At 40.1% G+C, this 143,730-nt stretch overlaps 4 protein-coding genes across 13 annotated transcripts; 1 reads left to right on the top strand and 3 right to left on the bottom strand.

Annotated features, from left to right (window-relative positions):
• Positions 1 to 3,674: 3,674 nt before the first annotated feature.
• Positions 3,675 to 21,225, top strand: cyb561 (cytochrome b561). The gene is made up of 6 exons (XM_028022944.1): positions 3,675 to 3,788; positions 5,211 to 5,418; positions 14,246 to 14,344; positions 14,440 to 14,543; positions 17,128 to 17,285; positions 18,207 to 21,225. The coding sequence occupies exons 2-6, from the start codon at positions 5,214 to 5,216 to the stop codon at positions 18,397 to 18,399; spliced, it is 759 nt and encodes a 252-aa protein (XP_027878745.1). The 5' UTR covers positions 3,675 to 3,788; positions 5,211 to 5,213; the 3' UTR covers positions 18,400 to 21,225.
• Positions 21,226 to 25,941: 4,716 nt separating this feature from the next.
• On the bottom strand, positions 25,942 to 101,939 carry LOC114148029 (protein TANC2-like). 7 transcript variants are annotated; one of them, XM_028022934.1, is made up of 30 exons: positions 101,535 to 101,939; positions 92,725 to 92,816; positions 91,865 to 91,972; positions 89,561 to 89,605; positions 82,651 to 82,790; positions 67,311 to 67,479; positions 66,193 to 66,513; positions 62,163 to 62,288; positions 61,819 to 62,085; positions 60,999 to 61,138; positions 58,734 to 58,965; positions 56,172 to 56,344; positions 54,808 to 54,888; positions 46,025 to 46,225; positions 45,774 to 45,908; positions 45,480 to 45,676; positions 44,590 to 44,698; positions 42,560 to 42,682; positions 42,343 to 42,480; positions 42,152 to 42,250; positions 39,867 to 40,058; positions 39,674 to 39,767; positions 38,149 to 38,282; positions 37,944 to 38,067; positions 36,944 to 37,119; positions 36,710 to 36,842; positions 35,303 to 35,394; positions 35,087 to 35,221; positions 31,215 to 31,315; positions 25,942 to 28,577 (listed from the first exon to the last, which is right to left on the bottom strand). In XM_028022934.1, the coding sequence occupies exons 2-30, from the start codon at positions 92,780 to 92,782 to the stop codon at positions 26,741 to 26,743; spliced, it is 5,880 nt and encodes a 1,959-aa protein (XP_027878735.1). In that variant the 5' UTR covers positions 92,783 to 92,816; positions 101,535 to 101,939; the 3' UTR covers positions 25,942 to 26,740. The 7 variants fall into 7 exon arrangements, with proteins under 7 accessions (XP_027878735.1, XP_027878739.1, XP_027878737.1 ...); XM_028022938.1 differs by having other exon boundaries at positions 42,560 to 42,640; XM_028022936.1 differs by having other exon boundaries at positions 67,311 to 67,476.
• Positions 101,940 to 103,164: 1,225 nt separating this feature from the next.
• LOC114148030 (actin-related protein 2/3 complex subunit 1A-A) lies at positions 103,165 to 119,262 on the bottom strand. 3 transcript variants are annotated; one of them, XM_028022941.1, is made up of 10 exons: positions 119,128 to 119,262; positions 118,405 to 118,523; positions 117,187 to 117,291; positions 116,737 to 116,959; positions 114,690 to 114,797; positions 114,272 to 114,478; positions 114,104 to 114,179; positions 113,681 to 113,871; positions 109,788 to 109,878; positions 103,165 to 103,347 (listed from the first exon to the last, which is right to left on the bottom strand). In XM_028022941.1, the coding sequence occupies exons 2-10, from the start codon at positions 118,466 to 118,468 to the stop codon at positions 103,342 to 103,344; spliced, it is 1,071 nt and encodes a 356-aa protein (XP_027878742.1). In that variant the 5' UTR covers positions 118,469 to 118,523; positions 119,128 to 119,262; the 3' UTR covers positions 103,165 to 103,341. The 3 variants fall into 3 exon arrangements, with proteins under 3 accessions (XP_027878742.1, XP_027878743.1, XP_027878744.1); XM_028022942.1 differs by having other exon boundaries at positions 118,405 to 118,520; positions 119,128 to 119,259; XM_028022943.1 differs by lacking the exon at positions 109,788 to 109,878.
• Positions 119,263 to 124,577: 5,315 nt separating this feature from the next.
• LOC114147606 (uncharacterized) lies at positions 124,578 to 128,560 on the bottom strand. Of its 2 annotated transcripts, XM_028022098.1 has the most exons (4): positions 128,350 to 128,560; positions 127,566 to 127,646; positions 126,635 to 126,723; positions 124,578 to 126,489 (listed from the first exon to the last, which is right to left on the bottom strand). In XM_028022098.1, exons 3-4 carry the CDS (start codon positions 126,707 to 126,709, stop codon positions 124,603 to 124,605), a joined length of 1,962 nt encoding a protein of 653 aa, XP_027877899.1. In that variant the 5' UTR covers positions 126,710 to 126,723; positions 127,566 to 127,646; positions 128,350 to 128,560; the 3' UTR covers positions 124,578 to 124,602. The 2 variants fall into 2 exon arrangements, with proteins under 2 accessions (XP_027877899.1, XP_027877898.1); XM_028022097.1 differs by lacking the exon at positions 128,350 to 128,560 and having other exon boundaries at positions 127,566 to 127,707.
• Positions 128,561 to 143,730: the final 15,170 nt, after the last annotated feature.

Genomic DNA, 143,730 nt, shown 5'->3' with positions numbered 1-143,730 from the left:
ACCCCATGTCTTGCCTTAAGACCAAATTACACAAATAGGGGTTAATGATGCAATTGAATTCATTTCTATTGAAAATCAAGTCATTTGCAATATTTTTAATATTACAAAAATATGTTTTTTCTTCAATAGCTTTCAAGTCATGTGACCCAAAGACTCAAAATCAGTGTGAAATTGTTCTACTAGACTGCATAGTTGTAGTACAGTCATTTTTATCCCATTTTAGGTTTTTAAAAATATTTTTCAGCAATTTTACACAAATGTTTATGTATTTATATTAAAGTAAAAGATTGTTTACTCTGAACCCATCACCCCAAAAATAAGCCAATGTATTTTGACTTACCCAAAGTATTTGAATTATCAGAATCGGGTGTTTCAATGACTTCCATGGCCACAGATGTATAAAATTAAGCACCTCGGGATGCAGACTGTGTTTATAAACATTTGTGAAACAATGGGTCCCTCTGAGGAGCTCAGTGAATTCCAGCGTGGAACTGTGATAGGATGCAACCTGTGGAATAAATACAGTCGTGAAATTTCCTTGTGTGTGGTTGCTTTTCAGGAGCTTGGCCCCTTGGTGCCAGTGAAAGGAACTCTGAATGTTTCATCATACCAAGACATCTTGGACAATTCCATGTTTCCTACTGTGTGGGAACAGTTTGGAGCTTCCTCTTCCAACATGACTGTGCACCAGAGCACAAAACAAGGTCCATAAAGACATGGATGGCAGAGGTGTGGATGAACTTTACTGGCCTGCACAGAATCCTGACCTCAACCCACTAGAACGCCTTTGGGATAAATTGCAGCGGAGACTCAGAGCCAGGCCTTCTCTTGTCAACAATCATTTATGTGACCTCACAAATAAGCTTCAAGAAAAATGGTCAAAAATCCACATCAACACACTCCTAAACCTTGTGGACAGCCTTCCCAGAAGTGTTAAAACTGTTCTAGCTGTAAAGGGTCGAACAATGTCATATTGAACCCTAAGGATTAGGAATGGGATGTCAATTATGTAAGTGAAGACAGCTGAAAACTTTTGGCAATATAGTGTAATATATTGTAACGATTCTGTGTTTTAGTTCTGCTGGGGTCGATATGGTTATTTGTATTTGTTATAAGTTGCATTATGATCCTTTCTGTTAGAGTGTTATGGGCTTTCCCTGTCTGACTCTGCTGGCTCCCACTCTCATGTGATAGGCCTGTCATGTGGGCGGGGGATCAGTGGAGCGGGAGTACCAGGACCGGAAGTGGGGGAGACTTCAGAGGGGAGTTAGCAATGAAGCTAACGGTTGAGTGTGCCCGTTTGTTGGAGGCGTGAGCTGCAGCCTCAGGAATAGCAGCTTGTACCTATTTCTAATAAACCCTGTTTGGCGGGACTACATCTCCGGTGTTGGCGTCATTACAATATGTAAAAAATGTTAGTTCAACTACAATATTGGTATTATTCACTTTAATATTTAATAATGAAAATCTTAATTAGCACTAATAAAAAATCAGTAAACATGCAAGAAAAGGTTGTGATTTAGCTAATGTGGTTTTTTTTTTCAAGGTACAAAAGCCTGTTTTTATAATTCATTGTTATGTTATCTTTTGAGAGATGCCTGTTTCCTTTTCTTTCAGAGAAATAAGCTTCTTCATTGAATGTGAATAATTTATTATTCAAAAAAAAATAAAGGGAACACTTAAACAACACAATATAACTCCAAGTAAATCAAACTTCTGTGAAATCAAACTGTCCACTTAGGAAGCAACACTGATTGACAATCAATTTCACCTGCTGTTGTGCAAATGGAATAGACAACAGGTGGAAATTTTTGGCAATTAGCAAGACACACTCAATAAAGGAGTGGTTCTGCAGTTGGGACCACAGACCACTTCTCAGTACCTATGCTGTCTGGCTGATGTTTTGGTCAGTTTTGAATGTTGGTGGTGCTTTCACACTCGTGGTAGCATGAGACGGACTCCACAACCCACACAAGTGGCTCAGGTAGTGCAGCTCATCCAGGATGGCACATCAATGCGAGCTGTGGCAAGAAGGTTTGCTGTGTCTGTCAGCGTAGTGTCCAGAGGCTGGAGGCGCTACCAGGAGACAGGCCAGTACACCAGGAGACGTGGAGGAGGCCGTAGGAGGGCAACAACCCAGCAGCAGGACCGCTACCTCCGCCTTTGTGCAAGAAGGAACAGGAGGAGCACTGTCAGAGCCCTGCAAAATGACCTCCAGCAGGCCACAAATGTGCATGTGTCTGCACAAACGGTTAGAAACCGACTCCATGAGGATGGTATGAGGGCCCGACGTTCACAGATGGGGGTTGTGCTCACAGCCCAACACCGTGCAGGACGCTTGGCATTTGCCAGAGAACACCAGGATTGGTAAATTCGCCACTGGCACCTTGTGCTCTTCACAGATGAAAGCAGGTTCACACTGAGCACATGTGACAGACGTGACAGAGTCTGGAGACGCCGTGGAGAGCGGTCTGCTGCCTGCAACATCCTTCAGCATGACCGGTTTGGCAGTGGGTCAGTAATGGTGTGGGGTGGCATTTCTTTGGAGGGCCGCACAGCCCTCCATGTGCTCACCAGAGGTAGCCTGACTGCCATTAGGTACCGAGATGAGATCCGCAGACCCCTTGTGAGACCATATGCTGGTGTGGTTGGCCCTGGGTTCCTCCTAATGCAGGACAATGCTAGACCTCATGTGGCTGGAGTGTGTCAGCAGTTCCTGCAAGATGAATGCATTGAAGCTATGGACTGGCCAGCCCGTTCCCCAGACCTGAATCCGATTGAGCACATCTGGGACATCATGTCTCGCTCCATCCACCAACGTCACGTTGCACCACAGACTGTCCAGGAGTTGGCAGATGCTTTAGTCCAGGTCTGGGAGGAGATCCCTCAGGAGACCATCCGCCACCTCATCAGGAGCATGCCCAGGCGTTGTAGGGAGGTCATACAGGCACGTGGAGGCCACACACAATACTGAGCCTCATTTTGACTTGTTTTAAGGACATTACATTAAAGTTGGATCAGCGTGTAGTGTTATTTCACTTTAATTTTGTGTGTGGCTCCAAATCCAGGCCTCCATTGGTTAATAAATTTGATTTCCATTGATGATTTTTGTGTGATTTTGTTGTCAGCACATTCAACTTTGTACAGAACAAAGTATTCAATGAGAATATTTCTTTCATTCAGATCTAGGATTGGTTATTTGATTTATTTTTTTGAGCAGTGTAGATCTGCCTTAGGTTTGAATAACTTAGGGTTTAACAGTTGGGCTGTGGGGGACCCAGATGGATGGGTTCACCTAAGACTACATTCGTTAAAAATGGCTACTGCTGGGACTACTACAAGTGCTTAAGTATTTTATGATTAAGCACAGTTTGTTCTTCTCCACTCTCACTAACATCCCCAGTACTCTTTATTGTCAGGGCAACAAACCTCTCAGCACCCAGGATGTGAGGCATAATAACCCCCCTCCTCCTCTCTTTTCCTCCACTTGTCCTGACGTTTCAGTCACCCTCTTGACGTAGTGATGACGTTTCACTTATTTTGTCTGTGAATTTGTGAATGTTATTATTTTGTTAATTGACACGTATTTTGCAACTGAGAGGTATAGAAACAGAATGTCACTATCATTTCCCTTAGCATTAAATTGATATTATGGTCACGTGGTTTGAGTCCGTGTCACGCCTCTAGATCACACAGACTCTCCCACCTCTGCGCTCACTGAGAGAAAGAGAGGAGGAGGAAGAAGGACCTGAAGTCAGGATTTGACTTCCTTAACGTATCAAAGCGGAGTAAGTCTCGTCGTTCTTAAGTCAAACTATATAGTGCTTCTTTATTTGGCATTTGGGTTTCGGTGGAAGTGATTAATGTAATACTAAATAGAAATATAAGACACTCTGCTGATCACAGGTAACAAGTGAAAGCGCAATTCATTGGCGCAACAGTATCCTGTATGTTGATGCCATTTCCCTCAGCAACGCTTATTTTGGTGCTGCTTCTGGGCTACTAGAAGCAGCACCAGTAGCTCTAGAATACTAGGCTGTTTGCCGTGTCGTTGCTAATGGATTTTTAATCGCCATAACACGAGTCATAATTGTTTCAATCCTGCTTATTTCACGGCTTCATGCAACTCTGTCAGCTGACACTTCCTGTTGTGTATTTTCGATGTCTTCAGTTGGTAGAAAATATGTTGATTCTCTGGGTATTGACTTTTACAAATAACCCGAAATAATGTTTTTAAATTATTTTTTAATAAAATATCAAATATACCCCCTGACAATTTAAAAAGCAAATAAACAATCCAATGGCGTTGATAACGAAAACACAATTTAATTGAAGAATAACTTTCTAGTGATTATGAAATTAAATGAAATGACACTTTCACTTTGAGTGTCCAGCACTTTTCTGGACACTCAAAGATATGGAAGAGGATTAGAACCAAGAGGAAAAAAATAATTCTGACGTTTTTCTCAGAATTCTGACTTTTTGTATGTGGGTATTCTCTCAATAATTTGCACTTATTTTATATCTACACTGGTGAGTACTCTTATGTTATTTTTAATACAATGGTTTAGTGTTATCTTTTATATTGAGTAACTAATGTGTAACATAGGACTGTATTTGTTCTAAAAGTATGTTTTGAAAGTTGGGTCACTCTAATGGCCATGTTATTTGCAATAACGAGGAATTAGAATTTATTGTTTGTCATTGTGCATATGTTCAATGAGATTTAAAGCCAGCTCCAAAACAGTGCAATGTAGGAAAAACTATACAAGATAAACATAAATATGATGATATTTACAATATCAAAACTGTTAAATTTATATATATACACATATAGCCATCATATAATTTGTGCATGTGGGCGTTCAGGGTGTTAATTGCTTTTTTGAGTCTTTTTGTTTTGGTTTTGATGCATCTGTAGCATTTTTTAAAAAAGCATTAAAAATGCATTAAAAAAACAACATTATGTATTTCTCTTTTACTTCACATTCTTCTTTTTGTTGATTTATTACATATCAATTCCCAAAATTATTTCCCAGTTTGTTGTTGAGATGTAATGAGAATTTAAAGGGATGTGAATACTTTTATATTGCACTGTAGTGTCTCTGATGTCAGGTTTCATTAAATTGCTTTGTTCAAGTTGTGTTTATCAATGTCTGCGTCAACTTCTTGATGTAAATAAATTCTGTGTATCTGTTTCTGGCTCTCAGACTATGGATGATTTAAGCCCCCGCCATGGTGGCTCTGTGTTTGCGGGGCTGGTGGGAGCGTCGCAGGTGCTCGGCCTTGTGTCGGTGGTTCTGACTGGGGTGTGGATGGGTCACTACCGAGGAGGTTTTGCCTGGGATGGTTCGGCTCATGAGTTCAACCTGCACCCTCTTTGCATGGTGCTGGGTCTGATTTTCCTGCATGGCGATGGTGAGAAAACCCAGACATGTTTTACTTTAGTCCACACAGAATACATCTCTTTCAACATGCCCTCATTTGATTGCATTAGAAGAATACTAAGAGCATCTTAAGTGATTAAGACCAGTGATTTTTCTCTCTAGAGCTTATTTATTCAGCATGTTTTAACAATCGAACTATAGGTTATACTTGCAAGAAAAACTACTTTCTTTACATCGGTCAGTGGTCATGGTTACACCTCACTTTGGATAGTAACTGAGTATATGAGGGAGAAGCTCCTCAGAGTATGATTTGGTGTGTTGCTGTGTGTCTGTGGTTACAGTCGCTAATATCTGTTTAGCCTCAGGCTGCTGACCTGTTGAATTAGGAAAACAAAAACCAGATGCCTGTCAATCCCAAACTGATCGAGTGAGTCAGAATTGTATTGAAAAAAAAAATATTGGCTTGTTCTGTGATGCTCTGACTGGTGGTAGAATATGTCAAATGGACAACTATTAGCTGTTCACTCTATAAATCGGATCTCTATGAAATTGTGGCAGGAAGAAAGTCAAAATAAGTTATTTTTGTAGTCCACCACACACCATGTACATGGCACAGCAAATAGGTAGAAGAATTTGCTCTGGTCAGATAAGAACATCAATACATTCTTTGGACTGTGTGTAAAATTATACTGGACCCTAATGGATGGTGAGGAACCACATAAGATAAGATTTCCCACATAGATTTCTGACCTCACTAGTTGTTCCATTGACTAAATGATCTTATTTGGAACCCAGAAAATTAGTCAAAGTCAAAGTTTATTGATGTAGCACATTTACAACAGCCTCAGTGCTTCACAACACACAACATCACAGGTAGATTAATGATCAAATAAAAATAAAATTAAGTTTAGTAAAAATAATAAGACAAATATAAAATTGGCAGAGATACCAAAAGCTAATAGCATGAATGAAAACCAAACAATTTTAAAATTTAGCTGCAACAATTTTCTTCCCTCCTTTTCCTTTTTTTTCTTTAACTGGTGTTGAAAGCCAGGGAGAATAGATGAGTTTTCAGTCTGGACTTTAACTGACCGACTGACTGAGAAAGCTTAACAGAGAAGGAAACTGCTCCACAGAGAAGGCTCTGTCCCCTCTAGTTTTTAGCCTAGCTTTAGGGACTGCCAATAAAATCTGGTTTGTTGACCTTATAGCTCTGGGTGGGCTGTAGGGCTGCAAGAGCTCACATATGTAAGAAGGCCCCATGGAGTTTAAACACTTAAAAGCAATTAATAAAACCTTAAATTTTATCCTAAAAGCAACAAGGAGCCAATGAAGGTCCGCAAAACCTGGGTGATGGATTCACGCCTCCTTGTTTTGGTCAGGAGAGGAGCTGCAGCATTTTGTACGCTGCTGTCACTGCAGGAAGCTCTGCTGACGCTACAGGGAGCTCTGCTCCAACCCTAAGTACAAAGAATTACAACAATCCAAATGTGATGTAATAAATGCGTGGATAGCCCTTTCAAAATCAGGCAGAGGAAGATAACTTTTTCTCTTATCAAGGGTCCTCAGCTGATAGAAACTGGCTTTGATAACAGCACTAATATGCTTAATATATTTAAACATAGGATCAACAATCACACCCAGATTTTTCACAAATGGACAACAAAAGGAAGACAGGGGACCAACCACGCTGTCATGTCCAGGGATTGCATTGACCAAAAACTAAAATCCCAGTTTTTTTCCTTATTTAGGTTAAGAAGATCTGCTCTTAACAATGCGTGTACATCCTGAAAACAATCCTTTATCAAATCTACAGCAGACTGGCTAAATTAGTTTTTTTTTTTTTTTTTACACTGTAGCAGTTATTAAATTTATTTCAATTAAAAAATTATTTATTAGCCCCAAGGTAAATTAATCCCCCAAATGTTGTTGTAACTGATATTATTTTAAAAAGTTTTCTTGTAGCTGCTGATGACTGTGGGCCAGAATGATCTCCTGTACCAGTCTGTGTAGCAGAGATTTGGAAGACATTGTTGTCAGTCTGAAGAAGGTGCTCAGGGTTGTCTGTGATGTTATTGAGTTCTTGGTACAATCTCCAGAGGTTCCAGAGCAGTCCCCAGGACCAAACCAACATCTGACTATTAGTAAACAGTTTTCAAACTTAATAGAAACAAGATAACTTTTCACATTAATCATAGCAATATGTTCAAGAAAATGTCCTCAGAAGATCACACAGAATGAGCTGTATCAGGCTCCCTGCCCATCCTCAATGAATACCAGTGAATTCAATATGCTACTTTCTCTTGACGTAGTTGGTGGTAACACCATTTCAAAGATTTTATTTACTGTTTATCAGCAACTATATTGTATAATGACAATTTCAACTGGCAATTGTCATTAATTTCATCCTTCAGTAAAATGCAATATCTGTTTGATAGGAAGGCTGGCCTCATACAATATTTGAACCAGTTAGGGTAAAATCTCTTTTCTTCTTTTCTGAATTTATGAACTAGCCAACTACTCCTTTTAATGCTTGTTTTTCCAAACTTTTTCATAAGTTGAGTTCTCTCCAAACTCCACAAATGATTTGACACTTCTAAGAGAATAACAGATTTTGTCGACACTGCAGGGCTCACACTGCAGCAGATCCCGATAATGCCTTTTTACTCAGACTACAAAACAATATGAATTATCCTGCTCAATCGTTTGGTGTCTGTAGCCCTTGGTAGTTTCACAAATGAGAATAACCACATTAGACCAACTGGTGCAGTCCTGAATTGCATTATGTCAATAAAGGAAAAGGTCAGTTAGACGTTAGATGGTGACTGTAATGGGGAGGCTGATGTGTGTAGTAAAGCCCCAATGGCTTCCTCACCCAGGCATAAACAGAAATTGGAGCTATTGTAGTTACATTGGAAAGTACGTATACTATTCTACTCACAATCTTTCCTTCCTTTTTGTCAGAAGTCAACATCTGAAATGAGCTAAGTGGACATACTGTAAGGAAAGGAAAATGTTAAGGTTTCTGTAGGTGGATCTCTTGTTACATACAATTTTTACAAAAAATATTGCCACTAAATAAACTCAGACAAACCTACTCGTACAGATGCATCGTTAATTTCTTTGATAACCTAGTTCTTGTTTGCTCTGAAATGCAACACATTCTGTGGCTATAACACCAATGTATTTTGCAAACATATTTTTGTGATGACTCCTCAAATTTCCAGGTTAATGTGCAGAGTCACATTAACATCACCATTAACCACACAACATCAGAACAAGTTGAACTGCAAGAGCGCAGCAGAAATTACATTTTCAGTCCATTTAATTGAAAGAAAAGAGAGCATTATTAATTATTAAAGTGTCATTGACACAATAGAACTCCTTACATGATTTAAAAAGATGAACTACTGTGCTTTCAATCTGTGAAAACAAAAGCATTTTCTCTTTGAAAAGTGGATGAAGTTTCATCCACTTCATGGCGTGTTGGAGCAACTTCAGCCAGAGACTCTTTTTACTAAAATGTGCCACAGGAAATCATCTCTGCCTGTAGCAATCAGATAATACAATGCCCAACTCCGACACTCTTCCCTGGACTAATTTATTTATAGATTTATTTATAGATCAATATATTTCCATGTGTATTCTTATTATTTTATTTATTTATGTATTTATTTTATATGTTTATTGTATATTAAGTTATATTTAAATTACAACTTATGTATATATTTTTATCAATTTTATAGTGCATATAGTTAATTAAGGTCTACCAATATTTAACACTTTGAATTTAGTTCTCATATCTGGGGTTGTTTGACTTTATTATGGGTTTGCTTATTTCTGTTATTCTTCTTAAATTAGTCTTGTTCCTGTTTTCCTTTAGTTCAGTTGTTCTTAGTGTTTCTAATTTTGTTTATTTCTTAGTTCGTCTTTGTTACTTTACATTTATTAGGTTTCTTTAGTCTAGTTATTATTTTGTGTTAGAATTATTTCCTGATCCCCTGTGTGCTCTCTCTCATCCCCTGTGCCACTTTCTCTCTCCCTTTCCTCAGTCTGCCTCCTGCTCCCTTCACTCACACCTGCAACCTGTTAGATCATCAGTCTTTTGTTTAGCGTTCAACCTCCTCAGTATCTAGGCTTCTCATTTTCAGTCACTACTCGCCGGATCCTCTTTTCTACTCTCATCTGTTCCTCGGTTCTCCTCCATGCCATGTAATAATATATTCTCCATGACATTGCAGTTTATTACGATTCAGTGAATTGGAGGCAACAGAGCCTTCACTGTCAGACATTCCGCCCCAGAAACATTGACGTCATTATTGCTTCCTGAACTAGAGTATATGACTCAATAAATATGGTTGCAGTCCTTCAGTAGAACCAGATCTTCGTCACTCCAAAACTGCAGATAATTTGATCAAATCTTTACAGAAATCGCTTACAACTTCCTTTGTTTTTTTTATACTCAGCCTTAGTTTTTTATGGTTTGACTTACCCTCATTATGTCACAAAATGGCGCCAGCGTTTGACCCAGTTACTACAGACGAAAACTACAACACTCTGCAATATTTTGGAATTTATAGTCGTCTGTGAGAAATATTTATTATTAAAAACTTTTGTGTACAAAGAATAAAATCACTGCAGTTCATCTTTTTAAAGTGGTTTTATTATGTCAGTGACATATTAAAGTACTGTTTATTCACTAATGAACACATTAAGTATTATTTGATGTTACTGTGTCGATGACAACTGAATCATATATTCACATATCATTAAAAGAATTAGAGACTGCTTTTGAACCCCTAATGCTGTAGTGAACAGATGAGTGACTTAGGGAAAACTGGGGCAAGTTCAGCCAAAGGGTACATTGAGCTACCCATTGTGTCTAGGAAATGGTAAAAAAAATATTGCTCATGTAGCCAGATAATTAGCTACAAGGCATCATTTATAGACGTCTCTGAAGTTAAGAACCTCGTGGGTAAAGAGATTAGACCTTTATTTCTTATAGTTAAAAATCATTTTTCACTTTTGAAAGTGAATTTAGTCTATCATAAGTTTCATCATCAGAATTGTGCTTACACCATAATAAGTTGGGGTTTTTTTATTTGTTTTATATACCAATTGTTATGTGTATGAGTTAAAACATGAGGTCATAAACTTAAGATAAAATTGCATCATTTGAGGTAAGATGAGTGATTTAATCTCGCTTGTCAAATTGGTTGCATATACCTACTACTGGTATTTTGGCTGTAGCATATATATCTAAAATATTAAATCAACATTCTAAATGTAATGTACAAAAGGACTCATTGTCAAAAAGACATTTTTGAAAGAGAAATGCTATGACTGAGCAGCAGAGGCTAAAAGGATTTTTTTTTTCAAATGCCACTTTCCAAACATTAAGAAAGAAACTATGATTCTGAATGCTATAATATTGAAACAGTGATGTTTACACATATTCTGATTGTTTGAAAAGATGCACAACTTCAATCTGGAGAGACTCAGATGGAAAAAACGGCGATTAAAAAGGTTTATTGACATGCATGATTTTAAAGTTCTTTGGGGCTCGGGCCCCGGCTGAGGACATTGAGCTGTGAATTGCAATAAGCTCGGATGAGCATTCCCGATGTAGGTTAGGAATGTCATCCCCCAGGACCCGACACTGGTGGTGGAGGTCGGTGAAGGATGCGAGCCTGAAGAGCCGGGAGAGTGGAGGTGGAGAAGAGGTGGAGGAGGGTTGAGTGCAGCTGGAAAGCGGAAGATGCCATGAATGGAGGTCCTTATCAACTGGGCATTGGTCGGTGATTTTACGTGACGTGGCTTGGTCCAGCGTTGATAGGTCGGTGACGATGAGCGGGACGCGCTGATTGGATGATGCAGGTGGGACTAAAGAGTCTTCCAGTTTGAATTTGCGCCTAGGCATCATATCCTGAAATATATGTAAGTTAGCGACTAAACTAAGTTTGCCTTGATTCTAAATATGAAAAATAGTTCATTTGACCCAACAGAAAACATTATGACTTTGGTATTCTGAGAGGTGTTTGATTTTTGTACTTGGCAGCAGGACTGTCATCAGGTGGCAAAGGTTGCCAGTGTTTTACCTGATGGGGTTCAGTGTTGCTCTTTGTGTGGTTGCTGATTGATTTGAGACTGTAATTATTACAAAGAGAGATGGTTGCTGATTAAAATAAGTGTTGTGATATCATCTAATTGCTGCCTTGTATCGGTGAATAATCCCTAATCTAACTTGCTAACCTCCACAGCAACTCAGCTGCAGACTGCTTTAAAGATCAAAGTAGCTCAAAGTAGGAAACTATGCTTTCCTATGGCAGTGCTAGCATCTCTGAAAGATTTAAATTGGCAAGGTGGAAATAAAAATAAGTTGATATCTTCCACATACAGCCATGAGGTCAAAAAATTATTGAAATGCAAAATAGGTTAAATAAAAAAATAAATCATTTTATCAGGATTAATATATATGTATGCACCTCAAGTTTGAGTAAAACGTTCACATTTATATCTACGAACATTGGGACATCTTGATTTCTTGAATTGGGGGATGTTTGGCTTTCCATACATGCTGAGGCTCAAACTTTTGGTTCAGAATTTTTAGCAATTCTTTACATGACATTTTTAGATTGGAGCTCTGAATGCTATGAGCATTCCTTCGAAGTTGAGGTCATTTGTGCTGCAATGAGCAATGAACAACCCATATGTGAGGTTGTATCTCATCCAAGGGAGTAGTTTTCCAAGATCACTCCAATGAGTAACTTCAATCTAGAAACTTTTTCCAATAATCCAGGTATAATGTGATGTATACAAGGCAGTACAAGGGGCTTTACATCATAAAAAACACAAAAATACAAAGACATCAACAATTGAAGAATTAAATTTTGTCAAGCGTCATCATTACACATCAGAGTATTGGTTAATGTTTCATTTATAATGTTTCAAATGCAACTCTAAACAGGTGGGTTCTTAGTCTAGATTTAGAGGAACTCAGTGTTTCAGCTGTTTAGGCAGACCTGTGACGACATTGCAGTAAGCGATGAAACTAAAGATAAACGCATGGATGGTTTCCTCTAGTTCTTACTGGGATATAGTCTTTTAACCCTAGAAATGTTTTTCAGTTGATAGAAGGCCACCTTTGTAACTGTCTTTATGCGGCTCTGAAGGATCAGCTCAGATTTGAGTCTGCACTCTAGTTTTCAGCTGTAGTAACTGAATTGACTCTAGATCTATGACTCTAGATCATTCCTCTTTAACTCCAAAGATATTAACTTGAGTTTTGTTTCTGTTCAGCTGGAGAAAGTTATTTCACATCCACACATTTATCTATTCTAAGTAACTGTTCAGTGCCTGGAAGATTCAGAGTCACATGGTGACATCATAATGTGATGCTGATTACATGCTGAGTACTGTATAACTCAGCATGTAATGTAATAAGTACTTAGCAATAAGTAACTAATCTTATTTCCTGTAGTAACTTGAGATAGTGGGAGCATATAGATTGAATAAGAGGGGTCCTAGGATTGAGCCTTGGGGTTCCCCTCATGTAACGTCTGCCTGCTTTGATGAGTTGTTTCCTATTGAAATAAAGAAATTCATTTTCTTTAAGTAAGATTCAAACCAGTTGAGTTCTGGACTGGAGAGTCCGACCCAAGTCTCCAGTCACTTCAGCAATATGTCATGGTCAATACTGAGGTTTAACAGAACTAGAACTGTGGTTCTTCTACAGTCTGTGTTTATATGGATGTCATTGAACACTTGACTAGGCCAGTCTCAGTACTGTGGTAACCATGGAAACCAGGCTGAAACACGTCAAAGTGGGAAGCTATTTAACTGTTGAAACAGCATTTTCAATAATTTTGCTGATGAATGGGAGGTTGGAGATTGGCCTGTAATTTTGCAGTAGTAATTTGTTCAGATTGTTGTTTTGTCTATCAGTGGTTTGATAATTGCTGTTTTAAAGCCTGAGGGAAAACACCTGATGAGAGGAATGAGTTTACTATTTGGATCAGATCATTTACAATGACAGGCAGAACTTAAGAAAAGTTGTAGATAGGATATCAAGACAGCAAGAACTTGAGCTTAATTGATTTATAATTTCTTCTAAGCTTTTACAGCTGAGTAGTTGAAATAAAGTCATTTTTTTTCTGCATTTGTTATGTCTGGGCATAGCATTGGTACTGGATTTAGTGTTGATTATTAATCCTCTGCTTTTCTTATTTTTTCTGCTAAGTACAGTTGGCAAATTCATTGCAGGCCTTGTTTGATTGCAGGTCAGTCACTGGAGGGTTTGTGAACCTGTCAACTATTGCAAATCAAGCTCGAGCATCGTTAGTTTTTGTTTATGATTTCTGCAAAGAACGTTTCCCTTGCATGTTTTAGTGCTGAGTGATAGCTACACAGTTTCTTTATAGATTTCATAAGAAATGTGAAGATGAGTTTTACGCCATTTACCTTGGGCCCTACAGCAAAGTTATCTTGTAGATCTGTTTGTGCATTTCTTCATGGAGACTTATTTCTACCAGACACAACCTTCACGTTAATTGGGGTGATGGAATGGGTCAGTATCATTCAAGGTTTGGTTCAGGTCATGATTTTAAACTTCTTTGGGAAAATTACAGAAACTCAAAGATTAATGAAAATCATGCAGCAATTATAAACATTAATTCTTAACATGTTTCTGTGGTACACAGAAACATAAAAACATAGAATAAAATGTTGAACCTGCAAAACACAGTGTCACTTCCAAAACCAGTGAAGAAATACAAGCATTTGTATTCATTAGCAGATATAATAAATTTTAACCATTAATGTTATTCACTCCTGATGAAGACCTGTTTCTCTCTTTTTAGCCATTTTAGTTTACAGAGTTTTTTGTAATGAAGCAAAAAAACATGTGAAGCTGCTTCATGGCATTATTCACCTGCTCGCCCTCATCATCAGCATCATAGGTAAGAGAAAGTTGATTCAATAAACTTTAATATTGTAGGGCAAAATCATTACTTCCTGTCATGAAACTGTCCTGTAAAATACTGTGTGTGTGCAGGGGTTGTAGCTGTGTTTGACTTTCACAGAGCAGCCAAGATCCCAGACATGTACTCTCTTCACAGCTGGTGTGGCATGGCCACCCTAATCTTCTTCTGCTTACAGGTATAAATGCACACACACACATATGCAGTTTTGCAGTGCCTTGCAAATTAGATGTACTAATAAAGTGAAAAGTTTGGCATGTAATTCTATCAAACCCCCTGTAGTTTTACACCACCAATAAAATAGTGTACAACTGATTTCTTTTCGTAGTTGCCCAATGGCACTGATCGCAAATGACATCAAACATTTAGAACACTGATTGTAAAGAGGAACTTGGCAATTAGTGCCTTCTTTCCACACACTTGGAGTCCTCTGCATTTCAACCATTGCTTAAATTGCTCCACACTTCTGTATGAAAGCAGGGTTTCCCCCAGTGTATTACAAGCCTGGTGGCTTGCCATGCTTTACTAGCCCCATTAATAATTTTACTTGCATTAATCTGGAGGCAAGCATCTCTGTTGCTCTGAGCTTTTCACTGTCAGAGCAAATTTATTCCTAAAAGATAAATTTATAGTTTATGCATTTAAAGCTGGGAGAACAAACCAATCGCACAACTGACGCCGCTGCACATTGCCTCCCGTGCTGCCGCTGCTTGATCTCTGAAGTTACCTCAGCGCGGATCGCGTGCGCCTCCATTCACTCAACCTGGACACAGGCTGACCTGTCTGGATATTTACATCAACCCCCTGTGTGGAATTATTTTTCTTTGGCGAACTTCACATCAAGGTAAAAGTTTAAAACCTACCACATTAGCTCTGGTTGTGCAGCTCTAGTGAACCGCAGGAATAACTTGTAGAAGTGAGCGGTGAGAATGATTTATCTTTGTGAGCAAAGAATTATGTGGGGCGTTTACATCTCAACAATCTGCCCAGTGTGTGGCTCTGTCTTCCCTGTAAAGTTTATGTATGTGGTCCCGGTTGGCCGGTGCGTTAGTGGTTAACGAACAAGCCCTTTCACTCTTTCCTAGTTGTCACGCTTCACACTGGTTTTATATTACATATATTTTTATTATTATTTTTCCAGTTATGTGATGCACCAAACCATACCAAAATTCTTTGTCCACTTAGTTAGCCAGAGTTAATGCGCACGGCCCATGAAGATCAGAAAAACTTGTCCCATAAACTCGGGCAACCAGAACAGTTTCTGTGGCGCCTATAAAAAACTCAACAGACACAAAATGGAAGAGCTACTAAAGCCACATTAGCAGTATTGAATTAAATCTCGAGCACTCTGCGCAGTGCAGCGGGTTTAACTCATCATGCAGGGTGGGTCCAAGGCTTTATGAGGCTTGGAGCAGAATCTGACTTGAGGGCCCCTCTTGTTGCTAAAAACATCAGCATCTCTAACAGCTTCTGTATTAGATTTAGTGAAACCTGGGAGAGGGGAAGTAGTTTAAATGGCCAACCTAAAAATAGTAAGTTATAATTGCAGCTTACTAATTTGTATTTGTGAACAAACAGACATCAGTGTCAAAGATTACACCCACAGCATCAGATTGTAGCTGTGATAACAAAACAATTTAACTATGAATATTGTTCTTTGAACTTTTACAAAGTAAACTTGCCCGCTCCTTAATATCTGACGTTTAAATGTTAACCAATTTAAAATGTTTTAATTTATGCTGAAACCATTAAATCAAATTAGTAACATTGATAATCTCAATAAATAGATGTTACATTTATATATCTCTGGTCTGGCCCCCGAAGACCTGAGGTGCCTGATGGAGCAGCTGACCTAACGTGGATTAAACAGAAGTGCAAATAATTGATATTCATTTTAAGTGTATTTTTGATTTGTTGTTTTTAGGTGGGTTAGATAGCATTTCACTGGTGATGTTTTCCTGTAACATATAATTACCCAGTAGTATTTTTACTTTTCCTGTCTACTTAACATCTACTTAACAAAAACACAGTGGACCGCCTCGGTGCCCCGATCACCGGGCTTAGCAAGTTTTCTGGAAAGAATATTGAAACAAAACTCCCGGGTCATCTTCCAACGTCGCTATTCTGTTTGCACTTTGTTTGTCCGAACATCCAGCAATAGTGACATCATTTGTGATCAGTGCCATTAAAATCTTGAAAACAAAGGAACACAGCAGACAGGGTTCTGTTTTCAATTTGTTGCAAGCCGTCTAGGAACCATGTCTGGAACATGGTGTATGTTGTCACAAAAAGTAAACTTTCTGATCTAATGGCAAAACGCAATTTTCCAAAACCTAATTCTCCATCTCACCCTGAATACACCATCACCATTAGGTGGAAAGTGGGAATACACCATGAATATTATAATTACATATATAATTATATAACTATTTATTTATATGTAATATATAATTGATGTTTCTATATTATTTATTTAGAGACGAATGGGCAAAAGATGTCAGTATTTATGTTCATAAGTAGAATAAAAACACTACTGCATAATTACTTACTGTTATTGCCCTAAATTATTAAAGTGCTTGAATCCAACACATTTTTCAGATTTTTTTTCCTTCCACTTCACAATAAAAAAAATCTTTGTTTCTTTGTTGTTTGTTCATCACAAAATGTGAAAATATTCAGGAATGTTTTACCAAGCACTGGCCTACATACAATACAGCTTAAAAGAAAAGCATACTTATTATTTATGTGTCTATTTATCCCAGTGGGTGTTAGGTTTGCTGTTTTTTCTTTTTCCTGTTGCATCGTCATGGTTACGAGCCACATACCTGCCTATCCATGTCTTCTGTGGGCTCACTCTGTTGGTAATGGCCATCGGGACGTGCCTTCTTGGCATCACAGAGAAACTCCTGTTCAGCATTACGTAAGTCTCTGTTGTGCCAATTATAGCAAGCACTGTCTTTGATTATAGAAGATTTTTTTCCTTTTTTTTTCTTCAAATAAACAAGATGCACTGGACAGAATTTGTATACGCAGCCAAGGTGTTGAGGGAATCCGTATTAGGATCGCATCTCTGCTTTTTATGGATGATGTGGTCCTACAGGTTTCATCAAGTCATGATCTCCAACTTTCACTGGAGTGGTTCACAGCCGAGTGTGAAGATGCCGGGATGAGAATTAGTGCCTCCATAGTCTCAAGATGGAAAAGAGTAGAGTGCCTTCTCCGGGTCGGATAGGAAGTCCTCCCCCAAGTGGAATAGTTTAAGTATCTCAGGTTCTTGTTTACGAATGAGGGAAAAACAGAGCGGAAGATCAGCAGGTGGATTGGAGCAGGGTGAAGAGAGAGCTGAGTCAAAAAGCAAAGCTCTCGATTTACCGGTTGATCTACGTTCCCACCCTCATTTATGCTCATGAGATTTGGGTCATAGTTGAAAGAACGAGGTCACGGATACAAGCGGTCAAAATGAGTTTCGTAGCCGGAGTGTCTGGGCTCTCCCTTAGATGTAAGGTGAGAAGCTTGGCCATACGGGAGGGACTAAGAGTAGAGCCGCTGCTCCTTCACATCGAGAGGAACCAGTTGAGGTGGCTCGGCCATCTGGTCAGGATGCCTCCTGGATGTCCGGGCCCCTCTCACTGGGAGGAGTATATTTCACCCTGAAACAATGTGTCACTGACCTTCCATGTCACACTAACATATGATTGTGTGTTGGTCCGTGACATAAAATAAAACTTTAATGTGATATGTGAAAAAGTTAAAAGGGCATGAATACTTATGCAAAAATATAATGTTGCTGACTTGCTGCATGCCATCTTCACTATATTATAGTTTTTGTTTCTGTTCACAGGGATACATACTCTCTGTTTGCCCCAGAAGGGGTGCTGGCCAACATGTTGGGGATCCTGCTGCTGCTTTATGGGGTGCTGTTAGTTTACCTGATCACCAGGGAGGAGTACAGACGTCCCCCAAACCCTGAGGAAGAGTCTCTGTCTGTCCACTTCAAGAACCTGACTGAGGGTGGGGTGCCAACAACACCCTGAAGCTCCAACTGACACTGACACATCTGGACCTTTCTCATAAAAAACAATGTTTGTGTAAGCTGTTATTTTTATAAAGTATAAAATAATGAACAGAGAGCAGTTATGATTTTCTCTACCCTGAAAACAAAACTAATTTATTTTCACTTTCCTCCCAGCTACCTAGCTTTACTTAAAATTGTGTATTTGTCCTACAGAATATGAATGTTAATCTATTGATGCATTACACAGAATAACTGAAATATGCACGTATCATAAACTACATTTGTGAAAATAGCAACAGTTGGTAAAAAAAAGGAGTATTAAAGATGAATTTCAAAAAAGCTATTTATTTCCCTTTATTCATAGAAATCAGCTACTCCAAAGTTTTAGGAGAGATCCCCAAATCAGTATTTTATTCAAGAGAGTTTACTTTAAAATAGTTTGCTTATTATATTCAACTTGGGAAATATGACAGAATTCTGTCTTTATCAAAGCAGTTATAAACAGTTATAAATAAATCGCTCAGTAATGACAACAGCAGCAGAAAACACAAAAATAAGAATATTAAGAATAAGAAAATCAATCAATCAAATAAAATTTGTTCTCCACATGTCCTGTCAATGGGGAGCGGTCATCTCATAAATCTCATAAGCATTCTAAGAGGATATGTGGTGGTACACCACTGGGGTTTTGGAGTGTATAAAACATAAAATGAATTCCACACAGCTATGAAGCATAAATGAGAGTATTTTCATATATTGGGATGCAGAAATAGCCAAGGCACCATTCTCAGAACTTCCTAACTGCATGCTTTCAGTGTTGTGCCCAGACTGGGCAGACACTCATTTGCTACAAAATTAGCCTCTAATGAAAACCTAAAACATATATTTTCCTAAGCACAAATCCATGATCTCCAGTTTGAAGTGATGGATAAGTAAGAAACATTCCTCCAAGTATCTTACTTACTGTAAGTACGATACTTACTCCAAAACTAAGTATCTTACTTTTACTTAGTATCTTACAAACATCAGTTGTATTTCAGTTTAAAAAAATCTGACTAGTTTGACTCTCACTGGCCTCTGTTCCAACAATTTCAGCTGATCTCAGAGTCTGAGAGTCAACACAATTTATTGAAACCGACCTTATGATGGATCTAAGATGTAAAAAATAAATGTTTGAACAGAAGGAAAAAGCTCTGTGTTTCATGCTCTAATAGATGCACAATATGCAACATGGTCTTATAAAATCTAACCTCAAGATCTGTGTATTTTAAAGATGGCTACATGAGATCCATTCAACATGGAGCTCCAACTTATGACTACTTTTTAGGAATGGTATTATGGAAACACTTTCAAGTTTAAAACCTTATCTTTTTAAAACTTTGTAATATCAGTAGCCACTATATGTGTATGTTAACACCTTTAAACTTAGGGTTGCCTTTTCAGTACTACGTGCCATTGAATGTGATATATGTCACAGAAATTCAATCACATAGTATATGGAAATTAGTGAGTGCCAAGCAACAACCATTAACAGCATTGAAGGAAACCTGAAACTTCTTGCTTCATGTGACTTTTAGAGTCAGATTTAACTGAAACAGTTATTCCTCTCTTAAAGCTCTAAACTTGAATGTTGTACGAAAAGTTCTCTGTAATTATGTTTTGGCTCTGTGGTTGTAAATGTTATATGTGTATTCTGATGAAACACAATTAGTAGGTAAAGCTCATTTGTGTTTAGAATAACCAGTAACGCTCTCTGCCTAACAGACTTGCCAAATTTCCACTGCTGAATGTTGTTAATCTTGATGTTCCACTTAACATTGTAATTGTTCAAAAAGAAGTCCTAATCTCACTATATAAAATAAAATGTGTGTGAAATGACTTGACTTCTTAGATGCAATTTAGGATATGGTATATTCGAATGCAATTTTTAAATTTGTTTTGTTTTGAAGAATGTCCACATGGCGTTTGAACCAACATGTTTGTTCACACATATAATGCATTACTGACTTATCTGGGACATACCATTAAAGGAACTTCACAATACAATGAGATAGCATTCGCTCATTGTAAATTATGAAAATTAAAAGATGAAAATGAGCATTTACCGAATTTTGTGGCTTCCTGCTGTCTTAATGAATCTGAGACTGTTCCAATAGTTAAACTCTACCTTTTACGTTTGAGCTCTCTAAAAATCTGTTCTACTCTCATATCTTCACTAGGTTTCAAAGAATCGAGACCATAACCTGCATGATATCTTTGACCCTCATATTTAGTGTGCATTCTGAGACGGGGAGAAAGAAACCCTAGCAGACTATCAGTTTGAAAGGCCTTCTGCTCCAACTGACTGGGGGTTTCAATAGACGGAGCAGACACACACACAACAAGAACACAGAAGCCCTGGATTAGAGGTAGTTATTAGTTATATTAAAGATAATAAAAGGCCATCATTACTAATCAGATTGCAGATCACATTTTATTACAGCATGGACATGTGGCAGTATGTTAACACACACATATACTGTAAATACATATATACATATCACTGTTCAAGTGAGTTGTTGCATTTAGTCCTCTCACTAGTAATGAGTGGAAGTGTTCCAACTGGACAGTTTTCAGTTTAGCTGTAAAAATGTGTTGAAGCATAACTTTCCCAACTGGGAGCTCCTGAGCAGTATGAATTATTACTGGCAGTGGTCAAAGATCCTGTACACACACACACACACATATATATATACATATATATATATGAGAGAAACATCAGCAACGATTAGTCTGCAACGTCACAAAGTCACCCGAAACAAAGACAGGTCTGTGCAGTTTGTGTCCACATAGTAATGTTCTGTGTGAAAAATTCAGTCCCATCTTTTCCCAGAATTGACAACATGATAAACACTTCCTCTTATAACAATATTGCTGATAGATAAACATATTTTATCTTTTTCTAGAAGAGTTCAAACTGAGGTAGAAGTTTGACACATATGAAGCACCTCTGTGGCCATAAAGGAAGAAACACACTTTGTACAACATTGAGAGTGCAAAATACTTTATCGTTTTCTATTATTTGTTAGTTTATTTACAGATAATGATTATGTTCCCCAAAATCCAAAATGAATTTGAGGCAAAATGTAAGAGACAATCAAAAATAAATAAGACAAAAAGTGAAGATATTGTATCCAGTGTGTCAAGTCTTTAATATCTTTCTCTATGGCTGCCAAGCTGCTAACTTGAGACAGAAAGTACACTGGCCCAACCCAGTTCCAGAAGGTAGAGGGTCAGATGTGCATACAAATGGTATAAGAGGAGGATTGTAGCTGGATTTTAAATGGTCAGATATTTGTGGTTTCTTAGCATTTAAATGTCCAACTAAACCAGCAACAAAAAGTTAGAGATGCACCGTTTGCTGCTGATTCTTATCAGATTCCAATTCCAACCCATAATAGATATGAACGTAATTAAAAATATATCTTTATTGAAAGAGACAATAATTATGGAGCGTAGCATCTTGAATAAGATGTAATAAGTCATTAGTGTAGTGAGCGAAGTAAGCATTCCTAAAATAGCTGTTTCAAGCAAATGATTAAAAAAATGAAAATAATAAAACAGACGAACTTTGCTGTTTTATAATATTCAACCATTGTATTGTTTACCAAAAGCTTTGCCATTTCTCACAGCCTGAATTAAATAGCTTTTATACAGCTTCCTACATTTGTCATCCCTTTGATTTCATTTTTAAACACCTCATTGAGTATAAACAAATTGCCAAGTGTTTGTTGACAAAGTAACTTTCACACTGAAGAGTGATGTTGTCAGTACAATGCAATTATGGTGTGTTTAGTGATCAGGAAAAAAAAGTTTTTTTGCGTTTCCAGTTTGGGCATATCAAACGGAAAAACATTTCAACAAATTCCTTAGTGTATCTTTAAAAATTCTACAAAAGAATCTACGTAGAAACATAAATTCACATCTTAGGTGTAACAATGTTATTGTCAGCATTAAACTTGGTTCAACACTTAATTTATTCAGTTTTTAATGAATTTATTCTCCAGTTTAAAACACATGGTAGAAAAAACTCCAGAAACCAATATTTTAGTTGAAGTAGGGGGCATGGTATTAATTTATATAGATTTCTTCCAATCTATATAAAAATAAGGTATTATTCTAAGTCAGGAGGGTCTGCAGAATTTAGAACCAATAGAAAAACAGAATATTAAAATTCTCTTCAGCAAAAAATAAAAAAACAAGTAGGAACAAGATAACTTAAATATATCCTCCTGAGACCCAGCAATACATTTTTGTCCTCTGTGGAGCACATAGGTTTTTTGTTCATAACTCTGAAACCATACATGCCACTGTGTTAAATCCTGTTGGTCCTTAGAGAGGACATACTGGGCTCTCCAATGATATGACATGTGTGGGGGTGGGGCTTTTCTAGAATTTTCTTCCTGATTCTTCAAAATGGCTGCCATCCCGGTGAGCACATTTTATCGAAAGAAGAAAGGTAAGTATATTATTTTCTAATTATGAGCTTTGTGAGTTTAATATTCAGATTGCTTCTAGTAAATGAACATCTAAGGAATAGTTAGGTGAATTTTCAGAGCAGTTTAATTATTTGTTGGCATAAAACATAACCTGTTTATGTGTGTCCTCCATAGAGGACATCAGGATTTGCTTTTTATTTTTTAACCTGTTTTCATAGAAGTCAGCTCACTGACTGAGGCAGAGAAAATCCTAAACAGGATTATTGATGGAGACTCAGACATAGATTTGTCAGATGAGGAGGACCAACAGGGACAGATTGACGGTGATTTTGAGGTCGGGAGTTCAGAGGATGAGGCATCAAGTGAGGAAGAGGAGAGTGAAGTTGAGGATGCAAGGGCCCGTCGCCCACTTTGGACCAAAACTAACACGTAGGCTTCTGAGACAAGAGTAGATAAGCTTAGACAGATAAGAGTATTTTTTGGATGAACTATCACTTTTAGAGGACATAATTATTTAACGTATTTGTCTGTCTCTTAAGATTCCTGCCTGTGCTAGAAGACTCCGGAGAGGTTGTCTGTACTGCCCCAAACCGTGTAGACTGGCCACCATCAAAATACTTTGAGCAGTACATTGACAACAAAGTTTTTGAGGACATGTCCTTTTGCACAAACCAGAGACAGATTCAGGTGTCAGGCTCAAGTCTGAATACAACACCTGAGGAGATTAAGACCTTCTTTGGAGTCTCGGTGTACATGGCATGCCTTGGTTACCCAAAAATCAAAATGTATTGGGCCAAAAAAACAAGAGTGCCAATAGTTGCTGAGTCCATGACAAGGGATCGCTTTTTCAAGATCAGATGTTCTCTGAAAATCACTAATGATCTTGATGTAACTGAAGAGGAGAGGAAGCTAAATATGCTTTGGAGAGTCAGTCCACTTCTGAAGAAGGTGCAACAAGGCTGCCTAAACCTACCCAGGCCAGGAAATGTTTCTATTGATGAACAAATGATTCCCTTTACTGGTCGATGTCCAGTCCGTCAATTCGTTCCTGGCAAGCCAAATCCAACCGGATTGAAGGTGTTTGTTCTTGCTACTCCAACTGGAATTGTATTGGATTTTGAAGTCTACCAAGGAAAAAACACCTTCGTCGGCAGAGACACAGGACTTGGAATAGGAGCAAATGCAGTTCTTCGGTTGACTGAGTCCATTCCCAGGGGAACTCACCTGTACTTTGACAGGTATGATGAAAATGTCAACTGTGGTGCTGTTGATGATGATTCTCTGTAAACAAATGACACTTATTTAACTTTTTTTTGTGTTTGTGTCTGTCTGTCTGTCTAGGTACTTCACCTCAATAAAACTACTGGATAAATTGCTAGAAATGGGTCTGCCTGCAAGTGGAACACTGATGAAAAATAGACTCCCAAAGGATTGTAACATTACATCTGATAAAGAGTTGTTGAAACAAGGAAGAGGCTCCTCCGTAATGGTGACAAGGAAGCATCCTGAGCTGGCTGTGACAAAATGGGTTGACAATAAACCTGTACTCATGGCATCTACAGTGCATGGAATAGAGCCCCAGGATACCCGGACCAGATGGTCACTGAAAGACAAAAGGCATGTTCAAGTGTCCAGACCTGCAGTGGTGGCAGAGTACAACACCAACATGGGTGGGGTTGACATGTGTGATAGAATGCTTAGCTTTTATAGAATGGCTAACCGCACAAGGAAATGGACTGTACGCACAATCCTACACTTCTTCGATCTGGCCATCACCAACTCCTGGTTACAGTATAAGGAAGACAGCCACGCTTTGGCACGACCTATGAAGAAAACTCTCCAATACCATGACTTCAAACTGCTCTTAGGTGAGGAACTGATTGCCCAGGGGCAGTCAGGCCAACCCAATCCAATTGAATCTGATGCGTCGAATGATGAGGAGTACGTTCCATCACAGAAGAGAAGGAGGCCCCAGCCAGATAAGGAAGTGAGAAAGTATGGAGCTGTCCATTTGCCACAGATGATGGACAATCCTAATACTTCCAGGTGCAGAGCAGAAGGGTGCACTGGAAAAACCTACATAAAGTGCATCAAATGCAACATGTACCTCTGCATCTCAAAGAAGAAGAACTGCTTTATGGACTACCACAAACCAAAACAGAACTAACACACCTGATTAAACTACACTAATCAGCTTGCTTTTGATAAGTTGAATGAGGTGCCTGGAAATCTGAACCACTGGCTTAAATGATGTAGCCATTTGAAATTTACAGCACTAAAGATTGTCAGAGTTCAGAGGTAAATGTATGCCTCGAAATGTGTTCATATTTGCCACAAGAGAGTCCCGATGTCCTCTCCAATACTCTAAAAAATAAATAAAAACATGTTTTGAAATTTTTTCAATTGTAGTGATGTTTTTTCACTCCAAAGAGTCATGTAGTGTAAAAAAAAAAAGAAATTCAAAAACTTTTTTTTCTCTGGGTCTCAGGAGGATATAAATTAAATTACAGCTGCAAGCAACCTTGAGCGGCCCTCCCAGCTCAGCACCGCTCTGGCCTCATGTAAAATATTGTAGGGGGTGCTGTAAAGAAATTAGGCCACACCTACCAAATATTGTTGTGTATTGCTGTTGGGGGGTGGACAAGGATCGATCCCAGTGAGTTTGGTGCATCTCTACTTGAAACTGTGCAAGGTATGGCAATGGCGTCACAGGTCACTTCGCCAAGCCGCCACGCCCACTTGCTTCACCGAAACCGGTCAGTGTTGGAAACCAACTTACATCAACATGTCTTCTGTCTCTGGACACAGTTTCATGTTGATTGGGTCAAAGGGGTCAGATAGAGATCATTCAAAGTACACTTTGAGGCCTGGCCACGAGCCTTCAGCATGCACGAGAAGTCATCATTTTGATAACTTTGATTCGGCCATTCCTCATGAACAAACCGACCAAGTTTGAAAAGACAAATTAGCTTTTTTATCCAAGTAAGATGCCACAAATTCATCACACATAGCACAAGCAAAATGAAATTTCAGTTTCAAAATAAAATATTTGTATAATTAAATACAGACACAACTGAAAAATATCTGATAAATAGAAACCATTTTAGTCACAGCAAAAGTAGTGTTTAATAACTTTAATGCATTGTCCGACTTTCTTAAGCTCTGGCTTTGGGTCTAAGATGCTGATGAACAACAATTTTTACAGCCCACTTCTCTCTATTTATGTCATTTTAGATGGCATTGCAACAGGAAAAGGTAACAGTGGTGCTTTATTTACTTTAGTGAATCGCTATTCACACGATCTTCTGAATCGCTGAGCTATTTTCTGTGAAAAGGCATGAAAGATAAGGGAGATGAACAAGAAAGAGAAAAATTTGGATGTTTTTTCAACTGTTTCCATTTCACAGAATACTCCTCCACCATTTTGTGGCTTTGATGATTGAAAATATGTTGTTCTTTTCCCCAATAATCATTACTTGCTCTGTCTGAAGATACCAAACCAGGTAAAATGTTGTTTGTTGTTAAACTTCAATGCAAGAGTAAATGCTTACAGTGTGTGCTGTCATTTAAAAACTGATACTGAATGTAGAACTTCAGTGCAGCAATTGGCAAAGTGTTCTTAAGAGTTATAACTTTCTTCAAAATTTTAGAATATACTTTAGACTCTTTTAGAATTCTGCTGGATACTGATGACAATGTCCAATTAAGTGCCGTCTTGTCCAGCCAAAACCTGGAAGTGAGTGCCATTTGCAATTTGAGTTGTGCATTTGACTTTTTAACTTCTCAGACTAGTTTATTTTAAGCAGTTATTAATTCCAAACCCCAACTTGAAATACACTTCCCAATGAGTTCCTTTAAACCTTTTTTATTTTTTGTTCTTCTTTACACATTTGACTCAACAAACGGTTTTTTTGGTTTGACAGGAGAGGTAGGTACAATCCTTTCTACTGACCTGTCAGAGCAGTTTTGGCAAACCGGCAGTGTTTGGGCAACCTTCACATCAAGATAAGAAGGGTTCTGACTTGAAACATGCCCCGAATCTTCATTCCATCGGCTGTTACCAGGGGCCACCTCACACAGATCCAAATGGACCTGTGTGAGGTGGAGGTGGCTGTTGTGAGCGTTGTTGTTGCTACAATTATAGTAGGCATTAGATATTAGTGCTTCTGGAGCCAAGCCTCTTTGGTTAGCACTGCTTTTGCTAGGTGACGTGACGATCGTGTCGACTGAAGAAACAGCCCAGGAGCGAGAGAGGCTGAGGCAGGATGCTGAACTAGAAGGAACCTGCTGCTGGTAGTGCTGGTGCACCCGTACCGACTTGTCTGTTATGCCCATAAAAGGTGTGTTCCTGGAAGAGCGTCCTGCCTCTCCAGGATATGTCCCTCCTCCAGTCATGCAGATCTCTGACTGCAGAGAGGAATTAAGAAAAGGATCATCATGACAACCATAAGCATCTCCCATAGATTCTGAAGGTAGATCCATGTGCTGGACAGAGGCTGAGGTCCTGAAACCTTGACCTTCATTAGTTAGCAGCCCACTTGCAATGTTAGAAGAAAAGCGCACATTCACAGGTATAATAGACCTGGGAGGAGGAGTGAAGGTGGAGGTTGGGTGGGCATTAAGAGGAAGATGAACTCCACCCTGGTGTTTATAGTGAAAGTCTTGCAGTGACTTATTGCCCATAGCTGCCTCTGTAACTTCCATTGGGTAGTAAGCTGCTTTAGACTGGTTGCGGCTGAACTGTCGAGATTGACTAAAATCATTTACTACCATTCGGTCCGCTGCTGTTCCTCTGCCATGCACAGGTGTTGCTTGCGTCTGGCAAACAGGTGAAACACCCACATTGTCCAAAACATGAGTCACTCTGGAACAAACACCACCACGGACAAGTGGGCCATGTCTGACATCAAACGGTCTAGGGTAAAAGTCTTCCCATAACTCTGCTAACTCTTCAGGAAGATTGGTAAACTGGGAGTAGGCAGAACTCCCTAAAACCAAATCAGAGTGGTCTGAGAAGCTTGGCTGACTGCTTAGGACGACCTCAGCCTTGGTATTCTGGAGCCCCAAGCTTTTGGAAGGGCTGCGTTTAAGCAGGGATTTCTGATCGGAACCAAGGTTGTTCTGCTGCCTGCCCTGATTATGATCTGCTGGGCTAAGCACTGAGACCGTTTGAAGGTGGTGTTGTCCTCTACTTTCAAACATTGAGCCAGCTCTTTGTGGATGCTGCAGGGGTGATGAAGGAGTCTCACTGACATGAGGTTGGCTGGGGGAAGTGGGAGGTAGCAAAGAATGACTGGGGGAAGAGAGGTCTGCTAAATGAGTGGGATTAGAGAGGCACTGATGCATGTGAGTCGGAGAGAGAGAAGATGGTGATTTCAGTCCAGGGTAGCAATGGGTGTCAAGACTGTAGACTGTGTGAGGAGGATGAGAGGACAAAAAGTCTTCATCTTCCCTGACATCCCCATCTTTTTCTTTCTCCACTTCCTTATCTTCCCTGTTAAAGCTTTCCATGTTCTGCACATGAAGACAGTTGAAATCCCTACACCTGGCTTCATTGGTGGACACTGCCATCTGGTGTTGATAAGCAGAGGGAGGGTCTTGTTGCTGTGAAACTTGCCGACACTCTTCTTTCACCCGAGACAAAAGGCGCTGAATCTCCCTGTTGGATGGACATAGACGGCTGGCGTCCATCAGGTCCTCCAACGCAGCATGGAACTGTCTGAAGGGACACAAACAACAAAACGGAGCATTTTAAAGAAGATTCAAAAAAAGAGAAAATGGAACTTCTAACTTTGTTGAACTCGTTCATACAATTTCTTCTACAAATAAGTAACTTCACCCTGTGAAGTAACTTCACCCTGTGTTTCCTAATCTTTTTTAGCTGTTATCCTCTTTTCTCTTGCCTCTCCATGGATGGGCCATAATTGACCTGATTATAAATCTCCAAAGAAAGTTGTTTCAGATGTGCTAGAGACTAGGGATGCTCCAATAAGGCTTTTTGCTGCTGATTCCGATATCGATCACCAGTCGATGCCAATCACCACTACTGATCAGATGGATTGGCTGTTTTGTTTTTTCATATAGGTATAAATGCTACTGGCTAAGTGATCTAGCAAAATGGAACCACAAAATCAAGTAATTTAGACAACATGCAAGCAGCAAAAATTCAGTCAAAAGGACAACTTAACAACCTGCAATCAGGTCAATACAATAGTTAACATTTAGGCAGTAACATCCCAAATTATACATAAGGTCAAATAAATCTCACAACACTGCCTATGTAAAAAAAAAAGTCAAGTAAAAAAGGAAATGTTCAAAGTCAAATACAGGTTGCATTTAATTAAACAATCCTAAGTTACTAAATCAAAACTGACTGAGAGGATGTGCAAACTGTTGTGCAATGTCAAAAGTGACTGACAGTGCTAAGACCCACCTCCTGGCTCTGACTGGTTGTTCCTAACCAAATGGAGTATTCCTCAGAACACAAGGAGGAGGCAAATCAACTTGATTTTTTCCACAGATTCTGCCTCATGTTAGGACACAGTGAAAGTTGTAATACATAAAAACTTAATTTTTTTAGTTACATGTTGCAGCTTTAACCAGATCTTCTATGTGAGAATTCACTGTCTGGTGGAGCTTGAATGGCTCTATGTCTGTGCTTACGTTCCAGTAGCAGCGGTTCATCAGCAAGAGCATTTGAGGGAACTCAGAATCTTCCACCTCTGGTCATTTAACTGGATGACATGCTTCACCCCCGAGGTCATTTTCCATCACAAGACTTCCCCATTCAAGTCTTGGCTTCCCCATTCACTCTCAGAGCATTAAAGTTACACATTGCTTAGGATTTGCTGCTGTGCACTTGTGCAAAGTGAAGTAAAGAGGGCGATATGTTGCACACAGGGTCTCTGAAGGCTGCAAAGTGTGAGACATGGGTGATCAGTTTTTGTGATCGGCAACTACAGCTAGTGATCAGAGAACTCCAGTAATATACATTTTCACAAAAATTGGCTGATTATTATCAATGGCTGATCGATCACACGCCACTACTAGAGACCTCTGTCAAAATGTCGTACAATTGTTCAAACAAATGTAAAGGGACTTGAAGGAGTTGAGGAAGTAAAATATGAATTAAAGTCATCCATCAATCTATCCACCCATTTACCATCTTCCTTGTATCCAAGATTGGGTCAAAAATCGCTGACACTTTGACACTGAGCATTTGAACATTTTCAGCTCATTCTGGCATTTCCAGGCCAGACATGGTCTCCTCCCAGTGGGACTTGCTCGGAAAACCTTTAAAGGGAGGCGTCCAGGAGGCATCGTGATTATCCAAACATTTGTGCATAACCATAACCCCTCAACTGTCTCCTCTTAATGCAGCAGCTCTACTTTGAACTTCCCCTGGAGGAGGGAGCACCCTACCATTTCTCTAAGTCTGAGTCCAGCCACCCCCTAGAGGCAGCTCATTTTGGTCAGTTGTATCAAGGATCCCATCTTTTAAATTGAAGTCACCGATTAAGAACTGAAATATTACTATAGAACTAGGTTCTACATAGTTTGCAAGTCAGGATAATAGGTTTTTCACCTGAGTGAATTTGGACCTCCCACCTTCTTCAAATCAAACAGAATTGGTATCAAACTTGTTTGCAACAGAAATTTTAATTTGTGCCACTGTAATTTCAAAGATATTAATAAATGTTTCCAGAGGTCAGAAAATGTCAACCAGCCTTCCCACACTTACGAAACCAAAAATTGGTGTCAATCAAACTCTGCCACGTTTGTGCTGATAAAAATCTTTGTGTTGTTTTTCTTTTGTAGATATTAAGAAACTTTTCAAGGTCAAAAGGTCAACCAGTTCCCCCACCTTCTTCAACTCCAACAAAATTGGTGCCAAATGTTTGCACTACAAGTGTTTTGTTTGTGCTACTATCATGTTAAAGAATTTAGTAAAAGTTTCCTGAAGTCATGAAAGGTGAACCATCCCCCACATGTTCTTCAAGTCAAACAAATTGGTGTCAGCACATTTGTGCTGATAAAATGTCCATTTGTGCTGTTTAGAAGACATCACTGAAAATTTAAACATCAACCAGCATTCCCACTGTAACTGAAAATTCTGTCATTTCTGTCTGAGTCCATTACAGGCTGATGTCTGAACACTATATTTTAAGCATTACAGTTTTATTGAGAGGCTACGATCACAAACAAATGAAAGAAAATACACTGAATATTTTCATGCTCTCTATTCCACTAACTTGACAAATAGCCTTTAACCTGCTTTGCTAGTTACATGAATCTAATTTCATGTAAACAGCAATTTCTGAGTCAAACTGACTAACATTTGTGATGAAGTAGATACCTGCGGCTTCGTTTAGCCCTGGCTCGGGCATAAAAGGCCTCGTAGGAGTTGGATTTCAGCTCTAGAGCCTTTGTAGCAAATTCCTCAGCAAGGCTGAAGTCCTATCACACAAACATACAAAAACACACAAATAATACACAAAGATTAGAAGTTCCACTCAAAAACTACCAGAATTATTTTGGTACTAGTGGCCTTTATTTGACAGTAATCTGACAGGAAGCCGGAAAGAGGAAGGGGGAAAGACATGCTGCAAAAGAACAGAGGATGGAACTTGTAGCAGGGCTGGCTGCGTCAGGGTCTGTAGCCTCTGGGGTAAATTGAGCCAAAGGCTGACCCTAGAAACAACACTTTTGTTTCTAGGTGTTTCTCACCTAGAAACAAAGGTGAGCCACCTTTTGTTTCTAGGAAGCGGCGAAGAAAGAAAAATTGTTGATCATGACATCAAATAGATAGGAGGAAGGCATTATTTAATGAAGCTTGTGGATGTAAGAAACACATGGCTAAAGTGGTTAGATTTTTATTAAGCAATTTTCCACTCTTGAAAGTGAATTTAGTCTATCACAAGTTTCATAAGAAATGTGTTTAGACCACAATAGGTATTTTTTAAATTTGTTTTATATATCAATTGTAGTATGTATGAGCTACAACATAAGGTCATAAACCAAAGAAAAGTGTAACATTTTAGGAGTGGACCCAAATAAAGTTGAAATAATAGTTTTGGGGTAAGTTGAACCATTTGCCAAGGGGTAAGTTGAGCCACTGGCTCAGCTATGATTCTCAAACAAGCATTCAGTTCTGCTGCTTCTTATGGCTCTATGTACCTCGCACCTAAGCTTTACCTATCATGAGGCAACATTTTTTGGAAATGCTGTGTTATCAAAACAGTTATGTTTAAACATATGTGGACATATCAGCTGGAGACCAAACTAAGGCTGTCTTGATGTAGCAATTCTAAATATGAAAAAAATGGCTCATCTTACCCTGGTGTCCGATACACACGCAGCCCACTCTAATTACTGCACCACCCAATGCCCATGGAGATCAGCTAAAGCCATTAATTCGATTTAATTAAATACAGTTTAAGATAAGACAATCTGGGAACATTCTTGTTCATAGTTGTTTTTATTTTGGTAAAAGTTTTGTTCTTGAGGAATAACTAAATCCTAAATCAACTTTTTTTTGCAGATAAACTGTATAAATTAGCAATCTTGACATTTTTTGTGTAAATTTGTTTCATTCTGCAATATTTGGCCTAAAATGTCTTAGAGCTTCCCTACTTTGATTGAACGGTGGCTACTGCAGTCGAATTTTCCTACTGGTTACAAGGCTATAGCTTGGTTGATGTCTATGTCACCATTCCAACACATGTCCCAGTGCTCAGCATTGCTTCTCAATTTCAGCCAGCCGTCTGGTGAGCGCTGCTGTTTGCATAATGTTCTACGGCTAGCTTTTTACATTTACGGAGAGGCCCCATACAACTGTCATTTAACAATAACATTTCTTATTATTAGAATTGTACAGTGCTGTACAATTTGGCTACACAACATCACATGTAAATAAAAACATTCAGCTTCACAAAATGTTTAATGTTGTACACAATTAAACTACATTAATCATTGGGCAACATGTCTGCAACCATCATCAGAACAGCCTCACCTGATGAAGCTGAAGACAACAAAGGCTTTCAAAAGACTACTCTGGACTAACAGTTTTGAAGTAATATACCTTTATGGCATACTTTGGCCACATAAACTGTATAAGAATATTAGAAGTTTAGCTTTAATTAGTTTCTGATTTTGTAGCAGCTTTGACTTGTGCAAATTGACACCATAAACCACAGAAAACAGGCATGTTTTTGTGGAGCATGGCTATGTTCTCCAGGAAAACATGAATGAAATTGTTGTGGGGGAAAGAAAGGGAATAGTGGCACTGGTCAGATGTGCAGTCATCCATCATATAAGGTCCAAATTGTTCATCAGTTGTGTCAGGTGTTACTGCTGGGGTTTCCCACTGCAATATTGCATCTGTTATCTGCAAAAACATTCATCCAAAAACATTAATTAGACTTTACATATAAACAGTCTAGGTGTATACATTTGATTTAAATGACAAAACTTTCTAAAACTGTTTTCTACCATTTTACAGATTGTACCTTAATTTGATAAATTAGGAGAGATTCACTATTTGCATTTCATACACCGTGTTCCAAATTATTATGCAAGTGATATTTTTTCAGATTTTCTTAAATGGTCAATGCAAATGATAGTCAGTATAATTTTCAGGTCGTGAACTATTTCAGTATAAAACAAATTTTACTGAACAAAGCTCAACATGAGAACAGTATTTTTTTCAAAAATAAAAAACTCAAAATGCACTGTTCCAAATTATTATGCACAACAGATTTTCTAAACATTTTATGGATTACAAAGAACTGCAAACAGTCATTCTTTGAATGTGCAGCATTAAGTGGTCACATGTACTAAAATCAAAAACTATTTCAATTAAAAACATCTTAAGAGACCGAGTTACATGTTAACATAGGAGCCCTTCTTTGATATCACCTGCACAATTCTGCACAAGCCCAGAGATATTATTAGCTATTCTTGCTGGAAATGTGATTACAAGAGAGACAAATCACCTAAATAAATTGGAACATAAATCTTAAGTGACTGGTCTTGGAATGGGCAGGACTAGATAAAAAGTTTCATAAAAATTAGTTTAAAGTAATAAATTGATCCTGAGGCAACCAAAATGCACCAGAATGATTTGTTTTAATTAGAATTACCGCATAACTTATTAATCAGTTCACAGCGATCAGAGAGATAAATTTTTTAACAAAGCTTCATTTTTACAAATGAGAAAAGTGTCATCTGTACATCTTCCACTTAGCTGCACAGATTCTAATTAGACATGGCAAAATATAAAATTTTGTGCCAGTATATTTAAATTATTGAAAGTACTGAATCATTAAACATTAAGTACCACCTACCATTGGGTTCTTCCAGTTTAGGAGCTGCTGACTGGGGAGTAGCTCCAGAGGAACCAAAGCTCCAGGTGCTGCTGGAAGAAACAGCCTCTTCTCTCTGCTCCCAACCAGTGCTGTTCTTCCCCTCTCTGTCTCTGCTTTTTTATAGTGGTACTGCAGTGGATTTCAGTCTGATTTTGTAATTTCTTCTGGATCCCATGTAGTATTCATTTCGTTGTAAGCCTTCTCTCAGAAGTGCGCACTACAGATCGTTATGTTAGTTCACATTGTTGGTGGTGAAATCCTGCCTTTCCAGTTGGATGAATCTCACCCAAGGCTAAAATGATTTTTTTGTTGTTGACTTTTCTCACTGTGTCCAGACAGCCTGAGCAGTCGCACATAAACAAGTTTCTACCACACCAGAGCCAACAAAACCACCTTGAGCTTAGCAATCAGCTCAGCCGTTACGTCACACAAACTACGTTTTTTCTTGAAGGAGAGATTTTTGATTAATTCAACACTTTAAAACATTCTCTAGCTAATTAGAGACCAAATACAGCAATCAGATTTACAATTTGATTTCAGAATATATTTTTCTACCATTTAAAAGAACCTTAAAGAAGCACTTTAAATGATGTATTTAGATAGTTTATCAGCGAAAACAATTTGGCCTTAGTTTCACTTTAAATGTGTTTTTCTTAACTGAAAGTGGAAAACCATATTTAAACAGAAATAAATGCATGAAAACATGGTCTAATTCCACTCTGTATGGAATTAGCCCATTTAATGTGTCTCACTTAGTGAATTGAGTTCTTAAAAAATTTACTTTTAAAAAATATTCTAATTTACTTAAAATGACCGTGGATTAAAAAACACACACACAATAACCCAGGAGACAGAGACTCACATTCATTTTACGGTGGCAGCGGGACAAGTTGAGCAGCACACACACTCTGAGCTGTTTGAAGGTCTTTAGCTCGTCTCTGGGAAACTTGTGGAGGGCTGACTGGTAGGACTGTGCAGCTTCTCTCACCTTTCCTTGCTGTAAATATACACAGATGAATTACTGCAAATATCAGTAGCAGTGCATGTTATTATGCTGACCATTAGTGGTAGTATTCACCTTGTACAGTCTGTCTCCTTCTTGGATCATTTTACTGAGTAACACCATTAAAATGTCCGGCTTGGAAGTGGCCATGGCCCAGGTTGCTGGTCCTAAACACACATAGACATGAATAAATATAAATATATTTAAACATTTAGTTTGATGAAGGTGGAAAATAAAAAATTTGGCTTGCTGCAGAATAAATAGCCAAAACAGATATTTTCAGCACTTTGCAAAACTTTGCATTACTTTCCCAGTAATGGGAAATGCACACCATTTCCCATTACTGTCCTAGTGTGTAGATGGTTTGGTAAAACTTTATTTGAAGGGGTGTGCATAAAGACTGACATGACACTGTTGTAAATATGACATAACACCTATTATGAACATGAAGAAGTGTTTATGAATGTTTGTTGTCATGAAGAGTCACTCAGTTAGTAATGACACGTTTAATGCATTAAAAGTTAAAACTGCTCTCACAGATACCCATATCAAGAAACGCATCAGCAGGTTTACAGAAGTTGGGATGAAACATTTTGTCACTTTCCCAATATTCCAGTTGATGCAAACTGTCTCATCTTTGCATCCTAAAATGACTGGGCTGAGCTTGGCCGGCCTGCTTGGCATAGCTAAATAATGCCTCAGTACAGATTAGGTTTTTTATATACATCACTAAAGTTTATTTGGACATGACATTTATCCTTTTAAAACAATAGAAATTAGAACACAGTATCCACTGTGTTGATTTTTTAACATTATAGGTGATGGTTTATTACTGTGTGAAACTATTTAGAGAGATCAAAACGCTGCCAGACAAGGAAAAATGCAGTCCATTGGAAAACAGATGCTCCAATGAATTACAAACACACACGTAATAAAATCCTAAAACAAGAAAATGTGATTGGTGAAACATCAGCACTTTGCCATTTATTTCGATCCGTAAGCAAACTGACGAACTTGTTCCTGCAGCAGTCATGTGGTACGACCCACTTCAAACATCACAGCCTGCTCCATCAACACAAACCCCGATATGCGCTTAATATGGCACAGAAGACACATCACTATTTATAAATAAAAAGTATTATTTTATTTATTAGACCGACGAGAGAGAGAAAGAAAGTGGCACAGTGGAGTGAGCGAGAGAACACAGGGGAACAGGAACTAATTCTAACACTAAAGAATAACTGAGACTAAACTGATGGTGACAAGCTACTGGACAGTAGCCACAACTGCCCTGCGGAAGTCTGACAGAAGCGAGGCTGCCATGCACCAGTGCCACAGGGCCCTCAGGTGAAGTGTTTTTCCCAATGACAGAGGCAAGTGGAGCGGGAATCAAACCCACAACCCACCAACTGCAGGTGAACTCCTACCACTGTCAACAGCGGTGTTTTGATAGCAGCGAAATATTCTGAGTTATGGTCCTACCAATCTTAGCTCCCTTCTTGAGAAGAGCAATAACTGCTGAAGTGTTCCTGCAGCCAACTGCTCGGTCCAGAGGGCGCATCCCACTGCAGTCCATGTGCTCCACCAACGCTCCATGATCCACTAGATACTGGACCTGCAGCAGCACAGACATGTAAGTAAACACCAATTTTACTTAGAAAATGAATACACTATGTGTGGTCATATGAAGTCACATGTGTATCTGTGTTAGCTAACCACTTCAGGGTCTCCACAAAAGGCAGCCAGGTCCAGAGGTGTTCGACTGCTGCGATCAGCATGGTCGGTGGCTGCCCCTCTCTCCACCAGCTCCCTGACCAATGTGAACTGGCCTTTGAGGCATGCCCAGCTCAGAGCAGTCAAGCCTTCCCTATCGATCTGGTTGAGAGAGGCCCCTAATTTGAAGACAGATGACAATCACGCAACTGATTTTACTGTCTCAAACAGTAAGCTTAGAAGTTGATTCATGCTCAAGCTCTGCCTGAGTCATGCTTTCTGTAACATGTAACATGTTTTGTTCCTGTCCATCTTGCTTTCAACTCTGACCAGCCCCCTGTCCCTGCTGATGATAAGGATCCCCATTACATGATGATGCAACAACCACGTGTCACTGTGATTTTTTTGCTGCTTTTTTTTCTCGCCAGAATATTGAGTATACAACTCATGTCAACACGTTCACCCACCAGGGATGTCACTCTGCAGCTCCTCTGGAGTTACCATTGCCTCAATTTGCTGCTTCTCCAATTCACCTTACCCAGCCTGTAAATTTTGGTGGACGGCCATGTCTTAGTACACTGTCTAACAGTGATATCCACTTTCTACGGTCCATTGAAGGTTTGAGCTAAACTTTGTTAAAAGTTTGGAATACAATTTATAACCCAAACACTACCTACCTGACCTATCTGCTGTGTTCCTTGGTCTTCATGATCCTCATTGTTCTCTAATGTTCCCCAACAACCCACTGAGGTCTTCACAGAACAAATTGATTAATACTCAGATTAAATTAGATGGGTTTTTAAGGCAACTGGTTGGACTATATTAAGGAGTATCAGAGTACAAAGCAATGAAAAAATTAAATAAGCATATTTGAGAGTTTAATTTGAATTAGAATAATTATGAAAACATAGGCAAAATGTAAGAAAGTTCAAGGGCATGGATACTTTTGCAAAGGCACTATATGCCAAACTTGGACTCAGAAGCCCTGTGAGGTGAATGTTACCGTGATCCAACAGAAGCTGGGCGGAGATAATGTGTCCTTCTGAGGCTGCCGTCATCAGAGCTGTTCGACCCTGCTGGTCCACACTGTTCACCTCAACCCCATAGTTCAGCAACATCTCCACCACCTGATAGTGAAACAAAGGAAGAGGCAGAAATTTGGTCTGTGCAGGATTAAGTCCAACTGTTACCCTGTAAGTGGGTTTTACCCGTGTGTGTCCCCGTCTCACGGCGCTGAAGAGTGGAGTGATGCCATGCCTGTTGCCTTGCTCAGCAGCAGCTCCCTGATCCAGCAGGAGTCTACACACAGCAATCTTTCCATGTCCTGCTGCAGCTGTCAGAGCTGATACACACACCAACTAGTCAATCAACATTCCAATTGTTTTCAACCACACTAAACAACAATATTAAAATACTCAGCCTCAACCAGTCTTTTTGGGCATGAAAAACCACAAAATACAAATTAACAGCACTTCAGTAACACCTATGTATTCATCCAACTCATAGCTACTCTTCCTGTTGTACATAAAAGAATCAGTTTGCTTAAAGACATTTAGACAAGTGGTGACTGCAGGGGCTGTAATAATCAATGGAAAGTAATTGCATTCTAATTGAAAGTCATATTCCGACAAAATATAGATTTTCAACTCAAAAACTACTTTGGTGCAAAATTATTGAATAAATAAAAATATGAGCTCAACAACAAAGATATTGTTTTAATCTGTTTATTTATCTTATCCATCATCAGATTGGTGCAAAGTGCAATTATATCCATTCAGCTTTTACATTTTTCAGGAACCCCAGATCATTCACTGAGCTTCTTTGAAAAAATATTCCTTTAGAAATGTGGACTGTGGATGCTGACATTAGCATGGATGTCTGTGCTGCTGCAACATGCTTAACACTGAGATGCTATTTTAGACCTGAACAGCTTCAATGAAAGGCTAACTCCTCTTAGCACAACTTGTGCACAACAATAGTTTTTTCCAGCATCCTATCAAATCGTTTTTTGATGCAGAAATTAACAACAGGTGATCCACGAGAAGAGACTTTGTCGTCCATTGCTGTAAAGGAACTACTGTGGAATATATAGAAATCATTGTGGAAAGAAGAATTCTTCAAGACAGTTATGGAGAACCCTGGGCATTCTCCTCAAGAGACTGTTATACAGGAACACAAGTTATTCAGTCAAAGGCTTCTTCAGAGCTGCTGTAATACAGACCACTACAGGAAATACTTCCTGCTCACTTCCATCAGCATCTAATGACATGAGTCACATCATTTAATATCCCTCTGGGATTAATAATAATTTTAAATGAACTGAATTGCTTACTTTTTAATTTACAAACAAAATCTGAAATATGTAAGCTGTATTTTGGAGCCTAATTTCAGCTGAGTAGGACATGAAGGAGAACAGCTTTTCAAGATTCTTAACCAGATTTAGGGTATGAGATTACGGGAGAGTGAATAACAAATCTAAGACATAGTTCCTATATTTTTTAATCTAGAATACAAGCTGGAAACCAAATACCTTTTTTCTTTCACTTCTCAGTTATCCACTACTTAGTTTTGGACTAAGTAGAAAAAAATTCTATAAAATTGAAATGTGTTATTGTAATGTATGAAAATGCGATACAATAACACATTTAATGCATGAAAATTTTTTCCAGAGCTCCCTGTTTTCCTCAGAACCTGTGTTTTGCTTAAATTTATGACATTTATTATGAATCATACCTGTCTCCCCCCACAGACAGTCATATGTGTTAATCTCAGGTCTCTGCTCCTCTTTCTCATCTTCTTCTGGAAGATCCAGGAGGTATGACACCATCTACATAAAACACATCATGTTATTATGTTATACATTATTCATAATACCAACCTACAGTATATGTACAAATGTCACATGCTCTTATCCTGAGTTTCTCACTTCTGCATGCCCCATGTTTGCTGCTGCAATCAGAGCCTGCTGCACAGCTTGGCTCCTGCTTGTCCCCTTCTGGCTACAACAGGAAGTGCAGCTCCAATCAGGCCTCTTCAGTAGGAAGCGCAGCACCTCAAGGTGACCGTGCTGGGCTGCCAGAACCAGCACACACCGACCTGAGCTGTCCATGTGGCCAATCTAAGAGTATAGGAAGGCAGAGACCATATTTGGAGCAGTATTATGTTTGGCAGGCACGTGCGAGGCGGGGGGGGTGGGGGTGTGCTTGAGCCCCTGCCCTTTTTATGCTTGATGCCCCTAGTGCCCTTTTTGAGTAGTTGTTTTTTTTTTTTTCAAAATTTTTTTTTAAATTATTTTTTATTCTGTATGTCAGAAGGCCTGTTTGTGCCCCTCAGCAATAATATTTCTCTAAATATAATAATTTAGTAAAAGTAAATTAGTCTGGCTGCCCTCAGTCTAATAATGACTCTCAGAGCCTCCATGTTGTTCAGACACCGGATCCATGGTAAGAAGGAGGGTGCGGATCTGTGTCCTCTAACTATCAAATTATGGGCAAGAATATTTTTTCATACACTGGTTTGTGAATAAAAACGTATGTCTGACGTTAGAAAAACTGTTTCTATTTATATTTTCATAATCGTCCTTGCAATAGCGGGACAAAACCAGCCTCGCCCCTAAACACAGAAATGCTTCAGAGAAAACTTCTGACTTTAACTTCATCATTCTGCTAATTGCCCGGTTCGCTACAGGCAGCTTGAGTCGGTCCACCGACAGATAGAAAGAATATCTGTCTTTATATCAGACATCCTGGTATAAGACAAGATACTGTCACCGCGAGTCGCAATGCAGCTCAAAGCGACGGTACCACCTGGTACCACCTGGTACCACCTGGTACCACCTGCTCTCTGTTCGCTCTGCTTCTCCTTAACATTTCTACCAGGCGGGTTAAAGCCGCTGCTGACGGGATCTGGGCTGGAGGTGAGCGGCTGTAAATAAAAGTTATTGCAGAATCTCAAGTCTTAAAGGAAGATTCGGCCCATTTAAAGTTCACAAAATAAACATCAGAGAAAATATTGTAGCAATAATTAGAACCGCAGCAAAAAGCCAAACATGCCATAATGAAATGAATCAAAATGTCTCCAAAGCATCGGGGAACTGGCATAGGGGACACCGGGGGATTCCAGGTAGATTCCAGAGATGCGCATCGCAGCAGCTGCTCCTCCAGGGCCGGCCCAAGGTAATATAGGGCCTTAGACAGAACCCCCCTCCTCCCGGAACCCGTCCTACTAAGAACCTTAGCATCACTAACAGTGTTTAAATATAGATAAGGTGAAGTCTGTGAGAGGGAGACCAGGTTTATTGGCCGAGTTTAAAATTAATCACTGATTATTGGTTATTTGCTGTGATGTATTTGTGAACAAACCCAACTCAAACACAAAGATTACACCATATTGTAGCCATGGTAACACAACAATCAAACTATCAAGATGATTCTTTAAACTTTAACAAAGTAAACGTCCTAATTAAATCCTAAATGTACTATTTATTTTTCTCAGCTGAATGCATTAAATAAAGTGTAATAACATTGTCATTCTCTATAAATGATGTTACAGGTTTAGATCTATGATCTGTGTTACAATTAAACCATTTCTAGGGGCCCCTGAGTGTCTGGAGGCCCCTGAATGGACCCTACCAGGAGCTACTGATATTTGCCTTGATATTCCAGTCTTATAACTCTAGATCTCAGATGTGCTAATATCAAACTATTATATAGAGTTAATCCCTTTGAGCTTTTTGGATCTATAAATCAGTCTGCAGCCAGGTTGTTCTAGAGGTTAAATAGATATTATTAGGGCTTAATTAGTAAAATGGCAGCAAATTAGCTTATTTCATAACTTCATAACCAGAGACCTTCTCTCCGATGGTCTGTTTAACAGCTACAGTCTCAGATCAGCTCAGCCTCCAGGACTGTCAGCAGCAGAAACAGAAACTTTATACCTGATGGGGAAAATATAGACTATATTTGCTTTGCATTACCCTGCATGATGGCAATGATATAGTAGGATCCAATTAGTTTCTTGATTAATATGGGTTGTTGCTATGTTGTTGTACGGAGTTTTTGTTCAATGTGCCCCTTTTTTAAATTTGAGCCCCTGCCCCTCCATAGGTCTCTGCACGGCCCTGATGTTTGGTTCTGTTTTACAAAATAGGTTTTTGTCGAAACCTATTTTTTTCTTTTGCTTATTTTTTTATTCAATTAGAAATTTAGCTACCTTGGCTTTGTGGTGACTCAGCAAGGTGGCTATGTCCAAGTGACCAGCTGCAGCAGCAAATCCCAGAGCTGTTAAACCATCATGTGACTGAGCATCCACCTAAAAATAAAATACACAGGCCTCCTTTTTGGTTAAAGTCTTTCAATTCATTGCCATAATCTCAGGTAGACCAAAAAACAAAAAACAATCACTTGGGCTCTGTGGTCGAGCAGCAGTGCTACGACATCCTTGTGGCCAAGGTGAGCATGGACACACAATAAGGGGGCACCATTAAGGACTTCAGTTCGGTAATCCACATTGGCTCCACCCATTATCAGGAGCCTGCTCACCTGAATGGACACAGAGAAAAAAGTGTGCATGTACCATCACCACAAGCACAAAAAAGCTGGTGTGGGTGTTTTATGCTACCTTGATATTGGGGGTATAGAGGTTGCGCAGCGATGAAAGAACGGGGCAAAGTCTTCCTGTGCTGTATGACATCCACAGCCCCTGAAGAATGGAGGAAGAAACCCCAAGTTTTTTACTCAAGCCCTGGAAGAGAGTGACACACACACACACACACATTTGTACCAACCCCTGGATCTACTTTTTACATAGATACTGTTTGGGTCAATTTGACCCCGCAGTAAGGTTAAAGTGCAAAAAAAAAGATTAAAAAATGTCCAATTCTTTATGTTTCCTTGCAGCTATGAACCATATTTCACCACACACACACACACACCCCAACACACTCCACCACACACATACATGCGGGCGTGCATGCACACAAGCCCACTTTCTTACTATTCTCTTTACTTCACTAGGAAACTGTGAGAAAGGAGGTGTTCATACAATGTTTGATGGGAATCTTTTCTGTTCCCGTGGACAAACTCCACCCACACTGAGTGGACACTCAGCAGAAGTGGAGGAAAACATAAATACTCTCTGCATGACTCATTTATCTTGATTTTAATCAGCGAGTCAATTTGACCCTGAACAGTATGTGTGTCTCAAGTTCAATTATAAAGCTCACCCATTGAAAAAAAAAGTGTCATATAAAATTTTTTTTACCAAAGATCAATTTCAAGGAAATTATTGTTTTTTTGTGTCTAGGATTTTTTCAGTGGACATTAAAAATGTAAATTCCATTTTTTATGTCCAAATGAGTAAATGAGTAAGTTGTCAGCATTGATCCTTTATTTGTGAGAAATAATAAAACATCATTGCACAAATATTGATTGAAATGGTTAGTATTGGAGTTAATAATCAGATACAAAAATGTTTTGGAGGAATTCTTTGGTTTCTGACACTATGACATGATTAAATACTCCCCGGGTCAAATTGACCCACGAACATTTTTGCTGTACCCTAGAAACGAACAAAACAGGAGGGTTAAGTGTGTGTTGGGTCTACTTCTAAAGACTAGAGTCACCATTTTTCCTTCAGAAATGAATTACATGGCAATCCTCAACAACAAAATTAAGAGGTACTGTATGTATTGATGCACCGTTTCAGAGGCCAGCCAATAAATCGGCGCGTTTTCCTTAATTTTTGATCGGCTTCAGATGTCCTTACATGTGAAGCCGATCTTATCCACCAATCACATTTACCTCAGCAAAGATCTAAAATCTCTTGCTCTGCCAAAAGAGACAAGAGAGTTTGAGATCAGGCTGCAGTGGTAACTGTTATGAACTGTCATTTTGAAAAGTTAAGGGTGTTAAAGTTAGCGTACTTTAAAAGTCTTCCCCCCAACAATCCAGAAGATAACCTACATGTAAAGGTTAATATCCTTCACATAGATTTACATAAAAGACCTGAATACTTGTTCTGTAATATTGTTGCATTATGACAAGTCACCAGAAGCTTTCAGAATCTTAAGAGGATTTATCTATAACCCATTCCCTAACATTCTTGTATATTCTGTATAATCTGTATAATCTGTGCATATAGCTCCCATATTTATATTTATACACAATATCTATATCTCTTGCTATAACCCCTTATAGTCCATACATACATAGTCTTGTACATCTGTAAATAAATATTTATATCTCGTAGAGCACTTCTGGATAGATGCAAACTACATCTCGTTGCTTGTACTTGTGACAGTGCAATGACAATAAAGTTGAATTCCATTCTATTCTATTCTATTCTATTCTATTCTATGTTGTTGTTTTAGTGTCTGCATAGAATCTACTATAAAATGTTTCATTACTCAGCAAAAATCAACCACCATTCTCAGTGTCTAGTTTTACTTAACATACTTAATCTCAAAGTAGTAGTAACCCAAGTAGTAGTAGTAACAGTAGTGTGACAAAAGAACAACAAAAAATGGGCTCAGGGTAAAGGAAAATGATGTAAAGTAACAAAAGTTGAGCCATAATCAGTTTCTGAAGAGTAATAACCATGTTTAGGTGAAACGATAAAATAAAAAGATTTCTTTCTGTGTCAAGGCAGACCTTGTAGATGTGAGCCTTCAGAATATGATGTCCCAGCTGCAGGGTCTGCTGTCGGCTTAGTTTTCCCTCTTGTCTGCAGAACCAGAAGGCCAGCAGGGTGTGTCCACTTCTAGAAGCAGAGAGACAGATGGATCAGAGAAAACAGCTATGCTCTTTTCATCAAAACATTCCAGAACCCAAAAAGCAATATCATGACACTGACTGTTGTCATAGCTAAGTGCTAATCTGATTGTTGTGTGATTACAATTGTGCATAGCTGACCATCTAACATTATGGTCAGCTATATTGGCTGACCATAATGTCAGCTAACATTATACTGACATTTTTTATATGGTACCATATGCTGTCAAACACCACACATTTTGATGTTCTCGTCTGCAAACTTCACTTTAGACATGAACTTTTTAGGGTATTGAGCAGACAATGAGATTGAAAGACTTCAGTTTTGGCTTCATTTCATTAGATTGTGATATACTCTCCCATGATATCATTTGCTTGCCAAATTTTATGCAAGAAAGCTAAAATGTTTCAGTGTGCTTTTTCTTCAACAGTGGAGTCTTGGGCTATGAGTGCACATTGAGGTCATTTTGGCTCTTGGAAAATTCTTGTGAATTTTCTTTTGACTCATCTGTAATGTGTTTAATATTCTTTTCCTGTGTAATTTCACGTTTTTACCCATAATCCCATTTGAACAAACTTGCTTTATTTCTTTATATGAGTGTATTGCTTGGGTTGTTGAAGTCATCTGGTGTGAATGTTATGTCCCTCATACAAAAATGTTACGAGTCATTTTAACAGTAAGGCAAATAACTGAAATATTTAGTAAGTTTAATAATTTTTTTTGTGCATGCACACTTAATCTTTATAAGTCCAGCTGCATCTCAGGATACCTTGGGTCACAGAGGAACTTGTCATCCTGCCCCTCCTCCCTCCACACTAGCCACTCCCTGAAGGAGGCATGGTTAAGCATCCTGCTGCCATCACTCCGCTGTAGCAGGAAAGAAGAGAGCTGATCTAGGCGATGTGTAAACTCCCCCCACTGGAATGTTTCTCCACTGAGGCAACCTGCATTCACCACCTCAAACAACTTGGGAAACAGTGAATACAGAAGTTAGATTACCTCTGCAGTTGATTAAAGTGGCACCAATGTTTGGTTTTTATGACCTTTAAAAACTGGAACATACCTGCTGATCGGTCAGTGGGTGGAGCGAAGACACAGTAACATTAAGCAGAGGCAGTACTCTTTGAAAAGATGACTGCGTGGGAAACCTCATGTTAAGCTGTAGCAGGTACACTTCTGCTAGGTTGACTGGAACCACCTGCAAGCAAACATAATTGATTATCTACTTCACACAGTTTGGCATTCTCACATCTTTCTTTGCAAATGTAGTTTATTAAATTTTATTTCATTTTGTAACAATAACCCTATCCTCACCTTAAAGCTAGAACTCTTCAGAACAAGATAACCTCCTTCAATTAGGTCAAGGGTCAGTTTCAGGTAGAGGTAAGAGCCTTTGCTTAGGCTCTGCAAGTGGCTGATCATCTTGGTCAGTGCTGTGTTGTCAAGGCGACCATTGCCCAGCGACACATTGCTCTGGATCCCAGGGCTGCTGTGGATACGCTCCATCAAGTAATCCTGAATCACAAAAAACCCAGATGCATACAGTAATTGGAAAAAGTATTAGCCTCTTTAGAGACTTCTTCTGTTCTTGATTTTCATACACAATGTTATACATCATCATCATAACATTAATGATTCAAAAATGTAGTTTTCTATTTCTTTATTCAGGAAAAAAGACATCCAAATCAATCTACAGTATGTGCATAAGTAATTGCCCCCAAACACGCCAAGGTTGTGCCACCCCTTAAGGCAACAACAGCTGTGATGCATTTGTGATAACTGGCAATGAATTTTTCCATCACTGTAGAGGAAGTTTGCATCCTTTTCATCCAGTGATGAAGCAATTTCTCCTGTCAAAAAAGCTCAACAAACATTGGCTGCATCCAATTTCAGCAAGACTGCATCAAATGACATTAATGTGATGAAAGCATCCCCCAAGGAGGACCTGGAAAAGGGTATTAAGGATCCCAACCTTGGAGCAAACCTTTCACCAATGCAAAGCGGCCTTGGAATAAGTTGCAACATCAACACAGATGAGTTTGCCTTTCAAGTCTCAAGAGAAGAGAAGCCTTATACTCGTAGAGGAGTGTTGTCAACTAACTACACTACCTTTATATACCACAGTGCCATCTTCTGTAAGTTGAGTTGGAAGACTGAAGAACAAAAGATGACAGACCTATCAATGGATCATACTGCTGTCTCACCTCCATTCACTTATATGGTGTCGACATAAGTGAAAGAAGGGGAGAGGTTATGAATAGGTTAGGACCTTGGTGGAATCTCCATCTAGGGTTGGTGAACACCAGGGGGCTATGCAAATGGTAAAAGCAGGGCTGTCAAATTGGTATCGGCCAAAACCGGAATTGGCAGGTCAGACTTTTTAAAGATCAGTAATTGGCCAGAGAATTGCAATCGGTGCGCCCCTAAAGGTATGACTTTTTGTAGATTTTTTGAGTTCAGATGAAGATAAACTGAAATCTTCATCTTCAGTTTATATCCAGCTGAAGATGAAGCTGTCATTTTCAGCTGTTTAAATACCAGGACCATTCAAGTTGAGGTGGTGGAATCTGTGGAGTCCTCAAGCTTCATCAAAACCTTTTGAAAATTCATTTCCATTCATGGAGCCAAGACCGGATTTTAGTATGGGCTTACCAGGGCTCCAGCCCAGGACCCCGGTATTTTGGGGGCCCAGAAAGATGCTTTGTATTTTAGTGAATGAATAAAATCAAAGTGCCTTAATTTTATCACTGGCTAAGAGGATTTTAACGACATTGTTTAAAAGCTGTCTGATTTGTTCTAGCAAACATCTTTTATGAATGCTTTCTTAAAATTGGTGCAGACACATCTTACGCTTTGGGGAGGAGCATCAGGGAGTGATTTCTCATGATGGCGGACAACAGGAAGTATGACAGCGGAGCGTAGGAATGAAAGAAAAAGAAGAGTGTGACAGAGAAGTGATGAAGAACATATCCAAGCTAACAGGATATTTTTAATATATTGGACCATCGTCCCTCTCTGCTTCTCAAATCGTTAGCCTTGCTAAGGGAGATAGATGAAGACAGAAATGAAGAAGAATAAATAAATACAATACATAGAGGATGAATAGAGAACAATGTCAAGGAATGTTCTGTTGAAGAGACATATTCAAGATGTTCAAGTATTTCTTTAATAAATACTTAAACAAACTACTAAATATATTTTGTTTGTAATAATGGTCTTTACAATGATTACAGTAATCAACCGTTCTACAGATAGATCACTATTTTAAAAAGAAAGCAGCTTTGCATCGATTGCAATTTTCTGGCCAATCATAGATCTTTATAAAACCTGATTTGCTGATTTTGTGTGTGTGTGTGCAGAATATAGCAAAAAAAGTCACTTGGCAACCATGGGGTGACTGTTGTAAAACTGGCATGGAGAGATGACCCGGTGGTTGGGACTGTCCATCAGCCTTCTCTCATGGCAGAACAAAAGTGGACATGGCTGATTTTTGTGACTTTGTAGGTACATAAGATTGGTGAATAGGGTCAATTCCACAAGTAAGTCACTGCCAAGCGCCGACCACCCAAACAGTAGGAAATCAGGGATATTTATGTGTGTGTGGGTGTGTGTGGTCGTGTATTTTTGTGTGTATGTTAATGTGCAACTGTATAACCATGATTAAGTATTGCCCGTACCTTGTTTCAAGCCCAGGGACCCAGACCCTCTTAAATCCAGCAATGTGTGGAGCAGTGAAAACATTGAGAGATGACTGTGAAACTAACTTCCTAGGAACATGCAAGGAGTTTGACCTAACTCCGATATATAGCAACAATCAAAAAATCCAGTATTTCTTAAGTGAAAAAGAGTGCACATGGATTTTTATTCCACCTCATGTCTCATATATGGGAGGAAGTTGGGAGTGCATGATTGGCATCACAATTATTATTTTTTTTCAAGATGGCGCCGGCGCAGCTGGCTGCCTGCAGATGCAGCTCCTGTCGTGTGTGTTGGTCTGTGTATATTTGCTGTAACCGATTAATGATCCGTGCTTGAAGAACCCATGGATCATCAGTTGGGCTTTCCACAATGGCTGGATGTGGTTCTGTCGATGTTCTCCGCGTTCTTCTGCTACTTTTTCTACTCTTGGTTGCGGAGAACCTCGCCGAGTGGAGTAGCGGCATTGTTTGCTCGCGTGAACGGCTGATTGCGCTGTGTGGGCCTCTGCTGCTGCCCGGAGACGGGCCTGTGGTCCCGGAGGAGTTACGGAGGAGACGACGGGGCTGCGGGTCTGGAGTTAAACGGAGGTAGAAGAGGAGACGGCGCAGGCCAGCGGTACCGGCAATTATTGTGGGGAACGTGAGGTCTTTGGGAAATAGGACAGACGAACTCACGGCGCTGGTTAGGACCCAGAAGGAGTACTGCGAGTGCAGTATCTTCTGCTTCACGGAAACCTGGCTGCACTCGCTTATTCCGGACTACAGCATGGAGGTCCCTGGATTTTCCTTGGTGCGGGGGGACAGGGACTTTTCCAAGAGTTGGAAGAAGAGGGGCGGTGGGATTGCACTTTATGTGAGTGAGAGGTGGTGTAATCCTGGTCATGTTAACGTGAAGGAACAGATTTGTAGCCCGGACATTGAACTTCTGGCTGTGGGAATGCGGCCGTGTTATTTACCGAGGGAGTTTACGTCCGCCATTTTGATTGCTGTTTACATTCCCCCATCAGCTGATGCAGCGGTGGCCTGTGACGTCATCAGCTCTACTGCAGCCAAACTCCAGACTCAACACCCGGACGTTGTTATTGTGTCTTGTCTCTTGTCTTGTCTTGTCTCTATGCTGTAACTGCGAAGTAATTTCCCTGCTGGGATGAATAAAGTACTTCTATTCTTCTATTCTATTTTATTCTATTCAAAGCACATACTAGATTTCAAGTTGTCTTTTGTACAATAAAGAAACAGGAGGATGTATGTGAAAACAAAAACACAAAACATAGCCATAGCCATGCACAAGCACCTAAACAAGTGGATAAAAAGTCAGCATGGAACACACAGTCCCAAGGTGAAACCTTTGTATTCATGTGTTTCCAGTACATCCGTAAATCTGACACACAACCGAGAGCAATTTTTTTCTGCAGCTCTTGGTGAAGGCGGACACTTTTTTCTCTGCTCCCTTCCTTCCTTCTTGCTCAGTTTTTGTGCTGCTTTTTTGGAGCCTCTCTCTGCACATCCTCCGAATCTACAACTTATGGATCTGGTTTACTGGTCTCTCAATAGTGCGATTAATCAAACTTTCTCAAGACTGGGCACAGGAGATCCCACTTTTCCTGCAGGGACTAACTCGGGGGAATACACCCTGGATTTATTTGGATTCATGATGACAGGATTTCTGCTGTTTGAAGCTTTCAGATACCTGGCATATCGACAAATTTGTGATGGATTGGGATGACTAGCGAACACTTAGACTGACATGCTGTGGGACAGAGGCACAAGTTGAATGTGATTGTTTCGCAGGCAAACTTTGGACGCTAAAACTCACTAGTGAGATGAAATCGCAGAAGTTGTTAGTTTTGGCCCAGTGGAAACAACCACACCAATTTGGATGATTTGAATTAAAAGAAATGTACTGGTTTAGACTCTAGGGCAGATGGAAATGTTTAAGTCTGCCCGGCTCTCTCAAATCTCCTGGAGGTTATGTAAACAAGCTGCTCTTCCTCCATCCTCCTCTCTTCCAAAGCCACCCGTGGAATTGTATGGCTGAACTCTCCAAAGACTTGCTTTTAGATAACCCCACCTTCTCAGAGACTTTTGTCAATTAAAACTTGAGCAACCAAGAACAGTTGCTGTGGTGCGTATTAAAAACTCAACAAATACAAAATGGAAGCACTACTAAAGCCACATTAGTAGCATTAAATTACATCTCCTGTTTGTGCGCATCTCTGCGCGGTGCAGCGGGTTTAACTCATCATGCAGGGCCGGTCCAAGGCTGTATGAGGGCTTGAGCAGAATTTGACTTAGGGGCCCCTTTTGCTGTTAAAAACACCAGCATCTCTAACAACTTCTGTGTTAGATGTAGTGAAATCTGGGAGAGGGGGAGTAGTTTAATTTGCCAACCTAAAAAGCAATAAGTCATAATTGCATTTTACTCATTTATATTTGTGAACAAACAGAACTCAAACTCAAAGATTAAACTCATAGCATCAGATTGTTGCAGATTGTAACAAAATAATCTAACTATGAATATTGTTCTCTGAACGTCTACAAAGTAAACTTGCCAGCTCCTTAAAATCTTACATTTAAATGTTAAACAATTTAAATTCTTTGCTGAAACCATTTAAAATCAAAATTAGAAGTATTGATAATCTCAATAAGCAAATTTTACATTTATATATCTGTGGTCTGTGTTAAAATATTAGCATTTATGGGCCCCTGAAGCCCTCGGGGATCTTTGGTAATTTCAGAGACCAAAGACTAAGATCACTAACAAGAGTTTTTAATATTTAATATTATTATGGAGTCATACTGAGCCACTGACTCCATACTGAGTCAATGGCTCAGTATGGAGCCACTGACTTAATTTGGATTAAACAGAAGTGCAAATAACTGACATTCATTTTAACTGTATTTTTTTTATTTGTTGTTTTTAAGATTCTATAGTTGTGGGTTTAAATAGTGTTTCACTGGCAATATTTTTCCGTAAAATCTAATTACCCAGGTATATTTTTACATTTTCTGTAAACATAACATCTTTTAATATAAAAACATGGTGGACCGCCTTGGAGCCCCGACCACTTGGTTTGCTTATGCCTTAGGCATAAGGCCTCTGAACTGTACATCATGCTTACTGTGGTTATTTGCTGGAGTTTGCTAACTGTTAAAACACAAACGCTTCTATTTATTGTAAAAAAGGAAAAAGTTGAAACGTTCTGAATGTCAGCGTGTCGGCTCAGCCTCAGCCGCGTTCTGTTGAGATTCTGCTTTTTGTGTGTAAAATTGCTCAAGCCTTAGGCATAAGCAAACTAAGCAGCCGCTTAGTTTGGGGCTCCCTCAGTAGAGCTGATTTTTTTTTAGTAACGATTTCTATGTTTCTATGTCATTATAATAATGAAAACACAATTTCATCAAGTGATTTGTTTTTACAGTAACATATATTTGACACTGTATGTAGAAATCATTATTTTATGGACAAAAAGAAAAAAAATTAATTGCTCTTGGGGGCCCCCTGGTGGCCGCGGTAGGTCATGCACGCTTCGCTAGTAATATGAGCTGCCGTGCAACATGCAGTGCGCATCCAAAGGTCCAAAGCTCCGGTAGAACATAAGTTAGCAAAACAATGTCTCAAAAAAGGACTTTTCCTTGAGGGAGAAAGAAAAGAGGAAGAATAGAAAAAAGCCAAAATAAAGGTTTGTTTAATATGTCTTTGTAATGTAATATTTATAACAAAGATCTGTGAAGCTGCTAATAGGAAATTAGCTTTATAGCGACCTTGAATGTTTAGTTCAGGAGCCGAACATTTATGCTAGGGTCTTTGTGTGAAGCTGTTTTAACTTGAAATGAGTTGAATCTCCTACTTGGCTCTCTATATTTTTTAGATTTTTTGGCTTCTTTTGATAATATTTGATAAGAAGAATTAAAACTTCTCAATGTTTGACATTGTCTAGCAAAACCAGGCTACATGGCTAGTACATTAATATATCGATGAGCTACTCTAAGCTGCAGTAGGTGATATATATTAGTTTGTTGCTAATAATTTATGTGGCTAAAACAAACAATATTTTTACATAAACTTATAAGGTATGTGAAACTTTTGTTAAAATCATTTAAGGCTCAGAATCAAATCGATACCGATGTCATGAATATGTGTGTAGAGCTGCACCGATTGCAGTTTTCTGGAGGATCCCCAGTTACCAATCTTTAAAAGGCCTGACCTGCCCATTTTGATTTTGGCCAATACCAAAATGTGTTTTGTCTGAAATGTCACTAAATATAGCAAGAAAGTCATTGAATTGGCAACACTTTGGTGAATATTGTTAACTGTAAACATTCAGGCCTGACCCGGTGGGCCGGTCTGTCAGTCAAACCTCTCACTGCAGAGCATAAAAGGACAGAGACTGACTTTTCAACCTTTGCTGACGCAAATAAGATCAGGGATAAGACGGGGTTCACATATAAGTATCGGCCGATCACAATCCCCCAAAATTAAGGAAATCGGAGCCCAGAAATTGACTGGCCGATAAATGTATCCTATATTATATACATGCATAGGTTATAATGTAAACATGGAGGCGTGGGCCGGCCCTGTCCTAACCAGATGCCCGAGCCACTTCAACTGCTCCTCTCGACGTGAAGGAGCAGCGGCTCTACTCTGAGTCCCTCCTGGATGGAAGAGCTTCTCACCCTATCTCTAAGAGAGAGCCCAGACACACTGTGGAGAAAACTCATTTTGGCCAGTTGTATCCATCACCCAGTTCTTTCGGTTATGACCATAGATCAGGGTAGGAATGTTTTTCGCTTTTTGACTCAGCTCTCTCTTCACCACAACAGACCGGTACAGCGCCCGCTTCACTGCAGACCCTGCACCAATTCGTCTGTCAATCACCCGCTCCATTTTCCCCTTATTCATGAACAAAATCCCGAGATACTTGAACTATTCCACTTGGGGCAGGACATCCTCCCCGACTCCTTTTCCGGCTCAAGACAATGGCCTCAGATTTGGAGGCACTGATCCTCATCCCGGCTGCTTCACACTCGGCTGCGAGTCACTCCAACGGAAGCTGTAGATCATGACCTGATAAAGCCAGTAGGACCACATCATCCGCAAAAAGCAGAGATGCGTTCCTAAGGCCACCAAAACAGATCCCTTCAACACCTTGGCTCATCTAAAAATTCTGTCCATAAAAGCAATGAACAGAATTGGTGACAAAGGGCAACCTTGGCTGAGTCCAACTGTAATGGAAAATTTTATAATGTGCCCTTCACCCCTCTTGTGCTTCAGATTGTGTCTGCATGATCTCATCATGAGATTGGTCCATCTGCTTTCCTATAGACTTCTACAGTGCCATACAACAGCAGGAGCTCCTTGATCCTGGAGACTAAGTGTTACTTCCCCAACATAGAACTTATCTGCCCTCTTTAGTATCAGAGAACAACCTCCTTTCTTTAACAACAGACAAATGGCCAGACCATCTGTGTTGGGCTCCACAGAATTGTTGGTACATAACAATCAGGGATTCGCTTGACCTATTCATAGCTTGACCTATTGTCCAATCAAGTCTCTCTTGTCTGACCAGAACCTATAAAAGGAAGCCAGATCCACTGTTGGTCAGAGCAGACTTGACAGACTCCTTTGACTGTGTATTTCTGTTCTCACCTTGCAAAGTTTCAATAAATTTCTTATTTCTTCTCATCCAGACTCTTGTTAAAATAATTTCTTCCATGACACAACTCTCACCAGAAATGAGCCCGACTTACTGCCGGCAATGCAGACCAGACTCTGCACCGGTCATACATTGACCTAACAGTCCATATCAAAAGGCCCCCTACCCCATACTTCCAGAGAACTTCCCACAGCGCTCCCCGAGGGACACGGTCAAACTCCTTCTCCAAGACCACAAAACACATGTAGACTGGTTGGGAGAACTCCCACGCACCCTCCAGGACGTTGCTGAGGGTGTAGAGCTGGTCCAGTGTTCCACGACCAGGACGAAAACCACACTGTCCTTCCATAGATTTAATAGTTGTGATTAATCAATTACAGACCATACAATTCCCTCAATTAAAAGTTTTAATGGAGTCAGACCGCTAGTTAATGGTTTATTCTACAGCCCTATTTAGGCAGGGATGTGGTGATCAAAATTAAACTAAAATTATTTCTTAACAATGGGAGAAAGTATTTTTTGTACAGATCTTGTCCCTCAATATATGAAATCTAAATTTGGAAACTGCATTTGAATTTACTCAAGTAATCTTTGTCTAATATCAAAAACTGTTAAATGATCTAAAACAACTCAATGTGACCAAAAATGCAAACACAGAGGCAATCTATAAGGGGGGAATACATTTTTACTTCAAAACATGAACAAATCAAAGTGAAACAACTTGAAAAGGAGGTGTTCAGGTTACCTCCAGGTCCTGGTCTATGGCGTTGTTTTCCTCCTTTCCGTCCAGTGAGATATGGTGAAAAGGCAGACATTGAGCAATGTCCTGAATAATTAAAATTAGTTCAAAAAAATGTTAAGTCAGTATTTTATTTGCAATAAAATTTAGGGTTTTAACGCAAGACTCTAAGCAGGCAGTAAATTTAGCTTCTGATTCTATTTAAAACAAGATACATAAGATTACTTAGCTTCTATACATTATAAAGCAGATGTATAAACTCAAACATGAATAAATTTATGATTTTTTAATTTAACACCTCCATTTATTTTAATCTCAGCACTTCAAAAATGACAAAGAACGCAATGAAGGAAAAAGCAGTTAACTATTCCTACTACACAGTTATAAAAAAAAATGTAAGCACCAAAATTATTTAATTTGGTGCTTACAAATTATTTAATTTGTGCTTACAAATTAAATAATTTGTAAGCACACATGCACAGGGAGAACATTAATCAAATGCACATTTGTTCTATATCTGGTATTTGTGGTTAATTAAGAGTAATTAACCACAAATTACAAATTCCCTCTTAATTACTACAGAATTAAGAGGGATGACTGAAAGACAGAATCTCTGAAAACACAAACAGAAAAGCTCATTTAGATTACCCACCGATTCTCGGAAAATAATTCTACATTTAAGTTATTGTGCTTTTGTGCATTTAAGGTGATCCATTCATCCATTTTCTTACACCCTTGTGGGTGTGGGATTGGGGGGGTGCCGTTCGCTGGTGTCTATCTCCAGCGAACGTTTCAGGTGAGAGGTGGGGTACACCCTGGACAGGTCGCCAGTCTGTCGCAGGGCAACACAGAGACAGACAGGACAAACAACCATGCACACACACACTCACACCTAGGGAGAATTTAGAGAAACCAATTAACCTAAAAGTCATGATTTTTGGACTATGGGAGGAACCCGGAGTACCCGGAGAGAACCCACACATGCACAGGGAGAACATGCAAACTCCGTGCAGAAAGACCCCGGGCTGGGAATCGAACCCGAGCCTTGCTGCAAAGCAACAGTGCTACCAACTGCACCACTGTGCAGGTGAAATAAAAAAAAAGCTTCCCCTAAACCTAGAGAAGACCAGTTAGCTGACATGTAAAGAACTAGAATGATAACAGCAAGAACTGTTTATTTATTATGACTGCAGTTAAGATACTTTTTGATTCGTAACTTTAGAAAAGATTCAAATGGAGCTTCAGCTATTGTGCAGCATGGTTTTATGAAACAGTGTATACACATTGAGAACCTTCATAGCTTGAAGAATGTATTAAATTGTTGCTATTTGAAATATATTTGTATAGTACTTTTTTGTGAGCATACATACCTGCTGGCTGGTCCTGACAGTAGAAATTACCTTCAACCACAAAGGAAATTTTTGAATGTTTCGAGAGAGAAAGGAAGTCAGTGTATCTCCGTAATCGGGCCGGTGGAACTCAGCCTCGTTTAGCCCATCAATCAGTACAATGAGACCTTCCACATCAATCTGAAGCTTTCTCTCTGAAAGGTAAAAAACAACTAATTAAAACTGCAAGAATAATTGACATGACGCCGGCTCGCCCCCATGTGGAAGTAGAGCAAACCCCGACAAACAAACAGTGTTATGATGGCAGAGGCAGTAAAACGCAATGCTTTACCCAATAATTTTTTTGAGTTACTTTTGCCTTTATCAGGTAACACTGAGGCAAAGGCAGCATACACTGCAGCCAGAGAGCCAGTTCCGTTCATTTTCACACCACTTCTGATTGATTTCTCAGTAAAACGAGTCATATAATCATGTCAAGGTTGTAACTTTCAGTTTAATCGGCTGCTAACAAAATTGTAAAATAAATAAATAAACAAGGTCTTGTGTGGAGATCTTCTTACACTGTTTTGTGTTGTTTTTAATCCCAAGAGTATCTGTCTTTTTCCTACTTTTGTCACTCAAGTCTGACAAAAATAGTAAGTCACCAAACACAGTTTTCCAACACATTGTGTGTATTTATAATTTTTCATTGCAAATATACGAGGAGGGAAGCTGGCTGATAGCAGGGCATGAAGATTAGACTTCCTGAAAAGATGAGAATGTAGGCTTTCTGGAAAATCCCCTTTTAATGTAAAATGATTTACTGGATAGAAGAAATTTCTAATTAATTATTTTTTCATAAACTCTGCAAATGTGCTTATTCCTCTCATCATCAACAACAAATTCTTTAAGTGTGAAAACAGAGTTATAAAGGGGGGAACCATTTACAGTATTTTAGCTGCCTGAAATAATCTGTTCCCCCTTGTAACATGGGAACAAATTAATATACCAGCAAGTCTTTAACTGTGTTTATTCCTCTCTTCATGAACAACAAATAATGTTAGTCTGAAAACATTTGCTCATTATTTGCCAACGTTATGAGGGGGAACAACATATTTTAGCTATTTTAGCTGCCTGAAATAATCTGTTCCCCTCAATTTCATAGGAACAAATCAATTTACCAGCAACTCTTTAACTGTGTTTATTCCTCTCATCATCAACAATAAATCCTGAGGATTTGCTAATATTTTTTCCTTATTTCCCAAGGTTATGAGGGGGCAACCCTATATTTTATTTTGTTATCACACTGGGAATAATCCGTTCCCCCCTATAACATGGGAACAAACTAATTTAGTTGCAAGTCTTTAACTGTGCTTATTCCTGTGTTGAACAACAAATACTGTAAGTTTGAAAACATTTGCTTATCTGCCAGAGTTATGAGGGGAGAACCATATATTTTATCCACCTGAAGTAATCCGTTCCCCCTCTATAACATGGGAACAAATTAATTTACTAGCACATCTTTAACTGTGTTTATTCCTCTCTTGATGACCAACAAATCCTGTAAGTCTGAAAACTTACTTAAAACTTAAGTCTGAAATAACCCATGTTAGAATAGGTTATTTCAGATAGCTAAAATATTTGGTTCCCCCCTAATAACTTTGGCAATTAAAAAGCCAATGACTCCAAACTTCCAGGACTTATTGTTGATGATGAGAGGAATAAACACAGTTAAAGAATTTGTGAAAAAATAATTAGCTCCCATGTTATGGAGGGGGAACAATTTATTTCAGGTAGCAAAAATATAAGGTTCCCTCCTAATAATTCTGGAAAATATTGAGCAAATGTTACCATATTTACAGAATTTGTTGTTCATGAAGAGAGGAATAAGCACAGTTAAAGTGTTTGTGAAAAATATATTTTTTCCGATGTTATGGAGGGGGCACAGATTATTTCAGGAGGCTTAGATATTTGGTTCCCCCATCATAACTTTGGCAAATAAAAAGCAAATGTTACCAAAATCACAGGATTTATTGTTGATGAAGAGAGGAATAAGCACAGTTAGAGACTTACTAGTAACTTAATTTGTTCCAATGTTATAGAGGGGACTGATTATTTCAGGCAGCTAAAATATGTGGTTCCTCCTCATAACTTTGGCAAAAATTGAGCAAATGTTTTCAAACTTGCAGGATTTATTTTTGATGAATAGAGGAATAAGCACAGTTAGAGTTGATGGTAATTTAATTAGCTCCCATGTTAAAGGGAGGGAACAGATTATTTCAGGTGGCTAAAATATATGGTTCCCCCCCTTTAACTTTGGCAAATAATGAACAACAGTTTCCAAAATCACATGATTTGTTGTTGATGATGAGAGGAATAAGCACAGTTAAAGACTTGCTGGTAAAGTAATTTGTTCCTATGTTATAGATGGGGAACAGATCATTTCAGGCAGCTGAAATATATTTCCCCCCCCCTTATAACTTTAGCAAATAATGAGGAAATGCAACTCCTTGAGTTGCTTTAACAGTTCAGACTGGTTCAGTCTAACAGGTCTGAACCAATAATAACTGGTTCAGACTTTTCATGCATTGTATAATGTTGTACCTTTGTGGAGTGCATCCAGGGGGTCTAGTATTCCTCTCTGAAGGGCTAAGCTCGGATCCTGAATGCAGGAGCGCAGACTGAGGATGCTCTGCAACTGAGGTGAGTGCTGCAACAGTTTTCGATAGGCGGTCAGTTGAGGGGCAGTGATCAGCATGGCCGCCATGTTGTGGACGAACTCAGGAACAAGGCAGGTGTAACAGTTATCAGCTTGACAGAAGTGAAAGGCCACTACCTGCAAAACAGATCGGCATACACATAAGTTTGATTGTCTTTTCTTGGCCTTTGCTAAAGAAATGTGACAGAATAGACCAAGACAGATTTGATTGTCATCCAATTGTATATTTAAAATGTACATATTGAGCAACGTGTACTGGTGGGCTCAGTACACATTGAAATCATTGTCTAATAATGACTATAAATCATTCTTATTCACTCTGCTTAATCTGTTTCACATTTTCTTAACTTATAGTCACAAACTTTAGTATTTACTATATTGTCAAATGTATTCATTTGTTTGGTTTCACACATGAACTTTAGCTTCAACTATAATCTATCCTGGAGTCTGTTGGAGCTGCAGCTTATCTCCAGTTGAGATAAGCTGCAGTTGGATAAACTTGCTAGGAAGGCCAGTTCTGTGCCAGGATGCCTCCTTCCCAGAGAAAGTGCTGGGAGACAGAAGGAGTGGCTTAAACAACATCACTGTTGGACAGTGTCTCCCACCCCATGCATAAAGTTGTTGCTGAACTGGAGAGCTCCTTCAGTGACAGACTACAATGTTTCCAACAAGACCACCTGCCCCCAAGAAGATCACATGAAGTCATACTGTGAACACGTCAGAGTATGTGACATGTTCACAGATAAGGCAATCATTTTATCAACCTATCTAAACAACACCACATCATGAGCCTCTTCTGTTTTGATGTGGGAGCTGCTCTGCTACTGACAGCTCTCTCTTAAACTAGGTTTAAAGGTGATGAGTTGAACTTGGCAAGAGTGTGAGCAGCCGCTCACACTCTTGCACGTCGTGCACGTCCAAAGTTTTTGGTCCAGATTGCTCACGGCACCTTTCACTCAGAATGGATGGTTTTGAACCAATGTTTTACAACAAACAGAAAGCTGGCCATCTTAGATTGAAATTTCAATTTTGACCCAATTTTGGCCATTTACAGCCATTATATTTGGTTGAACTCCTTCTCGTGACTTTGATCCCTCATGCTTAAGGGGCGTGGCCTGACCTCAAGATTTGACATCTTGCCATAAAATACAAAAATATCGTACACAATAACTCACTGAGACACCAAACCTTCAGGGATTGAAGGGCTCAATGGTCAAATCCTGACATCATCAAAGCCATGCCCCCGGAAATAGGTTCAGTGTTTTACTTTGAAAGGTCCACATCTGACTCCTGTCACCTAATCAACATGGCATTGTGCCCATTGATAGGAAGTTGGTGAAACATGGCCTACAGTGCTGACATGTTTGTGTGTGTCCTATTGGATTCTAGTATCATGCCATTCTTAGTGCACATTGTTTAATATAATGTTTGCTTACATGCTGCAGCCATAGGAGGTTAAAGTGAGTTTTGAAAGCTTTACGCAATATGCATGAGTGTGTTTATAGAATTTTAGTATTCTTTCAGAAGTGCATTTGTGAGGTGCACTGATGTTGGACAAGAAAACTTGGTTTGTAGTCTCCACTCAAAGCCAGCTGTCATACTTACTAACTAGTTCCTGGACTAATTAGTAAAAAGAACCTCAGTAGGAATATAACTGTTCTTTGAGGCCGTAACATCTAAAATGAGAGACTGGACATAAATTCTGAAAAACAATGAAGAGGCCCATGGCATCTCTGGAAGAACTGTGGAGAACCACAGCTCAGGTGGAAGAATGTGTTGACAGGAAAACGCTATGTATTCAACTATTCAGGAAAATCACCCTGAAACACCATTCTCACTGTGAAACATGAAGCTTCTCCAGAAGGGACAGAGAAGCTGGTTGAAACTGATGTGAAGAAAGATAGTGCTAAATAGCACATGAACATTTTGAAGGGGAAACGTTTTGTTTGCTAGGATGTGCAATGTAACCCTTCTTTCTATATTAGAGCCTTTAGATTGAAATAGCACAAAGATTCAAGTACTGTGAGTATGTACAACGTTTTACTTTGTTGCGGGTGTTAAAGTAGAAAACAAATAGCATAGCAGTTACTAATTTACAAAAGTAAACTATTAACTTCAAGTACAGTTTGACACAGAAGTGGAAATACAACCTGTCCAGCTAGTCTCCACAATGCCTCCTGTTGTCTTCTCTTCTTCTCTGGAGTTCCTGGACAGCTTCCTCCTCCATTTTCTTCTCCTGCCCCCCCTCCTCTTCCAGAAGACTCAGTTGAGAGCAAAACCGATTCTCCATCTGTAATGTCAATAAAAATGTTGGATTCAGTTTTGTCTCTGGGTTATGGCTCTTCATATCTGATGGATTTTATAGACGCTCTCCATTCATACTGACAAAGCCTTAGTTATTTTTCAAAGTAAGAACAAATTTTCAGTTTCTAGGTAGGTAAAACTGGTACAGACATACACTAAAATAGTTATAAATCTATTTGACCCAAAAAGGTGGTTCAAAAATCGACTCATGCAGGCTGAGTAAAAATGCAGGTCACATCTTATTCAAAAGCATGCATCATTTTTCTACAACTTCACAATTATGCAATATTTTCTGTTCTTCTATGATTTATGCTTCAAAAGACAAGATGCTGTATGTCAGAAGTAACAATGAGATGGTCATGTCATTACAGTGATACTATAGTCATAAGACAAAGACTGAATATGACTGTGGTCCCTTAATACTCAGTAATTAATTTTGAAGTTACACATTATGTTCATGATATGCAGCAGGGATATCTACACGTGTTGTAGATGTCCCTGCTGTGCACATGTGTACAGTGGTGGATATAATTCCTACTCTTCCATCTGGGTGCTTATATTCATTGTGGTCAGTTTGTTTCAGACCAAACTTTAAGGCATTTTTATAAAATTGTAAATAAATTGACAACAGAAGATCAAAAGCCAAGTAGATCTGAATATGCTTACATTTGGGTATGATCTGCTTGCCAGTGGTGCTCGGCCACATGTGGTGTCCATGACAGCTGAGTGCCACCAGCCTTGCAATGATAGCCGTCTTTCCATAGCCCATGTTGCCAGTAATTAATATGCCTCTGTTAGTTGTTGGGTCATTGCCGTGCAGATGGGTGTCAACTTCCTGGAAGAGCCACTCTCTGCCCATGAACAGCCAATCAGACAACAGACCAGGAACCTCGAAATGGAGTGGTTTCAGGTTGAGGGCTGGAGTAAAATCAACTGCAGTACGGAAGAAAGGAAAATTGTACAATTATTGCTATTTCACAGTATTTCCAAACATATTTGCTAATCTTTACCTCCAGGGTCCTGCTGATTACGATTCCCAGAATTCTCTCCAGCCATTTTGAGGGACATCTTTGAGGCTAAATGTCTCTGTTGATCATCCAGAAAGGCTAGGTCTTCAAGGTGGGCTGAACTTGTGGCTGGAAAAGGAAACAAATTAATTTTGTGTTTAGGTGGAAATAGTTCTGTTCTGTAAATATAACTTCTCAACACTACCACTAGATATTTTTTAAGTAAAAAGAAATAATTAAAAAACTTTTTAATTTCAAAGATTTTGTGTTTCCAAATACAAACAATAAATCATGTGGACTTTTTGGTGCTGTAATTTCTAGTATACTCCCAGAACCTAGCCCTTGCATCATTACCAACCTGTCCGTGTTTCTACCAAATTTTCCCCTCTCAGGGACGCACCAGCTAACAAGCTGACTCAGTAATTGGCAGCAGCATAGTTAGAAATGTGGCACTAGAGATAGAGACACCAGGAATCAGAGTCAAATGTTTGCCAGGGCTCAGAACAGACAACACCAAATTCTACCTGTAACTAGTGGCGAATATATGATAACATTCATTGGAGCATATCTGGTTCAAAGTAACATTAAAAACTTTGAAGGAAGTGGTGCATTAAATATTTTAATGGAGGAGTAAACAGTTTACCTTGTTAAAAAAGAAAGTAATGAGTTAATTCAACTGTAACAAGTGCAGTGTGCTGCATAATTAAATGCACACATGGAACTCTTAGTTGTAAGTTAATCAATCGGGTTGAATCAGGCTCAGACAAAATATCTGGCTTGGTCTGGGTTGGGCAGGATTTTTTTTAGGTTTGATCTTTTAGCAGAAATTTCTCCTGTAAATGAGAACCAGGAGGAAGTTATGAAGCTGTGGTTCAAACCCCAGCAGTTTAATTAATTTAAGTTTAGCTGATTAATTTAATTGTTCTATCAGTGGTTTTTATCACTGTGGAGAAAATGTTAGATATGTTCCTTAAGGCTCTGGATGTTGTAGGGTTGTGTTGGCTGACGCGACTCTGCAATATCGCATGGACATCGGGGGCAGTTCCCCTGGATTGGCAGACTGGGGTGGTGGTCCCCCTATTCAAAAAGGGGGACCGGAGGGGTCACACTCTTAAGCCTCCCTGGCAAGGTCTATTCAGGGGTCCTGGAGAGGAGGGTCCGTCGGATAGTCGAACCTCAGATTCAGGAAGAGCAGTGTGGTTTTCGTCCTGGTCATGGAACACTGGACCAGCTCTACACCCTCGGCAGGGTCCTGGAGGGTGCATGGGAGTTTGCCCAACCGGTCTACATGTGTTTTGTGGACTTGGAGAAGGCGTTTGACCTTGTCCCTCGGGGAGCCCTGAGGAGGGTTCTCCGGGAGTATGGGGTACAGGGCCCTTTGATATGGGCTGTCAGGTCCCTGTATGACTGGAGTCAGAGTCTGGTCCACATTGCCGGCAGTAAGTCGGGCTCGTTTCCGGTGAGAGTTGGACTCCGCCAGGGCTGCCCTTTGTCACCGATTCTGTTCATCACTTTCATGGATAGAATTTCTAGGCGCAGCCAAGGTGTTGAGGGGATCCGATTTGGTGGCCTTAGGATCTCATCTCTGCTTTTTGCAGATGATGTGGTCCTTCTGGCTTCATCAGGTCATGATCTGCAGCTCTCGCTGGAGCAGTTCGCAGCCGAGTGTGAAGCGGCCGGGATGAAGATCAGTGCCTCCAAATCCGAGGTCATGGTCTTGAGCCGGAAAAGGGTAGAGTGCCTTCTCGGGGTCAGGGGGGGTGTCCTGCCCCAAGTGGAGGAGTTCAAGTATCTCGGGATCTTGTTCACGAATGAGGGAAGAAGGGAACAGGAGATCGACAGGCGGATTGGCGCAGCGTCTGCCGTCAAGCGGGCGCTGTACCGGTCCGTCATGGTGAAGAGAGAGCTGAGCCAAAAAGCGAAGCTCTTGATTTACCGGTCGATCTACGTTCCCACCCTCATCTATGGTCATGAGCTTTGGGTCATGACCAAAAGAACGAGATCGCGGATACATGCGGCTGAAATGGGTTTTCTCCATAGGGTGGCTGGGCTCTCCCTTAGAGATAGGGTGAGAAGCTCAGTCATCCGGGAGGGACTCAGAGAAGAGCCGCTGCTCCTTCACATCGAGAGGAGTCAGTTGAGGTCGCTCGGGCATCTGGTCAGGATGCCTCCTGGACGCCTCCCTGGTGAGGTGTTCCGGGCACGTCCCACCAGGAGGAGGCTCCGGGGAAGACCCAGGACACGCTGGAGGGACTATGTCTCTCGGCTGGCCTGGGAACGCCTCGGGATTCCCCCGGAAGAGCTGGAAGAAGTGGCCAGGGAGAGGGAAGTCTGGGCCTCCCTTCTGAAGCTGCTACCCCCGCGACCCAACCCCGGATAAGCGGAAGATGGATGGATGGATGGATGGATGGATGGATGGATGGATGGATGGATGGATGGAAGGATGGATGGATGGATGGATGGATGGATGGATGTTCATCTGCTTGATTAATGTATGATAGGATCTGGATGGTATAAGGTTCAACTTGTTGAATATTAAACAGCATAAAAAATAAATGCAACAGAATAGAATTAAGTTCTTTCTTGTGTGCATGTGTGTGTCAATATAATTTCAAATTTAAGGGATTAATATGGAATATGACAGAATATTTTTGATGTCATCAGTCAAAATGACAATATAACAAAAAAATCTAGTGCAACCTCTGAATTTAAATGAAATATATTTTGGGGAAAGTGCCTTGAGATGACATTTGTTGTGAATTGAAGTTCTAAATAAACTAAATTGAATTAAGCGAAACACGTTTTTACAGAATTGTACAGAAGTATCCATTATGTTAGGTCACCCTGCTGCATCACTCTAGCACATAAATCTGCTTTGATCTAATAAATTCCATTATAGCTGTTCAGCATCATAGTCCTGGCGCCTCAAACAGATGAGCCTCCAGGGTTGGCCTGTATTTAGCTCCATCCATCTTAAAGTCTGTCATCAATTATAAAAAGCATCCCCACATCTACATCAACAGGTGGGACAGTGTGTTCAGGGTGAAGTTCAGTTTTAGTTTTACACCACACATTGTGTTTTGAATGCAAGTTCAACTTTGTCCAATCAAACTGCCTGTTTAGAGATTTTTCGTGAAAGCCCAGGGTGGTTTGTGATAAGCTAGAAAGAGGGCTTCTTATGGATTACAACAATGTTGTAATGTTACAACAGTGATGACAACAATGTATGTTTGTATGTATGATTAGTTCCATTTTGGGGACGGTTTTATGTTCATGTTTTAACATTTATATGTGTTTTCCACATACCTTTCCTCTTGTCACTCTTACATGAAGGTCAGATTTGCTGAAAGCATTAGTCGTAGTTGTCATGTGACCAGATCCTTCCACCTGAGCTGTGAAATTCTGCAACTCCACCAGAGTTGAGAAGGACCTCTTTGCTGTATCTTTGACTGATTCTTTTCAACTCTGGCCTGTCAGCAAATGCAGACATGTATGGTAGGGTACTGCAAAATTGTTTGAACTGTGTTTTACTTTAGGGCTGCTGCAGTGAAGGGGGCAAAAATAATAATCTTAAAACATTTCAAAAACAAAAAAGCCTGTACACTTTGCACAATCTGAGAACTGGCTGTGCCTTGTCACCTGCAGGTGAGAAATGGTACAAATGTCATTTCCTTCCTGTGCACTAGAGGAAAAGACAAGAGGGAGAATGTGTTGTGACTGTGCTGCACAAACAATGTCACTCAGACCTGAGCCTTCTGATTTTAGGTTCATGCTTTAAAAATGACACATAATGATCCTCTTTGCTTCACAGCTCTGATGAGTATATCTAATGAAAGGAATCTTGTTTTGAAAGCAACTGGTAACTATGTTTGTAATACTTTCCTGACTGCTGACTGTGAGAAAAAGTGATGAAGTTCCTTCCTGTGTGTGTGTGTGTGGAGGGGCGGGGGGGGGGGGGGGGGGGAGGGAGGGGGATGCGTATGCATGTGTGCATGAACACACTGGAACACACTACAACACACTGTCATCTTACCAGCGACTGAATTGGGACGTGGAATGAGGTTGAGGGCTATGGAGTGGGTGGATCCAGAGGAGCGTGAACAGCTGAATCCTCGGTTTGGGTGGAGCTTGTTCAGGCTGTAGGTAGAGGCGTACAGGCTCTCTTCTATCCTGTACATCGAGCTGCCATTGGTGTGACTTGTGGATCTCGCACTCGAGGACAAAGTGGACGCCACCACTGGCTGGCCTTCTTGCTGCCAGATGTTGAGGCTGCTGCCGTTATAACCGTCAGTAGAACACTTGGTGCCATCCTCCCGCTCTACAGCAGAATCAGCAGAATAGCTGGTCAGCATGGCTGGAAAAATGTACGGGAAAACATTAAAACAGTAATTCATTTAGCACAAAATCTTGGAAAAGTTTTCATAAACTTTTCTTATTATGTCACAAATTTTAATGTATTTTATAGGGATTTTATGTGACACTTCATATAATTGAGAAGTGAAAAAACTTCACAATTATATAAAAAAGTTACACACATATTAGTTTAGTTAACTGAATGAGGTCATGGGTACTCTGCCTTACTCCCACAGTGTCTAAATTCTTAGGTCTTAATGTACATCTTTTTTGTCCTGTGTGTCTCTGTGTTGAGCAACCTGGCTAGGATGTACCTTGTCTATTGCCTAATGACCACTTTTAGTGGGTAAAGCCAATGGATGGATGGATAAACGATTATGTGAAACTGCATGTCACTGACATGTATAAAATAAGAACAGTTTATTTTTTTATCTGTTTAATTGGGGGATGATGGTTTATTTGTCCTTACAGAGCATGCTTGTTAGTCATATAAAAAGGTTTTAATTAAGTGTTGTTTTGTTTACACCTTTATCACCATTGCCTCTGCTGGCCTCTCAAAGAGCTGTAGAAGCTAAAATACACTAGTTTTACTGCTTTAAGTTAACATTAAAGAGTGAAACATGCTCTGATATGCAACATTTAAGAATGGACCTCAATCTCTCTAAACTGGCTTCCAACTCCTATTTTATGCATAAATGGAGATTGTGCAGACTACTATTCGCAGACTACAGAGATTCTCAAAATGAGTGGTTCATCTGCTAAGGGTGATGCTCCAGGAGTCATCCTTTTATGTCTCACCTATGATTCCACTGTCTCTGCTTTCCAGTGTGGAGGAGGGGGAGGTGATAGAGGCATGGTACAAGGAGGCCTGTTTGCCTTTATTGTTACCCTCCATACCAGTGTGAGGCTGTGGAGTGGTGCAGGGGGAGGAGTTGCTGCTTGCCAGACTGGAGGAAGGAGACATCTTCTGTGGGGAAGGAAAGACACTGTGTATTATTTCACAATAATTGCTTTTATACTGTGAAGTCTTATACCGCATATATGTTGGGATCTGTGTCCATGTAACAGGTGGCCTTTTGCGGCTGGATTTATAATGGAGATGAAAGTCGAAGCAGAATAAGGTGGAAACAGCAATGGTTTATTCTTCCAAAGCACAGCATCAATAACGAAAAAACACAGGTGCAATTGCAGCCTTAAATAGTCCCAGCTGTGAACGATCAAACCACTTTTAAATCACAGGGGATCTCAATTTACCAATTTCCACTTATGTAAATATATAAAATATCTTTTGCCAAATACAAGCACATTTCTATTTACTTTTTATAAATATTTTATGTTTTAGCCGTACACCATAACAAAACCCACAAACAATTCCCCACCTCCCACTTTTCCATGGCCTCTCCTGGAACCTCTAAATGGTGTCTGGACCTCAGGGAAGTATTTGTCCAAACACCTTGGAGAGGACACAGAAAAGACAGGTGAGTTACTCCATCCTAGCACCTCCACACTTTACATATTATGCACAAAAATTTGCTCAAATTTAACAAACCAGTAACTCCTTGCTCTGAGTAACAATTATCCTCCCTTCACAGACAACCACCTCACTTCTCAATGAGGAGAATCTGTGCACAGCACAGATTGTATTTATTGAGTATTTGTAGTGCTAATCACTACAAATACTCAATAAATACAGTTAAAACTTAAAATCTATGCATAAGGGCAGTGCTAAATAAAGTGCTAGTTTTAGTAAAGTGCAAAAAGTGCTCTTAAAGTGCTACACAGTAACTTAAGTAAAAGTAGTTCCAGTAATGAAGATCTCTTCATTACATTTCCTCCCTCCTCTCTTAAGAGCACAGTACCTCAGTCCTCTGCTATTCTAGATAAACAATCAGCAACCACATTGGACTTGCCTGACTTGGCATCCCTCATTCGTCTTAACCACTGGAGGGAACAATAGTCAGCCTCTAGGATGAAGTGACGTCCCAGAAGATAATACCTGAGGGCCTCGATAGCCCACTTCATGACCAAGCACTCCTTTTCCATGGCTGAATATCTTGTTTCCCTGTCAAGCAGCTTCCAACTCAGAAACACCACAGGCCTTTCACCATCTACCTCTTGTTGAAGGACTACTCTAAGGCCCACTCCTGAAGCATGTGTTTGCAAGATGAATGGCTTACTGAAGTCTAGGGTGTGTAAAACTGGATGAGTACATATGCTTAATTGAGGTCTCTCAATCACACTCTTCTGTCCAGCACACAGTGTTGGGGGCCACACCCTTTGTTAGGTGGTTCAGTACAGCTGATCACTCTGCAAAAGAAGGTATGAATTTCCGGTACAGGCACCCAGAACTCCTCTCACCTTTTTCTTTGTAGTTGGAACTGATAAGGAATGGATTGTGTCAACCTTTCCCATTTGAGGCTTTATCTTTCGAAAACCAATGACAGAACCAGAGTACTCCACTTCTCTATGGGCTACAATACACTTCTTGGGGTTAACAGTCAGTCTAGCCAGTTTGATTTGGTGTAGAACCTCCTGTAGGTGTATCAAATGCTCCTCCCAGAACTGGCTATACACCACAACATCATCCAAATACCATGACCTAAAGCAAGTTTTCAGCAAAGATAAAGCATAAAGCCTCGTCATTATCATCTCATCACCCATATGACTGCGCCTGGGATCTACTCCTGGGGGCTCTGTCTCTTCAACATCTCCCATCCAAAACACCAAACCATGGAGAAAGGAATCCACTATCATTGGATATATTATCTTCACCACTGGGGGTGGGTTTTTTCTTTGTTAGTAAGGATGACAGCTCCCTCCAACCCTGCATAGACTACAAAGGTTTGAATCAAATCAGTTACAATAAAAACATTTTTCTTCTCATCTCCTCATTATTCGAACCAGTACAAGAAGCTACCAACTAGACCTCTGCAAAACCTACAATCTTGTCTGCCAGGGAGATGAATGGAAATGGACCATACTTGGTCATAGCGTTTGGTCTTTGCAATGCCCCTGCTATCTTTCAAGCCCTCATCGATGATCTCCTTTGTGACTTTCTGAACATCTTTTTTTGTCTATCTTGATGACATCCTCATCTACTCCCGGAACCCTGAATACCACTAAAGACATATCTGCCTGGTCCTCCAACGCCTTCTTTGGAACCATCTTTTGTCAGAGCCAAGAAATATGAATTTCATAAACCTTCAGTCTCATTAGGCCTGTCACGATAGCAAATTTTGCTGAGCGATTAATTGTCTCAAACAATTATTGCGATAAACGATAATATTGTTTGAAGACCTTTTTACACTGATGTAATGGAAATGATGTAATAATGCATGCGATTTCCTGCCAAAGATAGATACACTTTATTTTCAAAAGAATATTTAACACTGGAGCTGATAAACATAATAAACAAAACAACCAAAAACAAAATGGATTCTCAGTCTCCATTAACAAAAAATGTACTTGATAAAAACTAAACATAAAGCCAAAATGGAAATAAATACTGCATTCAACCAAAAGACTGCAGATTATGAAGTCTGTGTATACTATGTTGCCCTTCAGTAATAATTAGATTTAAATAGAGAAGATGGGCACATTGACTACCTGATGCAATAATTCACACTACATGGCTTTTTGCTCCTATTTTTCCCCATACAACAATCTTAGATCGTTGGTCTTTCTAAGAGTGTGTGGTGTGTTACGGTAGATCGTCGTTGCCGCTCCGATCTAAATCAGGGGTTTTTCCCCGACTGGGATCTTAACGCAGCCTGTTGAATGTGACAGGCAGCCAATCAGAAAGCGCGGATTCTCCTCCGTGCTTTCTGAGGGAAAATTACGTCGGGGAATCCCAAACAGCTGACACAGCGCAACCCGAAGTCCAGCGGACATTGGAGATGATATGTGGTAACAACATTAATGTTTATTCAACGTGCAAAGAATATAGAAATGACAAGGGGAGGAGTTGGAGCGAAATTGCTACCGCAGTAACTTTTCAGCTGTTCTTCGTTAACGTGACGTAAATAGGTTCTAATGATTTTCATTCAGTCAGGACTTTACGACATTAGCCACGTGCATTGCAGGTAGATTGTAGTAAAGCATTGATTAATGCCTGGTTTTAAAATTAGTTAACTGAACTTGTAGCCATTATTTTGTGCCCATTGTTGGACACCACACGGCAGGAACGAACCCGATGGAACAGTTATACCTAGGATTTCTGTCAGCTAATGTGTGATCTATCAGGTTTTGAAAATGGGCCGACAGCTCTAAGATCGTGTCATGTGCGCTGGGCTTTACACTAAGGAAATGAGGAAGGGAGGGTCAGTGGAGAGCACCGGAGTTGAGCCTTTTTTCATTCGGTGTCATCAACAGAAAGAGAAAAAGGACGGAAGAGACGATAATGCCGATAATTGAAATGACATCGATAGTTTTAATTTATCGTACGATTAATTGATTTATCGTTTATCGCGACAGGCCTAAGTCTCAACAACACTGACCCCAGTGTAGAAGGCATCAACACTGACCCCAGTGTTGGGAAATACACTCAAGTGCTTGATGATTGTGGACATGGTAAACCAAGCACTCCAGAATGAACTAGACCTCAGTAATGGCCCACCAAACAGAACTTTCATCTCTACCTCCAATCCATTCCCGTCTCAATCACTGGTTGTATTCCGAGTTTTTTACTCACCCTGGCACAAGTAGAACCACTGCCCTCATTTCTCACCACTTCAGGTGGCCTTCCATGCATAAGGACATCAAAGAAGACATACTCACCTGTCAGGTCTGAACTCATAATAAACCCTTACATTGTCCTCTCACTGGACTTCAATTCCTATGTCCTCGATCTCATATCACCCTAAATTTTGTCACTGGACTGCTGCCATATAAGGGTATGACCACCACTCTAACCATAATTAACAAAGCATGGCATATTATTTACTTAAGAAAACTTCAGTCAGACTGTCACACCTCACAACTCCCTGCTAAGCATGTCTTCTGTCTCCATGGCATCCCTGATGAAGTTCTGTCTGACCGTGGCCCCTAGTTAATTTCTCAGTTGCCTTGCTCTCAGTGACAGGTTACCATCCCCAGTCCAACGGTTATACAAAATGTGTTAACCAAGAACTCCAATCCATTCTCAGATGTTTCACCTCCACAAACCCCTCAGATTGGAGAAAGTTCCTTCCATAGGATGAATACGGCCACATATCTCTGCAGCCACAGGTCTCTCTCCTTTTGAGATTTCCCACGGTTACCAACATCCTCTCTTCCCAGTGAATGAAAGAGACACTTCCACCACCTCGGTCTATCATCACATTTGGTCCAACGCTGTTTCCGCACTCCAACATACAACTGAACAAAACCACTGCGTTGCTGTGTGTAAACGCACCCAGTACTCACCTTGACAGAATGTTTGGCTCTCCTCCTGTGACATTCTCTTCAAGTGTGTCTCCAAGAAACTTGTTCCACGCTACACTGACCCTTATGTCATCAAATCTGTCATCAGTCTCACAGCGGTTCATGTCTGTTTGTGTTATTCTTCATACTTATATCCTCTGTGTTTCCCTTTTCAACAGTGGCGGAGCCAGAGAGGTGGCAGGGGTGGCATTTGCCACCCCCAACAGAGCCCTTGCCACCCCTACTGCCACCCCACTGAAAATGGTAATTTTAAAATATAATACTTATGAGATCGGCAAAGATTTGCAAAGAAAACTGTAATTTCCAACTGTCCCTGAAGGCAGCCCGATGCAGTAGCAGCCTACAAGCTGGCTGTTCATTGGTTAAGCTGACATGTGGTTCCTTTTGCAGGTATTTACATTTTACCGCTCAGCGGTAACCGCTGTGTTACCTTCCTAATGAGAGGCGGCACTTGTCATACATTTCTAAAAAGAAAAAAAATGGTTGTGCACCGCTCCGTAGTGCCTTGTTTATTATATCAGCCATGCTAATGCTGATAGATCGTGTTTTAGACATATTCTTTTAACATATGTTTTAGTGCACATGCTGCCCTGTAATGTTTTATTCATTTGGCCAGGATATATCTCCCAGCTCTTGCTTGAAATGTGTGTGGTAAGAATATGTGAAAAACCATTAAGTTTTATAATGACTGAAATGTAAGTAGGCTATGTCATATGAAAGCTTTGAATTATAACCTAACTAGTTATATTAATTAATTTAATTAATCTATTTTTAATTTAGTATTATTTTAGCTAGCTACAGAAAACTAAAAACTATAGTTTAAATAATAGTTAAAATAGCGTTGTCTCTGCCAAACAGTCATGGAGTCTAAATACCAGGCTGTCCTATTTTGTGTAGAGCCCAAATGAAGAGAAAAGGGAATATCTCCCAGTTCTTCTTAAAGAGGCAAAAACCAGGGCCAGACCAGGACCAGACAGAACCCTGCAGCAGTGACCAACCTGGAGAAGCCAGCCAGGAGACACCAGGCCCAAGTGTATCACCAGCAGGTTAGAGGCTGTGACAGAGAGTTATTAAGTAGTAAAATCCAATAAGCCTAATTATTGTTATTGTTAGTTAGTGTAGCGAAGGTTCTACGTTCTAAACTTGAGGCTGGTAGAATGTTTACACTCGCCACTGTGTGTCGATCAGGACAAACTGAGGAGGGGATTTCCTGTTTGTGAAGCTCTCTTTATTTGGTTGTTACAGCAGTAGTACAGGCTTGGAGTTGGAGATGTGTGGATGTGGAGGTGAGGTGATGTGGTCTAAATCATAACAGAAAATAAAGCCCACGTTAATTCACCTTACACATTATCACGTACAAGTTGCTGCAGTGACATCTGCTGGCCACAAACTGACTACATGTATATTGAATGCTACAACTGATAGCTAACAGGCTAACCCACGTGGAGTTAGTAAAAGATCGCATTAAACCGGCGACTCTTATGAATATAACATCAACATGTAATACAGACGGAACTACTAAATGAACTGCCTTGATACATTTAACAGCAATTACTTACAGTAAGTGCAATAACGAACTCGCCACTGGGTGGCGCACCACCCTCTCTCAGTCCAAAGTAATAAACACCCGAACCTTTGTAACAACCGCCCCCAAATGTATGAAGTACATTTGTTACAAAACAAAGGCGACGAACTAAGTCTTCAATGATGAATCCTGACCGCTGGCTTCTTCAGGTGCCGCAGGAAGAACAACCATCCTCGCTACTGGTCGAGTGTAGACTCTGTCCTTCACTTTAACATCCACTGACCTGATGCGGCCGTCAGCGCTGGGATGCACCTTGGTCACCCGTCCAACGGGCCACAAGGCTCTGGGAAGGTGGGGGTCCATGAGCATGACCATAGCATCCTCGTTCAGGTCAGCTTGAGTGGTCTGCCATTTCTGCCTAACCTGTAAATTGGGAAGGTATTCCCTGATGAATCTGGACCAGAACTGGTCTGCCAGCACCTGGGAGTGCCGCCAGCGACACCTGCTAGGAAGTTCAGTTGCCTGAGGCAGCAACACGACCTGAGGCAGCAACCCATCCGGCCGCCCCATCAACAGATGATTTGGCGTCACAGGGTCAGGATCAGCGATACTGGAGGAAACATAGCCTAATGGCTTCGAGTTCAGAATGCCCTCCACTTCTATAAGAACTGTCCGAAGTTCTATGAGTTCCTCTTCGAGTGGGGTTGCTGGTGGCGTGGGCCAGTAGTCTGGAGTCTGAAGTAAAAAGGGGGGTCCTCTTGTCCATCTGTTCAGCTCAGACAACTCCTGCAAGGTCTTACCCCGGGTAATGTCATCAGCTGGATTGCTGGCTGAATCTACATAACGCCAGGACTGTGAGTCTGTTAAATCTTGAATCTCTGTCACTCGGGTGCCCATGAATACTTTATAGCGACATGAGTCCGAAAGTATCCATCTTAACACCGTGGTGGAATCTGTCCACAAGGTGGTAGTGTCAATCTTCAGGGTGAGCTCAGCGCTTAATAGCTTGGCTAGCTGGGCTCCTGTTAAGGCTGCAGAAAGCTCCAACCGAGGTATGGACAGCTGTCGCCTGGGGGCTACCCGTGAGCGAGCGAGGAGGAAGGCTAGGTGTATTTGTCCCTGACTATCCTCAGACCTGAGGTATGCCACGGACCCATAAACCTGTTCCGAAGCATCGCAGAAGATATGTACTTGTCTGTTAATGATCGAAGCATCTTCAGCTGCATGCGTGTAATGTCTGGGTAAGGTGACTTGGGGCAGTAGTTCACCTTCCCACTGCGCCCATAGTTGCTGTACATCCGGGGGGAGCAACGGGTCATCCCAATCCCGTCGCTTCTCCCACAGTTGACGAACCAACACCTTGGCCCGAGTCGTGTAGGGTAGGATGTAACCCAGAGGATCGTACTGGGAGGCGAGAACCTTGTAGATGTTTCTCATGGTCAAGGTCCCATAGCTGAGAGGCCTGTGTTTGTAGCCAATGAGGTCTTGCTGAGGGTTCCAGCTAAGCCCAAGTGTGCTTTCAGATGGATCGTGCTTGTCTTGGGTCAGCCAGAGCTCTGTAGCAGGGGAACGGGCCTCACTTGGCAAGTGGCTGATCACCTCCATCGCATTACTTGACCGTTGACGAAGGTCGAATCCCGCGGAGAGAAGCAGTGCTCTTAGCTTGTCCACCAAGGTCTTTGCTGTATCCACAAAAGGTAAGCTTTGTAGCCAGTTGTCGACGTAAAAACACCGCTCCACAGAAAACCGCGCATCCTCTCCATCCTGACTATGGTCAGTGACGTGACGCTGGAGGGCATAGGTCGCACAACAGGGGCTACAAGTGGTGCCAAAGGGAAGCACCTGCCACTCATAAATGTCTGGTGGTCGGTCCTTGACCTGATCCCGCCACACGAACCTTAAGAGGGGTCTGTCTTCTGGAAGGAGGCGAACTTGGTGAAACATCCCTTTTATGTCGCTGCTGATGACGACGGCATGTTCCCGGAACCGCAGTAACAGTAAATAAATCGACCAGTAGCAGTAATAAGTGATGCACTGAGGGTAGGTCCGGGTAGTAGGAAGTCGTTCAAATTAAGGCCCTGGTACTGGTGAGAGCAGTTGAACACCAGCCTGTCCTTGTTATTATGGTTCATCATATGATGAGGAATGAACCACGACTCCCCCTTTGATGCAGTCTCTTGAGGGCCCAACTTCACCACACTACCGGCCTGGACCAGCTTCCGAATCTCCTCCTGGTATGTGTTAGCCGTTGTTGGGTTCTTACTCAAACTTCTCTCATTGCTCCGTAAGTTGAACATCACTGATTCAGGAGAGGCTTTGAGGACAGGCATGGTTTTCCTCCGTAACAGTGGTGTAGCGTAACGGAGAATCCCATCAACATACACCAGTTCGGTCCTCTTCTCCAACAGGTCTACAGCTTCTTGGTCCAGCTTGGAACGAGTTACTGTCTTCTCTTTCTGGTAGGGAAGAACGTCGGTCTGCCAGAGTTTCTCCACATTCCTCAGCAGCTCCGTATTAGCGGGGGAAGCAGATGTAAACAAACACTGGGAGTGTTAGAGACCACTGTCCTCTGTTCTCATTGGTCCCTGGAGAGCCCATCCGAGCCTCGTTCTGACTGCAGCTGGTGCTCCCGATGGACCCAACCGAACCGGTTCAATGGGAGTTATGAGGTGAGGGTTTTCAGTCCCAATGAGGATCAGAGGCTGCACATTCTTGAAAGGATGTAGAGGCAGATCGGACAGATACTTGAACTGTTTCTGGAGTCTGTCGATCGGGTACGACTGTTCTGCCAGGACCAGGCGATCGGCCGTAAAGGCTCCATTCACCGCGAAGCGGCGGCGATTGCAGAAGGAAGGAGATATCTGAAAGGAAACGGAAGCACCTCTCATGGTCTGAATGTCCTGCCTTATGGTTCTCAGATTCAGAGTCTCTGGGGTGCCCTGCAGACCAAGCTTGTGTGCAGCAGGAGCCAGGAGCATGGTACGTTCAGAACCATTATCGAGTAAGGCATAGGTTTTGAGGCTCTGTTTCCCGTGATGCAAGGTGACCTGGAACACCTTCAGCAGAACTCTGCCGTACACCAGCGGTCGGCCCAAATACAGCTTGTCAGTGGTGCTGATGAGGCAACTCTCCTCTCTAGTGGTGTCTTTAGTGTCTCTGGTGTTCACATCTTGAAGCACCTGAAGATGTTTCCCCTGACACAGGTTACAGGGTTTCCGAAGATCACACTGGGCTGCATGGTAAGATCTCGCACAGCGCCAGCATCTGTTGTGATCCTTTATCCACTGCGATAGTTGGTCCTTGGACAACCTCTGAATGCCCGTACATTGGCTGAGGTAATGTTCATTACTTTCACAGTATGGGCAATAACGATTCGATTTGATGACCGTGCTCCCCGAAGCACTGGAAACAGAACCATCCTTGGTTCCATGCAGCACTGTCGTGACCCTCTTCTTCTGATGTCCTGCTTTGTCTTTATTTCCTGCTCCGGAATCATAATTGTCCAAATTATGACACCAGGTCTCGTACTGGAGCCATTCAGCGAAATCCACTAACGTGTAGACTGCATTGGGATGGCGGAACATGGCTCGACGGAAGTCTGCACGCTGCTCTGCAGGTAGTTTACTCAGCAAACGGGCCACATGAGATCCGCATCTCAGCTCAGCATCACCCTCTGGACCCAAAGTCCTGAGTAACCCGACCAGAGACTGAACTTCGAGAGCGAACCTCTCAAACGCCACCGAGTCACCTCGGCGGACGTCTGGAGCATCCATTACACCGGCAATCCTGTTCAATGCCATCTGGTGTGGCTGGCCAAATTTCTCACTTAGAGCCCTCATAGTGTCTAAATATGGGGTGGCGGAGTTCAAATAAGAGTCTGCTATGAGTTTAGCTTCTTCGAGTTTGAGGTGATCCACCAGGATCTGGTACTTGAACAGCTCTGTCCCTTCTGGTGGTAATAGATTAATCAACGCTATCTTTAACCGAGCAAAGTCCCTGGGATCTCGTCTAGCGAAGTAGGGGATGCTTGGCCTAGGACCTTGATAGGTTTGTTCTGTGACAACTGGCAACATCGAAGGAGAATACAAACTCGTTGGTCGAGCCGGGCCTCCTGGCCTCAATGATCCCCAACGATCTATCGGCATCTTTTCTTGTGTGGGGACAGATCTCATGAACCGTGGCTTTCCGCCCTGTGGTGCCATGGTCCGATTCTTTATGAGTTGTAGATCACTCATCAGCTTTTCCAACATGACCGAGACAGGCTGGGTTGATGGAGAAGGTTCACCCTCCTCCTCTGTCTCGGGCCACGGTGGAGGTTCAGGCCATTCCTCCTCCCCCTCCTCACTGTTACTCCACCATGTCGAAGGAGGAGGCGGGGCGTATGTCGGTGATGGGATTTCGAACCGCTGCTGTGAAGTAGCCGTACTCTGTGGCATTCTCCTCCTCATTTCTTCCTTTAAATCCCTGAGTTCGGCTAACTCAGAACGTACTTCTTCTTTAGCCCGCTCATATTCGATTTCTTTCATCTCTAACTGCTCCAGCTCCGAGTGGTATGGTGCGAAGCTCTGCTGCTGCTGCCTGTGAAGTGGAGAGCCAGTAGAATAATCTCTGTTATCCTCTTCTGCCAAGCTCTTCCGCCGCTGTGGTTCGGTAAGCGTCTGTTCGGGGTAACCAACCCACTCATCTACCGTGATTTCCCACTGCTTACTGGGCCATCCGGCTGCGGTAGATGGGGGGCTGAGGGGTGTCATCTTGGCAGCTCCCTCCTCCGACGGTGAATACGAGCTATCCTCACATCTCGGCTCAGCTCGCACACCTCGATAATCAAACAGAGGCTGAAACCGGTGTTCCTGGTCGTTGGTTTCATAATCCTGTAAATACGAAGGCGGGTGGGTTTGCCGCTTTGGTCTCATCGTTGCTTCATGGCTGAACTGCATGCTGAAACAGTGGTAAGTATCCCAATCCGGCTCGAAGGACCATAAATTGTAGCGAAGGTTCTACGTTCTAAACTTGAGGCTGGTAGAATGTTTACACTCGCCACTGTGTGTCGATCAGGACAAACTGAGGAGGGGATTTCCTGTTTGTGAAGCTCTCTTTATTTGGTTGTTACAGCAGTAGTACAGGCTTGGAGTTGGAGATGTGTGGATGTGGAGGTGAGGTGATGTGGTCTAAATCATAACAGAAAATAAAGCCCACGTTAATTCACCTTACACATTATCACGTACAAGTTGCTGCAGTGACATCTGCTGGCCACAAACTGACTACACGTATATTGAATGCTACAACCGATAGCTAACAGGCTAACCCACGTGGAGTTAGTAAAAGGTCGCATTAAACCGGCGACTCTTATGAATATAACATCAACATGTAATACAGACGGAACTACTAAATGAACTGCCTTGATACATTTAACAGCAATTACTTACAGTAAGTCAAGAACGCACATCGACCTCAACCGAAACGGTAAGCAGCAGCTGCGTGTCTCCACTCCCAGAGCTATAATGCTTCTGCAGCTGCTGAATGTGCAATAACGAACTCGCCACTGGGTGGCGCACCTCCCTCTCTCAGTCCAAAGTAATAAACACCCGAAACTTTGTAACAGTTAGCATGATGCTTTTTGCACTTTTTATTGTGTCTTTTTATGTATTTCACAATTAAGTTCCAGAGAGAGATGATATAGATTCAGAGTCTGGGGAGGAAGACAGTGAAGCAGAAAGAAATGGCACTGAACTCCCCCCACCCAGCACAACCTATTGCACACCAAAAGGACCAGTTTGTAGGCACACACTACCCATGTTATGCTACAGAAACTTAACTAATTACAACTTAACTTATTGAGATGTCTGCCCAAAAATACTCTTAAAATACTTAATATAATTAACTAATATTTATTCCAGACATCTCAAGAACTAAAGCAGAAGGTCCAGCTCAGCCATGTCTGTCAAAGCTCCCAAGAACTCAGCATGGAACAAGAACAAGGGCTTTCAACAGCTCTTGGTACAAAGACAATCCATGGCTTGAGTACTCTGTATCTCAAAATGCCAGTTACTGTTTTGCATGCAGGCATTTCTCCCTCCCTAATTATACAGAATCATCCTTTACATCTGAAGCAGGGTTTTTCAACTGGAAAAAAGCCTTGTTTAAGGATGCTGGGTTTAAAGTTCATTCAGAATCAGAGCAGCACATAAATGCAATGTATGCCTGGACTGAGTACAAAAGGGTCAATGAGTGTAACAGATCTATTCTTGATGCCTTAAATGAGGGTAGGAAACAGAAAGTTGAAGAAAATAAAAAATACATTAAAACAGTTGCTGAGGTGTTACAGCAACTCAAAATATTGCACAAAGGGGTCACAGGGAGTCTGATGACTCTGACAGTAAAGGCAATTTTTTAGCCATTTTGAATGAAATTGCAAAGCGTGACCCCTTTGTGCAGAGAAGGTTAGATGCACATGGCAATGCAAAGTATACTAGCCACCAAATCCAAAATGAGATTCGGCAGGGATTGGCTGAAATGGTTCAAAAAGAAGTCATAGCTGAAGTTAAACAAAGCGAGGTGTTCAGTGTGTTGGCAGATGAGACTAGAGATTTACAAAAGAAAGAACAAATATCTTTAGTAGTTTGTTACTATTACAGTGGTGCCATACATGAAAGCTTCCTTCACTTTCAGTCGGCAGAAAGCTTAGATGCTGAGGGTCTGACCAAAATGATAGTGGGGTGTCTGGAGAAGCATGGTCTGGACTACAGAAACAACCTTGTAGGACAGGGTTATGACGGTGCCTCTGTGATGAGTGGGAAGCATTCAGGTGTTGCTGCAAGCATTAAAAACAATGCCAAGTTTGCATTTTATGTACACTGTAACGCACACTGTTTGAATCTCATTCTTGTTGATGTGGTAAAGTCAGTGCCTGAAGCTGAAGACTTTTTTCCTCTTCTTCAGAATATTTATAAATTTGTAACTGGTTCTGCTGTTCACACCAAGTGGCTTGCTGTCCAAAAAGAGCTGTATCCACAAGAGAAGCCTATAGGGAGCTCCAGAGATTAATAGATGTTAGGTGGACATATAGATACCTGGCATGTCGCAATGTGAGAGACAGGCTTCCAGCGGTTTTGAGGCTTCTGCAAGATATTTCCCTTGAAAATAACAGTGGGGATAGAAAAGTGGAAGCAAATGGTCTTTTGGCTCAGATTGATTTTCAGTTTATAGCACTTTTAGTTACTTTTTGTAAAGTGCTCGGGGATATCAAAATCCTGTCTGACATGCTTCAATCTAGCAATCTTGATTTATCAAAAGCCGTAGATTTAGTCGGCTCCCTGACAGACACATTGAAAAGCTACAGAAGTGAAGCTTGCTTTGGTGAACTACTGAGGGACACTCAAGAACTAGTAGAACACTGCAAAATAAGCACCCTGCCACTCAGCAAGAGACAGCCTAAAGCCAGTTCCAGGTTTTTGGACTCACTGGTAATGACTACTGTAGGACAGAGGCACAGTGACCAAAGTAATGAGGATTTTAACAGAGGTGTCTTTTATCAGATACTTGACTGTCTCACAGCTGAGTTTGAGAGGCGTTTTTCACAGAAGAATTGTGAGATAATGCTAGGGGTTCAGTCTCTAGTCCCAAAAAGCCCATTATTCTTGAAAGAGGAAACACTGTATGCTTTTGGACAGACATTTGAGTCAGATCTAGAAGATCTTAAACATGAGGTTCACCAAACCAGACGGCTTCTTCTGAGGAGAGAAAAAGGTGGGTTAGAGAGACCCTCTACTTTACTTGACTTTGTTGTGTTCCTGGAACCTTATAAAGAGGTTTTTCATGAGCTGTTTAGACTTTGTAAGATTTCAGTTGTTATCCCAGTCAGTACTGCGTCCTGTGAGTGAAGTTTTTCTGCTCTAAAACTGATCAAAAACCACCTTAGAACAACTATGGCTGATGACAGGTTAAGTCATCTTGGCATTCTCAGTGTTGAGTCAAGGAGGGCACATACCCTCAACATGGATAACTTTGTAAAACATTTTGCTTCTTCCCACCAAAATCGGAGAATTATACTCTCTTGAGTGTATCCTGGCTTTGAGTTTGCAGTATGTTGTTCCCATTCAAAGCTTATTTGACCATAGCAGTGTTTCTCAAACCATTATAAATACCACCAGGGTAATGCTGGTCAGCTGTGGTGGTATTGTCTTGCAGTTTACTATTTGGAACCAGTTTTATTTATTTATTTTTGAGAATTTGTTTTTGGTCATATTCTGGGCTCTGAGTTTACATTTACATGTTCACTGTTCCATAGTGCCGTTTAACGTCTTGTTTGGTCATGGCAAATCTTTGTTAAATAAACCATTTTAATTTGAGTGTGTGTGAGAAAATATTTGTTTCCTTTCGTTCATCATTTGTATATGGACCCCTCTGATAAAGCCTTGCTCACCCTTTGGCCACCCCTTGAAAAAACGTCTAGCTACGCCACTGCTTTTCAAGACTTCCTGGACGTAACCTTGGATCTTATTTCAGATCATTCACCAGCTCTGTCAGCAACCTGCAAACCTTCAGTTATTCCTCTGATCTCTTCTATTCTGACCTGCAGCCTCAAACCCCCCTCATCCAACTTCACTGGTGTTTTGTTTGAACCTGTTCTGCCCCCATCATGTTCCCAGCAAACAAACATCCTATGAACCCTTTATCAGACTGGATCTCTTCTGGAACCTCTGTCAGACTCTTATAAAGATCTCACTCACCTCTTCCTGACGGACTACCGTCTTCCACACAAGCAAGTATCATCTGTATTTTTCCTGTTAAACCTCATTCGTACACTCACCTCTCCTCAGTGCTCCAATCCTCCTAAGGTCTTGGATCTGACCTTCAGCCAGACATCATCTTTGCACATTTCATTTCTGTTGTAAATAAATCTTTAAATCTTTTTTGGTTTTCTGTGAACATAACTGCATATGGGTCAAACTAAAACCCCGGAAGACCCAGGTCATGCTGGAGAGACTATGTTTCTCGGCTGGCCTTGGGATTCCCCCGGAAGAGCTGGAACAAGTGGCTGGGGAGAGGGAAGTCTGGGCCTCCCTTCTTCAGGTGCTACCCTCGTGACCCGACCCAGGAAAACCGGAAGAAAATGGATGGATGGATGGATGGATAGATAATACCAATATCATGACAATATGTGAAAGACAAAGTTTGGGGTTAGATACATACCTGTCCATCATTTGGGCTGTGATAAGGTAAACATGACTCTCCAACTGTGACCTTCTCCCCAAGAAGGAAGCCAAGCCGGGTCCTCAGAGCATCAGCTGCTTCGTCTACAGAAGGTGGTGGTCCCAACTCCTCTGCCTCATCTGAGGAGCAACAGAGAGCAGAGGAGGGGAAATGGTTTGAACAAAAATTGGAAAATAATTATGTGATCTCTGCTGTCAAAAATCCTCTCTTACCCACAGGCATGTGCGGGGGGGGAGCGAAAGGGGCTTGAGCACCTGCCCCTTTAATCCTTAATGCCCCTAGTGCCCTTTTTGAGTTAAAAAAAAAAAAAGATAATTTTTCGTTTTTTTAGTCTGTGTATCAAGAGGCCTGCTTGTGCCCCTCGGCAATAATATTTAGCAAAAATAAACTAGTCTGGCTGCCCTCAGAGTAATAATGACTTAATTTCTCTTCCTCTATGTTGTTCAGACACAGGGTCCATGGTGAGGAGGAGGGGTGCGGATCTGTGCCCTCTAACTATCAAATATGGACAAGAATATTTTTTATACACTGGTTTGTGAATAAAAACATAGGTCTGATGTTGACGTTAGAAGAACTGTTTCTATTTATATTTTTGTAATTGTCCTCGCAATAGCAGGATAAAACCTGCCTCGCCACTAAACACAGAAATGCTTCGGCTCCAGAGAAAACTTCTGACTTTAACTTAATCATTCTGCTAAAGGCCCGGTTCGCTACAGGCAGTCTGAGTCGGTCCCACCGACAGATAGAAAGAATATTTGTCTTTATATCAGACATCCTGATATAAGACACTACTGCGACTGTCACCGTGAGTCGCAACCCAACTCAAAGTCCCAGTAACACCCGGTACCACCTGGTGACTGTTCACTCTGCTTCTCCTTAACGTTTCTACCAGGCGGGTTAAAGTCGCTGCTGATGGGATCTGGGCTGGAGGTGAGCGGCTGTCAATAGATCTTATTGCTGAACCTAAAGTCTTAAAGGAAGATTCAGCCCAGAGCATTTGGAGTTCACAAAATAAACATCTGTGAAAATATTGTAGCAATAATTAGAACCGCAGCAAAAAGCCAAACATGCCATAATGAAATGAATCAAAATGTCTCCAAAGCATCGGCGGACTGATAGGGGCCACCGGGGGATTAAAGGTAGATTCCAGAGATGCTCATCGCAGCTGCTGTTCATGCATGGCCGGCCCAAGGTAATATATGGCCTTAGACAGAACCCCCCAGAACCCGTCCTACTAAGAACCTTAGCATCACTAACATGTTTAAATATAGATAAGGTGAAGTCTGTGAGAGGGAGACCAGGTTTATTGGCCGAGTTTAAAATCAATCACTGATTATTGGTTATTTGCTGTGATGTATTTGTGAACAAACCAAATTCAAACACAAAGATTACACCATATTGTAGCCATAGTAACACAACTATCAAGATGATTCTTTAAACTTTTACAAAGTAAACGTCCTAATTAAATCCTAAATGTACTTTTTTTTCTCAGCTGAATGCATTAAATAAAATGTAATAACAATGTTATTCTCTCTAAATGGATGCTACAGGTTTAGATCTATGGTCTGTGTTACAATTAAACCATTTCTAGGGGCCCCTGAGTGTCTGGAGGCCCCTGAATGGACCCTACCAGGAGCTACTGATATTTGCCTTGATATTCCAGTCTTATAACTCTAGATCTCAGATGTGCTAATATCAAACTATTATATAGAGTTAATCCCTTTGAGCTTTTTGGATCTATAAATCAGTCTGCAGCCAGGTTGTTCTAGAGGTTAAATAGATATTATTAGGGCTTAATTAGTAAAATGGCAGCAAATTAGCTTATTTCATAACTTCATAACCAGAGACCTTCTCTCCGATGGTCTGTATAACAGCTACAGTCTCAGATCAGCTCAGCCTCCAGGACTGTCAGCAGCAGAAACAGCAACATTATACCTGATGGGGAAAATATAGACTATATTTGCTTTGCATTTCCCCGCATGATGGCAATTATATAGTAGGATCCAATTAAATTCTTGATTAATATGGGTTGTTGCTATGTTGTTGTACTGTGTTTTTGTTCAACGTGCCCCTTTTTTAAATCTGAGCCCCTGCCCCTCCAAAGGTCTCTGCACGGCCCTGCGACGCACCTCAAAGTCCCAGTACTACCCGGTACCACCTGGTACCACCTGCTGTCTGTTCACTCTGGTTCTCCTTTACGTTTCTACCAGGTGGGTTAAAGCCTCTGTTGATGGGATCTGGGCTGGAGGTGAGCGGCTGTAAATAGAAGTTATTGCAGAACCACAAGTGTTAAAGGAAGATTCGGCCCAGAGCATAAAGCCAAACATGCCACAATTAAATGAATCAAAATGTCCCCAAAGCATCGGCGGACTGGCATACGGGCCACCGGGGGATGCCAAGTAGATTCCAGAGATGCGCATCGCAGTGGCTGTTCATGCAGGGCCAGGCCAAAGTAATATGGGGCCTTAGACAAAATCCCCCCTACGAAACCGTTCCTACTAAGAACCTCAGCATCACTAACAGTGTTTAAATATAGACAAGGTGAAGTCTGTGAGAGGGAGACCAGGTTTATTGGCCGAGTTTAAAATTAATCACTGATTATTTGTTGTTTGCTGTGATGTATTTGTGAACAAACCCAACTCAAACACAAAGATTACACCATATTGTAGCCATGGTAACACAACAATCAAACTATCAAGATGATTCTTTAAACTTTTACAAAGTAAACATCCTAATTAAATCCTAAATGTACTTTTTTTTCTCAGCTGAATGCATTAAATAAAATGTAATAACATTGTCATTCTCTATAAATGAATTCTACAGGTTTAGATCTTTGGTCTGTGTTACAATTAAACCATTTCTAGGGCCCCGGAATGTCTGGAGCCCCCTGAATGTCTGGAGGGCCCTGAATGTCTGGAGGGCCTTACCAGCAGCTACTGAGTTTTCTTTGCCTTGATATCCCAGTCTTACAATTCTAGATCTCAGAGGTGCTAACATCAAAAAATTATATAGAGTTAATCCCTTTGAACTTTTTTGATTTATAAAGCAGTCTGCAGCCAAGTTGTTGTAGAGGTTAAATAGATATTATTAGGGCTTAATTAGAAAAATGGCAGAAAATTTGCTTATTTCATAACTTTCTAACCAGCGACCTTCTCTCCGATGGTCTGTTTAACAGCTACAGTCTCAGATCAGCTCAGCCCTCCAGGACTGTCAGCAGCAGAAACAGCAACATTATACCTGCTGGAGAAATATACATTTGCTTTGCATTGTCCCCACATGATGGCAATTATATAGTATGATCCAATTAGATTCTTGATTAACATGGGTTGTTGCTATGTTGTTGTACGGTGTTTTAAGATCTTGTTCAATGTGCCCTTTTTTAACTTTGAGCCCCTGCCCCTCCAAAGGTCTCTGCAAGGCCCTGGCCTTTTTTTTATCAGTTTGTTAAGTTAAATAACAGTATTATCAAGTCAAAAGAAACTGATAAAAAGAAAGGACAACTAATAGCAATAGTCTTCGGTGGAGTATTGACTGCAGCTTCTGTAGAGAAATCTGTTTTTGGGTGAAAAGACTGGAATTGAGTTGTTCAGACAACCATGAAAAAAAATTTTTGGATATGGATCGCATTTGGGCAAAAAAAGTGGGATTTGTGTCACATCTGCCTGCTGTCTGAACATAGCCTAAGTGTGTGTGTGTTTGTGAGTGAAACTAAATAAATATGGATGAAATATGGATGGTAAAATGTTTGTTTTTACAGATTGTTCGGTTGGCATGAGTAGAAAAGCAATATCAAATCAGTCTATTTACTTGTGGTTGAATTCTTTTATACTCTTTAGTGAAGGAAGCAAGAGATAAATTGCTGGCACGTAACAATCCTACTTGATAGTTGTAGTCTGTTGGGATGACAAATTGTTACTCTAACAATTTGTCATCACAACAAATTGTGATGACAAATTTGTTTGTCATCACAATTTGACATCTGGTGTCAGATGTGGTGTCTTATACCCACATCTGACACCAACTACCACAATTCCAGTCTACAGGGTGTCCAACTAATGGACATAAGCACATCATATCACAAAATACATTAACACACAATATCTGATATTTTGAAATGTGACCTGAGTCTGTACAGCCAGGTCACATGTATCTGACTGTATGACATTGATACTTGACAAATGTCACTGAAATGTGCAGCAGAAAGAAAAACAACAACCATGGTGGATGATACTGATGATTAAGTTGTTAATGTTCTGGACAAGAACTTTAAAATCACAAGATGTGCCCCACTGTTATCATCCATGTTTACTTCTTCAAATACTGAGCAAGCTTGCTCCATGTGATGTAATGGAGCAAGCTGTTGTGTCATCTACTGCACATGCAGGGACACTTTCAAGTCGCTTGCAGTTCAATATTAGGAGATCACATACAAGCCGCATATGTTTGGAAAAGTGAACAACCACAAAGATGTATTTGGAATTGACAGAAAATGCTAAATTCTAGTCTAGAATTTAGCATTAGAACGTAGCCTAAGTCAGTGAGTTTGAGCAAAACATGGATGCAGATGATCATTTGAATAAGTGATGATGTCATTCTTTTCCTGGAAAAAGACATGTAAATGTTTTTGTGGTGCTCTATAAAAGGTGCAAAATGGAATAGATCAATTCTCATAGTTGTTTTTAAATAATCTTCCAACGTATATCATTTGTAAATTTTTCACATTTATAAAAGTCTGACAGTAAACTCCTTGAAAAGTTCTGTGAAACTAGTTAAATCGAACCTTAAAGATCTTTGTACTTTCATTAAAATATTTTCAAGAAGCTGGCAGTGTTTAGGTTTTATTGGACTGTATGTTAAAGCAAGAACTTTGACATGCAGTCCTTCACCCTCACCTTGCTTATATCCAAGCCTGGATTTTAGCATGGGCTTACTGGGGTTGCAGCCCAGGGCCCCAGAGCTTTGGGGGCCCCGAATGATGCTTTGTATTTTTGTGAATGAATAAGGTCAGAATGCCTTAATTTTATCACTGGCTAAGAGGATTTTGACGATGGTGTTGAAAAATTGTCTGATTTGTTCTGGCAAACGTCCATTGTGAATGCTTGATTATTATTGGTCCACGTTTGACGCGTCTTTAGCATTGGGGAGGGGCATCAGGGAGTGATTTCTCACGATGGAGGACAACAGAAAGTATGACAGTGGAGCGCAGGAACGAAAAAAAACTAGAATGCGACAGTGAGGTGATGAAGAAAATATTCAAGCTAACAGGATTTTTTAAACCTCATATTGGACATGGAACAGAACATTCGTCCCTCTCCATTTCTCAAAACGTTAGCCTTGCTAATGGTCCGATAGTTTGCCAGACCCTGGAGCTGTAGATCTAAACTGGTGCTTGCAGAGTCACAGGCGGTGGAGTGTTTGGTTTGGGCGTTTGGCCTGAGCAAGAAGCAGGGAGTAGTCAAAATATGGATGTTAATTTTAAAGCATCGGAATACGTTTACAAAAAAACAGAAAAGTCTCCTCTTCAGATTGCGCTATGAAAGGCAACTCCAAGTGGGGAGTACATCCATACCCGGCTGTGTTTATCTTCCATTCACCTGTGCTGTGTTTTGCTTTGCATGTCTTATTTTTAACAATGTTAAAAGTCAGTGATGCTTTGAAAAGGGTCTCCGTGACTGGAAAGACGTAAGAGAACGATTTAAAGAGCAAGAAAACAGCAAAAGTCACAGGAAAGCAACGTGACTGCTCTTCTCGTTCTCAACGCAAACTTAAGAAAGCGGAACTAGTGTTAGCCTCCAGCTAGCAGCAAAGGGAGGAACTGTCCTACTGCTACAGGTGAAGGGCCAAGAGTACAAAATAGTTCAATTGCGTCGTGCCCTGCATTGACGCGCAGATAAAATCCAGTTGCCACAGAATAAAAATTTTGACCAGGTTTGGCTGTCAGAGGGGAAATACTAACCCTGACTATGAGCTTGGTAAATAAATAAACCTGATAATTAGAAAGATTCAGTTGATAAAAATTGAAAAAGGGAGGGAGACAGATGAAAAAAAATAGAAATGAAGAAGGATAAATAAATACAATATATATAGGACGAATAGACAATACTGTCCAGTTTTTCATCCTTAGGAATGTTCTGTCGAATATGTAGATATATTCAAGATGTTCAAGTACTTCTTTAATAACTATTTTGTTATGTTTGTTTGTTTAGTAATGGTCTTCACATTGATTAGTTATCAAACATTCTACAGAAAAATTGCTATTTAAAAAAAAGCAGCTTGCACCAATTTTTTTGGCCGATCACCGATCTTTAAAAAGCCTAACTTGCTGACTTTTTTGTACTAAGTAGGCAACCATAGGGTTACTGTTGTAAACCGTGCAAATGGGGAGTTGATCTGGGAGGCAGGACTGTCCATTGGCCCTCTCTCATGGCAGAGCAATAAGTAGGCCGCACATTGGCTCAAGCCCAGGGGCCTGCACCCTCCTAAGACCGGCCCTGCTGATGTCCTCCCCTTTGTCTCTCTGTTGCATCAGCTGGACAATCTGTTCATTTCTTACACAACTTTATGCTCTCCGCCTGGGATTGGCAACAGCACAACCGCATCAGTAAACAGTGCAGGACAAACGTAGCATGAGTGGCCACCTCTGGCGTCAAAACACCTTCAACACAATTGAAGGTGTTTGCTGGCACCCATGGCTGTTGGGTGGAAGACCTCCTGTGTTGACACCACTTGCTCCTGGAGTGTGTGCACACTTTCAAAATCTCTGCTGAGCAGTCCATAGCAAGCTATGACTGGTTTACAGTTTTAATGTAGAATACAGAGAAAACGATTCTACAAGATCTGCTTCAAGATCCAGCAGATCTTGAGATCTTGGAGTATCTGCTGCCATCACCTGGTTCTTTGTGGTCCAAAGCTCTTCCTTCAACAGAATACATAGCTGAAGAGAAAATAAGAGAAGAAATATACCCAAAGATAATTAGAGAAATGTAAGACCTTCAGTTTTTAAGCACTGCGACTGTGGGATTCCAGCAAATGACATAATCAAAAGTTCTTTGTTGAGAAGATGAATTCACAAAGATACAATAGTGATATTGAGTCTGACGCAACCCACAGCAGATCTGTCATACTTTTAGTTGTTCAGTGAAGCTAGATTTTTGTTTCCACAGCTTGAACAAAACTAGTAATATAGAAAACAACTAATCACCAAGGTAAAAAAAATCTGTTGTGGTTTAGATAATGCCATGGGTGAAAAACAAGAAAAGAATCCAAGTGTTCGTCAGTCTTGCTTCCAGCAGACTGTGCTGTAAAACGACCTCCTTCCACTCTGTTCACTCCAAATCAAAACCTCCCCTCCTCCAACAAAAAGAGGGACATTCGTACACACACAGAAGGGTTGCAGAAGGAGCTGAACTGGGAGAATAAGTTGTCTCACACAGAGAAGCGAGAGGAAAGTTTAGAAAGACAACTCAACCTTGTTTACTCGAAAAGAAAAAAAGTCACATGCAGAGAGGTTAATGCTTTAATGTGAAATGTAGATATAAATGCATGTGAACAGACCGTGACCAGGGATCCACCAGAGATCCACCAGAGATCCCCAGCAATAACAGAGAGGATTCCGTACAGCTCCACTACCGGAGAGATGGGAGCAGTACAGGAGAGCTTGGGCAAGTTAAGCACAGACAGCATTTTGTCTGTGCTTAACTGTCTGTGATTTATGATTATTGAAGGCCAGATCTTGTAAACTCCAAACAACAACATCTCAACTACTGAAGAAGTGGACCAGTGTGCATGTTGTCTGTTATCAAAGAAACTCTGCAGCTCTGGTCAACATTCTGTCAGTTACAGTTTGAAGAGCATGAAACACAGTTCATTTAATTACATTTCAAATAAAGACAAGGAGGAGAGCACAACCTTGTCTGATTCCTCTGTACTTGCTTACTTGAGTATGAAAGTGAGCCATCATTGGTGTCCTTTTGTCTGAATAGCTGCTGCATTGTGCCTGCAAATTTTTTGTATGTTTTTGACTAAACTCAGATCAGTATCAGAAGCAAAAAACCTGATTGGAGCATCCATAGCAAAAAACATATTTTTGTAAATTACATACTGTAGCTTTAAAGAAGAATGTGCCAAAATTAATCCGTGACAAAGACAATGGCTAACTGAAGAAGTGATATGTGACATGTTTGTGGTACATCAGAGACTGTAAGTGTAAGGATTTGTTTCTGTGTGTTTATTTAGGTTTCTGTGTTCTGTGGAGTCTACCCCTTGATTAGTAACACCTGTTCCTTGTTTCTCCTGATTGTCTCCCTGTGTATTTATACCCACCTGTGTTCCTTGTTGGGTCCTTGTCTAATCTGTTGTGTCAAGCAGTTTAGTCTGGTCTTTTGTAGAATATCTCTTGTTGACCAGTTGCTACCAGTTTTGAGCCTTAGTCTTCTGCTCACACTGTGCCGCCTGGATTTTGGACTTTGTATTTCTGACAATTTCATTAAATTCGTCATTCATTCTTCATCTCAACCTGGGCCCACAGTGTCCTCCTCCCCACCTTCAACACATTTCATGACAGAACAAACCTACCCATGACAGAAGCAACAGAAAGGAATGAACAAGAACTGAGACAAATAAAGAAAAACAAACCAATTGAGGAAAAAGCAGCCTCTCTAAAATCTGAGCGTGTGTACATGCTGGAGCCCTTTCACAACAATGATTATGTTTTGAGAACTAGGGGGCAAAGAGCAAGAACTGAGATCAGGGTTCTCCACATGGTAATGTTTAGAAAAAGTGTCTCAAATCATCCCTGGAAAGAAAGAAGAGGTAAGGCAGGACAGGAGTTAAATTTTATTGATTACTCTCACTAATGGACACAAAGATGATCGAAGGAAGGGTAAGAGGTCATCAAGTTTTTGTGGAGGGTGCAGATCTAAATCCCACAGCAAACAAAAAAGGATGCATGTACACTCCAGAGCTGTTTTATCAGTCCCTGCTGGTGTACTCAGAAATATACTCCATCATGATAGAAATGTTTTAAACCACTATAAGGGACTTTAAATCCCTTATAGTTTGATTGTGAACCCCTTAGCTTGGGCTAAGACAGATTTCTATCAGAGGCTGTTTGTGGTAGCATGAGAGGGGAGGCATGGGGTCTTAATGTTGAGAGTATTTCTTTGCTGCTGACCAACAGAAAAACCAGTCCTACCATTTCTCTTGTCCAGGCAAAGATTGAGAAGGGGAGAGGAGGGCAGTGAGCGAGTGAAGCCCTTCATCATCCTGATGTCTGAGGTGTCCGAATCAATGCTGCTGTCATCTGTTAGTAAGCAAAAAACCAGTCAGAAAGGAAGCACTGTCAGCTGGATAAAAATTTGAAGACTTAGACAAAGAATCCCTGCCCCAACACGCTTTAAACAAACAGCTGAATTACCACGTTGGAATGTCAGCGAGTTTTGCAAAAAACATTCATTTGATTCAGGTGTGTTTGAGTAGGGATGCATCCAAAATGTCAGAAGACTGGCACTTGAAGACTGGAGATGCCAACTCCTGACAGATTTATAACCAAAGAGGAACAGAACTACATAGTGCTGTGCAAAACTAGGCTTCCAGAAAACACTGGTACACAAAAAGCATAAAAATGACCAGAGAAAACAGCAGGCAGGTGTGGAATAAAGAGGTTCCAAATTGACTGAGCTTAAGTTGTTTAGCTTAGATGGTTTGGTTTCCAAATCGTCTTAGTAAACAGAGAACTACCTAAAAAAAAAAAACTTGCAGCTGTAAATGCAGCAAAAAAAAGTGGTTTGGAACAGTAATGACTCAAAAGGGTTGAATACAAAAACACAATACACTTTTGGGAATTTTATTTGTAGAACAAATTATAAATCCAGAGAAGGTGAGATAATAAAAAACACTGTCATTTTATTTAACACCAATATGTTCTCTCCACAGTGTTGAACTACTCTCTGTAGGCCCACATCCCAATAAAATACTGTGAGGTTTGTGACAGTCACTGGAAATTGTGACAGACAGCAACATCTGGACAAAGTAAAAGATGGTGGATGTACAGACCATTGTTCAGCTTGCGACTCCTGCTTCCAAGCAGCATCTTCAGGCTGTTTCGGAACATAGTTGCAAATTAATATATTTCCTGCTGATAGTCCCTGGGGAAAAATGACAAAAAGAAAACAGTTTGCTTTCCAGCTGATTGGGTTCAAGAATTGACTGACATCTTAAAGAGCATGCATTTTCTATCACAGTAGTTTAATTTCAAATTGAATACATTTCCATTACGCAAATGTGTATTATAGTTTTGGGTTCTGTACAACCTGTAAAGACAAACCTTTAGAAGATCCCACAGAGAAGATATTGCATTTATACCCAGAGTTTCCCCCAAGTGTATTATAAGTCCACCAGGCTTTACCTGTGCTTTCAGTGGTGTGCGATGAAAGTGCGGTTAGAATGATTTGTCTTTGTGAACAAAGAATTATGTGCGGCATGTATGTTTACATCTCAACACGCTGCCCAGCGTGACTCTGTGTATGCGCTGATAAATACACTGCCTGGCCAAAAAAAAAGTTGCCACCAAAAAATGGTCACACTCTAATATTTTGTTGGACCGCCTTTAGCTTTGATCACAGCCCGCATTCGCTGTGGCATTGTTTCAATAAGCTTCTGCAGTGTCACAAGATTTAGTTCCATGCAGTGTTGCATTAATCTTTCACCAAGATCTTGTATTGATGATGGGAGAGTCTGACCACTGCACAAAGCCTTCTCTAGCACATCCCAAAGAGTCTCAATGGGGTTAAGGTCTGGACTCTGTGGTGGCCAATCCATGTGTGAAAAAGATGTCTCATGCTCCCTGAACCACTCTTTCACAATGTGAGCCCCATGAATCCTGGCATTGTCATCTTGGAATATGCCCGTTCCATTTGGGAAGACAAAATCCATTGATGGAATAACCTGGTCATTCAGTATATTCAGGTAGTCAGCTGACCTCATTCTTTAGTCACACAATGTTGCTGAACCTAGACCTGACCAACTGCAGCAACCCCAGATCATAGCACTGCCCCCACAGGCTTGTACAGTAGGCACTAGGCATGATGGGTGCATCACTTCACCTGCCTCTCTTCTTACCCTGATGCGCCCATCACTCTGGAACAGGGTAAATCTGGACTCATCAGACCACATGACCCTCTTCCATTCCTCCAGAGTCCAATCTTTATGCTCCCTAGCAAACTGAAGCCTTTTTTTCTGGTTAGCCTTACTGATTAGAGGTTTTCTTACGACTACACAGCTGTTCAATCCCAACCCCTTGAGTTCCCTTCGCATTGTGCGTGTGGAAATGCTTTTGCGTTCACAATTAAACATACTGCTGTTGTTTTTCTTCGATTTGATTTGACCAAACGTTTAAGTAATCGCCGATCACGATCATTCAGGATTTTTTTCCGACCACATTTCTTCCTGGAAGACGATGGTTCCCCACCATCCTTCCAGTTTTTAATGATGCGTTGGACAGTTCTTAACCCAATTCTAGTAGTTTCTGCAATCTCCTTAGATGTTTTCTCTGCTTTATGCATGCCAATGATTTGACCCTTCTTAAACAGACTAACGTCTTTTCCACGACCACAGGATGTGTCTTTTGCCATGGTTGTTTAAGAAATGAGGAGTTACTCATTGCATCAGCTGGGGTTAAATAACTTGTTGCCAGCTGAAAGATAATCACCTATGCAGTACTTATCCAATAGGAGGCTTGTACCTATTTGCTTAGTTAAATCCAGGTGGCGACTTTTTTTTTGGCCAGGCAGTGTAATATGTATGTGGTCCCGGTTGGCCGGTGCATTAGTGGTTAAGTGGTTCCGCCTACTGAGGAGCTTTCACGTTTGCCTCAGTCATGCAGCATGCTAGGGTTTTTTTATTTTATTATTTTTCCAATTACACAATGCATCAAACCATTTCAAATGGTTTGAAATAGGGACCACTTAGTCAGCCAGAGTTAAGGTGAGCGGCCGCAAGGAGATCAGAAAAATTCGTCCCACAAAGCTCAGGCAACCAAAACATTTTCTGTGGTGCTTATTAAAAACTCAGACACAAAATGGTAGAGCTCCTAAAGCCATATAAATTAAATCTCCCATTTGTCCCATTGTATCCAGCAGGGCTGGTCCAAGGTTGTATGAGGCCTTGAGCAGAATTTGACTCAGGGGCTCCTCTTGCTGCTAAAAACACTTACTTTAGCCCTGGGGGGCCTTATGGAGCCGCTAACTTAATTTGGATTAAACAGAAGTGCAAATCATTGATATTCAATTTAATTGTATTTTTTGATTCGTTGTTTTTAAAACTAGTTGTGGGTTTACATAACATTTCATTGGCAATGTTTTCCCGTAACTACCCAGTAATATTTTTACTTTTCCTGTCTATTTAGCATCTTTTAATACAAAACCACGGTGGACCGCTGGTGGACCACCTTGGCGTCCCGACTACCGGGCTTAGCAAGTTTTCTGGGACATACAGACAGGAACATTCTCCCATCGAATGGCAGCCAGCACAGTTAGCAAGAGGTTGCGCAATCCAAGGTGAGGCTCAGCTTGCTGCTGTTTCACCCGCTTCGCTTCAGTGCATTTGAATGGCCTTGCCACATGTACCTGGGGTTTGTCGACTCATGGAAAAATTTCAGAATTTTCTGACCATAGTCATGTTTTTGAACTCCAATAGTGTGTTTTAGTTTGGCTCTGTCCCCACATTTAAAAGCAGAGTTTCATGCTTACAGCATCTTACGCACTTCCTTTGTCATCCAGAGTTTCTGATTTGTCCTTGTGATGATGGTTTTTGGCTGCTATAATCTCCACTTTCTCAGTCACCAGACAGCTTTTATGTGTTTGGTGGTAGGTAATTAGTATAAAGTGGGTCTCATCTGACTTTTTTTCTTTTTTACTAAACATCTGTCATCCAGCTGTTGTGTTTGAAGGAAAGCTCTAATGCGAATGGTGAAAGGGGATCAAATCCAACAAAGATTAGAGACATTAAAGCTTCTGGAAAGTTAAAGAAAGCCACAGATTGTGATGAATACTCTTTGTTTTCAGAAATATTTTCCGGTGATTGAACATAATCATATAAAATTATGTTGCCCAAGTACATATGCTAACGTACTAAGTGTATATATTTAAGGATCTAATTTACAAAGAAAATAAAACTTAAGATGCAAACATGACCATCAAGTCCATCAGATGTGAGAAACTTGGACTTTATTTGTACGAGGTTGAAGGTGTCCTTGCCTCACAACACAGATATTACCTTAAACCACGATATGAGAGACAGAGAGAGAGAGAGAGAGATCAGCAATCTTTAAAAAGCAGCTGTTTTGCTCTAATTTTGGCCGATACTAACTTTTTGTGTTTCTGAAATGTTGCTAAATATAGCAAAGAAGTCACTGAGTTGGCAACAGTGGGATCACTATTGTTAACTACAAATGTGCAGACATGACCTGGTGGCTGGGTCTGTCAATCAAGCTCACTCATGGCAGAGCAAAAGAGTGAAGTGGTTGATATTTAAACCTTTGTTGCAGTAAATAAGATTGGTGGAAAAGATCGGTTTCACAAGTAAGTAATGGCCAATAATGCATCTCCCAAAATTGAGGAAATCATGGCCAATTTATCAACTGGCCGGGGGGTCAGTACACCCCTATTTAGATATGAAAGTAGCAGAGAGAGAATGGGGAAAGACATGTTTATCAAATGTCATGAGGTCAGGATTGCAACCCCAGACTAGGCTTCCTCCAAATCTTTCTTTTTTTCTGCTAAGAATACTAATACATAGATAGGTGGTTTATTTGGACATTTCTTATAGTTATCATCACCAGATTATCTGTACTGGGCAGTAAATGTGTTATAAATAAATTTTAACACCAGCAAAGTTGATTGACTAACAAATTCTTAAAGATTAGTTGTAAAACAGAGCAGTAAAAAGCATCAAACACTGAATATTCTGCATAATTTGTTTGTAGAATGTCAGGAGTTAAGGAGGAGAAAAAGTTAAGAAGTGCATATTGTCTGATTTAATATTCTAATAGAATGGTTATTCTTTTTAACAAGCTGATTGTCATACCCTCAGAATCTTATACTAGCCAATTCCTGATTGCCATCATCAAAAGAAAATTAGAAAGGAGCACAGCTAGATAACACAAGCACAACAGGCAGACACTCCATCACTGGGAGCATCCTGACAGAAGGCATTAGTCTACTACTTCAAAGCAGCTTCAAAAGAATATTAGACGCTGGTTCATTATTTGGACAAGTAGTCCACATGCACACTCAAGTGCATTCAAAAACTCAAGTGGAAAATGATAGCTGGCCATAAAATCAAACTATGCCCATTTCAGAGACAATTTCTTCCCACAGGAAGTTAGATACATGTTATCTAACTGCTAATTTCCAGCACATGTTATATGAAAATTATTTCTTTTTTCACTCTGGACTCAAGACATGAATAAATTTGCCAGTTCTAAAAACCATAACTATTTTTCTGGAGACACAGAGTTAACTTTCCCGCATGCGTTGCTGCACACGGCCACTCATCTGGTAGAAAGACCACTATAACATCTAGATGTTTTGAAAATATTTTGGGTTGTGGAAAAAAGGTAAGTCATGTTTTCTTAAGAAAGTGTGCCATCCATCACTACCAGTGATGGCATAGTTACTTTGAAAAAGTAACTTTAATCGGATTACTGATTACTCATTGAAAAAGTAACTTAGGGTGCACTCAGGCCAGATAGTCAGGTAGACTTGGTTCAATTAGGGACTAAAATTGCAACATTTGTTACATTTTCAGAACTCTAGTTCGCATTCACACTACACTGCACAAACGACTAAAACTAACTGAAAAGCCTGTTACCCCCGTCGCCTGTGGGGGCGCTACCAAGAACTACTGAAGGAATAGACACAAAACCTCTGAAGAAGGCCAGCACAACTTTCCTCTTCACAAAAAGTAAACAAAAACGGAGCAGTGTCAGATTTTAGCGGTTGTAGGATGTCTTCATTCATGTACATGTGTTTAGGGGGTAGGAGTTTATACGTTTTCACTTCTTCCTACCCCATTTTGAGCATGATATGTTAACTGAAACAAAAAATCTGTATTTCCTCTTCTTTTTTATGCACTTCTTGTTACTGTGCACTATTTTATTTTTATATTTGTATCATGTTCGAATAAATTTCATTTCATTTCATTACATTACTGGTTTGGACATCGCCTGTTAGCCGCTAACGCTAGCGAAGCTCCTGCAGGCGCCGTTACTACTCAGTGAGTCTGTTCACTAAACCAGGCTGTTCCAATGCAGGATGAGCAGGAATCACAAAATGATCGCAGCACCCTTATTTCTTACCCGATTTCTATAAACATGGCTTAAATTAAAGCTGAGGACATTGCTGATGTTTGTAAGTATTCTCCCTTGATATAAATCTATGAACAGTTTGGTTTCCATCAAGATGCAAGAGCAGACTAAGCAAATTCCTCCATCTTATTTGATGATTATGTTCAAACAAATGAGGCAATTAGTTCAGTATTTGTTATTTATTAAAGGTTTCAAAATTACAGCAGCTGCAGAGCATCACAGCAATGAGACAATAAGCTGATAAAAAGTTGTAAAACAACTTCAGACCATTTATATTCTGCTTTTCCTTGCTTAGTGTCGGCACGCATACCCGTTGATATGACAACCAACACAACTTGGTTAACCCGCAGAGCAGAGAGTAATGTATGACCAGAATGTCCTGCACTGTTGCTAACTTTCTGCTTTTTAAACGGTCTCTAGTCAGGTTGCATTCAGACAGGTTTTCTACCGTTTTAGAGTCCACTTCAACCAGACCGAGACTGGACCGAATCAGAGTCCGTTTTTTTTTTTTTTACCCCTCCAGGGGGTCTTTTTGTGGGCTCTAGTGTCCCTTATATGATAGTAGGCTGACAGGAAATGGGGAAGGAGAGGGGGGAAGACATGCAGCAAATGTCGTCGGGTCCGGGAGTCGAACCCGCGACGGCCACGTCGAGGACTCAAGGCCTCCAAATGTGCGCTAACCACTACGCCACCATGGCACGCCCCCAGAGTCCGGTTTTTAAGTCCGTTTTGGAATTCAAATTTGCATTCAAACCTCCCCAAAAACTTGGACTTTATAGACAAACAGATTAGAGTCTGATTCAGGAATCTAATCCTGGGTTGGCCCTTAGTTATATTACTGATTACTTGATTTTTAAAGTAACTAAGTTACATTAAAAATAACTTTTCAGTTACTTTCAGCAGCTGCAAACAACGCTCTGCCACCTGTGAAAATTACATTGAGCTTTGCCAATACTTAATTGTAAGCTATTTTATAATAGTAACATCAACAATGTGTTTCCACTTGTAAGGTTGAACTGAAGGGGAGATTGTTTAATGGTTACAACAGTACAAAAAAAACTTTAGTAATTTGTGCGTGCTTTGTGTGTTTCTATTGTCTGGAAAACTATAAATAGGATTTTAGAAACCCCTCCGCCCCAGCGTCCAGGTTGTGCGTTACGGCCCTGCGTTTGGTGTCAAAGAACAGCGCATAGAGGATCTCCTGCGGCTCCACAACTCAGATGGCTGCACAGATTTGTGACACTTATCTTAATATTAATAATTATAATGGTGTTTAGTTGCACAACTTTACAGACTCTTTCATTCGTGGCTGTTTTCACGTTTATTGCGTTGTTCATATTAGTCTCAATGTTTACAATTTTCTGGAGCGCAACGCAAAGCTCGACATAATTCACAGATAATATATTAACTTGATATTAACAGACACAGCGGGACGGATCATCCGGGAAATGATGGAGAGGGAGAGCCTGACTAAAACTAACTGGATGCCAGACTTATATCTGCTTATTTGCAAGCCCCAAAACTGCAACCCTCAACTCATTAAATCTGCGAGAAATTTAGAAAAAAATCAAGCCCAAAGTTTCTTATAATCGAACTTGGTGAGCGAAACTCAAAATAGTTCCTGTTTTTCTAGCAACAAAATGCGCATCTTCCTCTTCCATCCATTGTTTATGTTTCTGTCGCTACTGATACTGTCACATAGAAACGGCGGTCACTCCCCAAGACGCGTAGAGGAAATAAAACTAAATTGCAAAAGAAAATTTTGTAATTTTCCTTACGCACAGTAACGCAAAGTGATTTCGATAAGTAACTGTAGTCTAACTATATAGATTTGTTTTAAAGAACAGTTAAAAAGTGTGTGAAAAGTTCAAAACAGATGTTTTATTCTACAAGCAAATGCAAGCTACTTTTTGTTAGAAAAAAACTGTAGGAATATACAAAGAAGTATAAAACTTATATATATAAATAATGTGTCTTATAGACATATGGAGATAATGTTTTGGGTGTGTTCACAGCATTAGTAACACATATTTGTAAAGTGCATTAGAGATGACATCTGTGGTAAATTGACGCTACAAAAATAAACCGAATTGGACTGAAATTGAATTGAACATGTAGAGCATGTTTGATTGTGCTGGAATGAATAACCATAAAATTAAGTTAAATCTTGGAAATAAATTCCCACAAGTCCCACACTTGTTCTAAGGAGCATTAACTTTACCCCAGCTGTGTCTGGGGTAAAGTACAATCCCAGTCAGTAACAGCTTACCCTATGAATGTATGGCCACTCACACCATTCCGTCCTCTTAAGAGGAACTAGTTCCTTTGCACTGTCACAGTCAGAAAGAGAGGTTGCTGCAAGGTCTATGGCATGATGCTGCAGTTGGTATGCTTCTTTACAAAGATAACTTCTGACCAGGAGGAATTATGAACTCAAGGGTATTGTCTTGTATTACATATAAATCAGATTGAACTGTGTATCAATGTACTACTGCTGCAGTTTTCTACTTAAAACGTGCTTTCAGATTACACATGTTGTAATGTTCTTTCAGTTTAGTTGTGAACTAAACTGAAAGGACAGCACACAGTCAAGTCAACCTAATATGTATTGTAGTCTGTCCATTTGTTCTAAGGGGTGTACGAGTCACCTAATTAAACTAATACTAGACATAGGGATATTTTGGGGGAAGTTAACTGAAGCAGGGTTAAACCCCAACAATGAAGTACAGGATAAAGGAGATTACTATAGGATTACATCCATTTGCATTACTAGTGTCTAGCAAGACAAGGCGGGGAATACAAAGGACCTCAATAAACAATGTTTTTCACTGGTATTAGATTCTCCATGAACATGGTATATAAGAACAAAGGATTGGTGTTTCCTGTCCAAACAACTGCAAATCTCCAGCTGCCTCACAAACATCCAGCCCAATACACCATTAGTCTATTTCCAGTCTTGCCAAAAGAACTACAGTGTTGTTGATTTTTTTTTTTTTTACAACTACAGATGAAACAGTCACACACTATAGGCACCATGTCACAGAAAAGAGACTCTAGCATCACGGACAGTATATGGAAATACTTGAATTATCTTCATATTCATTGCACATTTTAAAGGGATATAAACTCCCTGTAGTCATTCAGCACTCATCTGCTGAGATCAGCACAAAGTGACTACTATAACATTCATCAACACAAGCAACATTACTGATCTCAAATTAAACACCCAGATCATTTTGTTCAGCGCATCAACCTCAGGTCACTTGTAATTTTTGATTTGAATATAATTATTACAAAGGCTTGGCTGCATTTTGTTTTGATGAATTTGGAGGATGTGATGTCGTAGGATTTGATGACACGAACATGCACGTACAAACGCGGGCGCTCAATGATAAAGCACAAGCACAAAGCTCGTTACAATAACATCCTTCCTTCGGTCACACATAGGTTTCCCACAACACACACACTGAAATAAGCCCTAGAAGATACAGTAACCCACCTCAACTATTGTTTTTCCTCAATACACGTGCGATAAAAACGTCTGACTAGTAGATAATAGGTTGGTCACGGCCGTCTGTGCTAATTTCCACCCCTTAGTGTGTCCTCCTCCGTAAATACCTGGCGGAAACCAGCGGAGTCGAAGTACATAAGGCGGATTCCAGTGTCTTCCTACGCCCATTTCATCACCGGAAATAAGAGTACCCTTATCCTTCACGGATAGTGATATTATAGCCGTTAATCTCCCTTGCTCACGAGTGAGCAAGCGCTGACGTCTGGAGATTTCCCTCTGGCACTAGCCTCCTTCTCTTGTTCAACGGGAGGTGTGGTATTATTCATGAGAAGGGCGTGGTTAACACACTTACTCCGCTTTGGTCCGAGCCACGGATAACAGTAGAACCTCCTTTCCTTACTTCATTCCCCCACCCCACTTCACCCTGCCCCCTAAGCATCAGCTCTGTCAAGCGAAAACTGATTGAATAAGGACATCTAGTGGTCAAAGGGACACCTGCACCCAGAAAAATGAAAGACCCTCTCAGCAAGAACAGTAGTATGGAAGCTTTCTTAGTGCAAAAGTTTGTGCCTTGACTTGTAACTGAGAAATTGAATTTGCAGAAAAAAACCTTTAGAAGTTTTTGCCATGGTGGATATTTTTCAATCTTTCACAAATACAAAACTGCAGTTACACCACTTCAAATTCTAAAGTACAAGATATAAATAGTATTCTTTGAGTCACTCTTTAAAAAACTCTTACACGTACAGTTTTGTCCCAAATGATCCGAAACAAATAGTGCCAAATAAATCTGCATACCTGTGTCAGAAAAAAATAAATTGTGATTTTTTTTCTCACTCAGACGCAAGACTACAGTTGTCCCTTAGATTCCATTCTACAAGTCACAAAATATAGTTGTCCTGCCCTAATATTTTTGTTCCAGTTAATCCAGTATATTTGAAGCAAATGATGACATTAAAGTAAAAAAATTAAAGCATTGACAGACACTCATTACTTGTAATCTGTGCATACATCTTGAAGTGCATGGAGGATGTCCCTGGAACCAAGATTATCACCACATGGTCAAATTAGAAACCCTGGATTACAAAGGAGGTGTGTGAGTTGCCAAGGGCTGCTTTTAAAACAAAATGCTGCTTGTAAATGTGGAGACAGAGCAGTGTGGTCAGGGTTAAAATAATATATGATAAAATTGTTTCAGTTGCTATATTCACCCAGTGGTTTGTAGTATAAAGTATTTATTTTTTGCCAATTTTGATTTCTATCTTCTACCTAATCTCACTACTAAAAGAAAAAAGAACAAATTACTGTAATTTACTCTGCATGTTTTGTTTAACATACGAGTCCTGGATCATCAAGCATCTGTGTTTTTTAGAGCAAGGTTATGGTTTCTTCTAGATGAGGAGTTATTTCCATGGTTGCTAAATTCTCTGTCTGGAAGAGGGATTCCTGAAAAGTTGCTGACTTACTTTAGTCATCTTGGATAAAAAAAAAACCTCTTTACCCATAGACATAATAAATGACACTGTGTACATTGTCTTGTCTCTAATGAGAAACTGAATGTTATGTAATTGATGTATCCAGTTCTGAAGGATTGTTTCCACAGAATTATGCTACAATATAAAATAAGAAGAAAGCTTTATTTATTATTCTTTTGATCCACATAAAAATACAGCTCCCCTAGTGATGATAGTATTTTCCAGTTCTTCAAAGCAAAAACAAACAGCGAACTGTCTGTTTATGAAAAACAATGAATTGGTTCTGCGGTTGCTTTAGAAAAAAGTAGGCCTGTCTTGATTTAGTCCTGCAAAACAAAGAAGAAAACATGTTAAATGATACAAAATAGTGTTTTTATGATCAGTCAGCAATAATAATGATAATTATAGCTGCAAACAGCCGCTGTGACATTGTGGTGGCTACAGGTTTTCCTGCCTCGCCATCCATCGCTGTCGGAAATGCCAAATGTCCCCTTAGAGGTGCATTTGGTGAGTCTTGAAAATGGCAATCAGTCCAGTTCAGTATAAATCCAGCAAAAAGTCTCTAAGGTTTGGTTAAAAACTGATCTTGTACAGAGGAGTTATTCTCACTTCCTGTTTCATGGTGAATAATTGGTGAGGACTTCCTGTAGGCTTACGAATGCATCATGTGTGGTTATCATGGGTTAGTTAGGTTAGGTTAGGTTAAACTTTATTAATCCCATAGGAAATTGAGGTTATCTGTTGCTCACACATTAATTCACATCGATACAGCATTAAAATCGTACAGCTGGAGACATCCATAAAAAGTACAAGAATATAATAAATAAATACATTACCACTAAAAAGAGGTCTAGTAAAAGTGCTTAAATATGTTAAAAATACTAGTTACCCTGTCTCCCTCCCCTTCCCCTCCCACAGATAGCAGCATTATAAAGCCTAATGGCCCGTGGAACAAAGGAGTTTTTAATCCTCTCAGTTGAACAACCCAGTGAGAGGAACCTGTCACTGAAGGAGCTCCTCTGGTTGGAGAAAACAGTGTACAGAGGATGGCTGGTGTTCTCCAGGACTAGCCTAAGTTTAGACAGTGTCCTCTGTTCCACCACCATCTCCACAGACTCCAGGCTCACACCGACCACGGAGCCAGCTCTGCAGATGAGGCGGTTCGGTCTCTGTGTGTCTCTCTTCCTTGCATTGCCCCCCCCAACAAACGATTGCATAGAATATAACAGTAGACACAATGGACTTATAAAACATGTAAAGGAGGTTAGAGCACACATTGAAGGAGGCCAATCTCCTCAAAAAGTGTATACAGTTTCAACATTATACAGAGGGAGAAGCTGGAGGAGTCACCTAATAATCCCCAGTTTCTACTCTGAGTGGAAGGCGCTTAAGTGATGTCATGAAACTACCACACCAATGTGTGTACCAGTGCTCCACAAACAATCTGGTACAGATGACATATGAGGGAAATATGGCTGTTGGAGTATTCCATGGGGCACACTGGAGTCAAATTCCAGTATAATTCTATTTGCCTCTTTAGAGGTTAATAAAGGTCATTCATCTCCAGTTTGGTACAAAGTAGATGATGCACCAAACTCATCATCTTATAAAAAAAGGTTTGGAATTTGCCATTTTGCCACACCCAGATGTCAGTGTTAAGAGAAGCATTCAGCCTCATGTTCTGTCATCAGACCCAGGTTTAAATCAGGATGAATCAAAAAGTAAAAGGAAGACAACTACTCGGTAAAATAGGTGAGTTCCAGTTCAAAAGAGGTGGGGCTAAGGTGACGTTACCAACTGACAATATGAATGTGATGAGTGCTGATCATTGGAGGGAATATATAGAATGACAGACATAAACTTTATTAATCCCTTTGGGTCATTTCTGTCTCCCATACTAGATATGCATCAGACACTTAACACATTAAAAAAACAACAACAACATTAACACCCCAATATTATAGTCAGTTTGTTTCTGTTGTTTTCCTGTTATTCCTCCTCCCTCCTAGTGAGGAGTTGAACATTTTAATTGTGCAAGGGTCAAAGGGGTCCCTCAATCTGTTAGTTTGCACTTGGGAAGCAGCAAACTCCCACAGAACCCACTTTGCTGGCTGCTAATAACAATGTGCAGAGGTTGGCAAGCATTATCCATAATAATTAAGAGTTTCTGCAATGTTCTCCTCTGCCACTGTTGCCAGAGAGTCCAGCCTTGTGCCAACTCAACCAGTCTGCCTGATTTGTTTCTCCAGCCTGAAAACATCAGCCTTGGAGATGCTTCCAGCCCAACACACCATCATACGACAAGACGAGGTAACGCTTTTGAAGGGGTGTAATAAGACTGACACTGTCATAAACATGACATAACACCTGTCATGAACAGGATTCTTCCTGAATCTTTGACTGTTGTCAGTAAGTGTCATTTGGTAAATGAGGACACTTTTAATACAAAGTTGACATTGTTTCAAGTATGTCATGCATCTCTGTGTATTATTATATTACTCTGTCATTTGTTGTTAGTCTCAACTGTGACTGTCATGAGACCATAATTCTCATTAATATGTTCCCTTTTCTCAAGTAAACTGTAACATGTAGCACCAGTTATAAATTTTATCATCAAGTATTATACTGTCAAATGCTGTAACAACAGAGGCATTAATATTTTTCGTTTTACCTCAAACCTTGAGCTAAAACAAACAATAGTGGAACACATTGGACTAGTTATAACTAGTAGCTTTAGAACACTTTGTACTTGTGTAAGACTAATGGGTGTCCAGATACTGTGATTCTCCTTTGTAGAATAATCTACAGAAACAATTGAGCTCTTTCTCAGTGTCGAACATTTCATTTCTATTTCACTACTGAATCAGCTGTCCCTGAACGTTCGCTCTTCCCTCCATCCGGGGAGCCTTTCAAAATAAAACCTTTCCAAAACATTTTACATTTTCATAACTCCAATTTTCACCCTCACACTACTTCCCCCTTACAACAAAAGAAGCATCCCTGCTTCAAATATAACAAATAAAATGGGCTGATTTAGTACAACAAGAAAGCAGCCATTTTCATAAACCAGAATTATACTATTATGTGGTACACGAATGAACTGTTAACACAGGGAAGAAAGGAAGAGGGGAAAAAAATCACAACGCGACTTCAAAAAAAAAAAATACTGAACAGGGCATGAGAGTAACCAAAAGTCATAGCTTAACAGTGAAGAAGAAGAAGAAGAAGAAGAAGAAGAAGAAGAAGAAGAAGAAGAAAAAAACAACTTAAAGAAGTCAGGGCTATACCTGTCTGGAGGACGAATGGGACGCCCGGATCTAGTTTGTAGTTTCACTGGGGGTGGAACTGCACTGACTGGTGGGCCTGCTACTGCAGCTGGAATATTGCCCTCACCTTGACCTCTAGATTGAGTAACAAGAGCCATGTCAGGTGTCCCCATACTACTATACTCAAATATCCAAGGCCTAGAGCCTGAGAGGGCAGTTAGAGGGGAGGATGGGGGTGGGGTCAGTACATGGCAGAGCATCTGTCACAGATGACCTGGGTACAGGGGACCTATTTGGCTTGAGGCGGTTGTAGTGAACAGCTTTGGGTTTAGCTCTGCGGTCAAGTTGGTCTAACACCTCATAGTCAACACCCATGTCCGCCTTAAAATCCAGCCGTTTTAAAACGTTGAAAGGACCAGTCCATCTAGGAGCCAACTTATGCCTAGACAAAGCAGGGATGTCAACCCACACTAAATCCCCAGGATCATAAGCTCACTTGCCTGTCATAATAGTGCTTCTGTTGTAAGGCTGCAGCAGCAATGTTAGCAGCTGCAGTGTCAAAAGCAGAACACAGTTTGTTTAAGACACTAGTAGCATACACATTAGGTGCACATGTAGGTGTTTGCCTATTGTTAGTGGGCGCACTAAGGAAAAGATCGGCTGGTAAACAAGCCTCCCTACCATGAACCAAAAAGAATGGGTGAAATTTGTAGTGGAGTGTACACAAGTGTTGTATGCAAACTCAACCTGCTTCTTGTGTTCATCCCACTCACCCCTCAAAAACTTTGCTACAGTAATGGCTCTCTGGTCAGAAAGCGCATAGAGGTCAATGTAATTTGTGAAATAGTCCATGACAACAAGCATGTATCTGTTTCCATGAGTAGTGAGGGGCAATTCTGTGAAATCCCTCGCTATTTTTCTAATGGCTTTGAGACAACATCATGTTTCAAAGGGGCCTGCTGACAGGGCGTTGGTGTCCGCCGTGCATCGCACAACACACATTCTAAACACCACTCAGTTATATCTCGAGACATGTAAGGCCACTAGCCTGAGCACACTGTAAAGTCTTTACTGCATCAAAATGTCCAGCCAGAGAATGACCATGTAGGTTTGAGGCCGGCACCACATCTACACAGAAATTAAGATAATCTGAGACAGTGAGTCATCCCCTATGTCCTCACCATGAGCTTCCAACATCCTAATTTGTGATGTTAAATCAGTCTCTTTGGGCCTCTTCTGCTTCAGGAGTCCATCTTTAGATGGAACGAGTGGAGACCCCCTATTGTTGAACCAGGCGGTGTACTATGGTTACATGTACATCAGGTTCTGGTCTGAAGTGACCAGTGGGGGAAGGAGAACAGCCTTGTATGCATTCTTTACATTAGTGCACAGTAAATTGGTTATCCTGTTCAGTTGACAACCTGGCATAAACCAGTCAGAATGAAATCCATGGTGACATGATTAAAATCTCCAGATATTATTATGAGGGCTTCAAGATGTTGCATCTGAAATTGAACTGTGACCCATTTAATTTTTTCACAGACAGGAGCTGGCTCTGCCTCAGAGGGCGATCATATGATTGAACTCCCAAGGAAGATAATAGGGACACAGACTGACAGCCAAAATCAAATCTCCAGATCAGGCAAAACAACTCTGCCTCGACTGTAATATGTCCAGGGTTACACCAATACTTGTCAGATGATCAAACTGCCACCTCTGCTTTTTCCAATGGTCAGAGTCACTATGGACTCTGCATCCAGTAGCATCCAGTATGATACCAATTAGACATGTCTCTGTCAGGCTGCACTCACGATAAGTCTGCTGTTTCTCCAACACAGACAGCTTGTCCATCTTATTGGGAAGTGAGTTGACCTTCCATATGGAAGGTTAGGGTAAACTTCTGGTTTGCAATGCCTCCAGTTATCGGCAAACCTAGCCTTCAGCTTAAACCCAGTTTTGCAGCCCAGGCAACTCTTCTCTTGACTAAACAAGAGAGCTGACTCTTGTGCACAGGTCTGCTGTACACATATGTATTTAAAACAAAGGTAAATATAATAAAATTAAAAGTGCTGAGGAGCAACTGGAATTGCTCTTCAGCATTTTAACTTTCTGTTGGGTTAGGGCATATTTCCAACAGACGTTTTTTTCTCGTTTTAAGGGGTTCTAATGAAAAACCAAATTTCAACTCTACATCATCTGATCACGCCCATTTAGAATTCTATTAAAATACAAAAATTCTAGTGGGGGGAGAAATTTGAGTAATATTTGAGTTTTTGTAAATGTTTATTATGGTAATGTGGCCTCTTTTTTGAGTTATTTTCATGGTTTTTATATTTTTTTATATTTGTTGTGATATTTTGAAGTTATTTACATTTGCTATTATATTATTTTGAGTTTATTTTTTGGTTTCCTCACTTTTTGTTTTTACCTTTGAGGCTGGAGTTACCACCCACGGCCCGCCGGGGACGCCCACTTCAGCTGGCACAGGTGTTCTCTATTTGAGCAGCATACAAACAGGAAATTGGCGGGATAAAAAGGGTAGTGGAGCGGTTGAGAGAGGCAGACGGACAGAAGGACATAGAGGGCCGGGCAGAGGGTCGCATCCGGCAATAGCTAGCGGCCAGGGACACGTTGGTTGGCAGGACTAGCAAAGCGGAGGGGCAAAGCCCACCGATCCAGGAGAAGTGGCACCAGTAAACGCGGATCGCACACAGCTGGGAGGTGTGTAGTTGCCCAGATCTAGCAGTGTGGGCGGAACACGGCCCACACCCAGCGTTGGCAATCACTGGAGGCTGAGGCCGAAGAGGAATGCCAGGGAGGATCAGGCCCTGGATGATAAGCGCTGGGTGAGTGGCCGAGAAATTCCGGAGAGGATGGAATGCTGGCGAGAGGACCATGCCCCCTCCCTCACCTAAGACTTTATCTCCAGTTTCTTTCCACAGAGGTTTTATTGACTCTGCTGCATGACATTGCCCTGCATGTTTTTAGAGACTAATTTTGTAATAAATTGTCAATCTTAATCGGCTTGTTTTTAAAACTTGCTCACACTTGCTACCTTGGTTTTATTTAGATCATACCACTCTGGTCCCACATTTAGGTCTCCAAATTAGTGCTTCTTTTGTGCTCTTATGAGTATTATTATTCCTCTAGCTTCTCCCTGTTCATGCCATATGATTGAAACACTATTCACTAACTTAACCACACTTGACATCTTCAAAAGCCTGGGGGAGGTCCTTGCCAATCATTTGCCATAAAACACCCTTCCCACTTACTGTAAGGGTGATTTTCAACCCAACTTTAAAGACTTGCCGCTAGATTTGTATTAAACTGGATGGAAGGTGAATTGCAAGATTCGCCAAATGAACTTCGAGAATGATGTGAGTGTTCACAAAGGTGACAGGATGGTGGTGCTAGAGCTCCGGCAGTAGCCACAAGGCTGGAATGGCGCTGAGCACCAAGGGCTGCCCATTGCTGCTTACAGCTTTAACTTGACATTGTACCTTAAAATCCCAGATCACCATTGCTCCATCCAGGCCTACGCTGCTGTACTTTTCCACTTTGGCTTTCTCCCCTGATACAACACACAGCTGCCTGCAGGTCAAAACATATTACAGTTGTGAGAAATGCTTTCAAAAGTCAGACTAGTTGTACCTCCCAAACAGTGACCAAATGTTGAAAGCCTAAAATTATAGAAAAACTTAGATGCAAAATAACAGCTTTATTTTTTAAAGCTGGTCTATTGTAGCTCTTTACCATCAGGAAGTTCATATAATACAGTTAAACGCTGTCGGCTGATCGAAAACGCTGCAGCAAGAGTTCTGATGAAAACTAAAAATTCAGCTTATATTTCTCTTTTAGCTTCTGATCATTTGCTGCCTGTTAAATCTATAATAGAATTTCCCTTCTCATCTCTGGCCACATACCTATATCCAGATAGCAAGCGATAATTCAATGTTAAATTATGGTCAAAAAGGTTGATTTTTGGTTGAGGTTGACAATTGACGTCCCCTTCCCTCCTCCTCCTTGTGGTCTGGGTGACAGAATTGTATTATGAGGCGGGGGTTCATCACGTCTTAAATTAAGCATTCTACATTGAAAACAGTCAGTTGTGATTCCTTTTTTGCATATTTTCTTGTCTGTAAATATTATTACTGGCTGTGCAAAATATGTTGACATAAAAATGTCTACAAGTCACTACAAGCAGTGGAGCAGTCTGACTACACCTTTTTATGCTAGGGGTATGTCCTAAATACACAGCCCTCTTGCTGCTGGCTTGTTTGCAACCTGATTCTGAATTGAATTCTACTCTGAGCACTTTTGAGGTTTGGCAATATTACTCTCATTTTAACTGTGTTTATTGAAAACAAAAACTACATTGTTTTGTGCCTATGCAGCAGCCCAATAGGTAAATGTGATACGTACAGTATATGTCAACTAACCTAAGATACATATTCATGAACACTAACCGTTATTAATGGTTCAAGTGGAACTGTACAGTTTCTATGTTTGTTCTCAGACCTATAACCAGTACATTAATATTTTAGCATGTTTCAAAGTTTTTCTAATTTTTATTGTCTTTCTAACAGGTTCAAACAGGTGCCTTCCTCACTCTTATTTTTGTGTTTTTCAGCTGCTGCTTGGCTGTTTGACCCAAAGCTAACTGACAAGGACTACAGGAAAACTGTCAAGAAGTGGCTTCGCTATGCACCAGAGCGGGAGGTATGCATTGCAAGAATCCAAAGTGATGCCAACCAGCTCTGGGTGAATACACCGAGAGCTGAGTTACCCCAACTTATACTGTTTCCTTGGTTCATACAGTACAAGGCTTCACCTCATGGACTCTGTTCTTCCGTGATCAATAGACTGTTGTTCTGACAGTCAAAAAGGAGTGAAATATGTTTACAGATTTGTGCCCGTTATCTTAAATAAAATGTAATATTAATGCCATGTTTTTTTAAGTTTGTATACACACATTTTTGGAAATATGGTAATGCAAGAATTTTGAACAACATAATGTCCAACATTTGCCAATAAAATTGTGCATTTAACACCAGTGCAGAAACTTTTAATGGTATGATATGATACATTTTTGGTATGATAGGTCTACTATCATACCAAAAATGTGCATGAATCAATATTGATTCCATATCTTTGATTCAATATAAAATCAATATGAATATGCATGCAGATCGAATAGGTGATGGTTGAATCAACACTGAGTCCTAACATTGATTTAATGTAAAACTACCTCCACATTCAGATGATGGTTGAATCAACATCGATGAGGTGTCAGTCATGTCACTGACCATTTTCAATATTGTTTCAATATCAGGCTTCAATGTGGATTCACTGTTTCTGTTTGACGTTTCAACATTGATTCACTTATGTTTTGCCATCTGGGTATCCCACAATCGCATTCAGTGGAGGCTCAATGTACAGTTTTAAGAATACTGCATACCAAAACTGCTTGGTGCCATTAATAGCTGTCTTGGAGTGCTTAATAAATTGACAATACATCACTCTTACCAGATGCTAAATTTCATAAAGTTATCACAAAGGCAATTGATGACTCTATCACTTGTAGCCAGTCTGATTCTAACACAATCTCAAATTCTTTGTTGTGAAAATCTTTAAAAGCTTTTCATCAAGATCAGATCACCTCTTGTTCTCCTCACTTAAAAATGGTTCAGGTTGGATAAGATGCAGAAGCTTTCTGCTGATTTGGTTGACATAAAGCAGCAGCTTTAAGGCAGCCATTTTAAGGCATTCTTAAACTTAGACTGACTTTATTGTCATTTTGCATGCACAGGGTGTATACAGAAAAAAATTTCGTCTGCCAATGCCTTAAAATGCAGGGCTGATTTACAGACTGTTTGACCTCAAAACTGTCATGGTGTGTTTTAAAGTGCATCCAATAGCAGCAGGCGAGACACCTAAAGTTCGGTTGTAGATTTAATAAGGAAGGGAAAATAAAGAAACCAACTTACAAACATGCAAAAATCTGGAGTACAAAAGAAATCCAAAGCAAAGCCAGGAGACACAGGGAGAACACAGGGAAGAGATGGGATTTGACAAGACGAACCAGTGAGTATAGACTGACAAAGAAGTGATCAAATACTGGGAGGTTGACTGCTGGAACAAAGGAACTGAGCTGATTGCTAACAGGTTGCAGGTGTGAGTAAAAGAAGCAGGAGGCAGACTGATGAGAGGGAGAGAAAGATCTGGCACAGGAGGGTGTGGGAGAATGCACAGGGGAACAGGAACTTAATCTAATGTAAAGAATAACCAAAATAAAAAAAACACAAGTAATCTAGAGAGACAAAGAATAACTAGAAACAAGAAATAAACTAGACTAAGGAAGAAGTGAAGTGAAAATGGAAATGAGGCAGAACTAATAGAAAAACCTAAGGAACACAAATGACAAAACCTAAAACCAAACGCAAACAACCTCAGATCTTGGCAAAAGCAGCTTGTGATGTGAAGCATCTTCTATTACTTACTAGATCTACATATTACGAGCATGGCAATAAGGCTGGGAGGCAGTTTGCACACTAATTATATCGCCAAGCTTCCTCACATCTCCTGTATGAAAGGAGATGTGAGATGAGGAAAGCAAGAGGACTAAGCAGTTCCTATCAATTCGGTTTTTGGATTATTTTATTCCTCATTATACAGGTCTGAGTTCCCACCAGATGACACTGGCATGCATAACTTTAAGGATGCATTAAGATTTCCAACACTGTCAAGTTGCATCAAGCATGCAGGACCAACCACTATCCATTGAAGAATTAACCTTTGCACTGCAACAGAACATCAGGCCTGGATGGGTTTTGTCCAAGAGTTCACATTGCAAGTCATTGACTTGATGACTTTCCTTAGAAAACTTGTCCAATTCAAATAATTAACTGAAATTGGATCAAATTGGATCCGAGTTCAATTTATTCAAAATTGAATTTCATACATTCAAATTGGAATGTATGAAATTAACTCTGAATCTGTCTGTATGAGACAGAATTACCTTTTTTTTTTTGCAAAGTGCCTTTAAAGCAGGGGTCTCAAACTCCAGTCCTCGAGGGCTGCAGTCCTGCAACTTTTAGATGTGCCTCTGCTGCACCACACCTGAATAGAATAATTAGGTCATTAAGGCTCTGGAGAACTGATGTACACAAGGAGGAGGTCATTAAGTCATTTCATTCCAGTGCCTGTGGCACATCTAAAAACTGCAGGACTGCGGCCCTCGAGGACTGGAGTTTGAGACCCCTGCTTTAAAGGATGTATATTTTGAATGTAGGTTGGATAGATAAATTGAATTAAATCTATCTAAATAAAAAGGGTTTAACTAAAGTTTGATGATGATAGTAGGACGTAGAGAGAGAGAGGCAGTGTCTCCTACATGATGCTGTTCTGATGAAGAGTTTCCAACTCATTGTTATCCTCCTCAGTGGCCTTCTTGTCCAGGTTACGGAAGTGCTGCATGGCTGACAAACTGCCCTTTGATGTCTGCTTTGGGATATCCAGCTTCTTCACACACTCCAGGGCATGTGGACCTGTGTAGGTAAACAGGTAAGGGCAACAATCGTGACCCTGAAATGGACAAAGGAGAATAAATTAAGTCAAAGTCGAAGCGACCAGTGAAAATATGTTTGTGTTCATAATGCATTTTAAAGTTTTAAAGTCAGGGAAAAATTACTGGAAGTTGTCAAGATCCCAGGTTATTACGTTTTTTGGGGGGTTTTCTCCAGCGTTTGAACATGTCAAACGCTGAAATGTTTCTGTATTACACAATACATACAGGCAGTGAGCAGGTATAATTTACCGCAGCAACAATATCTGTAGGGTTGACATAAAGGACACTCAGCAGTGGCAGAAGGTCTGTGGTTAGCTGGGTTACCCTGAGTACAAGGATGGGATAGGCTGTAATATGACATGGACTGCATTATTTAACACTCATTGGTCTTTCAGATGAAGTAACAACTATACTTACTCCTTCCCCTGTGCTGCATCAACCACAGTGAGGCTGCTGTTGTGAGCCACCCAGGCCAATTGGTCCCCACCAGGGGAGAAGGAGACACTGTGCACCCACCCACCACAGTCTTTATGCTCCAGCAGCAACTCCCCAAAAGGCATCTTGGTCCCCCAAGCTGTGGGGCCTGGTTTGTCCTCAATTTCCTTGATGTAGGTTGAGAAAATCCTGAGAAGTACAAAGAGCTGCTATAGCATTGCTGATTTACAGCAGTTTTGCAACAGCTTTAACAGCTGCACTGATCTAAGGTAATTGAATGAACATTTTCAGATAGTAACACTAACTTTTAAAAAAAGTCAGAAAGGGTATAAAACTGTCACAAAAAATGTGAATGTTTTTGTTTCTTAGCTGATATATAAAAGTAGGAGTCTGGTCTTACCTGCAGTGAAGATCTGCAGACCCAGCTGCCAGTAGAATGTTGTTGGGATGCCAGTCCAGACTGAGAACTGTTGAACGGATGGACTTCTTAATGTGCTTGCTCAGCCACCTGAGATAGACAAAACTCTGTGTCTGATCTGCTGAAAATCCTAACAATCTGCTTATCAAATAATGCTCCACACTTATAAGAATATGGAGTAAAAATCATGCTAAGACTGGCAATTAATATGGAAATAAACAGTTTTATAAGGTCAATGTGCAAATAGTGCATGAAAAAGGTCCCAATGTATTTGATCACACTTTGTGGCACAAATTAATGTTTAGTGCTTCCAATTACTATCCAATTCCAATTCCAAATACTTTACTGTAACATAACTTTTTTCCATTTTCCACTGTATGTATTTAATTAGTTTCCTTTTCATCTTTTCACACAGTGAATTAAATGCATCTTGCTGACAAGATATGGAAGGGTTATGGGCAGGACGTTTTGGAGCATGTCTGGTTCAAAGCACATTCAAACATTGGCTAAAACAGCTCTTTTAATTCCAGTCTCCAGTGTGGCAGCAGAGTGCAGATTAGTGTTTAAATCAATAGCCCAACCCTGATCCAAAATTCAGATTTCTTTGGCATGTTTAAGAGACTTAGGCTTTTGACATGCAGAATAGAGGAAACTAAACAAGAATTCTATCTTATATTAATACATAGGCTAAATAGAGGAGTAGGCAGTTTATTATTGAGGAAAGAAAGAAAAGGCTGCCATGAAGAGGCCGTGTAGGGTGGCCCGGAGAGTCTAGCTGGTTCAGGTTCGGGGAGGCTAGCTTAGCTCCAGACAGAGCACTGGGAGGCCCACTTACTGGGGCTGATGCTGCAAACTGGTTCATGACACAGAGAAGGGACTGGAGCTGTGGAGGAGGACAGAGAGCAGAATGTCTGGCATAGGTGGTAGTGGCTCACTGATTATCACTGCGAACTTTGCCTGGCATTGCCATTCAACCTCCTCCATCAGCAACGTCAAGTCCATCGTAGGGATTAGAGGTGACCAGTCCCGCAGAGCGACGATACATTTTGAGGCTACCTCGAGTAGTCTCTGGAGAGAGCAGGGTAGAGCCAATGTATCATAATATTCTTTAATAGTCCATTGAGGAGGTTCAAAAATAGTTGGGTCCATGTTGTTATCCTCCTTTCTTTAGCTCAGACCTCACTGTAGTTCTGGTCTGGTCCTTCTCTCATGAATTGTGGTTTTGTGGTGAGGATGAGATGCAGTGGACCCAGGTTGTAATGAAAGTGATAGTTTTAATAATGAAGTTCACAAAGTCCAGGCAGCACAGGAAAGCAAAAGAGCAAGGAGCTCGGACACTGGTAGCAACTGGAAAGGCATTACACAGGAACTAGGCAGACAGGCTTAAATCAAACAAGGACCCAACAGAGAACAGGTGACACAGATGGGGTAATATACACAGGGGAGTAATCAGGGTAATGAGGAACAGCTGGGAACAATTAATGGGTAGACACGACAACACAAGTACTAAATTAACAAAGAACACAGATAATAAATCCACACCATAAGTTTGCCACTTGGCAACTCCCCCTAAACATTCTCAAAAACTAGAGATTTTGCTGACTTTTACTCCCCCTCCTTAATAGCATACTGAACAAGAATTAAACCAATACCTCAACATCCCAAGGAGGAGTTTGATAAAGTTTAAGGTTTGTAAACTTGGAAATTGGCAAAAATTTGCCCTATGTAGAAGGACCAGACGCAAAATGGTTGCTTCTCTGTGCATTTTAAGACATACCTCCAAGAAACTCTTTTTCTTGTCTTAAGGGGATGTACCCAGGTACCAAGTTTGAAACCTCCATTGTCTATGATTTTTGGCCTATCTGAATGTAGGGTAAAGCACTTTGATGTCGTTTGAACTTGATACAGTGCCAGTACTTTTTTTTTTTAATTGGTGTGTGTAAATAGAATATGACTCACAATGCTTAACAACAAAAATTCTAGCATAACCTCTGCTTGGTGTCATCATAATCATCCTAACCCTGCTCACCAGTCATTCTCCTGTTCAAAGTAGCAGACAGAGATGAGCCGAGCTCCACTGCCCAAGGCAAACTTGTTCTCCAGCGGGGACCATTTCACACAGGTGGCAGCACGGTTGATGCGTACCAGGACGAGAGTGGGCTTCCACACACCATCTTTCAGAGTCCACACATAGGCATTACGATCAGAGGCACAGGTCACAATACGGTTGGACACAGGCGCCCAATCAACACCTGTGGACAGCAGATCCTCCTGTTAGCAAAAACACTTCACTTTAAGTCTTAAATTGCCAGTTATCTGGAGGAAAAACTGTGTTATGTCCTTCATCAAACTTTTCCTTGAACAGAGGTTCTAATAAGGTATTCATTGTCTTCTTTACATACACAATAGGGTCCACATCTTATAGTACAACATGTGTAAACCAGTGAAATGCAGTCCTCCTAAGGTGTGGGAACAGTACCTGTGATCCGTCCACTGTGCTCAGTCAGCTCGTGAATCTTATGCCAGTCTTTGCCTTTCTTCTCATAAATGTTCACCACATTGTTGTTAGGACTCACAGCAATTTCTGCAAGAATGCATGTTCAAACATGTAATGTTAATACAATGACACAAAAACACTGTGAAATGTATTATAGAGAAAACCATAGTCAGCTGTGGTGAAATCACAGTTTTCTTCAGTTCAAATCAATCTGCTTACTGGTGACATTGTTGGATTTTTTTCTTATTTTACTATTTCTGGTTCGCACATATGTGCTTTTAGAGTTTGTACCTCATTACTTTATGCTCAATTCTGTTCAAAAATACTTATACCAAAAATACTTATACCAAAGGAAAATGATAAATATTTTAAGTATTTTATATTTTCATTAAGTTAGTTCTTATCGAAACTATTAATGGCTTGTTCCGCAACCAGAGTAAGTAGGCCTGTAAGGAATCTCTTTTTTCCATTGTAGATCCCTGCTGGTTCTCATTGCATTGATGAGGCAGTAAACATGTAAAGTATTGTTTAAAAAAATTACCCAGTTATCGTAAACAGAGCCTAAAAAGTGAGCTGACACAATGCCTTACAGCTAATGCTTAAATAATGACCATTCTTTATGAATACATTATTCCTAATCTGTTGTATGTGATAAAGTCCAATTGCCCATTATTAAAATGTTAAACTGAATATAGATAGAAAACATGAAAAATATGTTCTCTGTGAACATTCTATTAAATAGTTGCGTAAATATACTTTTAAAACCTAGCAAGGCTAGCACATGAATTTCAAACAAAAATTTACATACTTACAGTATTTGTTAATGTCAATAAATGTAACAGCAATAAGAAATAGCAATTTTATGTTATTCAAACTAACACAGGGGTGAGCTGTAGAGCAAGCCAGAGCTTATGCAGTCTATAGTGGAACCATTTGTAATAATATCCCACAGCTGAAATGCAGCTACATGTCTGCATTAAAGCTCTTTCACTCCATTTCCTGTATTGATAATTGGATTCTATGTGGTTGTCCTGGTAACATTACCACAATAAGGACAGGAAGAATGCGTAGGCACACGAATTGAATTGGCCTTTTTGTTTTTTAAATAAACCAACAGTGTATAGTGAAAAAATATCAAGGTTGGCAGCATTTTATCCCACAGAAATGGTTAAATGTTGATATGAATGCAGTTTTACGTACGAGTCCTATCTTTGTTCCAGGCGTGGCAAGAGAGCGGCTCAAGCCCAAAGCTATGAAGCGACATGTCTGAGCAGGACCAGGAGAGGCAGTTGGAATGTGGCTGTTTTGCAGATGTGCTGCTGAAGAAAAACAACTACTGTTTAGTTTAAGAAAAAATATTTTTAAAAACAAGCAAAAAGCCTCTTTATTTGTTGTCTGTAGGAAGAACATGACTCAAGAAGCAAAACACTTAATTGCACACATTTAAAAGATATATACCGTCTTTTAGTCCAACACCCAAGTGCAGTTTATTTTGTTGATTTCACAAGCAGACTTCTTCACCTATGTTGCAAAGTGATCCATGGCCTTAAGATAAGCTTGTCTTTATGACATAGTGTTCGCACAAAGAAAAATGTAATGTAAATGCGACTGTTGGTCAATGATAAGCACTGTAGTTGAAGCGGTAAAAACTGTTAAATCACAGAGATAAATTCTATATGTTTCCAATGTTATCTGACAGCCTGAACATGTTCTATGTTTAGGAAGATACTAAATATCTGGTACAAGTACCCTTTTCTAGGTTTTTCATAACCTAAGCAAACAATGTTATTGTGTCAGATTACTCCAAATAGGTTTCAGATGGAATTATACTTTAATCTTGCCATATTCAGTAAATGGAAAGCATAAAACAAAAGGTCTCCTGGTACTGCTGCTTAAAACAATGAAAATTAATACTTTGTTTACCTTTAGTATGTAAGGTTGTCACTTGAATTAGTGGTGAGGGTGAAGAAAAGCAGAGCGGTATTCGTGGACTCTGAACAGTCTACACGAATGAAACTATGCAGTCTGGCTGCAGTGAAGGAAATGGCTGTGATGTAACTGGAAGGAGTGGAATAAGGGGGCGTGTGTTCGCTAATAGCAGTTGAGCAAGCACCTCATCTGTAAAGGATACAGCTTTGTTATGGAAGACCAAAACTGTCATAATTAAAAATAAAAGCAGAAATATATTTTGTTTTTCATTTTCCTAATACATGTGTTTGTTGTTTTCAAATTTCCTTGTCTGTTGGGATTCCAGGTTGAGTTGTTTTGGTAGTTTGATTTCATTCTAGTTTTATTATTTTGTGTTATATTCCTATTTTAGTTAGGTCTGTCTTGTTCCTCTTTTCCTTTAGTTCATTCTTCTGGGTGTTTCTAGTTTTATTTGTTATAGTTATTCTTTGTTGCTCCAATTTTTTTGTTGTTAGTGTAGCTATTCTTTAGTGTTGCATTTATTTCCTCTTCTCTTGTGTACTCTTCCTTACTCCGTGTGCCACTTTCTCTTTTCCTATCCTCAGTCTGCCTCCTGCTCCCATCACTCTCGCCTGCAACTTATCTCATCAGCCTAGATCCTTTGTCTCAGTATTCTACCTCTCAGTAAATAAGCTTTTCTTTCTCGCCCACTACTCGCTGGATCCTCTCATCAACTTTCTCGTCCGTTCCCTGTCATCGTCCTTTCCTACTGCTTTTTGTCTTCTTTCAACACTGCCAACACTGTTACAATTGTAAACTGTGAAAACTCTTCCTCATTTCATGCAATTGGTTTCAAACACTTTGTTGTGCTTCTTTAGTCATAAATTGACTGAATTGACACTTTTAAAAATATTCCAATTTTTATTTTTTAAAAACTGTTTGAACAAGAGGTAGTACTTCAGAAAGACCTGCTTGTTAAACTATTTGTAGGTGACTATTTAAGCACATTAGCTGACATGCTTTTTCTGATTCTGATTCAAGTCTTCAGGAGTTGACTTCAAACGCTTTTGCAATTTTCACCAAAAGCATTCAGCAATCACACTTGCATTTTCCCAGGAAATGCATATTTCTAGTTCACTGTGCTTTCTCAAATGTTTCTCCGCACGCTCAAAACTTGTCTCTGCTTGCATCAAATCTCCACCTGAGCAAATTCTATATAGCATTTGCTCACTTGCAAATTATTTTCTTCTCTCTCTCAACAAAAAAGTACAGTCACCTGGCAACCTCTCAGCTAATAGAATGAAAGTGTTTTGCTGGGTGTGATTGTTTCCTTCAAGTTGGTGTGCCTGTGTGGCTACTGTTGATTATAGCAACCTGCGCTGCCTGCTGGGTGTAGGGAGAAACAAGAACCTCAACTTTCTGCTCTGTGTTACAACTTAGAGATAAGGAGTTTGCCCACACAGTCTGTGAACAATAGCTTTGCACTGACTTACATGACAGACAGTACGTCCGTGTTCTCTTCCTCATTAAATATCCACCAGCAGTGCGGTACTGATCAATCGCTAACAGTGGTTGTTCATCCAACCACGGAAAATGGATCCAGTGAACCAACCGTGTTGCAACTTAGTCACGACATTCTATCTGTCCATCTATCTATCATATAAAATTCGAAACCATTCTTAACTAAAAAACACCATAATCATACCTATTATTTGCTCAAATAGATAGAGCATAAATTTTGAATATAAGCATAACTGAAAATGTGTGATCTCAATTTATAGCTAAAATATACAATACTAAATTATTCTTAACTAAAAAACATCATAATCACACCTGTTATTTGCTCAAATAAACAACTTCAAGAGATTGAAGGGACAATTTCTTGTTTATCTGTTAGTGCAAAGGTAGCAAAGATCAATTGTAACAGAGCCTGTAAAATGTATTTTCTTATAAGCCCCCTTGATAGAGACAGATGGTATGTTTAGGATGTAAATAAGTACTTGCTTTGTTTTAGCCTGATTTTATGTTGTGAATTCCCTAGAAGGTTTACCTTCAGTTATGTTTTGCTTTTGTTCTGAAACACAGACTTCTACCACTTAGTCCTGTTTTTGAATCCACAGAACAATAAGAAGAATGTGGTGAACATTAACTAAAGTGTGAATGGTGTGTTTTTGTTGTGCTACCAGTAATTAATTTCTGTTTCTTTTAGCTCTACATTTTTTAGTCTTTGTCTCCCCCGCCTGTGTCTAAGGCCTGAAGTGACCAGATTCTGACTTTTTTTTTTTTTTTGCCTCAATGCGCCCTGTATGGAAGCCTGTTTCCGCCACTCTGTAAAAAAAAAAAAAAAAATTATCTCATTATAATGAGATAGTATCTCATTATTTTGAGATACTATCTCATTATTTTGAGATACTATCTCATTATAATGAGATAATGATTTCTTCATTCATTATAATGAGATAATGATTTCTTCATTCATTATAATGAGATAATATCTCATTAGAGATACGATCTCATTATAATGAGATAATATCTCATTATAATGAGATAATATCTCATTATAATGAGATAATGATTTCTTCATTCATTATAATGAGATAATATCTCATTATAATGAGATAATATCTCATTATTTTGAGATAGTATCTCATTATAATGAGATACTATCTCATTATAATGAGATACTATCTCATTATAATGAGATACTATCTCATTATTTTGAGATAGTATCTCATTATAATGAGATACTATCTCGTTATAATGAGATACTATCTCATTATAATGAGATAACTTGAGTTGGCCCTATAGCTTGAGATATGCTCAACTTGATAGAAAGAAATGGATATTGACAATATCATTGAGCAATACTTCAGAAGTGGTTTTACTAATCTTGAAATCTTGCGAGTTTTGGAAGAAACCCATAATGTTAAATTAAGTCTCCGGACACTGGAGAGAAGACTGCAAAAGAAGCGCCTTTGGCGTAGAAAAAATAAGACAGATGTTGCAGAAGTGGCCTCTTTTATTGAGCAACAACTAAATGGATCTGGGAGACAGCACGACTACAGGTGGATGCACCAGAAATGTTGGATGGCTGGCATAGTCACAGACAGGGAAACAGTACGTCTTTTGATGCGCCTATTGGATCCCAATGGGGTTGACCTGCGTGCACAAAATCGCTTGAGACGACGCTTATATGTCAGTCGGGGACCAAACTATGTCTGGCACATCGATGGGTACGACAAATTAAAGCCTTATGGGATATGTATTAATGGATGCATAGATGGCTTTTCGAGGAAAATGATCTAGCTAGAAGCTAATAAGACTAATAGTGACCCTCACATTATTGCTGGCTATTTCATTGATGCTGTGATGGAGTATAATGGATTTCCACAAAAGATACGAATGGATCATGGCACAGAGAACACTTATGTGGCAGCGATGCAAAGATTTCTGCACAACACCGAGAATGAAAATGGTTTTGAATCTGTTATTCTCGGTCCGAGTACAAGAAATCAAAGGATAGAACGATGGTGGTGCACTTTAAGAAGTGAATGTGCCCAGTTTTGGATGGACCATTTCGACCAGCTTAAAGCCGATCGCTATTTTGTTGACAGCTTTCTGGACAAATCACTGATCCAGTTTTGCTTCCTACAAACAATACAGGTACTATAAATTTACTTCTTGCTTTCAGCACACAAATTTGAAATAAGTTACAAATAATACAAAAGCATGAATTTGTTTTCTAACAACTATTTTCTTATTTTTTTCCCGTTTTTTTTTTTTATCAAACAGGTGGAGCTGGATCAAGTTGTCCATACATGGAATGACCATCGTATACGATCTACAAATAATCCTCGGGCTCCTCCTGGTCGTCCCACATTAATGCATGGTGTTCCCAACCTGTACGGGGTTCCAAACTTTTTACAGTCTGCTAATCTAACAAAGCTGGAAATATGTATAGAAGAATGTCGTTTCAAGGACTTTCCCTGTGATGTTGATGTATTTCACTTATGCACTGAACTCATGACTGAGCACAGACTGGTAATGACAGATGATGTGTATGAAATTACTAATCTTTATGTAAGACTCCGTCAAATGATCAGTGACGGGCTGAGGGAATAGTTTCTCTAAATCACCCAGGTCCACAAAACATCTAACAAGTCAGATATTATCTATATGTCCTGTGTAAACACTGATTGTAAAACTAAAAGGCATGACTGAGTTACAATTTGTTTCCATGGTTTACCTAAAAAGACTAAAGATTTTAGTTTCCTTCAATGTTGTGGTCAAGGTCAATTTATTAATTTCTATGTGTTTAATCTTATTTATTAATGGAAAATACTAGCCTCCTGTTCAAAACAGTACTAAATAGTACCAACATTTGCAGGCTCTCTGTTTTCTTAGCCTTACTTGTTCAGGGAAACTGTTGATATATGGACAGGAGTATTACATGTAGAAGCAATGTTTTAATCATGTTATTAGTAACAGATAACCAATATGCTATTGTTTGCAGTTGGTATTAATTTGATAAGAGTACAAATGTTGTCCTTACTCTTGACATATACATGTTTTTCAGTATTATGGCCAATCAATTTATTTACAGTGCAACAGCAAATCATAAACAGACTCTAAACTTTATTCAAAATGTATTTATTTTGTATTCTGTCAACAAAGAACAATCCATTACTTTGTCATCCCCAAAAATAAATCACAAATGCTTAAAAAAAAACTTGCCTTGGTGTATAGTGCATTTAATAAGTTTAAGATAAAGAAATTTACCAAGTTGTGTCCAGTAAAACAAAAAGACTCTTTTCATAACCTTCCACAAAAGAAATTCAATGTGCAAAAAAGAAAAAGAAATTAGAAAACGATTTTATTATGAATATGGATGCAATGTAACAAGTACAACTGTCAACATAGTTGTGTCTCATAAAAAGATACAATAACAATAAACAGTTCCTATTTTTGTTTATTTTGGCTGTGAACTTCTAAATACTTCCTACAGTAATGTTCACTTTACCTTTTATGATTTATTATGTCAGCTAACAATTAACATGTTAATTATGGCATAACAAAAGTCAGCTACATTTTGTTGTATGGCATCATGGCTTTCCAGAGATAGAATTTTGACTGCTCCCCTGACAGTTAACAGATATGCAGAACTTGTGCATGTGTGGTAGAATATCTCCCTTGTTGAGTTTTGACAACCTACCCTTAAACAAACCAACAGCTGTGCTGCACAAACCAACATTTACCTATCACAAACAGTTGATCCCGTTTTATTACATCTGGAGAAAGTTTGGAAATTACTCAGGTAAAAAGTTATCTCTAAAACCTTAAACCCTGACAAGGAAATTTTGGGGAAAATCCTTAAAACATCTACTTAGATCTTGATAGGCAACTTGTTACTTTAAATAGCCACCTTAAGTCCTTTTTTTTCTGAGTTCCACAACCATGGAACTCCACCCTCTACCTCCACCACTTTCAAAACTAAATAATGTCCATGACCCATACATTAGACTCCAAAACCTTGTTCATTTCAGCACTGAAATCTGGATAGCTATCATAATAGATTGACAGCTCAAGGACACAGCCACATGTGTGAGCCACAGGTCTTCTGAGAAACCCTTGAATCTTTGTGAAATCAATAAGAATGTTCTTATCCAGGAACAGGTCTGAACCTGTGCAGAACCTTAGAAACAAGGACAGATGCTGCAAATCTGCATTCCTGATATACGTGCTAACGTACTTTTGAATGTCCTTCTGATGGACATTCATTTCCTCAGGAAAGACAATGGACTTCAAAACTTTTCTTGCATTTGGTTGCAAGTTTTCACACACTGAAGAAAGGTCCTGGAAGCTGTTCCCGATGATACTGAGTGTTTTGGCCCACTGTTCAATAACATAAGCAGGCTCTTGGACAAGTGTTTTGTGTGCAAGCTCCTGGAGGATTTCGTTTACATTGCTGGCAGTGGGCATTCGTCTGCAACTGCGGTTATCAAGAATCTCTATCAATTCCTCTTTGTCAACACTGCTGAAGTCTGACTGCCATGACTGAAACACAAAGCGCTCAGATTCAGACATGCACTTAAGGAAATTCTCCACCACCTCACTTTTAACCTGTCCAAAGGCTGCTTGCTCTAGTATGACAGGTGCAATCTTCATAGGAAGATATTTCTCTCTTGTCCATCCAAAAGCAATTATTCGGCCTACACTCTCCCACTGCTGCTGTCCATAATCATGTCTCAGAAAAGGCACTTTATAAGTGTTTCCTGTAGTACACTGGTCATAGAAATCTTTCCAGAATTCAGAAAGACAGTCTCTAACGACTCCTCCGTCATCATAACCCATCTCAGGTGTTCCATCTGGCAGTACAAGCTGGATTTTGAAATCTTTATCTAAAAGTCCGTCATCACAGAAATGTGCTATGAGCTCAGGAAGTACCTGTCCTCTGTGAACTATCAGTATCTTCTTCACTGCCTTGGAGGATGATGTGGATTGAGGGGATATTGGCAAAGTATCATCCAAAATCTGTGGCTCACTGTCAGAAAACGGTCCTAGAAACACTATGTTACTGCTATCCAAATCCTCCTCCCTAAGCTCTGTAGAATGAAGTGAAAAGTTAATATTCTCATGATTTGTTATGTTTCCAACAAATAGGAAGTCAGAAGTTACTTCTGTGGATATTGTAGATTGGCTGGTCACTGCAACATTTACAGCAGATGAAGAGGAGGGCTGACTCGGAGAACTGTCTTGATCCTGAAAAAATGATGAAGACAAAACTTCATCTTGACTGACTGACTGGTTAGCCTTCTTTTTATGGGTGGTCAGGTAAAACCTGAGAATAGTCAGTTTTGTAACATGAAACATTTGTCCAACAGTGATTTTGTCATCAATTGCCACTTCCTGATAATCTTTTAGATCCATTTCAAAATCTGCTATGGACCCTTCTCTATTTCTTCCATTTGGAAAGAAGAGGCCAATAGCCATCTGGATTATCTCACTTTTTTTAGCATCCTTTGATACATCGACCTTCCTTGTTCCACCACCTCTTCTTGCGCTTACTTGTTTAAAAGCCTGTTGTTCTTCATCATAAAGCAGCCAGCCTATTTCTATTTTTCTCTTTGACTTCAGAGCATTCTTCTTTACAGTTGTTTCAGATTGCTCTTCTTTTTCCATACCACAGCCATCTTCATGAGCAGTTTTTCTTTTACCCAGCTTTGATTTCAGGCGCTCAAACAGTTTTGATTTGCGACGGCTTGGGGGGCCATTTTCCTTCCTTCTACAGTATCCTGATAGGGCTATGCGGTCTCCATATGATGGCAAATAATTCTTTAGCTCTTCATCTGTCATGAGCTGGATGATGTTGGTATCAATCTAAACAAGGACAATAAAAAATAATTTCTTTAAAACTACAAAAATGGAACTAGAATTGCATGCAAATTATTTGAATTAAATTAGATAACATTGCTAGACACATGCTTTAAAAAAAACTGTAGTTTTTGAAATACTGATTTAGTACCTTCTCTCTCAGCATGGTCTCGATAGTTTCCTCTGGAATATTCCTTTGCCTCAGGAAATCACTCAGGTCATCCATTCTGTGATCATACACTGGAAGAGAAGATACACAAGACCATCATCATATGTTTCCAATAAAATGTAAAGCAAGTCATACTACAAATTATAATTTTACCTAAAAAACTAATCATAATATAGTCATTCATAATGCCATCCCTCCATCCATCCATTTTCTAACACCCTTGTCCCTAATGGGGTCGGGAGGTGCTGGTGCCTATCTCTAGCTAACGTTCCGGGCAAGAGGCAGGGTCACCCTGGACAGGTTGCCAGTCTGTCGCAGGGCAACACAGATACAGACAGGACAAACAACCATGCACACACACACTCACACCTAAGGAGAATTTAGAGAGACCAATTAACCTAACAGTCATGTTTTAGGACTGTGGGAGGAAGCCAGAGTACCCAGAGAGAATCCACCATGCACAGAGAGAACATGCAAACTCCATTCAGAAAGACCCTGGACTGGGACATTCATAATGTCTTTAAGCACTATGTTTTTTCATCAAATGATTTTACTAAGGCTAAACTCAAACTATTTCAACGTCACAAATAAATTCTTTCACAAAAAATATTTAGCATCTTTTAAACTTTTGTTTTATAATAACTATTACCACAGTTATTTCATGCCAAATTGATGACTTTATACTATGCTAGCGTACAGACAAATGTATGCATATACAGTAGTTTTACTTTTAAAATGGACACATCTTGAGAAACCTCTTTAAATTCACAGAAAAGATAAGAAAGTATTTATTGGTAGTAACAATACATTTTCTACTGCTAATCTTTAGCAGAAAATTAAGCCATCTGTGAAGCATAGAGGTCTTTCAATAGAGAACTGGAGAAACACGCTATGGCAGAGAACTCACATATACCTCTTGTGTGATCAGACAAGGCCAGTGAAACTGCAGGTGCTCCACACCATCAAGTCTTCTGTCTTTCTGAAACAACCTGCACTGTACAAAAGCAAGCACATTTGGTTTTGATGGTTACTTGAACTTACTGATTAAATCAATAAAAAAGATTTGAAGACATACAAATATATATATATATATATACACTGCTAAAAAAAAATAAAGGGAACACTTAAACAGGTGTTTAACACTTAAAGTGTTCCCTTTATTTTTTTGAGCAGTATATATACTGTATATAGCCTATTTACATTTCTTTGCTTGGGGTGCAGTTAAATAAATTATTTAGAATTTAATATTAATAAAAGAGAGAGAGACACAGAGAGAACGTGACATAAAATGCCATGACATATTTTAGTTTAACTTTAAAAAATATATATACATAGGCTTAGAGGTATTGTTTTGGTGTCGCAGTGGTTTGGGAGCGAGATGCAGCATCTACGAACTACTCACAAGTTATTACACCACGATTTTGTGGTAGACTGAACATGTGTCATTACAGCAAATAAACGTACCACGTAATCCTTCGATATTAACTACAGTTACCGGAAAGTCAGTTGTGGACTGACGAAGTAAAGAAACAGAAAACGTTAGCTTCAAAGATATGAATGCATCTTCTTAAGCTATCTTCAAAAATAGCTACCGTCGTCAGTATGCCAAATTGATGGCTTTATACTATGCTAGCTTGTAAGCTAGCATAGTATAAAGCCATCAATTTAACTTAAATTAACAAAACCACATTTCTTACCGTTGTGAACAGCTATGTTTAGCTGGGTGCTTGCAGGCGGCAGGCGCGACTGACGGTACAGTCAAACCGCTACAGGTGGACTGAACCAATTCGAAATGGGGCTTCAACCTCCACAGTCTCCAAATGTCCTGAGCCTGTGTAGACTATCTCATTATAATGAGATAGTAACTCAAAATAATGAGTTACTATCTCATTATAATGAGATAGTAACTCAAAATAATGAGATAGTAACTCAAAATAATGAGATACTATCTCATTATAATGAGATAGGATCTCATTATAATGCGATAGTAACTCAAAATAATGAGATAGTATCTCATTATAATGAGATAATTATTATTTTTTTTTTTTTACATTGTGGCGGAAACGGGCTTCCATAGCCCTGTATCTGATCTTTTCATGACAGTCAGAAAAACACAGATTGGATTCTTTTGAATGCGATCCAGGCCACTTTGACATGTGTTCATAAATCCAATACTTACCTGATCTTTTCAAATGTGAGCTGAGTAAGTACGACCAGGTCACATTCATCAGACCTGAACTTCAATGATACTCGACAAACATCACTATTCTGCATCCTGATATGCGCAAGTGAGAAGAAAATCAACAACCATAGCTTACGATAATGATGATTAAGTTGTTAATGAGCTGGCTCTGGTTGGACAACAACTTTAAAATCGTAAGATATAACCACTTACTTCTGCAAACACTGAGCACTACTTTTTTTATGGCGGTTATCAAAACCCTGCGACCCTCTCTATATGTGATGTTATTGCGCCCTCTACTGTGCATGCATGTCACTTTCAGGTTGCTTGCAGTTCACACAGGAGATCCCATACAAGTCGCATATATTTTGAAATGTGGACAACTACACACACAAAAAAATCGAATTTCACAAAAAAAAAATTGGAATTGAGCATTGAGGCCTGCAGTGAGAACATAGCCAAACTCAAGAGTGGATTTTCCCTCCCAAACAGTTGTTTTTCTAAAGGCATGTCCCAACTGCCTTCGTTAAATCAAGTAGCAATAGCAGGAAGCAAGTTTCCTGAGTTAATCTTGCTTCTGTTTCCTGTACTGTCTGCATAATCTACAATCACAATCTTGAAAGATACACACACAAACACATGAGAATCTTGGGCTGAACAACAAATGTTCACCATGTTTTTAGCAAAATCTAAATTTCTCTCTTGTGTCAACAAGATTTTGTTTAAAGTGCTAAAAAGACTTTAAATTAATGTCATTAGATTTATGCAACAATATAGTGAAGAGCCAAACACTAAATGGCAAAGAAAAAGCACATTGACATCCTTGCACAAAGAAGTGTTTGTATAAAATCTTTGTCATCTTGAGGAAAGTTCTGTTTGGTTGCTCCACGTTTTGTAAAGTTTGTGTAATTTATATTGAAGAATTCTCCCCCTTGTGTTAAGGAAGTCACAGCAGGGTTCTCTGGAGAGGACATTTCTGATCCAACTCCACGATGTCTGCTTTAAGATGAATTTTATCTATCCTGATCTTGTCACTTTCCTTCTCAATAAAACCTCTTTCCTCTTTATTTGGCTTAAGATTTAAACATTTGTCCAAAATATCAAAGACCTCAACTATAACCACCTGTCCATGAAAACAGGCGGTTATAGTTGAGCTTTGTTTACAATGTTCTAATTATGTTCAACCACTGAATGCCACTGCATAAAACAAAACCTTATGTTTGTAATTTTTGCATGTAGCTCTTCATTTAAAGCAGTCCCCAGTCAATATTAAAGTGCAGATTTATCCTCCATAGATGCTATGATTTAGTCCAGGGTGTGCTCCTTATTAGCATATAAACATGACAGTATGTTTACAGGATAACAGATATACATAACATCTTAACTGGTTTAGAATGATGGCATTTTGCTCTCTTTTGTATGTATTACCCTACTCTAAGGGACTGTAGTAGTTTTCCTAAACATATTCACATATTTTTCTCATATGTGACTATGTTTTCCTGACAGCTCAGTTCACAGGGTGGTTCCTTCACATTCTTTGACTTGTGATTGAAAGATAGCAACTATTGATGTTGGATTTGCAGTTCTTAAGTGCAGGTTGTACAAAGGGAATCAATATAGCTATCAGATTTATGCCATCTATAACATAATTATTTTATTAGTATTCTACAAATCAGCGAAGTTAGAACATGGTGGATTCATAGTTTCAGTACAAAGATAGCCTTTTACAAGGAGTCTTCACAATATTGCCACAGAGACAAGCCTTTCTTTTTGTAACTGTATAAATAGGCAACAATATATACTCACAAGCCACTGTATCAGTTAGACTTTGGCAGATGTCCTTTGGGATCAAAGGTATTTTTGAACTGCATTTGAATAAAATTCTTCACAGCATAGCTTGAACATGATTTTATAAAAAATTCTTCAGAGATGTTGATAAGATTAGTCATGATAACAACTGTACTGTGGAGGCCAGTGAACTTGTTACAGATAGATAGATAGATAGATAGATAGATAGATAGATAGATAGATAGATAGATAGATAGATAGATAGATAGATAGATAGATAGATAGATAGATAGATAGATAGATAGATAGATATTTATTGTCATTGTCACAAGAACAACGAAATTTAAAAGGTGCCATCAGTCAGTGCATATGCTTAAAAACAAAAAATAACTGTCTCACAATTCACACACAATGTAAGAATTAACAAATAACTGGAACCCCCCCCCCCCAAAAAAAACTAATAAATAAGAACAGCCACATTCTCACATACATCATTCATGATGATTAATGGTTGTTTTTGATTGCATTTAGTTTTTTTATTGCTATCGGGTAGAAACTGTCTCTGAGACGGTTGGTTCTTGTTCTGGTTGCTCTGTATCTTCTGCGTGAAGGCAGCAGTGTGAACAGAGAATGTCCAGGGTGAGAAGTGTCCTTTGTGATGTGTTGTGCTTTTCTTAGACAGCGGTCGCTGTGCAGGTCCTCCAGTGAGGGGAGAGGGCAGCCAATGATTTTTTTGGGCTGTATTCACAACCCTTTGGAGAGCTTTCCTTTGAGCTGTAGTGCTGCTGTTATACCAGACGCAGATACAGTAGGTCAGTATGCTCTCTATGGAGCACTTGTAGAAGGACACCAGCAGCTTCTCCTTGATGTTGTTCCTCCTGAGAACCCTCAGGAAGTACAGTCTTTGCTGGGCCTTTTTTATCAGCTCGAAAGTGTTCATGTTCCATGTGAGGCCCTGCTCAATGTGGACCCCCAGGAAACGGAAATCAGCTACCCTCTCCACACATTTTCCCCCAATGGTTAGTGGTGTAATGTCTGTTTTATTCCTCCTGTAATCTATTATGAGTTCTTTTGTCTTTGAGTTGTTGAGGAGCAGATTGTTCTCCCTGCACCACTGCAACAACCGCTCCACCTCACCCCTGTAGGCGGACTCGTCGCCTCCTGAGATGAGCCCCACCACTGTGGTGTCATCAGCAAACTTGATGATGGTGTTGCTGTGGTGGGCAGAGGTGCAGTCATATGTGTACAGACAATAGAGCAGGGGGCTCAGCACACAGCCCTGTGGAGAGCCAGTACTAAGGCTGAGGGCAGTGGATGTATGTTTTCCCACCCTAACTCTCTGCTGTCGGTTGGTCAGTAAGCTCAGAATCCACATGCAGGTGGAGTGAGGGAGGCCCAGGTCCCCCAATTTGTCCACCAGTCTGTGAGGGAGGATGGTATTAAAAGCAGAGCTGTAGTCCACAAAGAGCATCCACACATAGCTCCCCTGCTGCTCCAGATGTGACAGAGCAGCATGGAGGGCTGTGATCACAGCGTCCTCTGTGGATCTGTTGGCTCTGTAGACGAACTGGTGGTGGTCAAAGCCAGGAGGGAGAAGTGCTGTGATGTGACCCCGGACCAGTTTTTCAAAACACTTTGTCACCACAGGGGTTAGTGCCACTGGCCGGTAGTCGTTGAGGCAAGAGATGTGAGGTTTCTTGGGTATGGGGACTATGGTGGAAGATTTCAGGCAGAATGGGACTGTAGACAGGGCTAGGGACTGGTTGAAGATCCTGGTGAAGACTCCAGCTAGCTGATCGGCACAGTCTTTCAGGACATGTCCAGGCAAAGTAACTAGTTTAAGATAACTTGAGCTTAGTGTCAGGGTGCATTATCCTGCTAGCCTTTGTCCATTCAATTCAGTTTATTTATATAGCATCAATTTGCAACAAGTCATCTTGAAGAATTAGGTCATGCCCCAAATGGAGGCTGGATTAGGAACAATCTTATCAAATGATTCTTTAAAAAGTTATATATGGTGGCGCAGGGGGTTAGCACACCCCACGTTTGGAGGCCTTAGTCTTCGACGCGGACATCTCGGTTTCAACTCCCGGTCCCGGCGACCTTTGCCGCATGTCTCCCCCCCTCTCCTCGCCCTCTTTCCTGTCTGCCTACTGTCACAAAAAATAGAAGCCACTAGCGCCGCAAAAACTCTTCGGAGAAAAAAATGGAAATAAAAAAAAGTTATATATAAAGTGCAGTGACGTGCAGTGCAGGTCATAGCTGGTGAGACACTGACTTAATCATAATCAAATTTACAAATATAGAACCCCTGCATGTTATTGTTTATATACGGAAATTTCGCGCATGGAGGCAAAAAGACTATTCTTTTACATGTCATCCAAAGCCGTTCTGCCGTGGCAGAACAATTCCGTTAACTCAATGAAACTTGGAAATATAGGTAATATTAATTTAGTGCTATGCTCCAGTGCAAAAGGAAAAACCGAAGTACAACTCAAAACCACTTTTTTCTCGCTCTCTGTATTGGTCAAGCTACGCACAGACTCGTTGCCACAGCAACTGACAACAACGCCACTTTATGTTTCAGGATTCAACACCAAGAAACACTCAAAAATTTCCCACACACAGAACAAAACATTCAGTCTGTTGCAGTAGTATTTCATTAATAAACTAAACAAAACAATTTTATTGCCGTCTTACCTTTACTTATAAATGAAGTCCATGAGCTGCTCATTCTGCACAAAAATATCAGTTCATCCAAAGCCAAGTCTATCCTCGATACAAGTTGAGAAAAGATGGTTAGGAAAGCGGAAAAGGCTGTTTCTAGCAGGAAAGCCTCTTTCTTTCCATTTGAAAAGAGCGGTGCTGTTCTGTCTCACAGTTTGAAGCAGACCTTTCAGCTCCGGTGTTAGTCTTCCTCTGGTATTCAGGTTCAGTTTATTCACTCACACAATTTAATAAATTCCACAATGAGCTTAAAACATACTGTTTCACTAGAAAATACAGATCACAGATCAACACAGACCATAACTGCAAAATTATAGTGAGTGAATCAGGTCTCCAAAGAAGCTATTTAAAGCTTATAGAGTGAGCCTGTGAACATAAAATTCCATACATTTTTATTATGCAAGTATTTTTAAAAAAAACACAATAAAATGCACATTATTCATACCTCATACCATCCCTGTACAACGCAGATTATGTTACCTCAGAACAGTCAAATACAAGTTGTACAAGTGATCACAAATACCGTATTTTCCAGACTATAGAGCGCACCTTACTACAAGCCGCACCTACAAAGTTTTTGAAAAAAAACTGGAAACGTACATACATAAGCCTCACCGGCAGGGTTGCCATCCATCCCGTATAAGGAATCGTCTCGTATTTGGCTGTTAAATGTTATGGTTGTCTATAGCAGGTTTTTTCCTTATTTTTCAAATTGGATGGGTCCCTCATTGGAATTATTAAAAAGAAAAAATAATAATTTATATATACATATATATATATATATATATATATATATATATATACCTGTGTAAGACAGACTGTTTGTGTTAGCTATGTCAGACATATGATACATTTTGGTGAACACAAATGATTTTTTAACTTACCTTCGAAGTCTTTTATGAAGCTTGACACATACAGCTTAAATCCTTTGTTGGAGCTTTTGAGGGCATCTGAATAATTCTATTGTGCTGCTATCTATGTAAAGTGCTTTTCTTTTAGCATTGCTAGTATTCTTATGAACTTTCTTGTTGTTCTGAGAAGGTTGGAGCTAATATATGCTTCCATTCCACATTCTGATGTTAATCATTACAATGTTGTGGATGTATTTCATTACCACTTTAAATGATTGAAATATATTTTTATTACCACATATAAGCTAATTTATCTACTTTTATTGATGTATTGGTGATATTAAACTGTGATAACTTGAATAATGTTGTACAACATGGAAAAATTTGAGATGACTAAAGATCCCTTTAAGTTGTAGTTTTAAGCTAATAGATATTAGCATACTGGATTTTAAGCTGGTGTACTCTGGCCTTGTTCTAGGTCAAGTTTTTTGTTATGGAGCATTGCTTGGCCTGTAGTGCTGCAGAGACAACATGATCACCTTTCCAGAACTGGATGGCGAGCCTCAGCCCAAAGACCCTAAAATACCAGTAGATTGTGGCCCGACTGGTCACCAACAGTGAGTCTTTGAATGAACAAAGGGGTTGCACCAACTAGTCGACTATTTGATTGTGTGGTCTCCAATGACTGGGCAGCGGTGTGATTTAAAGCTGCATTAGCTTCTTTCCAAATGCGTTGGCATTTACAGATGTGGTGTTGAGCCGAAATGAGGGCATTCCGAGGCTGATAACACTCAAATGGAGATAGGCCAGAAGTGGAGGAAATGTGGCAGCTATGGGCATACTCTACCCAAGGCAGATGGGAGGACCATGATGAGGGGGTTGGAGGAGCACAGACAACAAAGCATAGATTCCATCTCCTGATTCATGCCTCGGTTTGCCCATTGGTCTGAGGGGGAAACCAGAAGACAAAGACACTTTGGCAACAAGTGCACCACAAAAATCCTTCCACACCCTGAAGATGAACTGGGGCCCTCTGTCAGACAAGATTTCTGTAGGAATCCCATGGAGTCTGAAAATATGTTTAATAAGCAAAAGAGCTTTTTCTGTAGCAGTTGGCAATTTTCTAAGGGGCACAAGGTGACAGGCCTTGAAGAAACAATCAACGATGGTAAGTATGACCGTGAACCCCTTAGAAGGAGGCAGGCCGGTAACAAAATTGAGAGCAATATGGGACCAAGGATGTATAGGAACAGGTAAGGGCTGCAAGAGACCACTGGGAGGTTGATGGTGAGACTTGTTCTTAGCACAGGTGGGACAGGCTGAAACATATTCCCTCACATCCTTATGAAGGGATGGCCACCAGAATTAGCGTCTGGTTAATGATGTGGTCAGACTGGTGCCAGGGTGGCCAGAAAAACAAGAAGCATGGGCCCGATGGATTAAACGGGAAAAAACAGAAAGAGGAACATAAGTTTGGTCCGGAGGACCGGTACCTGGATCAGGATCAGACTGCTGAGCTTTGATGGCATGGTCAGAGATGTCCTAGGAAACCGTACCCCATGATACATGAACGTGGAACTATAATGTCTATAAGAGGATCATCGTCGTCAGAGGAGAATTGTCGAGAGAGAGCATCTGGTTTCACATTCTTTGAGCCGGGCCTGTAAGAAATGATCAAATTGAATCTTGAAAAGAAAAGAGACCATCTCGACTGATGAGGATGCAACCGTTTGGCCGTCTGCAGGTAGGACAAGTTCTTGTGGTCTGTCCATACCACAATCGCTCAGCCCCCTCCAACCAGTGGTGCCACTTTTCAAAAGCCATCTTAATAACAACTCATGGGTCTGGGTGGATCAGGACCGGGGCGTTAGCAAATTTCTCTTTCAGAGCTGAGAAAGCTTCTTCTGCTTCTGGGGTCCATGAGAACTGGATCTTGGTGGATGTGAGACTAGTCATGGGGGCTGCAGTTTGATTGTAATTACGGATAAACCTCCAATAAAAAATTAGCAAACCCCAAAAACCGTTGTAGGTGTTCACGAGAGGACGAGGTCAGACAATCCAGTACTGCTCAAATTCTCCCAGGATCTGGCATCACCATCCCACTCTCGCTGAACCCCAGGAACGAGATGAAAGGTACATGAAACTCCCACTTCTCCGCTTTAACGTACAAACTATTTTCTAGAAAGTGCTGTAGGACCAATCTGACATGCTGTTTGTGTTCGTCATGGTCTTAGAGAAGATCAAGATGTCGTCGAGGTAAACAAACATAAACTGGTCCATAAAATCACGCATAACGTCATTGATAAGTGATTAGAAAACAGCCAGGGCATTCGTCAGACAGAAGGGCATGACCAGATATTCAAAATGGCCCAACAGGGTTTTGAATGCGGCTTTCCACTCATCACCTTCACAGATGCACACAATATGCCCATAGCAAGTCAGTCATTGCCTCCATGCATTGCATGGCAGGCACCTATTATTCTACACCCAATAGAATGTCTCTTTAATATTATTAATTTTTCTTCCGTGACCATTAATGCGGCTCGTACCGCTGCGTGCCAACCCACAAATGTGGTATCAAAACGTGCGGAAAATTCCCGGCATTGGAGCGATTACTTGTGGTGGGATTCAGGGTCACCATGGCGATATAATTCGCAAAAAACAACGGTCATGACATTGACGCATGCCTGCTCCGGTAAAATATTTTCAAAATGTATCTAGGGCTTACGGTTTTCTGTCAAGGTGCTTCAGAGCAAAGTCATGCGACAGGATTTTTCACGCTCACTCAAGCTCTCACCCATGTATTTCCATATATTTCTCAAAAATTTCAGGCCTTGGCACACACCTTCTTTCTCTCATCGCTGCTAATACTGTGAGTGAGGTAGAGATATGAATCGCGGGACTATCAGAGACGACAAATAGCCCTCTCATACGCTTCAAATGGTTTTCGAATATGTATTACGGTTCCCGAACGGGAAAGAGTTGTTTGGAATGCTTTTTTCAGTCAAACTGGCTGGCTCAAACAGAGAATTGTCTCCCCCTGCATGTCTCACTCACAGCTGACAGTTGGCAGAGAGGATTATTTACCATAGCAACGGAACACAGGAGGCTATTGGCTGCTGGTTAGGACTACAAATACGCATCACTGTAGTTCTATCTATGGTGGAACACTCAGTTGAAACAGAGGGCTGAGCTGGCCTATAGTACTACTTGCTGCTATGGGCTGCATATAACTGATTTAACTCAGTAATTGTTACACATGGGATTAGTTTGGAACTTTAAAATGAAGCAAACTGAAAATTTCAAAATAAAAGCCTTGAATATTTTTACATCAGGTAATTGCTCTTTTGAGCATTATATAACTGATTTAACCCAATGACTATTAGACATGGGATTAGTTTGGCCCTTTGAAATTAAGCTTAACAAAAATTTCAAAATTAAAGCCTTGACAAATTTTACATCATGTAATTGCTCTTTTTGGCTTTATGTGACTTTTTTATCCAAAGCACTGTTACACAATGGAATAGTGTGGGCATTTAATATGAAGCTTACTGCAAATTTCAAAATAAAAGCCTCAATATGCCACTCAGATTAGTGCACCGCCATAGGCGGTGCAATAATATTATTCTGCATTATCTTTTTCTCTCAGGTTAGGGTCATTAGCATTAGCATTTTAGCTTAAATAAGCTATTAGCTATTTATTTTACTTATTAGCCGTGTTTAATATACTGAATGGAGTGAGTCAATTATAGAAAACATTCTAGTGATGTCCCACATGGTACTGACAGCAATCACGCTAACATTAGCATTTTTGCTAATTTTAGCTGATACACTTACTTTATCATACTGAATGGTGCAAGTACATGTTAGTCAACAATCTTGTCATTTTCCTCATGCAATACATTGCAGCTTTCTTTAGCATTGATGCTAATTTCTAGCATCAGAACGCTGGGTCCAAACCGACGGGCACACTTTTGCAGGCCCAGGTTAAATTTCTTCAGGAATTTTTTAGTTCTTAACTGTGATCTGATTAAAACACTTATAACTAATACATGGTCTGAGAGAACCGTCTTTCTTAGATACAAAAAAATCCGGCCCCTAACGGAGACACGGAGGGACGAATAATGCCTGCAGCCCGGGACTTATTAATATATTTTAGTATGCTCTCCCTCTACAGTACAGCTTAGATATATTATATAGCCAACTGGAGGGAAGCGGAGCACTTGGAAGAAGATCAATAGCGAAGTCATAAGGGCGGTGGGAGGGAAGTGAGAGTGCTTTATTTTTTTTATATACCAATTTCAAGTCATGATATTTGTGGGGAATTTTGGACAGATCCTGGGTGTCCTCCTCGTCAATGTCAAATTGTGGATTCATCAGGGCCGACAATAGACAGGTAGCGTGTCAGGTTCTGCTCCATGATTCCACTCTTCCCTCATACCAATGAGAAGCGGAGCACCTGCCACACCAGCTTTCCCCTGGCTGAGACAACAGCCAGGACCAAAGAGTCTGTGAAGAGGGAAACACGTAGAAAGTCAAAATCTCACGGTGATTGCCTGAAACCAGAAGTTCAACAGGTTTAGTCTGCTGTGAAATGACAGGCAGAACTCCTCCATCCAGGGCAGAAACTTGGACTGGAGCGAGGAGAGATTGTAGATATATTTAGTTTCTTTACCAGTTCTTCATCGATCAGGTTCTGTTCACATCCTGAACCAATTAGACCCGAGAGATTAACTGACCTTTGATTGATGAAAAGGGATACAGGAAGAGAAAGTCGAGAGATCAAACTGGAACAGCCACCCACCAGGACTCCCGTTATCACTGGTGGGCTCTCCCTTTTATTTGAGCGGGGCAGGCGGCGACGAAATGGCCAGTAAGATCGTAATAGAAGCAGGCACGAGCTTCTAGCCTTCGTTGTCTTTCTGTGGGGGAAATCCTGGTATGACCAATCTGCATGGGTTCCTCGGGAGGAAGCGTGTTCGAGGTGGTTTCCATGGCAACATCAGGTGCAAAATTGTCTGGAAAAACAACGGTTTAAATTCCTTCTTCTCTCGGGACCTCCCTCGAAGTCTATTATCAATCTTAATAGTCAAAGATATTAAGTCCTCCAAATTGGCTGGTTCGTCCCTGCCAGTTCATCCGTAAGAGTCTGAACGAAAGCCTCTTTTAGAGCTTTGTCATTCCAGGTTGAGGGTTACATTCCAGTCTGACAGTTCTGAGACTGTGGATCTCAATTGATCCATCAACTAGCCCTGGAAACTCTGCTGATCCAATAGAGTGTGGAGCATAGCATCGTGACAGGCTAGTAGTTCTGCTGAGCTTAAACCAGGTCTTGTGTGAGGACCTACTGGGTCAATATGGCTTGATGGTTCAGTCATGTTGGATTTGAGTTTCTTAACCCACATGCAGGTTCACACATAAGGCTGGAGGATCTTTGATTCAGTGACTTATTAACAGTAAATCTTTACAATGATATTTTCCAGATTTGCCCTCTGGGATCGGGAGTGACTGGCCAGCTCAGGTTCTGCTTGGGGAAGGGAGAAGTTAGCAGTGAACCGGTTGAGGGATCTTGACAGGGGAATGGAGGGAAAGGCTTACTGTCTCAGTAAGCGGAGGTGGGCACTGAGGGAGAGGCAAGGATCCAGGTAAGTGCAGAGGCTCTGAGATGGTAGCAGGGGGAGAGCGACAGGCTGTGGTGTCTGGTTGGGCAAGGGCCAGTCGCAGATGCGAGCTTGGATGAATGTGGTTCCAGGCTTGATAAAAAACAGCTCATCAGGATCTGAGAGGTGGCAAAACAGGATTAACATAATGACTCATAAAAACAACAGTGACATGAACTTGAGGTTTGGCTCTGACCAACAAGTGGGACCATCGAGCGATGAAAGACTGCTCCGCCGCTTCTTAAGAGTCCAGCAGCTGATTGCTGGAATCAGCTGCAGGTGCGCCAGCCTGCTAGAATTCTCCCATGAAGATCGTCTATACTGAACACTCACACAAAACTGAATCCTAACAGTTCAGTGAATTATAAACTAACAACAGTATTTTAAAGTCTATTATCTGAGCCACAGGGAACCAGTGGGAGGACTTTAGAACTGGGTGATGTGCCTGTCCTATCTTCATGGTTTTAGTGAGAATGCAAGCAGCAGTGTTCTAGATCAACTGGACCATTGATTTGTTAGGCAGGCATCTGAGGACACTGCTGCAGTAACCTATGCAACTGAAGATAAATGCATGGATGAGTTTCTCTAGTTCTTGCTGGGACATTAGTCCCCTAATCCTGGAATCCGTCTTTAGGTGACAGAAGGTTGCTTTTGTAACTGTGTTTATGTGGCTCTGAAGGTTCAGGTCAGATTTTCACTAGTTTCTGATTGGAATAGGTGAAGCTATGTGTTGACTCTTACGAAAGAGGAATAGGGCCATTGGAAAAATAATAATAATAAAACACTTCTGACTTTAATCTCAGAATTCTGAGGAAAAAAGTCAGAATTCGGACTTTACTCAGAATTCTCACTTTAATCTCAGAATTCTAATGTTATCATTTATGGGCACTGGGAGGAGGAACCATCATTCAATGACCACCATGCTAGTTGTGCAGGAGGACAATGAAATATCTGGAGGAACAGGGGTCTTCGAAGATGCCATTTCATTTATTAAACAACAAAAGTTGAGTAAAAGAAGATAGATAGTTTAATGTCTAAAGTATAATGGCTGCAGCTAGCTGTTAGCATGGTTTTAGCTTTCATCGATGGAGGAATTAACATGTCTCGCAATCATACATCGCGCTTTTAATAAAGGGTGTAAACAGTTGTTGTTTGCTGGAATTATCCCTGATGGGGTTGTTTCCTTTTTTTTTATTGTTCATTTATTTGAATGTTTTCAGAGGAAATGAAGCAGAGTCTATATTACAGATATAGTGACCAATATGATTGGCGTGTCAATAACGTTTACTTCAGCAAAAGAGAGAAAGGTTACTCGGTTGTTCTGATCATGAGACGTCCCCACCGTGTAGCTAACACCAACTGATGTGCATTACTATGTTAGTGGTACATGTTGGAAAAAGATGGAATCTGTTTCATAATCACAAAATAATTTTCCTGCACTGTATGACATGTGTCATCTCAAGATGGAAATTTCATCATATACCATTAGCAAATAGTACCGTTATCGTCCAGGTGCGGAAATGTTATAGGCTACGGTTGTAATTCACTAAATCAAAGATCATGTTTAAAGTTATTTGTACAATAAAAAGTCCTGGTTAGGATAATTTCCGCCTTGAACTTTGACCAGAGGGTGATGTGATGTGATATTGTCTGCACAACCAATAGAAATGCAGAATGTTGTGATAGATGGATGGATGTAAATAAATAGGCAAATGAAATAAATAATAAAAATAACAAAATGACCCCATTGTTGTTCCACACAATGTTTCCTTGTATGTGTCATGTGTAATATCTTTCACTATAATTAAACTGCATTTATAAATTAGTGTTAATGCCAATATACTAATCAATCCGGTCTATTATTTTTTAAAGGCGAACTACCTCTCCCACTCAATACAGTAGATTGCTTTTATGTTATTCACAATCAGTATTTTCTTACTGCCATAAGCAGTGAACTGAATGTACATTATTTTGGGTGATCTTATTATTGTTCTGCAATGCATTGAAGAAAATAATTGTTCTGTCTGTTTCATTGACTGTGATGTCATAGCGCTGATGGATGACAAAACTGCCAGATTACATCCTGTCGTGTAAAAAAACTATTTCCAAGCACTGTTCAGGTAAAATCACTCAATCTGGTTTATTCATATATTGTGCACAATACAGAGGGTTGTAGCACAATCAGAAATGAAGCAGGTCTAGATGAAAGCTCTGCCAGGCAGAGACAACACATGAGTTTTATACAAAGGGATAAGGGATCTTAAGCATGGGAAACAGACTGGTTCCATGCAGCTTTGAAAAACAACGTCCAACCTTGTACATGTAACCAAAATAGTTTAACTTGGTGGGAATATACTGGAACTTAGATTAAACATATAGCAATACAACTAGCAAGTGTGACCTTACTTTAATTTTTCCACTACACATCCCCTCTTATGGAGACTGAATTGCTGTCTGCAATTTTTTTCAAAAGCAAACAACCACTCTAAAGAAAAGAAGAACGTCTGCCGAGAGATCCCCTGTAAAAGTGAAAGACAATTCCTACAATGTCAGATTTGGATGCCCTAATCAGACTGAATTACAGACTTTCTTTCTGTACCAAATAAATACTTGCAACTTTAGCACACTGTCATTGGATTATATTGTGCTCATCTCACTTCAAAACTTCATAGGTCAAACAATGTAATTATGCATCTTGTGACAACACTAATTTATGTTGAAATGCGTTAAAATGTTGCCAATGGCAACATTTCACCTGTCCATTGAATTTGATTTCTTGGACTAAAGCTATGTAAGCTTTAAACAAGTCCAAACCTTAAGAGTTTCTAGTATTGCTGCAATTTTTAGGCATAACCCTCTGCCAACATATCAGAAGCAAATGAAGACCTTCTTGCCATAACTCCATAGAGGTGCATAACTTGCTAATGAGGGGATGCAGTATTCTAAATTAGAATACTGCATACCATTCCAGCATTTAGGTGTGCTGGAATGGGGATCCATATTAAAGTTGGAGGACTGTAGCACTGGAGGACTGGATTTGGTCACCCCAAATTAAATTAACATTTTGAAACTACAGAGCATTTCTACAAATATGTATTTCTGCAAATATTTGAAGTTGTTATGCTTTTTTGGGAATGCTTAGTGCTATTAAAGTAAAGGGAAGCTGTAATAATCATCACCCATGTGAAGATCCATCACATTTTTTGTTTCAGTTCTGTAATGATTTTAAGCAGCTTTTTATGTAAATTAACAAGCTCATAACCAAACTGGTGCTATGTTAGCTGACTTATGTAAAGCTCTTAATCTAACAGAACTAAAATAAGAAACAAATATCCTACATAATTTGACCTGTATTGGTAGCATCCCTGCACCTATGAAACAGAACTGTGCCCTGTACCATGTTATTGTCTCATTAGGTGTATAATTATTAAGTGTGTATCTCTAACTATTTTTGATTAATGTTTGAAAAGACAAATAAATGTTTTTTTGTCATGTGACCGAGTTGATTTGTGGCAGGTCCTAGAATTCTATTTCCATCATTTTCATATCTCTGAATACTTTACCTTGTGCTTAAATATTATCCTGTAAAATGAAATATTTTTCTCAATTAAATTATCTGAATAGTCTTATTAATCACTGCGAAACAAGCCAGGTGTAAATATTGAATTTACAGCAAAATAGACATTCGAGGCAAGATATAAGGTTATAGATTTGCAAAGATTAAACATTTTATTGTTAATTTGAATAACGTGGTCATTAGAATGACCCAAGTTTCAAAGCATTCTTTTAGGTCCTGTGTTACAAATCAGTTATTCAATATAAAAGATACTGCTCTTGTATCAAAAAATAACATAAGTTCTCACAGGTGTA

Source organism: Xiphophorus couchianus, chromosome 7 (genome assembly GCF_001444195.1).
Source record: "Xiphophorus couchianus chromosome 7, X_couchianus-1.0, whole genome shotgun sequence".
Lineage (NCBI taxonomy): Eukaryota > Metazoa > Chordata > Actinopteri > Cyprinodontiformes > Poeciliidae > Xiphophorus > Xiphophorus couchianus.
The sequence above is the reverse complement of the archived record's forward strand: the minus strand, read 5'-3'. Positions and strand labels throughout refer to the sequence as shown.

Bases quoted from the DNA above. Each gene is read 5' to 3' on its own strand.
- LOC114147606 (XM_028022098.1), bottom strand. From the start codon at position 126,709: ATGGATGACCTGAGTGATTTCCTGAGGCAAAGGAATATTCCAGAGGAA. The intron at 126,490-126,634 runs GTACTAAATCAG...GTCCTTGTTTAG, and splicing joins AGACCATGCTGAGAGAGAAG to ATTGATACCAACATCATCCA.
- LOC114148029 (XM_028022934.1), bottom strand. From the start codon at position 92,782: ATGTTCCGAAACAGCCTGAAGATGCTGCTTGGAAGCAGGAGTCGCAAG. The intron at 82,791-89,560 runs GTGATGGCAGCA...GTTGCTCCTCAG, and splicing joins TTTGGACCACAAAGAACCAG to ATGAGGCAGAGGAGTTGGGA. The intron at 42,481-42,559 runs GTAGCATAAAAC...GTGTCCATTCAG, and splicing joins TCTATACCCCCAATATCAAG to GTGAGCAGGCTCCTGATAAT.
- LOC114148030 (XM_028022941.1), bottom strand. From the start codon at position 118,468: ATGTCGCTTCATAGCTTTGGGCTTGAGCCGCTCTCTTGCCACGCCTGG. The intron at 113,872-114,103 runs GTAAATTATACC...TGTCCATTTCAG, and splicing joins CTACAGATATTGTTGCTGCG to GGTCACGATTGTTGCCCTTA. The intron at 109,879-113,680 runs GTAGGAGACACT...TTTGACCTGCAG, and splicing joins CTTCATCAGAACAGCATCAT to GCAGCTGTGTGTTGTATCAG.
- cyb561 (XM_028022944.1), top strand. From the start codon at position 5,214: ATGGATGATTTAAGCCCCCGCCATGGTGGCTCTGTGTTTGCGGGGCTG. The intron at 14,544-17,127 runs GTATAAATGCAC...TATTTATCCCAG, and splicing joins TAATCTTCTTCTGCTTACAG to TGGGTGTTAGGTTTGCTGTT. The intron at 17,286-18,206 runs GTAAGTCTCTGT...TTCTGTTCACAG, and splicing joins AAACTCCTGTTCAGCATTAC to GGATACATACTCTCTGTTTG.